Raw genomic sequence first — 125,559 nt, 5'->3', positions numbered from 1 at the left:
TCCATCTCTTTCTAGCTCTCATTTTCCATCTCTTTCTAGCTCTCACTTTTCATCTCTTTCTAGCTCTCACTTTCCATCTCTTTCTAGCTCTCACTTTCCATTTCTTTCTAGCCCTCACTTTCCATCTCTTTATAGCTCTCTCTTTCTAGCTCTCGCTTTCCATCTATCTCTCGCTTTCCATCTCTTTCTAGCTCTCACTTTCCATCTCTTTCTAGTTCTCACTTTCCATCTCTTTCTAGCTCTCACTTTCCATCTCTTTCTAGCTCTCACTTTCCATCTCTTTCTAGCTCTCACTTCCCATCTCTTTTTAGCTCTCACTTTCCATCTCTTCCTAGCTCTAACTTTCCATCTCTCACTGTCCATCTCTTTCTAGCTCTCATTTTCCATCTCTTTCTAGCTCTCGCTTTCCATCTCTTTCTAGCTCTCACTTTCCATCTCTTTCTAGCTCTCACTTTTCATCTCTTTCTAGCTCTCACTTTCCATCTCTTTCTAGCTCTCACTTTCCATCTCTTTCTAGCTCTCACTTTCCATCTCTTTCTAGCTCTCTCTCTCTCTCTCTCTCTCTCTCTCTCTCTCTCTCTCTCTCTCTCTCTCTCTCTCTCTCTCTCTCTCTCTCTCTCTCTCTCTCTCTCTCTCTCTCTCTCTCTCTCTCTCTCTCTCTCTCTCTCTCTCTCTCTCTCTCTCTCTCTCACTTGCTCTCACTTTCCATCTCTTTCTAGCTCTCACTTTCCATCTCTTTCTAGCTCTCGCTTTCCATCTCTTTCTAGCTCTCGCTTTCCATCTCTTTCTAGCTCTCACTTTCCATCTCTTTCTAGCTCTCGCTTTCCATCTCTTTCTAGCTCTCACTTTCCATCTCTTTCTAGCTCTCACTTTCCATCTCTTTCGAGCTCTCACTTTCCATCTCTTTCGAGCTCTCACTTTCCATCTCTTTCGAGCTCTCACTTTCCATCTCTTCGAGCTCTCCATCTCTTCGAGCTCTCACTTTCCATCTCTTTCGAGCTCTCACTTTCCATCTCTTTCGAGCTCTCACTTTCCATCTCTTTCGAGCTCTCACTTTCCATCTCTTTCGAGCTCTCACTTTCCATCTCTTTCGAGCTCTCACTTTCCATCTCTTTCGAGCCTCACTTTCCATCTCTTTCGAGCTCTCACTTTCCATCCTTCTAGCTCCTCTCTCTCTCTCTCTCTCTCTCTCTCTCTCTTTCGAGCTCTCACTTTCCATCTCTTTCTAGCTCTCACTTTCCATCTCTTTCTAGCTCTCACTTTCCATCTCTTTCTAGCTCTCACTTTCCATCTCTTTCTAGCTCTCACTTTCCATCTCTTTCTAGCTCTCACTTTCCATCTCTTTCTAGCTCTCACTTTCCATCTCTTTCTAGCTCTCACTTTCCATCTCTTTCTAGCTCTCACTTTCCATCTCTTTCTAGCTCTCACTTTCCATCTCTTTCTAGCTCTCACTTTCCATCTCTTTCTAGCTCTCACTTTCCATCTCTTTCTAGCTCTCACTTTCCATCTCTTTCTAGCTCTCACTTTCCATCTCTTTCTAGCTCTCACTTTCCATCTCTTTCTAGCTCTCACTTTCCATCTCTTTCTAGCTCTCACTTTCCATCTCTTTCTAGCTCTCACTTTCCATCTCTTTCTAGCTCTCACTTTCCATCTCTTTCTAGCTCTCACTTTCCATCTCTTTCTAGCTCTCACTTTCCATCTCTTTCTAGCTCTCACTTTCCATCTCTTTCTAGCTCTCACTTTCCATCTCTTTCTAGCTCTCGCTTTCCATCCTTTAGCTCTCTCTTTCTAGCTCTCACTTTTCATCTCTTTCTAGCTCTCACTTTCCATCTCTTTCTAGCTCTCACTTTCCATCTCTTTCTAGCTCTCACTTTCCATCTCTTTCTAGCTCTCACTTTCCATCTCTTTCTAGCTCTCACTTTCCATCTCTTTCTAGCTCTCACTTTCCATCTCTTTCTAGCCCTAACTTTCCATCTCTCACTGTCCATCCCTTTCTAGCTCTCACTGTCCATCTCTTTCTAGCTCTCACTTTCCATCTCTTTCTAGCTCTCACTTTCCATCTCTTTCTAGCTCTCACTTTCCATCTCTTTCTAGCTCTCACTTTCCATCTCTTTCTAGCTCTCACTTTCCATCTCTTTCTAGCTCTCACTTTCCATCTCTTTCTAGCTCTCACTTTTCATCTCTTTCTAGCTCTCACTTTTCATCTCTTTCTAGCTCTCACTTTCCATTTCTTTCTAGCCCTCACTTTCCATCTCTTTATAGCTCTCTCTTTCTAGCTCTCGCTTTCCATCTATCTCTCGCTTTCCATCTCTTTCTAGCTCTCACTTTCCATCTCTTTCTAGTTCTCACTTTCCATCTCTTTCTAGCTCTCACTTTCCATCTCTTTCTAGCTCTCGCTTTCCATCTCTTTCTAGCTCTCACTTTCCATCTCTTTTTAGCTCTCACTTTCCATCTCTTCCTAGCTCTAACTTTCCATCTCTCACTGTCCATCTCTTTCTAGCTCTCACTTTCCATCTCTTTCTAGCTCTCGCTTTCCATCTCTTTCTAGCTCTCACTTTCCATCTCTCTCTAGCTCTCAATTTTCATCTCTTTCTAGCTCTCACTTTCCATCTCTTTCTAGCTCTCACTTTCCATCTCTTTCTAGCTCTCACTTTCCATCTCTTTCTAGCTCTCACTTTCCATCTCTTTCTAGCTCCCACTTTCCATCTCTTTCTAGCTCTCTCTTTCCATCTTTTTCTTTTTCTTTTTCCATCTCTTTCTAGCTCTCTCTTTCCATCTCTTTCTAGCTCTCTCTTTATAGCTCTTTCTTTCCACCTCTTTCTAGCTCTCTCTTTATACCTCTTCCTTTCCATCTCTTTCTAGCTCTCTCTTTCCATCTCTTTCTAGCTCTCTCTTTCCATCTCTTTCTAGCTCTCTCTTTCCATCTCTTTCTAGGTCTCTCTTTCTAGCTATTTTTCCATCTCTTTCTAGCTCTCTCTCCATCTCTTTCTAGCTCTCTCTTTCCAGCTCGCTCTTTCCATCTCTTTCTAGCTCTCTCTTTCCATCTCGTGTAAATGACCGGCTCTAAAGTAAAGCGCGGAACAGCCCTTCCGAATAGGCATGCAGCTGAAGGCGAATCTCGATATTTCGCCTTAGAAAAGCTGAAAGCGCCTAAGTACCCTTGGCACAAATCAACTACCTGTTTCATAATATTATGACTGCAGGTAGAAGCCTTGACCGAAATATCCCAAGTCCCAAGTGAAGGTCCTGAAATATGGAAACCACCCCCATTAGCACTTTTTTACATACCTTGTTGCAAGATGAACTTTGTTCATTTTTGGAACCATCCCTACGAGCTTCGTCGTCGACGACTGTCTTCTGAATTACTTCAATATGAGGCGGCAACTCCTTTTTGAAGAATAATTTTGAATCAAACGGAGCCTTATCACCGGTATTTGAAATGTCTCCTTTGTTACTAGAATGGTCCGATGTTTGCTGATACATTTTACCGAAACTGGCCAGTACGTTCACTTGCAACGGGAGATTCAAACTTATGACCTGTGGTTTCACTGAGATGGTCGTAGCCTCAGTGCCCTTCACTTCTTTACAATTCCTCAGAGCATGGCTGGTTTTATGCTTTTTTGATCTGAAAAGTTCTCCACAATCTGAGCAGCGTAGGAAGTAGCCATCGTGATCTTCCTAGAAAGCAATTAAACGATACTTGATTAGATTTGTTTAAAATTGTGTTCATTGTTATTCATCTATAAGCTTGTTTACATTCAAATGCCCTTTTGAACGAAAGTTGATGTGTATTATCGTTACAAGAATACGAATAATTATACTTACATGTACATGTTCCCAGTAAGTTTTCTCCACATATCCACGTTGATCGTTACATAACTCACATTTGAGAAGCTCTTGGGTCGTTCTTACTTCGTTGTACTGTAATTCCTTATCATCTTCAATCTAAAGAAGAAATAACCCAAAGGTTCATTAGATATCTTCTTATACTATGCCAATTAACAATTAGTAGTGGACTGAACTCAAAATAAGAATATCTCATTTTTAACACAAAATGTAACTTCAATCAAAGTTAATTGCCTATGTTTCGGTATTAAACCACCCGACTTGGACATTAATGTACAATGATTGAAAAATGTATTGGGGCTAATTACTTTCCCTTCGATGGGTCTCGAACCCACGACCCTCAGGGTGGGTTAAAAAGTGGTTGTTTCCAATACATTTTCCAAATCAAAATCTTCCACATAATGTACATATTCACATCTGAGTTTTCAGAACATTATAAACATAATAATAAGTTGTTCTATCATCGGCTTTCACTTATGTACCTCATGCAAATCCAAGTGGTTCCACAGTGCCTCTTTGCTCAGAAAGTCATCGCTACATAGCTTGCACCTGAACACCAACCGAGCCGAGCACAATTCGCGGTGTTGTTGAAGTTCAGCCTTCTGGACCTTTTCTAGGCAAATGTCACACTCCAGCTTCTCGGTCGTGCATTGCTGCATCGAATCGTCATCTTCGTCGTCGGGAGATTCTTCATGTCCGGATAAGATATCGTTTATTTCGCAGCATTCCAAATGCACCAAGCAAATGTCGCACAGATGATGCTAAATAATAGAAAAATAAACACATCTGAGCATTATAAAAATAAGGTGGATATATTCATAGTTTGGTTCTTACCGGTGCAAGCTGAACTGCTTGTTTCTTACAAAATGTGCAATTCATTTGTTCTTCTGATTAAAATTAAGAAACTATTTCGCATTTGCGCCGGGACGCACCAAAATAAACTTACATCTGGCGGAATTCAAACAAAATGTCATTCCATTTCAGTGACATGTACACGGAATAACAAAACAACTCACCTTCGGATTTATTTAACTCTAATCTACCTTTTAATTGGAAGCAGCTATAGATAGTAGAATCTATAGATAGTGGAATATATAGATGAGCGAAGATAAATCCTCTGTCTCCAAACGAACTGTCAAACGTGTCTCCAAACGAGCATGACGTCACGATTTCAATGGAAACGTTAAGGGCTGTGACGTCATATGCGCGTGTGCACGGGCAAAAAAATCGACTCAGCCATGCTTTCGCTCATCTATAGATTCTACTATCTATAGTAGAATCTAATAGATGAGCAGCACTGATTTACCCGTACTACAGTTCCATTGAAACTGACCCATGAATTTATCGCTCATCATATTCCACTATCTATAGAAGCAGCCAAAAATTCTCGCTTAACTTTTCAAAAGGTCCTAAGTAACATTTTTTTCATGATTTAATTTGAATATTGCAATCAACCGACCAATATGAAAGCTTTTGATTGCAGTTCTCAAATTAAATCATGAAAAAAATGTTACTTAGGACCTTTTGAAAAGTTAAGCGAGAATTCATCAATTTGATAAAGATTCCGATACATTTAAATAATTAACTTAAAAAAAATGAATCTTCATTTTTGCCTTCTTATTTCTTCCTTCATCCTTTCCTAGTCGAGTCAAGTACGAGACACTGAAGACGACCACACAGTTGTGGTCGAAATACGTATCGGCAAAGATATCAAAATTGGTGGAATGGATCAATCAAGGTAACTCATTTTGCATTCACCGCATCAAAACAACGGCGGCACTGTATACGCATATTTCTATTCATGTGTGTTTGACAGAACATGTCTACGGTGGCGCGATCTGTTCATTTCATAGCGGCAGTTTTTGCTTATTGATTGGTCCATTAAATGGAGAGTACTAAACTCGTCTTAGACGGTTAAATACATTCCACTAAAAAGAGCTTAACATATTTTTTCTTTTTCCTTGTTTTTTCTTCCTTCTTCCTTTCTTCTACCTTCTTCTTGTTCTTTTTTCTCTATTATTTCATCCTTCTTCCTCATTCGTTCTTCGTTCTTCCTTCTTCCGTTCTTTTTCCTTCTCATTTCTTTCGTCCTTTCTTCCTTGCCCCTTGTTCCTTCATCTTTCTTTTTTCTTCCCTATTCTTTCGTCCTGTTTTCTTCTTCCTTCATTTTCCATCCTTTTTTTCTTTTTCCCTTCATTCTGGTTCCTTCTTCTTTCTTCCTTCTTTATTTTCATCTTTCTCCTTCAGACAGGAATGTCTTCTTTCTTCCTTGTTTCTTCATACTTCATCATTATTCCTTCTTCGAACGAGGCACGATACAAACGGGCGCGGAACAGACAGAACTCGATTTTTCGGAGGAAAAAGCGCCAGCAGGAAGATCGAGACCGTGAAGAGACGGAGCAACTGTACCGCGCTAATAACGCACGAAAGTTCTATGAGAAGTTAAACCGTTCACGTAAGGGCCACGTGTCACAGCCCGATATATGTAAGGACATGAACGAGCACCTTTTTACAAACGAGCGTGAGGTGATCCAAAGATGGCGACAGCACTACGAAGAGCATCTGAATGGCGATGCGGTATGGAAATGAACCTAGGAGCACGCGTTCAGGACATGCGACTTCCGGCTACGAATCCGGAAATCCAGGAGGAGATCGGCCGGCTGAAGAACAAAAAAGCCCCTGGGGTTGACCAACTACCAGGAGAGCTATTTAAACACGGTGGTGTGGCACTGGCTAGAGCGCTGCACTGGGTCATTACCAAGATTTGAGAGGATGAGGTTCTGCCGCAGGAGTGGATGGAAGGTGTCGTGTGTCCCATCTACAAAAAGGGCGATAAGCTGGATTGTAGCAACTACCGCGCAATCACATTGCTGAACGCCGCCTACAAAGTACTCTCCCAAATTTTATGCCGCCGACTAACACCAATTGCAAGAGAGTTCGTGGGGCAGTACCAGGCGGGATTTATGGGTGAACGCTCTACCACAGACCAGGTGTTCGCCATACGTCAGGTATTGTAGAAATGCCGCGAATACAACGTGCCCACACATCATCTATTTATCGACTTCAAAGACGCATGATACAATCGATCGGGACCAGCTCTGGCAGCTAATTCACGAACACGGATTTCCGGATAAACTGACACGGTTGATCAAGGCGACGATGGATCGGGTGATTTGCGTAGTTCGAGTTTCAGGGGCATTCTCGAGTCCCTTCGAAACCCGTAGAGGGTTACGGCAAGGTGATGGTCTTTCGTGTCTGCTATTCAACATCGCTTTGGAGGGAGTAATACGAAGAGCAGGGATTAACACGAGTGGTACGATTTTCACGAAGTCCGTCCAGTTATTTGGTTCGCCGACGACATTGATATCATGGCACGTAACTTTGAGAGGATGGAAGAAGCCTGAAAATCGAAGCTAAATTGATTGAACTAGTCATGAATACGTCGAAGACAAAGAAACATGATAGGAAGAGGCTCAAGAGAGGTCAATGTAAGTCACCCATCACAAGTTTCTATCGGTGGTGACGAAATCGAGGTGGTCGAAGAATTCGTGTACTTCGGCTCACTGGTGACTGTCGATAACGATAACGATACCAGCAGAGAAATTCTGAGACGCATCATAGCAGGAAATCGTACGTACTTTGGACTCCGTAAAACACTCCGATCGAATAGAGTTCGCCGCCGTACCAAACTATCTACAAAACGCTTATTAGATCGGTAGTTCTCTACGGGCACGATTTGCGGACCCCCGCAGACTGCGTGGTTGGCGAAGTGCAGCCATGGACCGAGCTGAATGGATAAGACTTTTATGTATTGCACAGGCCACTCCGGCCTTAGTCTGGTAATAAAATAAAGTATTCAACAACAGCACTTCTCCTTTCTGCTTAGCTCTCGCCGAGCGTTTGATTGCTTTCTGCTGCCGTTTGCCTGGGACTGTCCAATTGCTAGATACCTTAGTTTCAACTGATAGGTTTGTTCACTCTGACAGTCCAAATAAGTACGAGGGACTATGGATGTACTATTTTTTTCTGCTGTCGATCTGATATTCAAAAAAAAAGAAAAAATGATTGCTTACCATATGTGCTTTAAATTAATTCATTTCCATCTTTTGTCCTTTCGTTCAATTTTGCTATCTTGCGTCCATCTGATTTCGACCTTGGTTTGTCAATCGAATGTTTCCGACAGAAAGCCCACCACCATTGGTAGCCCGGTATTCCACCAAATTTGAACCGATCGCCATTCTCTTGGAAACATTTAAATTGGCTCACGAAATCCAATATGCTACTCAGAGATCGTTTGGTGCGTTTACTATGCGTCGTTAGCGACATATTGCAGGCGAAATTCAGAACCATTGCTTCCTCCTCGGGACTGAGTACGACTTCCTCTAGAACGCCCATTCGATTAACCTTTCCGAGGATATTGTCGTACAGTGTACCGGTTGGAACCTTATACTGAGCACTGGCCTGGCTGATGCCACATCGCTGCGTCACAACGGAGGTAATGGCCTCCTGTAACTGATCCGCGGTCCAAACCGGGATTTTCGGCGCTTGACCTGGAATCTGAAAGTAACATCGTCATTAGTTTAGTGTCAAGAAGAACAAAACTTTGTCACCTTCACTCTTCTCCATTTGTCAACTGGCAGACGATCTTTATGTTGCTTCCTCTGTAATGAATTGAACAAGATTGAGTTAACTTGCAATGGTTTCGTGATTGAACATCAATGACATACCTTATGACGTTCCATTTTAGTACGCGAAGTGAATTTGAGTTCGCACAGATCGCACGGCACCGAATGGGCGGAATTTTTATGGCGCTTCAGTCGCAATTCATTGCGATACGTTTCCAAACACACGGTACAGGTTAAATTTTGCTGCTCCAGATGAGTCGTTTCATGTCGGTCTAACACGTGTTTGGCATGGAAAGTTTTCGGGCACTTGGGACATTTATATCGAGGATCTGTGTGGGAAATCAGCTGAAAAACAAGGACAGAACTAGTTGTTCGATATGCAAATGTCTCCGAAATGCATTTTCTATTTGTTCCCACCGAAGGATAGTGATTGCCTCAAATATATTTATCGAAGAGGCGATTGACTTAGATTGAATTGGCTAAACGCGATAAAGGCAATATCAGGAACCTCTACAAGGTGAATTAATTTGGATTTTTTTGATTTTTAGTTCGACGTCTTTAAAACTTTTTCTGATTTTCTTAATATGCAAACAACGCTTTACTTAAAAAGTTATTGTACAACAATACGCAATGTGCTATCAGCTAGCTAGATTCAAACCAAAGAAAACTATTCAAATAGCAAATCTACTCATTCAAATATTTGTAGGGAAAAAAATAAAAATTTACCAAACTTGACAATATACCAACCTTATGATATCGCATTCTTGTGTCACTAGGAAATTTCAGCCCACAGATTGGGCACTTTTTTATTATGGAGCGCTTTTTCTGCAGTTTATCATTGTACCCTCCGCAGTCATCGTCAAATTGTCGTGGATCATGTGAATCCATAGGAGTTATTAAAGTTTGATTCTGTAGAGATTCTTTCTGAATGGAGAGCAACCTACTCGTCGTTTTCAACGATGTCTTATTATCCACAATATCATGTTTACCGTACTGAAAAAAAACTTTATTGAATCATTAATTGCACATTATTGGATAAATAAACGTGCCAAGAGGTTTTATCGAACTTGGAACGTAAATTACAAAACTGAAAACCTGGGAGACGGCATACAAAATACACTCACGTTGGAATCCGTAGAATTGTGTTCTGCGGTGTTATCATCATTCGGTGACTGCAATTTTGTATCTTCAACGGAAATTTCCATTTTAATAGAAACCTGTTCAGTTTGTTTGAATTCGGCTTGATCGATGATTTCTGGTTTATCATTATATTCGTCTACATGGTTGCCATCTCGGCTACCGGCTTTTGATTCATGCTGGCTGTTGTCCATCTTTGATTGAGCTGAACACTGAAAATGTCGAGAACCGCTTTGTCATCAAAATAAATTCGACTAGTAATCAAACGTGATACTTGCATCATGACCATGGAGTTCAGCGCCACTACTGAATACCATAATACAAACGTTGCACATAAACATCCCATGATTCGTTTCGATGTGCTTCGACAGGTGGTTTCGGTTACCCAGAGGTTCATCACAAATGGGACACTCGCATTTAATGTAAGAATTTAGATGCTCTTTTGAATCTGATGAACTATTTGAAGTATGACCTATTTTACTGTTAGTCAATTCGTGTGTATGCAGTCTTTTAGATCGAAAGCATTCGTTACAACCCTCATGACTATCCTGTAAAATAGATGAGTTCTTGGTAAGATTTTTCAACAGTAATTCAAATAGTGTATACTTACGTGAATATGTTGCCAGTAGAGGTTTCCCTGATAAACTCTTTGATCCGCACATAATAAACATTTGTACATTGCGCAATGTACTTCAAATACCTTGTACTTCAGTCCTCCGGATAATCCTGTTATCTATGGAGAAACATCGACATTTGAGTTTTACATAAAACGTAAAATAACAAAATATGAAATATAAATATCAAATGCATAACCAGATACTTTAATTTAATTTTTAATTTATTACATTTTCGCCTTTCCTTTCCGCCTTGATATGAAATTTGCGAAAAAGAATCCACGTGCCTTGGAGGGACTCGAACCGTCAACCTCCTACTCTCTAGATAGGCGTGAGAACTCCTACACAACAAGACTTAAAGGTCACTTCTTCTTCTTCGTTGGCATTACATCCCCCACTGGGACATTGCCGCCTCGCAGCTTAGTGTTCATTAAGCACTTCCACAGTTATTAACTGCGAGGTTTCTAAGCCAAGATTACCATTTCTGCATTCGTATATCATGAGGCTAACACGATGATACTTTTATGCCCAGGGAAGTCGAGACAATTTCCAATCCGAAAATTGTCTAGACCGGCACCGGGAATCGAACCCAGCCACCCTCAGCATGGTCTTGCTTTGTAGCCGCGCATCTTACCGCACGGCTAAGGAGGGCCCCTTAAAGGTCACGTTTACGGAAAAGCCATCATAATCCGAGTACTAACCTCCACCGCGGTTAGTCGTCTGAGTACACGCGACCCCATGCGTAGAGCAATCACACTCATCAAATGCTTCAGCCAAGCAAGCCTTTGGCACAGCAGAGTGTGATTGATTCACACTCTATACAAATCCTCCTAGCCCGTTGTTGGGGGCATAGAGTGTGATGATCTGGAATAACAAACAAGGTGGGCTCGCTTGACTGTGGATATACAACAGTAAAGCACATGTGAAGATTGAACAAGAAACCAAGTATCGACTGGTCGGTAAAAAAACGAATACAGGGTAGGACAACCGGCCAACAAAGCAAAACAAATTTACCTGCACCTAATGCACAACAGATATGAGCATCATAGGAAAATATTCACGGACGGTTCTGTTAACTAAGGCAATGTCGGTTTTGGCATTGCCTCCGAATCGTTTCTATTGGGTTACCTAAAAAATGTTCAATTTTTTCGGCCGAAACAATGGCAGTTCTTTAAGCTGTCAAAAATCTCATAGATGATAATGAACGGTCATTTTTTGCGATTCAGCCAATGTATTAGAGGCTTTGGGAAATTGTCAGTCTACACATCATTGGATCCAACGATTGCAGTCCAAACTAGAAACAACACGTGCTGTGCTTTGTTGGATACCCGGCCATGTGGGTATAACGGGGAATGTGAAGGCAGACACTTTAGCTAAGCAAGGAACTAATGCAGAAATAATGGATGTCCCAATGCCAGAAGACGATGCCCGGCGATTCTGTAAAGATGTTCTTCGACTTCAATGGGAAAAATGAGTGGCACCAAAACTCAAGTTTGCTCAGAACCATAAAAGCTTCCACACTTCCATGGTCAGATCGCCCTTTATCACCTGAACAGAGAGTTCTAAGTAGACTAAGGATAGGACACACGAAAATAACACACAAACATCTAACAATGGATGGCAACAAGGTCATTTTGGAGCGCCTGTACAACGCCAACTATGAGAGCTGGAGATTTAGAACTGAAATGTTGCTGATTAGAGAATCGTTATGGAAGTTTATTTAGGAACATGCGCCTGAACCAATAACCACCGACTGGAAGTCTGGGGACGATCGGGCAAGGGCCACTATCGCGTTATTTGTTAAAATAGTCAACATTCAATCATTTTCAATTGCAAGAGCGCAAAAGAAACCTGGGAAGCTTTGAGAAAGCACCATCAAAACGCGTCGTTAAAATCGAAGGTGTATAGTGACCAAACGAATTTGTCAAATGGAATACCGAAATGGAGACAGTATGGAACAACATATTCAAGCTATGGAATTACTGTTCTCTCGTTTATCAAACGCTTGAGCTTGAGCTTGAGCTTGATTGACTGCTCGTAGTTGCTACTCCATTATGACCAGATCAGCTGTTCTTGCACAGGGAACCAACAGATGTTTGCTTGGGACTAGCACACATCTTCAATGTACAAGTACTGGTGATCTCATTTGTTAGGTCATACTGGCGCCTGCCACGTCAGAATGCAAGTCAATGTAGGGAAGGGGGAGGGAATGATGATGCAATCACTCGCCCACTGCAAGCCGAATATACCTCTGCACTTGCCACGAGTTCATGCGGAATTTATTGGAATTTCTGGGTTAGGTTGGAGAGGCAGAGGTCCGTCTTGGTTAACGAGCTGCCAATGTGATAGATAGGAGAAGGTAACTCATGGAATTTCTAATTGGATGTAGGAAACGAGCTCTATAGTTCATTTCCAATTCTAGCAGATTACTGTAGAATACTTAAGTTGAAGGTATAGGAATAGTAATGGAAACGGTATGGAAGTCCATTTCCAGTTTTAGCGATTGCTAGAACATGAGAAATAAAGAGAAAGATACAAAGTAGGAGAATGGAACGGACCTGGGATTGAATTCACGACCTCCTGCGTATGAGGCAGAAGCAGTAGCCATATGACTACCAAGCCCGCTTCGAAACAAGAGAGACCACGCACTGAACTGATTAATTTTATTACCGGCCGCGCAATGCAGAACACAATATTTCGTCCGACCACGCGATCGTTCTGCTGTCCGAAACAAGAGAGATCACGCACTGAACTGATTAATTTTATTACCGGCCGCGCAATGCAGAACACAATAATTCGTCCGACCACGCGATTGTTCTGCTGTCCGAAACATGAGAGATCACGCACTGAACTGATTAATTTTATTACCGGCCGCGCAATGCAGAACACAATAATTCGTCCGACCACGCGATCGTTCTGCTGTCCGAAACAAGAGAGATCACGCACTGAACTGATTAATTTTATTACCGGCCGCGCAATGCAGAACACAATAATTCGTCCGACCACGCGATCGTGCTGCTGTCCGAAACATGAGAGATCACGCACTGAACTGATTAATTTTATTACCGGCCGCGCAATGCAGAACACAATAATTCGTCCGACCACGCGATCGTTCTGCTGTCCGAAACGAGAGAGATCACGCACTGAACTGATTAATTTTATTACCGGCCGCGCAATGCAGAACACAATAATTCGTCCGACCACGCGATCGTTCTGCTGTCCGAAACAAGAGAGATCACGCACTGAACTGATTAATTTTATTACCGGCCGCGCAATGCAGAACACAATAATTCGTCCGACCACGCGATTGTTCTGCTGTCCGAAACATGAGAGATCACGCACTCTGTTCTCTCGTTTATCAAACGCTGGTCAAAAACTAGATGCGCCACTTATGGTAGCCATGGTTTTGAGGAGTTTGCCTGACACGTATGATACTTTGACGACGGCGTTAGAAAGTCACTCTGACAATGAGCTCACGATGGAACTTGTGAAAGTAAAACTTATCGACGAATCTTTAAAGCGCTCCAGATGTATTAGTATTGGGGAGTCCATTTTGAAGATTGAAACCGGCAGGAAAAGAATTCTGTGCCATTTTTGCAACAAACCTGGAATGTCCATTGCTACAGCGTCAAGTTCATAATCGAAATCCTGATATTCGTCAAACCAATCATATAAAGAAACCAAAGCCAAAAGCTCGTGTAGTCCATGAAGAATACGATGGTCAACCGTTCTGTTTTGCAATTGTTAATCAAGAAACTGCTAAGATTTTTTGGGTCGTTGATTCCGGAGCTAGTTGCCATATGTGTAGTGAATTGGATTTTTTCAAAGACTATCAAAAAATTACTGGAATGACCGTTACATTGGCAGATGGTAATGAAGCTGCAGTAGCTGGAAGAGGCAGTGGTACTCTGGTTTGTATGGATGATGCACAAAATCAAAATGAGGTGAAGCTTACAGAAGTATTACATGTACCAAAGCTGGATGCACATCTGGTTTCTGTTGGAAGACTTACCGAAAAAGGTGCAGATGTTCTGTTCACTGAAAATACTACTCGCTGCTGTTGTAAGTAAGAAAGATGGATTATATCGTTTACATATCCTGGAGAGAAAGGCACTAAGGGCTAATATGGGACACCCTGATAACTACATTCATGAATGGCACAAGAAATTAGGACATCGGGACTCGGAAGCTATAAAGAAGTTAGTGCGAGACAACCTTGGAACTGGAATTCAAATAAGAAAATGTAGTATCCAGCTTTCCACGTTCACCATAATGGCGGATGCTATAAAAAAATTGACAAGAACTGCTTCCAGACACTGAACTGGAATTTTAATCTAAGCAAACGATGATCTTCCTCGTTGCCAATGGCATTAATTGAGTTGTTTATTTGTAATCAACAAAGAAAATCACGGACTATCATTTAAGATGAACTTACTATCATTTTCTTCAATATCGTTAACTACAATTCTTCTATTTCAGACATTCTATTTCTAGACCAACATTTGAAAAGGGCGTAACAGCCAAAATTTATTCCTTCGGATTCCTTATCTACATACAAAGCTATATACATAGACAAAATACTGGAGAGATCAAATTTTGGTTGTTACGCCCTTTTCAAATGTTGGTCTAGATTTGATATATAATGGAATATGTCGACACAGTTCTTTGTAAAAAGGAATAGAGGTAAAGAAATCCAACAAGTACAGGCGAATATACATCAGGTGGACTCAACAACTCTCCTATCACTTCAGAATTTAATGACTTGTGACTCGTCAGCTGTTAGCCGATGCAACAATAAAAGCATTGAGTAGTCTTCAATACTGTACTGCGAAGGAATCATTGGTTTCCAGGCCATATTGAAGCTGCTGGTACATGGAGATGAGTGGGAGTCAAAATGCGGAACTGAAACGCGGACGAACGTACTCTACTTTACTACTACTACAGATACTTTCAAACGCTTCACCGTTATGTGGGTTCATACAATTGCCAATTAAATGAAATTTTATGTACTGATTTCATACACTATTTCACAGTCTAGCTGGTATAAAAAACTTGTTCAAATTTCTGGAACTTTTGACCGTTTACTTTGAATCCAGGTATTATAGTAACCTGAGAGTAGTAACTTTCCAAAGCATGACGTGAGTTATTTACCTCAAATTAGAGGATAACTTTTGATCTCTTTAAATATTCATTTTGTATAATCGTGCTTACTTCTACATAGGTAGAAAACTTGAGATAATTGAGAATTTATACATTATTTCGAAATTGGCGATCAGTTGTTGGCTTTTCGTAGTGTAGCCAACTGAAAGACGTGGTAGGATCAAACATTTGCATTATTTTGTGATAGCAAGTTGAATAGTGAAATTTGTCTAATCTTGAAAATTAATATACCTACGCTAAATAAAAATATAAGTACAGAATCCATCCCTGTGCTTATTCGATTTGTAGTGTTGTCAGGTGAACTGACTGTGTAATCCAAATAAGAGCATTCAGCTAGAATTAATCAGTAATTGGTCATCTCTTCAAGTAGTAGCTACTCAAATGAAGAGAGAATTGTCAAATATTATTAGAACTGATCTGACAGTTTTGTTGACGAAATCGTGAAATTCTATTCTTTCTAAAAATCTATTCGTTAAATAAGTCCATTTATCGAGCATTCGAGATAGTAGACAAATTATTGGAGGCATCTAAACATTCTTCAACAAAATATTTATACAGGGATTACCAATCTTGCCGTAGAAAGGGTTGGCCTGTCTTCGCTTATTATTTCAACATTGCCGACAATCTGGTTTGTAGTTTAATGGTCATTTAAAATTGTTCATTGTCTCAATTTTCCATTCTCTGTAAAATCGTTTCACAAGGCATTAAAATACCCAATTCACACTTCTGTGTTATCTGAAATAAATAAATCTCGCTTAACTTTTCAAAAGGACCTAAGTAACATTTTTTTCATGATTTAATTTGAATAGCGCAATCAACAGAAAAACATGGAAGCTTTTGATTGCAGTACTCAAATTAATTCATGAAAAAAATGTTACTTAGGACCTTTTGAAAAGTTAAGCGAGAAATGTTAGCTTAATTTTTGATTAAGAAAATCAACGCTTGCTTGGATGGGAATTTCAGTTCAGTGTCGGGAAACAGTTACTGTCAAATATTTTATAGCATCCGCCATTATGGCGAAAATGGAAAGCTGGATTGACGAGAAATGTGAATGTTGCTTAGAGGGGAAGCTGTCTAGGTTACCATTTCCAAAAACCATTGGTGAACAATCAAAGAAAATGCTTGATGTAGTTCACACGAATGTTTGTGGTCCCATGAAGACTATTTCGCCTGGCGGAGTTCGATATTTTATGACGATGTTAGATGACCACACGAGGTATACGAAAGTATATTTTCTGAAACGAAAAGATGAAGTACCAGAGAAGATCCAGGAGTACGTGCAGATGACAGAAACGCGTTTTGGGAGAATTCCGACCATTATTCGTTCAGATTCAGGAGGGAGAGTACAAATCTAAACATCTTGGTCGGTACTATTGTAGCAAAGGGATAACCCCACAGTATACAACAGCATACAGTCCTCAGCAGAATGGAACTGCAGAAAGGAAAAATAGAACTCTCGTCTAAATGGCACGTTGCATGTTAATTCAAGCTAGAGTGAATGTACGTTTCTGGGCTGAAGCTGTCAATACGGCTGCTTATCTACAAAATCTACTACCAACAAGAGCAATCAAGTTAACTCCATATACGATGCATGGTTTGGGAGAAAACCGGATCTGATGCATGTTCGTGTTTTCGGAAGTCAAGCTTATGTGCATATACCTGACCAGAAAAGGACCAAGCTGGACTCCAAAGCCGTGAAACTTACTTTCATAGGTTATGCGGATTCACAGAAGGCATATCGTTTTGTGGATTCATCAACAAACAAACTCACATTCAGCAGAGATGTAGGTACGTTTTATTGATGATGGAAAATTACTACAAAAACAAACAGAGAAGATTTCAGAAAATTCAGAATAGATAAAATTTGAGCTGCTCAAATCTGAAGTGCATAAAGAGCAAAATCCTGAAAACGTATCGTTGAATTCTGAACAAAATATCGATGAAGATGATTGCTTCCTAGATGCTAGTGAGGGAGAGTCAAGCTCTAGCAGTGAAAGCGAAGAGGATGCTCCTGCAATCAATATTTTAAGAAGATCTGAACGAAGTACACAAGGAAAAATTCCTAACCGTTATATGATTGATATCGCGAAAAGTCAATTCCCCGAGCATCGTTCCTACAAGGAAGCTGTTGAAGGTCCAGAAGCTGAATTATGGAAATACGCTATAAATGAAGAGTTACAGTCACTGCGAAAGAATAAAACATGGGAACTAGTATCAATTCCACCCGATCGTAAAACTATAGGTTGTAAGTGGATTTTCAAATGCAAGTTAGATGAAAACGGAAATGTAGCCCGCTACAAAGCACGATTAGTGGCACAAGGGTTTACGCAGAAGTTCGGAACCGATTATGACGAAGTTTTTGCTCCTGGCGTGAAGATGATAACATTTCGAACGCTCCTATCAATAGCTGTGCAACGAAATTTGCTAATCAAACATCCAGATGTAAAAACTGCCTATCTGAATGGTCAACTTGAGGAGTCAGTCTACATGCGTCAGCCACCCGGCTGTATAATTGGTGATAAGAACTATGTATACCGTCTACGGAAGGGTCTTTACGGATTGAAACAGTCTGCAAGAATTTGGAACAAAACGCTAGACAAAGTACTCTCAAAAATGAATTTTAAGCCTTCTGTGAATGATTCTTGTTTGTACGTTAGACATCAAAAAAGAAAAGGAAAAACTGAATATTTAGCCGTATACGTAGATGATTTCATTGTAGTATGTGAAACTGAAGACGAATACAAAGAAATAATAGAAACCCTGAATCAAAGTTTTGAAGTGACATCACTTGGAGACATGAAATATTTTCTGGGACTTGTGTGACCGGTGTGTCTAAGACCGGCACCGGGAATCGAACCCAGCCACCCTCAGCGGCTACAAAGCAAGACCATGCTGAGGGTGGCTGGGTTCGATTCCCGGTGCCGGTCTAGGCAATTTTTGGATTGGAAATTGTCTCGACTTCCTTGGGCATAAAAGTATCATCGTGTTAGCCTCATGATATACGAATGCAAAAATGGTAACTTGGCTTAGAAACCTCGCTGTTAATAACTGTGGTAGTGCCTAATGAACACTAAGCTGTGAGGCGGCTCTGTCCCAGTGTGGGGATGTAATGTCAATAAGAAGAAACACAACCAACCATGATCACGCCACCCGCTTTCATAATTTGGATTTGGGTAACAAAATAGAGAAGAGACCTAGAAAGACCGTCGTTCCCTCGTTATACCAGAACCCGAGATTTCGATATCAAGTGTATTGAGCCACGTACGAAACACTGAAGACGGCCTTACTGTTGAGGTCAAAACACGTATCTGTAAAGTTACATTCAAGTGGTGAAATTGAATGGGCTAGTTTTAACTCGTTTTGGGATAGAAGACATTTCATTCAACCAAAAATATTTTTCTTCAGTTAAAAATTTAGCTTATTCAGCTAAAATTATTTGTTGGGTAAATAATTCCTTTATTACCTCATGAGCAAACATAATTTTATTTGTTATGAGAACCAATCAGTTACAAAGACTTACTTACTCAGGTCAAGGAAGTAAACTTTGCCCTTTCCCTACCTAATTCCTTGCAAACTACTCACCGAATGTTGCTCCTGGTGATTCCACATTGTCTCTTTGCTCGGATAGTCTCCTTCACAGACGGAACACCGGAAGACGGAAGCAATTTGGTAAGTTTCCCGATGTTCCTGTAAGACATCCACCAGTTGCTCGATTCCGCAAACATTGCACTGATCTTTCGGAACTTCATGTTTGATTGGTAGTGACATCGTTTAAATACAGCACGCTGATGGGTGAATGTTTTAAAACTTTCACTACATTCATTAACAACAATTTTGAGAAAAAATAAAAATTTCTGCGAAAAATCTGCTGCACCAAACGACAGTGACAGACAGAATAAACAAAAAAAAAGTTGTTTTGTTCGGTTTATCAACATTGTACGTATGAATAAAACTGGTTCAAAATGAATAGTATTTAACCCAACTCGAACCTATTCGAACTCAGTGCTGCCAGAAGTATTGTACGCTATGCTATGCCTTTTGGTCCGGATTCGCGAATTAAAATCAAATTAATCTTAGAAATGATAGGGGGAATGACGGCTTTGGCAGGTTTTGTTCTTTTATTTCAGGGGGTTTTTATGCCTGTCTATGCTCAAATTTGACCCAAACATTCTTTGCGTATCAAAGAATATTGTGGCCAAATTTCATGAAATTCGGTCGACAAAAACCCCCCTGACAATAATAGAACAAAACCTGCCAAAGCCGTTGTGGTAGTAGCGGATTGTGTTAAAATCATAATCGGAGATACGAATTGAAAGCATGGATTATTTGAATGAGATTTGAATTTCTAAATCGAAGCAATCGGCGTTTGAATAGTAGGCGCCCATTAGCACACGAATATGAACTCGATTGACAGAACAAAACAAAGAATGAGACGATACTAATTCGAATATTGGGTACATCTTCTATGTATCACTAGAGCTACTCGTTCTGTCAGAGCATACATGTGAATACACTGCCCATCATAATTCAGATATTCGACGGATGTCCTAAGGATATTCGCTCGGCCCCGACAGCCGTCTAGTTCAATAATTTTTAAATAACCCTGCTCGCAGAGCAAGATTACTTTTGATAGATATTCAAACATTTTTGATAGATGTTTTGTGTCTTGCTGGGGTAGCATCAGCCATTCTTATGACCGGGGGATTTCCGGAAAATTTGACGGTTATCCCATATATTTTCTGTCAAATTTGCCGTTTCCGTTCCGTTATATTGCGTTTGGGGCTTAAGTTAAGACAAGGCGATTGAATTTTATTGAACGCGAATTGAATGTCTAAACACTTTCATTCAACTGACTTGAACAAAAAGAAAGATGAACAATAGTTCAACTTTTGGCAAGTCAATTGAATTCAACTGAGTTGTTCAATTTACGTGCGCTGTCAAAACGTAGCATCAGAGTCCGCCATGACCCACGTTTAAAATTTTAAATTCAATTACGCCTTTTTGAAAAAATTGGATTAATGCACCATTAGCCATTTTAGCGTTATGTAGTTTGCGAATGATCCATGTATCTGGCTGCGTCCTTATGTTTGCACGCGAGTTTTGTTTTGTGTTTTTTTTTATGTGCGAGCTAAACCAAAATGATTTGTGTCCAGAAAACTTTATGCGGCAACTAATTATATTAACAAATCTAAAAATGTACGAATCCTACGTGTCCTGTTCTGCGTGTCACGGTCACATAGATGTTGGCCAATCAACCGAGGTGAGTCTTGATTCTCGCATTTATCAACTAAAACTGCAATCTATAATTCTCTAAATCCGGCTATTTGCAGTTTCAAAACAACCTGTGCAAGTACTGTGCAGACCAAGGAAACCAAGCGGAAGCCATGAGTGAAGTTCCGGACGACCGGATGTCACTAGATCAGGAGAACGCATTGGAACGATGGGTTTTCCAGTGCGGATTATGCAGTGGGGACTACTTGAACAGAGAAGCACTCTTCAATCATTTGCACTATATGCACAATGTAAGACAGTCCGAAACAAATAATTTTCTCTTCTGTTTTGCTAGTCATTGGATAAAGAATAATGGATAAACTGATAAAATCGTAAGATTATTCAGTTTTCTTAAAGAATTTCCTGGAAAGGTTCAACATTTTATTTATTTTTTTAAATAAAATTTTGAATTCCTCTCAAATAATAAAATAAAACCATAAATAATCGAAGGGGATAAAGACAGAAGAAGAAAATAATATTTGTCCCGATCTTATTCTAGTGGATCGGAATCAATGCAATTCAGAATAATTCAAATTAATACCTAGTTGTCTTTCTTTTTTAGATCGCTAATGAACAGAAAGAACGTCACTGCAAAGACGTTTTAGTGTCTTATGATTTACGCGAATGTGCGGTATGCAATGATCGACGGGGCTACAGTGAGGAGCTTTTAAAAATACACATTGAAGTGAGTACGTTAAATATTTGACGTGCTTAAGAGCAAGATGCATTGAAGGAATAATTTATTGCTTATTGTACTTATAATAACTTTCAACTAAGAATAATATTAAATGAACATTATTTTGTATTACAGACAATTCACAAGGGCATTTGTATTCTTTGCGCATATTGTGGCAAATCTTTCCGAACGCACAAAGAAAAATTGGAGCATAATTTAAATCATTGTGATACAGATTGTAGCGCAACCGTTACTCATGCTGACGCTGAAGTACCGTTTCAGAATGGAAGCTCAACCATCGGGATGCTCGACCATGCAGGATCTATGTATACACAAATTTTCAGTAACATAAGCATACTTCCCGTTCTAGAGGACTCAACTTGTCGAAACATGGATTGTGCTGAAAAAGATGTCCACGATGGTCAGGTATGTAATTCCGTGTCATAAGCGTGACCATGGATGACATAATTCATGGATGCTAAATCCGCTTCTTTTTCATTTCATTCAACAGTATTGAATCATATTGTTATACCTTATTTTGATTTGTTTTCTTAGCTTAGTTTGGCTACGTTGCAAATGATTTAACAGGAATCAGTGATATAATATACTGCCGTTATATGCATAACTGTCCCATGTACATAGGAAATCCCAGCAAACATGGGACAACTATGCGTATGACGGCAGTATACAATAAGACGAGTTTAGTACTTATTCTTCTTCTTCTGCTTATTGGCATTACATCCCCACACTGGGACAGAGCCACCTCGCAGCTTAGTGTTCATTGAGCACTTCCACAGAATTAACTACGAGGTTTCTAAGCCAGGTTACCAATTTTGCATTCGAATATCATGAGGCAAGCACGATGATAATTTTTTTCCCAGGGAAGTCGAGACAATTTCCAATCCGTAAATTGCCTAGATCGTTACCGGGAATCGAACCCAGCCATCCTCAGCATGGTCTTGCTTTGTAGTTGCGCGTCTCACCGCACGGCTAAGGAGTGCCCGAAGGACCGAGTTTAGTACTATTTGATTTAATTCCACCACTTTGTAATTTTTACAGAAACGTATTTCGACCTCAACTGTACTGCCCATAAATTCATAACAGTTCCATGTAGATAGGAAATTAAGCAAACATGGGACTTTTATGAATTTATGGGCAGTGTAAGTCAGTACGAGACACCAAATCAAATGGTACTAAACTCGTCTTATGACAGGTGAAGGCATAAAAAAAGCTTGATAATTTTCTTAATTTTGTGTTCCGTTTCCTATAGATTATCTCGATTATTTTGTATTTAATATATACATCTATTATTGTTGCAAAATAAGCACAACTTCATACACTGCTATGTGCAGTTTTGCATAACATCAGAAATTTTTTATCAGAAATTTTTTTGAGTTTTTTTTAGGTTTATGCTCATTAAAAAAATTCTATTCCAGCAAAATTCGGCAGCAGTTGAAGTCATGACACAAGATGAAGAGCCATTTTACCAACAACATTCTGTCACACAAGCTGAGAACGACACACACAGCAAAGAACCAACGCTAGCCCGCGATCAGCAAACAGCTCCCCTTGAAGTAAGTGCGCAGTATAATATCTATTGACCACTATTTTATTATGTAGGGTAGGATGAGTCAAGATGGGTCGCGTAAGGGAACCTTCAATACCTCAACACAAAAACATTTTATTTTAACTTTTCAACATGGATCTAAAAAAATAGCTCATAATATGTATGCTAAAGGTATGAAATAACGAAAATTCCACTTTTTAGTCAAGTAAAAGTCGATTTTCTGTCAATAAAAATACCGGGGTAAGATGGATTAAAAAGCGGGGCAAAATGAGTCACCTGTGAATTCGACAAATAATTTTTATTTTCATTCACAATATTAATTTACATACGGATAGATAGGTTTATTGCCACTGATATTGAATGAAGAAGGATTTTTAAGCTATACCTATAGTATATAGTATTGCCACAGACAAACAGACATAACACTCGTCAAACTTCCATCGTTCAATGATTTGCTGGTCGATTCAAATAATCATTAGTTGGCCAATCGATCACTCGTGGCGCTCGCATCGGACTTGCTCGAGTCTGACGTTTGCTCAATACCGCCATCTGGTTCGTGATTTGCCCAACTAACTGAAATCAACAGATGTCGTTAGTGTTTGAATGACGATGAATTTGATGACTGAATGTTCAATGTGTTATGTCTGTTTGTCTGTGGTATTGCTTTCTTAAAGACCAAAATTCTACAATGATCGTGCGACTAGCGACGTCAATCGTCTAGACGCATGTTCTGTGAAGAGTGGGTTCGATTCCCGCGCCGGTAAGGAGAAAACTTTTCGTGTAGCTGTGTGCTGTGTAAATGTCCTGTCCGTTGTCTCATGCTAGCTGCTAAGTGTTCAGTCTGTGCGACCTCTGGTCGAAGACGGTGATCCTGTCTTTAAAGTTGACACCGTTATGCCCGAAGATAACCTCAAAACAAATAAACAAGCAATGAAACATACTATTGAATAAAAAATACAAGCGATTTTTCAAAAAAAGTGTGTGTGTGTGTGTGTGTCCAAACTAACCCCCACTGTCTGGCAGTGATGTTATGGAAGAAAGCTGTCTGTTTTACAATTTTACAGTCAGATTTAATCCGGGAGTTAGAAAGTGTTAGCTCTATTGCAGTTCCAGTGACCCGTTTCAGACTGCCTGGTATTTCATGACCAGTCCGAGGTCACTTTTGCTTACAATAAGCCCCGCTTGTTTATGCTACCATTATCAAATGGATAATGGACCCATAAACAAACTTCCGGATTCTCCAATCCAGCGCGTATTTAGTTTTGAAATTACAATCGTATCAATACACCTTAAAATTCGTTACAATGGTAAAGTAGTAAATCCATATCGGAACAATCTCACCAATTTTATCCACTTTTGTAGAACTGCGCATCCACGGTGAACAATAAGCTAGAAATACGCTGGTTGAGAGGAGCTCTGGATCTATACTCCACACTCGATTCGTGTTGCGCCCGCGGCCTGCCTCTCCTGATTTCGCATGCGGTGACTTCATAACAGGAATCATCAACACGGAGAAATTGGAATACTCAGAAGTGGGTGTTTTTTCACCCATCTCCGAGATAAGTGGACTAACCCATAAGGTGGGTAAAGTGGCTTTACCCATAAGTGGGAAGAAGGCTTGTACGTCAAAATTGATGTGTACTTTTCAACCACCTTCAAGAAGCAAATTTTTTGTTCGGATGGGTAAAAAACACCCACCTGCAGTAAAAATAATGTCAGCATTGAGGATTTTCGTCTAATAATAAATTCTGATCACAAATAAGTACATTTCAAAACAACACAACAATCGAGTAATTTATTTTCTTTTTGATGTTTTAAATTTTATACATTCGAAGTGATTGAACGCATATATTCACAAAACGTATATAAGATATATTGAGCCTGCCATTTGTGCTTTTTCATATGAAGTCCAGCAATGTCCTTTTGCATAATAGTTGTTTCGTTTTGAAGCCATGTTTAAAGGTATCCTGACCCCGCTGTTGTTTTTGAATATAATACCGTGTGCGATGCTTATATAGCGATTCAAAGAAAAGTTATCTGAAAAATAAAACACAAAATGAGTTAACCTTAGAATCCGGAACTTCCTAAAACAAAATCTTAACTTACTTTCAACGCTTAACATCTTCTTTGAAGGTTCCCACATTTTACTTATTGTGTAAAGCTTCAGCGTCAGTACAGCTTACTAGTACTTTATCTGTTTCAAATAAATTGCTTTAAATAAAAAGACAGGTATTTCTTGAGACGCCATTCTTCAACTTCACAAAAAAATTGCTAACTATTTTTTCAACCATAAAGGCATAAAAAGAACTCACATTTCTAACACAATAGAACTATTTGAAGATGGGTACTTTTCCCCCATTCTGCATTTTATAAAATCACTCACCTTTTTGACAGCTTCATATAGATTCCGAAGGTGGGTAATTTTCATACATGAAATGTGTATTCTCAATTCTCCGTGAATCACAAATTTCCACTAAAGCCACAATCACTAACGCACACCTTCAAATCTATCTTTTATGAACAAACTTAAAATATCACGCGTATACCAATTGGCGTTTATTAGAAATTTCTGAGAGTCTTCATCAGCCAAAATAGAAAAAAATCAAGCGATGGAAAATTCTGACATCCGTCGCGCGCGGCACACTTCGATCTTCACAAGCGATTTTTCAAAAAAAGTCACGTAAAAATCGTATAAAGCTGATTTTTAATCGATTTTTGCAAAAGTCATTTTTTACGCGGATTTCATTTCAAGTATTTATTATAGCACAGATAATCTGTGATTATAGGTACGATGCTAGGTTATTAGAACGGAGACCGTTAGTCCCGAAGGTTATTTGGCCACAGCCGTTAGGCCGAATGAGAAGAGAAGAGAGAAGTGAGAAATGAGCAGTAATATGTAAGATGTGAGCGGTGAGAAGCAAGAAGGGAGAAGTGAGAAGCGAGAAGTGAATAGTGAGAAGTGAGATGTGAGAGGTGACAAGTGAGAAGTGAAAAGTGAGATATAACATGTGATATGTGAGAAGTGATAAGTGAAAAATGAGATGGTTAGATGTGAGAAGCAAGATGGGAGGAGTGTGAAGTGAGTAGAGAGAAGCGAGAAGTAAGAAGATAGAAATGAGAAGTGACAAGTGAGAGGCGAGAAGTGAGATGTGAGTAATGAAATTAAGATGAGAGAAGGGAGATATGAGAAGCGAGAATTGATAAGTGAGAAGTGCGAAGCGATAAGTGTGAAATGAGATTGAGCAGTGAGAAGTAAGAAATGAGAAATTAGATACGATAGGTGAGATATAAGATGTGAGAAGTGAGAAGTAAGAAGTACGAAGTGAAAAATGGGAAGTGCGAAGTAAGTAGTGTAAAGTGAGAAGTGAGGAGTAAGAAGTAAGAACTGAGAAGTGAGATGGTAGGAAGAAGTGATGTGTGAAATTTGGGAAGTGTGAAGTAAGGAATGATATGCGAGTAGTGAGAAGCAAAAAGTGAGCAGTGGAAAGTGATTTTTGAAAAGAGAAAAGTGAGAAGTTAATAGTGAGAAGTGAGATGTGAGAAGTCAGAAGTGAGGAATGAGAAGTGAGAAGTAATATGTGAGATGAGATGTAAGAAGTGATAAGCAAGAAAGGAGAAGTGAGAAAAGGAAGTGAGAAGCGGAAAGCGATAAGTGAGAAGTGTGAAGCGAGAAGTAGAAGTAAGAAGAGAGAAGTGAATTCTGAGAAGTGAGAAGCGAGAAATGAAAAGTAGTATGTAAGATGTGAGAAGTGAGAAGCATGAAGGGTGAAGTTAGAAGAGAGAAGTGGGGAGTGTGAAGTGAGAACCGAGAAGTGAGAAGTAAGAAATGACATAAATATGTGAGATGTGAAAAGTGAGAAACGAGAAGTGATAGGTAAGAGCCGAGAAATGAGAAGCGACAAGTGAAAAGTGAGATTTAGATGTGAGAAATAAGAAATTCGATACGATAAGAGAGATATAAGATGTGAGAAGTGAGAAGTAAGAAACGAAAAGTGATAAGTGAAAGCCGAGAAACAAAAAGCGACAAATGAGAAGTAAGATTGAGAATTAAGAAACTCAATACGAGAAATGAGATGTAAGATGTAAGAAGCGGCAAGTGAGAAGCAAGAAGTGAATGGTGAGAAGTGAGATATGAGATGTGAGAAGTGAGAAATAAAAAGCCATATGTAAGATGTGCGAAGTGAGAAGCAAGAAGAGAGAAGTGTGTTGTGAAAAGCGAGAAGCGAGAAGTAAGAAGTGTGAGGCGAGATGTGAGAAGTGAAAGATGAGAAGTGAGAAGGGAGAAGTGTGCCACGCGAATTTGACGTCACACGTTCCGTTGCTTGGATTACAATCGTAACGTCATGCACGTTTGGTTACACTAATTGAGAGTTCGTTTAAGCTACACTCGTCTTTGCCTCAGCTCGTCTATGGAACCTATAGTGTCTATAGCAGGCCTGCCCAACCTTTTCAAGACACGAGCCAATTTTTGAAATTCACAGTTGCTGGCGGGCCAGAAAACATTTTGTACATAACTTTTTAAATATTTTTAAAATAATCATTGTTTTTTCCATTTCCTAGAAAAACTAAACACGATTTAATTGCGTTCAAACAATCTATTTTGTTTATTTTGATTTCTTCGTTGCATTAGAGACAGGGTTTGTAGAAATTGCTCTAAATAGATAACGAACAACGATAAAAGAGAGGCAAGAACTGTTCCGAATCATAACAAGCCATGATAACAAATGTATCAAACTTGTATACAAGTGCGAAAAAACAGAATCGGATAGGCAGCCCCCACAGAAAAATGGTGCTTCTGGCTTTGTTTTCGCTCATTTCGTGTTGGTTACTCACCGCTGTGTAGAACAAGTTGGAATGCATCTTCAGAGCCAGTGCTCCCCGCATTTGGAGCTTTCTAAAAGAAATTTATCAAGGGGTATAGCCTCCCGAATCAGTTCTCTATCATGACAACTTGCGAAAAAAGTCTCTCGCGGGATATATGTATACAGAGATGATAAGTGGGATACTTGCTCATTCTCTCTAGGATTCAATCCCTGATTAGAGATAAATTTGAAACATTAAATTACCGTTTACCGGGTGTTAAAAAATAAAAATTTCGTTGCTTTACCAGCATATTGAACAGATTTGCATAAACTGTTTTCAACAGGATGAGAGAAATGTACCAGATTTCAGCAACCAACTGTGCCAAGGTGCTTTACGTTCAAGTCATTAAGATGTTTTGGCCAAATCATTCATCTATTCAGGATCATTCAGCTCGGGCAGTGGTTTTCTTTTATCTTACAGAAATAGTGCCATTTTCTTTTAGAAAAGAATAAAATGTCCCAAGCATAGTCCAAGGCTTAGTCAATGATATTCGCTATAATACAGCAAGTCCCCGTATTCGGCTTTCATTTCCGTCAACATTATTTATAATTGGTAAGTGTTGAGTTCCCTAACGTTGATAAAGTTAATTTTCTTGAGCTTTGTTAATGAGAGCTTTGCGCCTGTTGGCCCCTACATACGAGCATTCCCATTGTCTGCGTGCATTTGGTCCGAGTCAGTTAAGGGTCGTACACCTAACGAAGTCCTTAGCTGTTTTTTCAAAGTTATTATGAAGTACGCTGACCTGAAGACAATTATCTTTTGGTTGGATAATTATTGTTCGCAAAATAAGAACTGGAATTTATTCCCTACTGATAAACAGTAATGAAATTCAGGTCGAGCGCATACTGTTGGAGAACTTTCAATTTTATTTATTTATTACCAGACTAAGGCCGGAGTGGCCTGTGCTGCACATAAAAGTCTTCTCCATTCAGCTCGGTCCATGGCTGCACTTCGCCAACCACGCAGTCTGCGGAGGGTCCGCAAATCGTCCTCCACCTGATCGATCCACCTTGCCCGCTGGGAGAACTTTCAATCGGATACGTTAATGGCCGATGACTCTTTCCATGCGGCGTTTGACTCCAAAATGCGCCTTGAACATGTCGTCAGTTCATGTCTGTGGTTGGCAATGCAAAGAACAATGTTGACGTACTTGATATGTAAGCAACTGACTTCTTCAATGCTCACCGTTTTGGAGTATACGATAAACCACTGCAAGCCACGCCCGTGTGTGGATTCCATGCTAAAAGGAAGAGTAAAGACCTTAAATACTGCAAATTGTTTTCCAAGAAGCAATTTAAGTTAGTTGTAAAGAATTCATCCTCTATTGATACAAATGAACGTTGGCAAAATGCTCCTCAAGGAATTGAAGAAGAAAAGAAAACTTCTCTAATGAAAGTGGTTCAACCTGTTGTTACCGAAGAGGAAAAATCGTTTTTTATTGATCTTGTAATGAAGCAAGAAGCTTCTGATTAATCTTTGTACTCGTTTCATACTTTGAATAAATTTTATCGCCATGACATGTCACAACATAAATAGGGTTCCTTTTTATCACTTTTTACAGGCCTTGAAGATTTTAATTATGTCACAGTTTCATATCATCTTTTCTCAAGAGGCCGTTCACGTTATACTTGGAGAGGTTCTAGATAATATAATACCTCTCCTCTTCTTTCATGGACAACCGTCCATATAAATTCTGAAAGGAGGGAATGACCTTGCATGCATGGTCCCCAGGATACATCAAGCAGTGCTATGTGTCTTTTTGTGTGGTGGTTTTATCTCTTTTTTCAGTGTGACAAATATGCGTCCATTTATCCCGGTGTGACAAGTATTCGTCCATTTGTTCGAATGTGACAAATTTATTTCAGATTTTTTTCGAGTTTTCTAGAATAAAACCTCTGTTTTGACAAAATATTTCGAAAATACTTATCAAATTATGACGTTAGACATCAAAACCTCAAAAATGTTAAAATGTAACATGTGACATTTATGCGTCCAACGGCAGTTCATTAGTTGGGCAAGATCCCAACGAAAGCCAGACCTTCTTACAAAAGGTAACAAAAGGCGGGTTTCGAACTCAACCATCAAGCATGGTATGCCATAAGTCTTACCGCTAAGCTGCGGGAGGTATCCCTGACTGTTATAAAACAAAACAGCATGCATGTGCCTAATCTAGGACGGTGGCATTTATGGAGATAAAGAAAGGCAGAATCGCACGAGGCGGTCATTTAGAATTAGCAAATCAAGTGGCTATTTGTTTCATCTGCTGGTTTAAAATATCCAATGTAATTTATTCTCCACTAGATGTTTATACTGTACAACATTCATTCTTATGCTCATTATTGCTTCCTTTCTTCCAGTTGACCGGGCACATGAAGAAGCTCACATCTGCTGTAGTTGCTTGTAATCAGTGTATGGAAAAGTTCCCGAGCGAAATTGTGCTTCAGTACCATCGAGATTTCAAACACGCCTGCGAAATGGTGCCTTGTGATAGGTGTAACGCGATTTTGTCCTCATATGTTGAATTGTATCGTCATAAGGTGAGAGACTATACAAATATTTTCATCATTTTCAGCATTTCAATGATTCTTTAAAGTCAACTTTCCCAAGGAACCCATATTTTTAACGTCTGCCAACTATCAAAAAAAAAAAAAAATAAATAAAAAAAAATCGAACATTCGCCCGATTTTGGCTAATTATTCATATCGGTTCACCTTGTTCCTTTTTTAAAATGGAGATTGTCAAGTTTCAGGATCTTTGTGGACTAAGACATTGAAACAAGATAACATTTTTGATGGGAAAGTTTAATTGTGTTGTGAAAATCAATCAGCTCAAAACAAGGTATACCATTTTATTTTATTTCTTTGCAGAAAAAAGATCACACAAAATATTTCGTATGTACAAAGTGCAATAAAATCTTTTACTTGGATAAAAAGATAACCAGACATTGTGAGCTCGTACACGACAATAATGAAAGTTGTATGGTTTTAGTCAACAAGGAGGTAAGTTATCGGTATTTTTGTTCTCATCCACCACTGTTATCCGAATTGCAATCGACTAATTGTTCTTCGAGGAAAGTGATAGGGTTAGTGCTCCTTGAATTCATAAAATGTGTATCAATCGAAACGCAAATTGGATTGTTTCTTATTTTTGTGATTTTTTTAGCAGTAAGCATAATGCACGATAGCATTGAAAAATGAGACAAATTAAACCGAAAACGTTCCTCTAGCGTATATTTTTTAAAAGAAGAATGTTATTAATAATGGAACAAATACCTCACCACCTGATTTTTTTTAATTTTGTGTTTTTTTTTCGAAAGTGCGTCACAATGTTTCATCGAATCGTAAAAGACGACTCCAATGTACATAATGTACGCAATGAGATGAATTTGTTTCAGTAAGATTAAAAATGAAACACTTCTTATGCTGCGAACCATTTAACCTTTAATCGATTTGTCTTTAGTCAAATATGCTAAAAATATATTCCAGGATCAAAGCCCAGTCGACAAGGGTACGCCAAATGAATCCCCAACAGGCCCCAACAGCAAATCCAAAAGTCCTCAATGTAATGTAATGAAAATCTCTGATGAAAAAATTCAAACACCGCCATCTCAGGTTTGTATGCACCATACACCATACTCGCATTATCAAACGACGGTGGAGTGAAACATTTTTCTCTTCATTCGCTTGTAGGTTGTCCTCCCGCCGAAACCCACCATTAAATGCTCCATTTGTCCAAAGTTGTTTCACACGGAGGAACAATTGAATTTGCATCAGAATAAGCATAACGAACCGATGATTTCCTGTGACCAATGTACGCGTTCTTTCATCACCGAAGTTGAATTTCAGGAACATCGCGATGCTGAACATCCCCGCAAGGACCACCTATGCTTGAGGTGCAAAATAATTTCGCCGTCACATCTCGAATTATATCTGCATATGGTAAGCATAAAAATATATTAAAGAATGGCGCAAACGATCAACTCCGGACGATGTTTTTACTTCTAGTTTTTTTTACAAAATAACTCGTTTGCAATCGAACTTAGCGAACGAGTCTGTATCTGTGATTTCTCTCAGTTTTAAAAAGCATTTTAACCCTTAAAGGCGCAAAGTGATTTTTTTTCAGAAGTCGTCGAAATTTTTTTTAAAATAACCAACCATTGAAATCATTAACATTAAATGTATTTTTGGTTTGTTGTTTTAAAACAACATTGCCCATTTTAGGACACTCAAGGGTTAATTTGTTCACTGTAATCTGTTACAAATTTTTAAATTCGTTATGCGTGGCGTCTTAAATCGTTTCTTCTTACGGTTTCGCGACGACTAATTGGTGATCAGAAAAATATATAAAGCTCTTTTAGTGGAATGTATTCAACCGTCTAAGACGAATTAAGCACTCTCCACTCTCCAAGTCGAGTCAAGTACGAGACACTGAAGACGACCACACAGTTGGGGTCGAAATACGTATCTGCAAAGATAACGAAAATTAACTAGTGGAATTAAATGGAGAGTGCTTAATTCGTCTTAGACGGTTTAATTGGTGATATTCCCGGCCAAATTTGGGCGGTTTGTTGTTGTGCCTATATAAGGCACAGAAATAAAGGGCAGGAACAAAGGTGATTTAATGTGTGCGATAAGCAATCATTAGAAGCCTATCAAACCTCCAAACCACGTGTTAAATGACGTTTGAACATTTTTTAATTTGAACGATCCCACTCATCGACCCTGTCGGCTGGCAGTACCCGATTGATGAAAGGTCCCCTGGTTGGCCGACGCATCGCCGAGGGGAACTTACGCACTGCCGGTTTACGCCGACTATATCCCAAAACATTCCCCGGAAACGGAACAGTCGCCTCGCCACATCTCTATATTGAAGGGACCATCGAGATACGGAGAGATCGAGGAATGGAAGGAAAATTGAAATGGTTACTATGGCTACTTGCTATGAAATACGACAACAAAACAAATGACAACTTTAGTTTTTGTCCAAAGATGGTCTAGTAGCCTACAAATTTGAATTTATCGACATAGGGAGAGAGAATCCTGAACAAAATATAACCAGAGCCGAGAAAATCTTCGACATAGGGAGAAATATCAAGATATAGAACATCGAGATGTAGAGAGAATAATAAAATTTAAAAAAAAAATAGTAGTTTGGATTAATTACGTTGGGTTATTGAATACTCATATTAGCTGCGATTTTGTTGGAACTTCAAAGTCATCTGAACAGTTATGATTACTTAACATGGCTCAACTCAGAAAAAAAAATCTGCTTCAAACGGATGAGTGGAAGTTGGCTCGATTTTTCAGTCTCGCGAAGTCGAAGCAGTTTCTGCTCTTTCCCTCCTCTCCCTGCAAAAACCCATAAAGAAGTCATTGGTTGTGTGAAGAATTTGGCTTCGACTTCAAGAATTACTTTCTTGGGTTGTTTTCAGATTCTGAAAAGGGTTCTGAGTTTTACCCCACACTAGGCTGACTCGACAATCAACACACTTTAAATAGAAGACATACCCAAGAGCTCAATGAAGCGTTAGTAAGAATACCAGCGAGATGAATCTAGATGAGCCGGTACGAGATCAAAAGGAGAACCGAAAGTCAAGCATATTCGATCCGGTGGTTTATTTTTCATCCGTCCGTGCCGCGTCGCACGCTTTTAGTGTACCGCGATGAGGTGAGAAAATACTTTTCGTATAGATTACTCGCACTTCCCGGTGAAGCCGTCTGTCGAGACTCGAGAAGGTGCGTGGCTTTGTGCGTTCGTCAAGGTCAATGATCTGACGCTCGCACAAAAAAACGTGGACGAACACGATGAAAACATAAAGTAGATATTGCGGGAAGAAACACAATTAGCGAAAAACGATGGAAGTGTTGAAGTGAAGGTGCACGATTTGCTGGAAAACGTTTCTGAAGAGAAACATTCAGGTCACTCACGTGGAAAAAAAGTCTGTTTAGCCGGTTAATTACGCTGCGGTGCACGACACGACCATCTGGAACGTGTACGCTCCCTCCGGCACTACACATGGAGTGGCCAGAGAAGACCTTTGCCACCACACCGCATTCTCGCTGGCGATTTCAACTGCGTACTGCGTGCATGCGACTCATTCAGCCCGAATACAATCCCGTCCCTAAAAGCAGTCGTCCAACAGCTGCAGCTGCATGATACGTGGGAAAAACTGTGTCCGTGTGATCCCGGTTTCACATACGTCACATCTGGACTTAGTCGTATCTACGTTAGCGCCGGCCTGCGGAATAATCTACAGTCCGCATACATGCACGTCTGTAGCTTCACGGACCACAAAGCGCTGACGATAAGACTCTGTCTCCCCCACTGGGACATGAGCCCGGGCGCGGATTTTGGGCCCTACGGCCTTCTGACGGAAGAGAACGTTGGAGGGTTCCATTATAAGTGACAATATTGGACTCGGCAGCGCAGAAACTATGCGTCGTGGATGGAATGGTGGCTGTCGTACGCTAAGCCAAAAATCAAATAATTTTTCAAGTGGAAATCTTGAGCCGTTTTCGTGGAATTCACGATGCGCACCAGCGTCTCTATGCACAACTACGGCTAGCCTACGACGGATACTTTCAACATCCGGAAATGTTAGTCACCATAAACCGCCTGAAAGGTGAAATGCTGGTACTGCAAAGAAACTTTTCCTATGCGTTTATGCGTATAAAGAGACGCACATGGCGGGAGAGCCCATGTCTATCTTCCAGCTGGGGGAAAGACGACGAAAGAAAACACACATTACGCAGCTACAAACGGCTGAAAACGAGATTGCAAATGACCCACAAGCAATCGAATCAAATCTGTTTGCTATTTTCTCCAGCTTCTACTCGGAAGAAGTAGCAGATAACAACGGGGACGGGCTTGTATGCGAACGAGTCATCCCCCCAGACGACCCACTGAACGAGCGATGTATCGAAGAGATAACGGGGGTAGAAATATTATCTGCTATCAGAGCGAGTGCGCCAAAAATATCCCCCGGTGCCGACGGGATCTCACGAGAGTTCTACCTCCGCATGTTCAACGTCATCCACCGAGAGTTAAACTTGCTTCTCAATGAAGCACTCACCGGGTACCTTCCCCATGCCTTCGTTGAGGGCATCATCGTGCTGGTGGAAAAGAAAGGTGTAGACAACACGGCACGCGCGTACCGGCCCATATCGCTGCTCAACAGCGATTATAAACTTCTTTCCCGCATTCTGAAAAACCGGCTACAGAGCGTCATGCAAGCCCATCGTGTTTAGAGCGACGGACAGAAAATAATGTTCGAACTCAGAAAGCAACATTTTCCAAGCCATTCTTGCTCTGAAAGATCGGATCGCCAGTCTCCGTCATCACTGTCGCGCCGATAAGCTCATCAGTTTTGATCTCGAGAACGCCTTCGATCGGGTGCGCCATTCATTCCTTTGCGACACCATGCAGCAAATGTGGCTCCAACAAGGGCTCCAATCGTTGCGCACGCTGACCATACACCAGATAGTCGTCATGCTAAATACGTTCGGCACATCCAGCTATGGTATTTTTCGTCTTTGTTGCCACCCCTCGGTATTCACACGGCGAAGATCACATCAACAGTGGATACGTTTGAAAAAACGTTTTTGAAAAACATTGACCGCTTTGGTCAAACACTTAACGAAGTCCTATTGAGCTGAAATTTTGCATAGGGACTTTTTTCGAGGAGATAAAACTTTTGAGCACTACCTGTTTTTGAAATTCGATGGTCAAATTTTTCCCATACATTCCATTGGCACCCTAGGCTACGGTGTGAAGCTCAAATCCCATAAAAACATCGTCCATTCTTGTTGCTTTATTTTTCTTTCAACATCAGGGAGTGTTTTGTTTGTATATCAGTCTTATTATAAAGAACAAATGTTTTGAATTCCATTGCAGAAAGATCTACATCAATCACGCTTCAAATGTTCAAAGTGCATGATTATCTTCCACATCAAAGGTAATGTTAAGCTTCACAAAAAATTTGCGCACAAATATGCTTCTGTAGACCCAAAGGTGAGTTGTTTACCCCTTTCAACTAATCATACTAGATCGATTTTATTTATCGTAAAGAACACATTCATTGAGAGTAAAACAGAATAATGAAATATAATTAATAACATTTGTCATTAGACGCGTTTGTATTATTCCATTTAATTCCACTACTTTATTGTACTTTTGACATATACGTATTTCGACCTCAACCGTAAGGCCGTCTTCAGTGTCTTGTACTTGACTCAACTTTCAATTTTACCACATGTTTTTCTATTCCATTTTCAAAAGCCCAAATCAGATGTAATAATTATCATACAGTGCTGAAATTCAAATCGATTGTTTAGCATAAGTAAACAAATGGTCGACCATTGTTTCTCATCCCATGCACATTATCATTCTCTCAATTTGTGCTCTTGAAATAATACTGGAAAAAGCACGTGATTCCCAAAATTGCCGATTTGGGGCTTTGTTGTATAATCACCTTAATTCAACTCTACAACAGGTCGAAATACGTGTTTATAAAGTAAGAATAAAAGAAAATATATCTAATTCATCTTATGTCAAGTAAAAGCATTCCACTATAGTGGCTTATAAGCCAAACACAATTTCCTATTCATTACATCCAAAAATAAGGTTTTACTTTCATTGCAGACGATAGTCTACACGAAGTACGAGTGTTCTTTGTGTCCGGAGACATTCCGCTTCAAGCACTTACTGTCCCGTCACGAAATAGCGCATAGAACTAAACCAAAATCTCTGCAATACGATTCCGAGTCGCCCGATGAAACGGATAGTGAGACATCGAAGGTAAGACAATAAATTTCAGAGTATTAAGACGCCAAAATGTTGTGCACTGTTATTCTTTAGTTGTTACAAATGGTTCTGGGTCAGTATTATGTATCATAAGGCCAATGTTCATTAACAGGGTGTCGTTCACCTGGAAAAACCTGGAAAGTCAGGGAATGTCAATTTGGACTTGGAATGTCAGGGAAAATCAGAGAATTTTGATTGAGGTCAGGGAGAAAATCACAAAACCTTATATTGAAAATGTGTAGTGAAGAATGTAAGTAAGATGTGTAAGAAATGTGCAGTAAAGAAGTTGCTTTTGGATATCTCCTCAATACAATTCTCACTTTCACTAAATTTTCAAAATTACTGCAGAATTCTCGCCGAAAAAAAAACAATATCCAAATATTTCCTAAAGCTTTTTTGTTTTTTTTCCTAGAGTTACTCAACAAATGTTAGAAACTTTAGAATATTTTCCAAAAATGTATCTACTTTTTTTCAAATTTCATTTAAAATGTCTCCTTGGTGGGATTTCTTTAACAAAAATGCCAAAGAATCTATAAGTATTTTATCATAGTCCATAAACCACGTAGACTCTTGAGGGGGGGAGGGGTTTCGAAAAAGTCTACGTTACTCTACGAAGGGGGACGAAAAAAATCCATATTTCCCTTTGTACCGTGCGGGACCGAAATCCGAACAGTACCGAAATCCGTCCACCTCATGAGATATCAATAAATTAAAGGGGGTTAACGGTAATTAATGTAGAAATAATTAATCTTATCCTGTTCAGATTCTTGGCTGTAAGCTTTTAGGGCATAGAATTGGGAAAAAAGGCTTTGAAATTAAAACAACAAAAATCGAAAGCAAATCTCTACCCACCAAACGCGGAGTTTGTGCCGCCATTTTGTTTTTGGGTAGCGCATAATTATACCAAAAATAACTGTGTTTTAATTGCTTATTTCGAATCATCATATAGGATAAATTCAAATCGAGGGGATCGCTTCTCAAGGTGCGTATCGAATTATTTACAGTGGTAGTTTAGTCATCCAGACTTTTTCAATTTAAATATTTAGTTGAAAAATTACTGTACGGATTTTGATCCTTTGGTTCGAAATCCGTCCACGGTGGACGGATTTCGAGTCAGGAGTAGTTGATTTAATTCATTATATTATCATGCTTTTCAAAAATTTTAACATGTAAATGTAAAACACTTCAAAAGTAGAGGCCTCCATGCTCCTGTGTCAATGACAAACGTTTCATTCGATTTCTTTTTACTAGTGACTTTTTTCATATACTAAGGTCAAAGTGCTTAAGTGTATGGATTTTGATGCCCCACGGTATTACATTTCGGGACTGATTTGCGATTCTTTTATAACTTATTTTGTAAACAAAACTTGAAAGGCGAATTCCTGCTAAAGCAAGCATTTTCTGAGAAAACCACGGTATGTATCCGACAGAATAGGCTTTCTTCTAGCACAGCGGTTCTCAACCTGGGGTACATGTACCCCTGGGGGTACCTACGTTGGCTCCAGGGGGTACCTCGGACAAGAATGCGTAATGGCGGATGTATACCAATTCCAATAAAAATTTAATCATAAAGTTTTGGTAATTTGAGGAAGCTCGGAAGTCTCTTTGCAAGCCTTTCAAAAGGTTCTAAAGCTTCCTTTCAAGAGGCTCGGAAGCCTCCTTTAAAGAGACTCGGACACCTCCTTTAAAGAAACTTGGACGCCTTCTTTCAGAAGGCTCGCAGGCCTCATTTCAAGAGGTTCGGAAGCCTCCTCCCGAACGGCTCGGAACGGAAGCCTCATTTCATGAGGCTCGGAACGGAAACCTCCTTTCACGAGGCTCGGAAGCCTCCTTCCAAGAGGCTCGGAAGCCTCCTTCCAAGAGGCTCGGAAGCCTCCTTCCAAGAGGCTCGGAAACCTCCTTCCAAGAGGCTCGGAAGCCTCCTTCCAAGAGGCTCGGAAGCCTCCTCCAAGAGGCTCAGGAAGCCTCCTTCCAAGAGGCTCGGAAGCCTCCTTCCAAGAGGCTCGGAAGCCTCCTTCCAAGAGGCTCGGAAGCCTCCTTCCAAGAGGCTCGGAAGCCTCCTTCCAAGAGGCTCGGAAGCCTCCTTCCAAGAGGCTCGGAAGCCACCTTCCAAGAGGCTCGGAAGCCTCCTTCCAAGAGGCTCGGAAGCCTCCTTCCAAGCGGCTCGGAAGCCTCCTTCCAAGAGGCTCGGAAGCCTCCTTACAAGAGGCTCGGAAGCCACCTTCCAAGAGACTCGGAAGCCTCTTTCCAAGAGGCTCGGAAGCCTCCTTCCAAGAGGCTCGGAAGCCTCCTTCCAAGAGGCTCGGAAGCCTCCTTCCAAGAGGCCTGGAAGCCTCCTTTCAAGAGGCTCGGAAGCCTCCTTTCAAGAGGCTCAAGCCTCCTTCCAAGAGGCTCGGAAGCCTCCTTCCAAGAGGCTGGAAGCCTCCTTCCAAGAGGCCTGGAAGCCTCCTTCCAAGAGGCTCGGAAGCCTCCTTCCAATAGGCTCGGAACCCTCCTGCCAAGAGGCTCGGAAGCCTCCTTCCAAGAGGCTCAGAAGCCTCCTTCCAAGAGGCTCAGAAGCCTCCTTCCAAGAGGCTCGGAAGCCTCCTTCCAAGAGGCTCGGAAGCCTCCTTCCAAGAGGCTCGGAAGCCTCCTTCCAAGAGGCTCGGAAGCCTCCTTCCAAGAGGCTCGGAAGCCTCCTTCCAAGAAGCTCGGAAGCCTCCTTCCAAGAGGCTCGGAAGCCTCCTTCCAAGAGGCTCGGAAGCCTCCTTCCAAAAGGCTCAGAAGCCCTACTTCCAAGAGGCTCGGAAGCCTCCTTCCAAGAGACCGTAGTTCAAAGGCATCCTTTCAAGAGGGTCGGGAGCCTACAAAAACTTCAAAGTCTTGTAAGAAGCTTGATGTATGAACTTAATTTGAATTGAAAACTTTCACGGAATAACAAAATAACGCCTATTTTCGCGGAAAAATAGGGGGTACCTCAATAAATGCAAAAGTACTAAAGGGTACCTCTGCTCTAGCAGGTAAGGGAATTAGTTTTAGAGAAAAACGCTTGCATTCTACGGAATCCACAAAACAATGTTTGTTTACAAAATAAGTTACGCCAAAATCGCAAATCGGTCCCGATTTATTACATTGCTGATTCTACTAAAATATCTTTTGATTTTCAGCAGGAACTTCTTTAGAAACTACAAGTGATTCTTTGGAATTTTCACGGGAAATTATGTCGCACTTCAACGGAAAATTCTTCGAAATTTAACGGCAATTTCTTTGGCAAGTTCTTATGCAAATTCTTTGGAATAATCGATGGAAAATGAAATTATTGAAAACTTTTACGAGAAATTATTTGAATTTCCCACCAAAAACTCTTTGAGTTTTCACAAAAAAAAATTGCAATTCTTGTAAGAAAGCATTTTTAATTTTCATGAAAATTTATTCTAATTGTTTACGACAAATTTACAAATTCTCCATAATTTCCATCCAAAATTATTTGGAAAACTTATTGGAATGTCCATAGGATTTTTTTTAGTTTCCTCAGGAAATCGCTCCTACTTTGCAGAGAAATTCAAAATATCGTAGGAAACCATGCTAAAATTCAATGGGAAATAGTTCTAAATTTTCACGGAAAATTACTCGACATTTTACCGGGAAAACATTTGGAATTAAAAAAAAAAGGATTTCAACAGATGATTATTCAGCGGGATATTGCATGGAATTTTCAAGAAAAAACATCGGAATTATCACGGAGAGTTCTTTGGAGTATTACCTGGAAACTTTAAAGGTTATCAATCTGGAAATTCTACGAAAGAAAGAAGAAGGAAGAAGAAAGAAGGGGAGCAAAGAAAAAGAAGAAGAAGAAGTAATAAGGAAAAAAGAAGAGGAAAGAAAAATGAAGGCAGAAATAAGATGTAAAAAGGAAGAAAGAAATAGAAAAAAATAAGAAGAAAGAAGCGGAAGGGAAAAAAAGAAGAATGATGAAGGAAGGACTAAGGAGGTAAAAAGAAGAAAGAAAGTTGAAAAATTAATAGAGATGGATGAAGCTAGAGTGAGAGGGTGAAGACATGGTATGGTTGTATCGCGTGGTACCGTGCCCCTGTATCTATCAGTGCATGGCTGAGGAAGGCCCCTGTAATTGATATTATTCTTGTCCAATAAATATTCGCTGAAATATTTACTGTTTCAATTATTTCCTTCATCTGATATAAGCTTTCTCTCTAATTTTCAGTCTGATGCGGAAGTCTCATCTGCCGATATAGCTGACCAGCTCAGTTGTCAGGTAAATTTCTACTTAGGTTGATATCGTATCTTGCTATTAAGTTATTAAAATTTATTTCAGACAACCGGCCAGGAAAGTGACCCTTTGAAAACCTCGCAAAAAAGAAAATATTTAGGGGTAAGAAAATTACATAAAATTTCAAAATATAAAATATTCGCAATTTTCAATCGAAGATTAGTGGTATCGAAGAGCCAACAAGTATTCCTAGCAAAAATGACATTTTTTCATTTTTTTTTTTTTTTTTTTAATCTTTATTTCTGTGTTTTTTTAATCTACAGATTAAGTTCAACACCACGACATTTTTTCAGGCATTATGAATAGTTTTGTACCTTTGTGACTTTTCACATCTTATTTAATGAAGCAAGACCAATTCGTCAGCATAATTAGAAGTTTATTAACTAAGCTTATCCTATTTATTGTATGGTTTTTCTAATGGGGCAAATTGTCGATACCTCCCATTTGAACACGGTCGTCTCACATGAGAATTGTCGTAATCGGCAATTCTGGAGTCATTCGAACAAAAAAAAACAAATATTATACTACATGTATCTTTATTCCCCCTAGGGATTACCATTGTCTAACCTCGAGAATGCCATCACAGAGATTGTGACAGATGTGATCAGCTTTGGCATGGCCAGTGTTCAGTATGATATACCCAAGGCCACGTTGTACGACAACATTCTCGGTAAGAAGAAGCGGATGGAACGTTTGCATGAAATTCCTCTCAGTCCCAAGGAGGTGGAAGAACTCTTGAAATTCAGTTGCAAAAATCCCAAGTACAGCAAAATCAGACACCTCCGCCAACCCTTGAATGCTGTAAGGGATTTCATGACCCGGTTTCCTGTGTTTCGGGAAAAAGCCGAAGAATTCAAGTTTGGAGACATACCATTCTACCGATGGTGGTGGGCTTTCTGCCGGACGCATGGTATCGATTTGTGGCGAGAAAAAGCAAGCAGGTAGGTAGGTAGATGGAATGACTTTTGTGTAGGCTAATATTTATTTAACTTCTATTACTTGTCACATTCGAGTAGGCTAAATAGGACGGTTAATGATTAAAAAAAATGTATTTATTTTTTGTATGAATCCATATCCAAATAAAAATAAAATTCACATAAATATTTTTTTCTTTTATTTGACTGCCAATAAAAGTGAACATCTTCTTTTTCTGAGCGCATATTCGAAAAAAATATTATCATTATGCATTTAGTTTTGTTTATATTGAATTATAACTTTTTGCAGTTCTACTAAGTATTGACTTAGTGAACGCATTAAGTTTTAGTTCAATCCAAATTCCCATGAAAAAACGTTCTTTTGTAAATTTATTTCAGTTCTTCACAACAAATGTACTGCCGTAATATGCATATTTGTCCCATGTTTGTTGGGATTCCTATGTACATGGGACAGTTATGCGTAGAACGGCAGTGTATACGACCTTACTGTTGAGTTCGAAATACGTATCAGTCAAGGTACAATCAAGTGGTGGAATTAAATGGGATGCTACAAACTCGTCTTATGACAAGTGAAGACATTCCATTAAAAAGCTCAAAATAATTTTCGTAACAATTGGGTGTACCCCAAAAATGATTTTTTGAAAGAAGGCCCGGAGACCCATAGTGTCATATACCGATTGACTCAGCTCGACGAACCGAAGTGATGTCTGTTTGTGTGTATGTACGTGTTTTTTTTTTCTTTCTAAGCAATGGAGGGGGAATCTGCTCAACAGACATCCTGGTTTGGACGTCCAGGAAGTGCGGGGTTAGGGACCACCTCCATCAGCAAACGAGGGAGGCATGACTTCATATCCGACCCGCTAAACCGTTTCCGTGTATGTATGTGTGTGTATGTGTATGTATGTGTGTGTGTATGTGTACACATTTTGTAGGCACACTTTTTGAAACTTAGCATTTCCCGATTTTCTCGCAACAAGTTGCATTCGACGGGGAATGCAGTCCCATTGTTTGCTATTGAAAATTAGCCCGATCGGCATTTCAGAATTATTGAAAAATCATTATTTTTTCACATGGGTCCCTTCTCGGAAAAAAAATTACAATTTTGAAAAATGAAATCCAAAATGATGGCAATGCATAGTAATTAATGCAAAAACATGCTAAATGATAGAAAAAATGCGATCTATTATCCTAAAGTGATTTTCAATGCATTTTACGATGCCTGAAGAAGGCACCATGACCGCTAGGTGAATTAATCTGTTTTTTTAATGGTTGCGCTAATAGAAGTAATAAACTTATTACCTTTATTGTTGCGCTATCTAAAAATCACAATAAATAAATCTATTATTCTATTTTCAGTGCATTTCTTCCAATTGGTTCATTGAATGAATAAAATGCCTTGAACGTGTATTGACGCTTTTCGCATAACCGTCCAATGCGGATGACAGGTTGAGCAAACAAAGACCACTTATACGTGAACGGTCTATGTTCTACAACAACTATACATTTACTTATAGCTGTACCAAAAGGTAAACAAATATTATTGTTTGATTTGTTCAAAATTGTACGCGGCTATCCCGCTATCAAGGGCACTATTTTCAACAGTAAATACTGCACAGGTGTTCAAGGTGAGTGTAGAGTTCTATACATAAGTCATATTCCAGTCACTGTAGGTGCGTATGGTTAAGATTTTCCCGAATTTCCTTCGCGGGTAAACTGGTGGTCTTGGTCGATGAACGGGGATTTTTCACATGATGTGTACATCGAGTTTTCAAACATTGTAAAACTTTAGAAGGCTTGTGTACATCGTACATCGTAGGATGTTGGACAAAGTGCCGTGAATGAATAATGCCCAGAAGTGCCAATCGTTGATTCAAAATTTCAAATCCAAACGCTACTGCTTTTGACGCCAATGTTGATGATCATGTTCAAGGAATAATTACCTATCTTACGGCTTATGAATCGAAGATTTTCACTGGTCATTTAATAGATGAACGTTATTTGTCAATAATTTCAAATAGCTCAATAAATTGTTGGAGAGTTCCCGAGTAGATTGTTATGAAAATCTCGAAAACTTATCGTATGTATATGGATGCCATGTACATATGGGACTGACGTTCGGTTAACGGCAGTGAAGTCAACGTTCAAAATCTTACACGATTTCATGATGCTTTTTAGAATTTTGAATCTTGATTTGTCGACAGAAGACCTTCCTACTTTTTTGCACAATAGAAGTTTTTACGAAGGCAACAATTAGCACGCCGTCAATTCAAAGATAATTTTCTTCTATCGCATACCTATTATACACAATGTTTACAATTATTTTACAGAAAACATGGATAACATAATCATCAAAACGGAGATAGAAGTAGAACAATCGGACGAACATCTACAAGATCATCATGATACAAGCGATAAGTCTACGGTAGCCTCAGATGAAAACGTTAATATTGAAAAACACGTTTCAGATACAAGCACGGCGCCAAAACCGCCAAAGAATCAGGTCAGCTATATGTTGTACGTTCTCAATGCCATCGTATGTGGGAGTATAAAAAATGTCTTTATTTTTATTTTTGCTTCCAACAGTTCCCATGTCCAGTATGTCATCTTGAGTTTGATACAACAGGAAAAAGGAAGCATCATAAAGTAAGAATGACCTGAATTGTTATACAGCTAAGTAAACAAATAACCTATTTTTTTTGCAGACAATTGTCCATGAGGAACCTCGGTACGAATGTAAGGATTGTGGTGAAAAATTTCATTACATTGCAAGATGGCGGAATCACACAGTAACTCATGAACCAGGAAGAAAAAGTAGAAGAACCTTAAAACCTAAGGTAAGATTTTGGTACTATTAACTATGATTTAGTATAAATGGCCTGGGTTTTGCTACATTACCCATTTTATGCCCGAAAACTTTTATGCTATTTTATGCCCGAATAGCAGACTTAAAAAAATACATCGTATCGGATATTCCTCAAACCATTAGCCTACCTACTTAGGATATCATTACTGATGTGAATTCATTTACGTTTTCTTTTTACTAACAAAACATTACAAGTTTAAGACAATACATATTTTTTATCTTTATCTGAATCGAATCGGATATACAAGTTTTCCACATTTTCTTTATATACCGTTGAACTAACACTAAAAACTCGTTTACAAATATATTTATCAAAATGACGTTAAGTGCCAAACATGGTTGTAACGGATCTACATTTGTGCACCATTTACAGGTTCAGCCTCGCGATAATGGATACGTCGGAAGGGTTGTACTCGAGGATACCGTTACTAATATTAAAACGGAAATTACTACAGAAGACACAGTACTGCAACCCCAGGATCACCAGCTAAAGCCCAAAAAGAATAGAAATAAGCAGAATGTAAGTATTGAGATGAGTATTTCTTGGTTTAACTACATTTCTATCGTTGCTGTGTCATTTTGCCGATTGAGAAGTGAGAAAGTTGAAAAAGGGGAAGTTGAAAAACAAAGGAGGGAGGCAAAAGGTAGCAGAGAGAAGAAAACAGGAAGCTAGAAAAAAAGAAAGAAAAAAAATAAAAAGCAGAAAAACCTTATTTTTTATTTTTTTTTTGGCTTTATCAGCGAGATTTTCAGCCCGAAGCTGGCTCGTCTCGAAACCTTAATTAATCCACCTAGGCCTTATTTGACTTTGAAGTTTAAAACGACTAATACTCTCTTCATTCATTGTATTTCGCTCAATTGACGTTACTACCAGATAAACTGCAATCTATTCTTTTTGTTGGGAGTTGATAAAAATAGTTTGAATTAGGTTCTGCAGCATGAATTCGACTACCCCCTGAGTTCAACAAGAAGTACTACTAATTGTGCATCAGACTGAGGTTACATACAATCGTTGCAGAACCTAATAAAGAGCACAATTGTCATTCCAAAAATCAAATTCAGAATCAATAATACGCTCAATTGAAATGAAATTTCCTATACATAAAGCCTTTACTCGTACTTAAGCCTGCAGTTTATCTGGACAACTATCAGACTGACTAGAAATCATGGATATCAGGCTGACTTCACAAATATTTGTCATTGTGGCAAACAGTGTACTGATAGCTTTAGTGTATACGAGAAAGACAAAAACATTTGTTCATAGTTCGAGCTGGAAATGAGCTCTTCGTGGTTTATTCAACGTATTTGGCGTATATTCCTCATTTTTGAAGCGTTATGCTTTTTCTCACAGCCCATGCATGCTGTATATATTTGGGTTACTCATTTTAGGGTACACAACATTGCGGAACCGTCATTTATGATTTATGTATGATGTAGAACAGATATCCAACGTATGGTCGTTGACCAATCAATACTATGATATATTTTTTATATTGTTTAAATTTATTATTTTTTCAGGTCTCATATTCGTGTCCTAATTGCGATGAAGTGTTTTCTACGCTTTCGAAACTATATTATCATAAGGTAAGTGGTAGCATAAATGTTTAATTGTTTTATTCTGTAACATCTTGTTTTTCACATTTTGTAAACTCATTTATTGTAATTGTATAGAATAACAAGTTGGAGCTGAGCTTGATTGAATGTTCGTATAACAAGATCAGCTCAGCTGTTCTTGTACAGAGAACCCACAGATGTTTGCTTGGGATCTTGTTTGTTGAGTCACGCTGGCGCCTGTCACATTAGAATGCAAGTCAATGTAATAACGGGGGAGAACATAGTGATGCAATGATGATTATGAAAAACCCTACAGGTTCGAGAGGCAGAGGTTCGTCTTGGTTAACAAGCTGCCAAATTCGATAGAAGCAAGGAGTGTAATTGTCGCTGAAAAATGCAAAAAAAAAAAACAAGCAACAAATGACAATGTTGCAGAGGATTGTGTTCTATTCTGTTCTAGCGATTGCTAGAATATGTGAAATATAGAGAAAAATACAAAGTAGGCGAATGGAACAGACCTGGGATGGAATCCATGATCTCCTGCGAATGATTCAAAAGCGATAGCCATATGACTACCAAGCCTGTTTCAACTAGTACTCGTACTTTCTTCAATTAACACTTTAACTACACATAGTTCAGGTATTCCTTTTTTCTCACATACGCTAAATTTTTATATTACAGATACGACATCAGGCACCAAAGTTTGAATGTACTGAGTGCGGGAAAAAGTACCATCAGCAGGGTTGTTACGACTACGCGGATTTCGCGATTTTCGCGGATTTCGCGGTTTTCGCGGATTTGGCGCGGATTTACATAACGATTTTAGGACTTCGCGCGGATTTGGCGCGGATTTAGTTCTAGATGGGCTTCATTTTCGCTAGCAATAGTTGTTGAAAACAAAATTTACGTTTGCAGTCAATTACTCACATTATTTTTCGGATGTTTACAAGCTTTTATTGAATGCCATGATTACACACTTGAGCATTCTTTTTTTTCTTTATTAGAGTGATTTTTTAATATTTGATTAAGTTCATCACTGTCGCACTTGAGCATTCATTAAACAAATGTTATGAAGAGAGGGGCTCTACTTGTTGTTATTTTTAATGCATTCTGAAAAAAGACGCATTCAAAACATGTCTGTTTAAGGACATGAACCCCCATTTTTTAGCTCGGCAATTTCGTCGTAGTTCCAAGATATTTGTCGGTTTCTTATTGATTATTCCTTTTACGATGAATCACGTAGCATGATATATCATTTTTCTTCAGGATTTCTGCCATTGTTTAGAACATTTTATATTACTTTCATAGCATTCATCCAGAGCCAAAAAGAATATGCAACAATTGAAAACACAAAAATGTTCCTTGATGTTATGCAGATGCCTCATTTTAATACTGTTTTGACTCAAATCCCGAACAAGACTCATATTCCAAAAACTGGCGTTTTGTCGCCCTAACACTATAATTTTCAACGGTTTTCCGAACTGAGCATGAGGATAACAAACAAATTCAAACTCTTAAGGATAAAAATACACGAAAAAAGCCAAAATGGCTTTTTTTAAAACGAGTGTTTGGAATATGAGTCACGTTCGGAATTTGAGTCAAAACGGTAAGTGCTTCCGCAGAAATTTATTCAAATATTAAAAGGCGATCTTCAAAAGATATTCCTGTAAAAAGGCGGTAATTTCATGAGTATTTTTTGCAATATTTTCGGATGACTCCGATGATATTTTACATACACAGAAAAATTACGAAACCTCCTAAGAAATTTTGACAAGGATTCTATGAAGAATTTAATAAATAAATGTCTACAGTCTAAAGAGGATTTCTGCAGAAATTCCCCCAATTTTTTTTTAAATAATTTAACGGATTCTAAATCGGTTAAATTATTTTAAAAAAAATTGGGGTAATTTCTGCCCAAATTCTTGAAGCGCTGACCGCAGCAATTACTGTAAAAAAGTTAGCAGTAATGTTGCCTTGAATTTACGAAAGAACTCTCGGAATGTTCACCGGCATTCACCGAAGGAAGTCTTCAGAAATTTCCAAACCGATTTCCACAGGAATTCATGAAGGAAACTCCGAATGTATTTCCAGAAGATTTTTTTCCCAGATTCCCAGAAAAATTTCCGCAAGTATTCACGTTGCGATTTTCTCAAACTTTTTGTTAGCGGTAATCACAGGAATATCTGTAAAAAAAACCTTACAAATTGCGCCTCGAATTTGACGAAAGGTTTTTCGGGAGTTTTTACGCAGCAAGTCACCCGTAGTCAATTTCTGCATGAATTTGCAAACCGTTTTCCGCAGGAATTAATGAAGAGATGTCCGCATGTAGTCTCCAAAGATTTTCCGCAGGTTGTTTTTGAATAATTTACTTGAGTTTTCAACAAATTATTATATTCAATTTATAACAAAATTCCAGAATGAATTTCCGCATAAGTTCCCTGGGGAACTTTTGCAAGAAAACCAGGTTTAATTTCGACAGATATTCTCGGGAAAATTCGAAGCTCAACGCAAGTTTATAATTACAACAAAGTTGAATAATTTATTACTTCAGAAGAAATTGCCGTTTTCAGCAGATTTTTTGTTATTTGCCAAGTTCATCTATTCATCAATTATGATCAAATCTGGTCTAAACATTTATTGTAATATCAATGCATCTTTCCCAAGTAACAATCAGTTACCACAAATAGACATCATTGTCGAACTAACGTTTAATTAAAGTATTCGTAGCTGAACAATATGTAGTATGAAATAACAAATTGGGCAAACATTGTTGACATTTGTAACCAGCTTCTGTTCTGCTTTCAGTCATGTATCTGAATAATACTTTTATAAACGTTACCGAATTATTTCTTTTTAAATCGAAATGTATATTGAACAACTAGCTAAATACAAACAACTTAAACTTGCAAAGCTTATGCTGTTCATCGTGATGCATATGTTTGAATAATTTGTTTTTGAAGCATCGAACAAACGTTTTAAAACTCTATTACAATCTACGCACGAGCATGAGTTTATTAAGAAGTCTAATAATTGACGTTATCAGTAAACATCATTGCTTCTGTATCCGATTTTAATTTTGTTTATTTATATAATTTTAAAACGTTGAATAAACGTTTGACAATTCGCTTATTGCAATAACAACAATGGCTTTGGTTAAACTTTGTACGAACGTTAATTCCACTCTACAAATAAATTTATTTTTAGCGGTCTTATTCTCATTAAAACATTTTGCACTTTGCACTTTGCCATTCACTAGAGAATAAATTATTATTTTTATACTTACTTCAGGAATGATAGAAGAAATCTGCAGGAAAAATCTACCTCCATGATGGCAGATAAAAGGCAGCAGCTTCACAACTCACTAAAACAAACTATAAAATCAAGACTGAATGACATTACACTAACTATAACATCATAGAACTCCTATAAAGCTTTTGTTCGATGGTTGGCAATTTTGTTGAGTAATGACCAACAACCCCATTACAGCTATTCTACCAGTATTGTTCAACAACGTATGGTTTATATTTCTTATTCAGCTTGGTACTATGCAAGGTGACAAATATAGCTGATGGTAAACAATAGGGCTGGGGATTCAAAGGTCGTTGGATCGATACCGGTATCCTGTTCATAATTTATTTTTCATCTTATTTCCAGTATATTGAACAATGCCTTAATAAGTGTAACAATGTAATGAAATAAAAGTATTTAGAAACGCATAATTAAAAAAGCCTAATCAGAAAGTTGCTGACTAGTTGTATTAACATTATACTTGGTTTCTGAACAAAGTCGATGAATAAATATTGTTATTTACTATTTAAGTAAAGTTGAAGAGAGGTTGCTAGTTGTTGTTGAATAAATACTCCATTTTTGGGCGAACAATGCTGGAACAAATGTTAACATGTATGATAGTATAATTTTTAATCAACGCTGGCTGAATAAATCTGACCTTACTAGTGGTTATTCAACTGGCAATTGTTACTTGGGTTGTGCCGAATTCCACTGACAATAACGGAACAAAAAATGTCAAAATAATCATCTCATTTAAAAAGCGGTGCGTATTGAAATAGTTTTGGCTGTTTAGTTCTTGTTTACTTAGCGTGGCTTTATAGTGGCGAAAACTTAGATGGTCGGTGGGGGTTGTTAAGTCCTATTTTCAATTTGGTACAAACATGTGCAAAATTGAAGCTTTTAATCATATTTAAAATCAAGCATATTAAAAAACGACCTCGAAGAGAAAACTTTTAGTAGATTGTGGTAACCAAAATTGTTATTTCACGTGTATTTGCTCAAAATTTAGTTCTGGGTCGCGCGGATTTGGCGCGAAATGGATTTCATGTCGCGCGGAAATCGCGCGGATTTGATTTTAGTCAGCGCGGATTTGGCGCGGAAAATATTTCAGGATCTCCGTAACAACCCTGCATCAGAAATATAGTCTTCAAATTCATACGAAACACCATGAATGGAAAAGAGAAATAGGTGAAAAGCCGAGAGTTAATACGGTATGTAAATACCTAGGGCCGAATCAAATATTAATTTCTTGTTTCGTTCTTCTGGTATACAGTGACCGGCATAATAAAAGGCCCACTCGCCGTTTTTCATACAAAATGGTCAACTTTGGCGATCTAGATCTCGATTGCGTGTGAACCAATTTTGCTGGAAATTTGACCATAGCTCAGTTATAACTTGAATTTTACAACACCTATGTTTCGACCATATTGATTCGTAGATAAAAAAATTATTGCCAAAATGAAGTTTTCGGCAAAAATTTATTTTTTAAATATCTTGAATTCTATAGGTTGTAAACTGATGACTTATTCAGCAAAAACGCGTATTTTGGCAATACAAAAAAGTTTGCGGAATATACTTGTACACTGAGAGTTGTAGTTTTCAAGATATTATAAAATATTTTTTTTGCCAAAAAAATCGTTTTGGTATTACCGCGATAATTTTTTACCCTATAAAATTCAAGTTATATCTGAGCTCTGGTCAAATTTTCAGCAAAATCGGTTCACACGCGATCGAGATCTAGATCTCCAAAGTTGACCATTTTGTATGAAAAACGGTAAGTGGGCTTTTTATTATGCATGCCACTGTAATAAATGGGGTGGATAGTAAACAACAAATAAAGAAATTGACAAAAGAGCTTTAAAATTTTCTTAAAATTGAATAACATCAGTTTTTTTAAATGGACGTCCATAAATAACGTCACGCTTAAAGGGGGAGAGGTATTGAGAGAATTATGACAATCCATACAAATCAAAGAAGAACATGGGGTTGAAATGGTAAATTTTTACATCACGCAATTAATATAACTTCCCAAACATTATTTATGAGCGTTCTAAATTTTATTATTTTTTCCATAAAACATTTAAGTTTGGCTGAAATAATCTAATCCGATTTTGTTTTTCATTTGAAACAGTTACTGTGCCCAGTATGCAAGGAAACGTTCGATACACCTGCGAAAATGAAACATCATAAAGTGAGTATGATTTCAGAACTTGATAGGTAACCGGTAAAACAAACATTCTTTTACTGTTGCAGTTAATCGCACATGGAGAGGCTCGGTATGGATGTAAGATTTGTGGTACAAAATTTTATTACAGTGCCAAACTGAGAAGCCATTTGGTACTTCATGATACAGGTAGAAAACCGAGAAAAATGAAAAGATTAAAAGTAAGTATGGCTTTTAGTAATCCTCATTCTAAGCATGGAGTAACATTAGATTCATTATTTGCTGAGTACTTAACATCTACTTATTCTCTCTTTTAATTGATTATTAAAATTATTTTAAAATTTCATAAAGGGGGAATGACGGCTTTGGCAGGTTTTGCTCTATTATTGGCAGGGGGTTTTTGTTGACCAAATTTTATGAAATTTGGCCACAATATTCTTTGATATGCAAAGAGTGTTTAGGCCAAATTTGAGCATAATTGGTTATAGAAAACCCCCCTGCCAATAATAGAACAAAACCTGCCAAAGCCGTCATTTCCCCTATCAAAAAATATAATGACTTGTGTACTATGAAACATATCAATTTATTCTTCTTCTTCCGTGCAGCAACCAAACAATGAAAACAATAAAAAGGATACACTTGAAGATACTGTTATTAATATCAAAACTGAAATCGTATTGGAGGACACAGTATTGCAGCCGCAAGAACCCACGTTGGATTCAGCAAGTATAGGAGGCGTTCAAGTGAGTATTTCACATCTATTTAGTTCTAAGCATAACAATGTACGAATGTTTTACAGTTAGCTTTTATACTTACTACTAACAAAAACTTACATGTTGTTCCTGGTACCTTTTACATGACCATGTAATCTCAACTTTTTCTACAAACTCAGGTAAGCATTACGACGTGAAATTGCCGGTGATGATTGGTATTGATAGTGATGATGATTAGAAGCTGTCCATATACCGGTATGTTTTTGAAAATTTGAATAAGTTGTCTACGCTGGGCTGAGGGATGATTTAAAACTGAACAAAACTTGCCCATGTGCACAGGAAGAAAAACGGATTTTCACGTGAAACTAATAGCAATTTTATGAAACTTTGAAAACTTTTCATATATGGAATCTTTAACATTTTTAAGGACCGATAGACGCCCTCACACCGCATTGAGCGAGTAAAAAACCACAGAACCACCAGAGCTTTAGAGTTTTAGGCATAGGGCAAAAAAATAAAACGTTACGTTTCGCAATTGATTATGGTTTCTCTAGTGTTTTTATTGATGAGAAAGAAAATTGATTAACGAAATTATTTTCTGTCAAATGTTGCCAGATGTTTTCACTGTTTGAATGAAGCTTAATTGTACTGAGGGCACACTGTGATAGATGTTTAGGAGTGCTCTCACGCATTTTAATTCTGAAGTGCTGGTCTGGTAGGTTATCGGAAGAACTTTGCGCGTTGAACCTGATATAGCCTTGCGATTACCAATATCGCCTCGCCATTCTCGATGGAAACTCTGACTTTCATATATTGATACATTCACATAATAAAATGTAAAACAAGACGGTTAAGAAGAGACATTGAACGCATATTTATTTTTGTACGAATCGAAATACATATGAATATTAATTCTGTAGTAATTTCTTTTATTTGGCTGCCAACAAAAGTGAACATCTTTTTATATGAGTGAGCGTTTTTAACGAAATACCAAACTGACTATCGCTCATTAGACCGGTAGTCATCTGCGGACACGAGACCTGGACAATGCTCGTGGAGGATAAACGTGGACTTGGCGTTTTCGAGAGGAAAGTGTTGCGTAATATCTATCAGATGGAAGACGGCACATGGATGAGGCGAATGAACCACGAGTTGCAACAGCTGTTGGAAGAATCCATCGTTTACACCGCGAAAATTGCGAAGATTGCGGAGGGCCGGGCACGTAACCAGAATGCCGGACAGTAACCCGGTGAAAATGGTTCTCCACAACGATCCGACGGGATAAATTCGCTACATAAAATTTAATTTGTAACAATCACCCTTGAAGACTACATTGCATTAATCAATATTAAATGTATTTGAAGGAGAAATTAAGTTTTGCTCTTTAACTCAATAAATTTGAAGAAAATAGTGTTCGACATTTGACTTGTTAATTTGTCTAATACCGCGTACATTTAGAAGACAATTCCAAATATCGCGCGGAAAAATTTCTAATACCGTGCCCTATCAAACAATCTCAAATGATTATCTTAAAAGCACAGTTACAATAAAACATGTGAATGATTGAATAATCTACGTATTTTAATTGAATTATAAAGTCATACTTAAAAAATACGTGATATAAAATTACTATTTTACACAGATACTGGAAGAAGAATCATTCCTTTGGGAAGATAAGCAGCTTCACAATATTCACGGTTTATAAGCGTTCATTGATTTATCTATTAATTCACTTAATTCATTTAGATCTAAGATACGCTGTAATCCAGTACCTAAATACGTTTGAAAATAATGAGAGAATTTGTATTCACTTAAAGAATACTCTACTTTTCTATAATAAACTGTTAAGAAAGTTACAAAAATATTTACGTAAACAGTCTGTGGTAAATAACGCCATCAGAGATGTTTTCGTTCGTTTTGTCGTATTCTTAAATATATGGGGCTACGAAATGGTGAGTTGACATCCCGGAAGGGGCGCCTAAAATAGCTCTGGTCCTCACAAGTTCCAATACTCACGCTTCCATCGGTCTTCCGATGACAATTGACCGTCAGCTAAGGGTTGCGTACTTAGCTGGTAGTGTAGCCTGGGTACTGTTTTCCTTCTGACATCAGCTAGAGTGAGAGGGTGCGTCATGTGGGGTCTGCCTAGGATGTGGTGGGGTTCGACAGTGGGCTCTGTTGAACTTCTATAAAAAGCTGCATGTGTCCCCAAGCAGGCCCTATCAAAGCGACCGTGTGCCGCTCAAAGCGCACTGGCCTAGTCCTGGTGTTGGGTGGGACTAATTTGACCTGACTAATCGAGCGTCTGTTTACCAAGGAGGTGCGGCTCGAACAGCGTCTGTTCTGGCATCCAGTGGCTGAGTATGAAATGCTATTCCCCGGAAGCTATACCTAAGATGGCAGCCCCATCCCGGTGGATTGAGAACCTTGGGCCAACAACCTACTGGAAGATCGGATCCGACAACTCGAACCATGAGCGCATTATGAGACGCCATGGTCTCGGATAAATGAGCGAAAACTGAGAGCTGTTCGCAGAATTTTGTGGTAATAACGACATGGTGATCGGGGGATCGCTCTTCCCTGATCGACCGGTTCACAAAGTCACGTGGATCACCCGTGACGGCTTTACAGAAAATCAAATCGACCACATCTGCATCAGCCGAAAATGGAAACGGAGGCTTCTTGATGTACGAAATAAACGTAGTACTGATATCGCGTCTGATCATCACCTCCTCATCAGCGAAATACACCTGTGTCGGCAGGAGCAAAGAGTTGGACGACGATTAACACACACTGACTGGAAGATGCCACGGTGAAACGGTCCTTCGTTGAGGAACTGGAGACGCGTGCTGCAGATATCCCGGAAGGTGGCAGCGTGGAAGACCAATGGACCGCCATCAAGAATGCCATTATCGCCACCAGCGACGAAAAATCTGAGCGAACTGCGCACCCAGAGAAAACAATGGATCACCGATGAGACCTGGAGGAAGATAGAGGAGCGAAGAGCGATCAAAAACCAGAGGAGTCAAAGTCTTAGCCCGTCAACGATACTCGGCTCTTGAGAAGGAAGTAAAACGCTCATGTCGACGGGACAAGCGAGCGTGGGCAGACTCTCTGGCCGGCGAATAAGAGAGAGCCTCCGCAACCAGGGACATTCGCCTCCTCTACGATGTCTCACGACGCTTAAGCGGCGAAGATGAATGAAACGATGCCTGTGAAAGACGCGAATAATCAGTTATTGACCGACCCAACTGACCAGTTGAAACGCTGGTTCGAGCACTTCGAACAACTTTTTCAAGTGCCAACCAGGCCATCACCACCTCGGCATGATCTGCCTAGGATCCGACGTATAACACGCGTCAATACCGAAGCTCCATCACTGCTAGGGATTCAAACAGCCATCCAAAGCATGACCTTGAATAAAGCCCCAGGGGTCGATCGCATATCAGCCGAGATGCTCAAAGCTGACCCCATGACATCCGCTCAACTACTGCATTGGTTATTTCGTAATACACCGCAACTTTCGCGGTCGACTGGATGCAAGGTATCTTAGTGGAGGTGCCCAAAAAGGGTGACCGTTCTCAAAGTTCTATGCAAAATTATCCTAGCCCGGATTCAGGAGAAGATCGATGCGACTCTCCGGCGGCAGCAGGCCGGAAGATCCTGTGTGGACCATATTGTCACGCTCCGCATCATTCTGGAGCAGGTCAACGAATTCCAAGAGTCCCTTTACTTGGTACTCATTGACTACGAAAAAGCTTGCGCCCTGAGACGCAAGGGGGTTCCTGAGAAAATCATCGGCCTCATCGAAGCACAGTACGAGGACTTTTCGTGTAGAGTGCTGCACAATGGGGTTCTGTCCGACTCTATCCGGGTCGTAGCTGGTGTGAGGCAAGGATGTATTCTATCACCATTACTGTTCCTCATCGTAATCGACGAGATTCTGGTAGATGCGATTGGCCGTGAACCAAATCGCGGGCTATTATGGCAGCCTATAACCATGGAGCATCTAAACGACTTCGAATTCGCTGATGACGTTGCACTACTCGCGCAACGGCGCTCTGATATGCAGAGTAAGCTCAACGACCATGCCGATCGCTCCTCCTCGGCAGGTTTAGTCATCAACGTCAACAAAACCAAATCGTTGGATGTAAACACGGTGACTCCTTCCAGTTTCACAGTAGCCGGGCAACCAGTGGAGAATGTTGAAAGCTTCCAATATCTTGGATGGCGTCAGATGGCGGTACCAAGATCGGCATAGACGCACGGATCAAGAAAGCAAGGGTGCCTTTGCGAGTTTAAGAAATATCTGGAAAAACAGGCAGATAAGTGAACGCACCAAAATACGAATGTTCAACTCTAACGTGAAATCTGTGTTGTTATACGCTAGCGAAACATTGTGTGGAACTGGATCTCAAACAACGAGCTCGATCGTCGTGGTCACCAGAGGGCGATAGCAACAGAAATTCGGGATCGGAAGTGGGGCTGGGTCGGCCACACTCTACCTCGGGGCGGAAACGAAATCTGTAAACAAGCATTAGACTGGAACCCAGCGGGACATCACAGCAGAGGCAGACCCAGAGGCTCATGGCGGCGAAGCCTCAATAAAAAAATAAAAGAAGTCGACCGAAATCTAACCTGGCAACAGGTTAAAGCGATAGCCGGGCAACGCTCAGAATGGAGATCTTTCAAGTCGGCCCTTTGCACCACCGGAGGTGTACAGGATCCGTAAGTAAGTAAGGGCCAATTTCTTCACCTCCGCTTAACTTTTAAGCGGTGCTTACCCATACGATTAAACCGGCCCCGCTTAGCGTCATAAACCTGGTCTATCGTAAGCTTTGCTTATATTTAAACGTCACTTTTAAGCCGAGCCTAAAATTTTGATTTCTCCACGCGCGCTTAATAGTTGGAGGCGGTCGCTTAACGTAAGTTGCGTTTAACTAATTTTCCAATATCTTTCCATTACTTTCCAATTGAAACGTCAATCTCAGCCTTTTGTTTTGTTGTTGTTGGTGCATTCAATCTTACGTTGAAATTTTAAAAGTGAAAAAAATTGCAGCGAATTCTGAACAGAAAAAGCGAATCCGTTCGGCAAATTTTTCAGAAGCGGAGGAAGAACTACTGGTACGGCTCGCATTGAGCCGGAAGTACATAATCGAGTGCAAGGCTAGTGACACACAAAGAAACGAAGATAAATCTAAAGCATGGAACGATATTTGTTCCGAGTTTAATGCTAACTGCCTTAACACGGTGAGTGAAATAGTTGAATTTTAAAACTTTGTGAGTTGTTGCGGTTTTTTAGGGTACCGTAAATGAAGGCATGCAAATCAGTTCAAAAATATTTTTTTAGGTTCGTACTGCAGCGGTACTTCGGAAAAAATATGAGTATATTAAAAAATATATCCGCCAAAATGCTTCGAAAGAAAAAATGTCACGTAAGGCCACCGGAGGTGGTGAGGTCCTGATGAATGGTGTCCAAAATCAGAGGCGATGGCAGAGCTTCGCGATGGGATTGCGCTGTCTGTAGATGGACTTCCTTCCTTGTGCGATGACGATGACGACGGTCGAGGCGAAGCTTTAAATGTGGACGCTGATAAGCACATTGAAAACATACTGGTGCCCGAAGTGAATACGAGCGATGCATTTGTGGTGGAATATTTGGAAGACGAGCATATCAGTGGAGAACAGGAAGCCGTATCTCACGAATCCCCTGAGAAGTCGCTCGTTATTCCATCTGGTGATGACCAAGGCGCAATCCCCGGACCGAGCCAAATTTTGAATGGACGAGAAAAGTGGGAAAACTACAGCCCGGCTATGTTGAGAAAGCCCACGAGCGAAGCATTAAAACACGCAAGAAGCGTCAAGCCTCACGACAGGTGACGACGGTTGAGTCGGAACTTAAAAGAAGTTGTTGGAGCGTGACCAGGAGATGATGGAAGAGCTCCATCGTCTCGAAGTTCAGAGAAAAAAAAGTAGAGCTTGAAACGGCGCATATTGGATTCAAGACCAACAAAATGAAACTTCAAACACAGCAGCTGCGTTACCAGCATATGCGGGAAGAACATGCTGTGCGTATGAAGCTTCTGGGAGTCACAAATTATCAGAACCCAGGAAACCAGAATAATAGTTCTGGATCAGAGAATGACTAAAACTATTATATGTATATTATTCCACATGTTGAATATATAAATGAAGTTAAAGAGTTACAATAGATTATTATTCTGAAATTCACTGTATTTTACTGCATTTTTATGATTTGTTCACTTTACTTCTGAATAGCAAAAAAACTGATGAAATTTTTGAGCATCAGATGCTTCAGGGCATCATTTTTCTTCTTCAATGACTCTACAATCCCACTGGAACTTAAGCAGCTTCTCAACTTTATGTTCTAAAAGCAATTTTACAGCTATTAATTGAAACCGTTTCTATGCCGCCATTGCATAAGTAAAGTATATATCTTGTGCGGCAGATATAATGGGTACACTATGTCCAGGAATACGAGAATGTTACACACTCGCCTTTTTTGTTTCCTAGGGATATTGCCTTTCTCTCAATAAGCTAATACATCAACCTTTATGGTTTGAACCATTATTTTCTTAATAACTTTTGAACGTAATGATCACTTGTATGGAAATTTGGTAGTCATCAACCGAGTCATCAACTGGGAAAGCTGTCGAATGTCGAAGAAAATCGGTTTAGAGGTAGCCTCACACCTCGGGAATTTGGTTCGCGGATTTTTTCCCCATGCATTTTTGCATATGCGATGTTTTCGGAATTTGGACACGGAAAATCAAAATCCCGGCCCCATTTAAAATACACGGGGCTCAAAATCCGCTGGAAAATTTTCCCGAGGTGTGAGGCAGCCTTAAGGTAGCCTCACACCTCGGGAATTTGGTTCGCGGATTTTTTCCCCATGCATTTTTGCATATGCGATGTTTTCGGAATTTGGACACGGAAAATCAAAATCCCGGCCCCATTTAAAATACACGGGGCTCAAAATCCGCTGGAAAATTTTCCCGAGGTGTGAGGCAGCCTTTAAGGCTACCTTACACCTCGGGAAAATTTTCCGCCGGATTTTGGTCCCCGTGCATTTTAAATGGGGCCGGGATTTTGATTTTCCGTGCCCAAATCCCGAAAACATCGCATATGCAAAAACACATGGGGAAAAAATCCGCGAACCAAATTCCCGAGGTGTAAGGCTACCTTTAGGGTTGAAAAATTGGTTTTGAATGGCTTCAATGATTTTCTACAAATGGCCGGGGTTCTGCCAAATCGCACCAAGCGCCTTCAAAAAATTACCTACTATTCAGTCCATGCTTTCGTTTTGCAGATTTCATTAATCTCATTAGGATATCCTTCAACAAATGTATGTATGAATGAATCACCCATATTGAGAGTGTTAACAGCGGCACACTATAAGTTAACTTTTTGAAATCAGTATTTATCGAAAAAGTATTTTTGTTAAGCGTAGTAGCAGATACCTTCCTACATAACTGGTACCAAATATTTTCTCGAAAAGTTTCCACTTTTGAGAAAAATCCGCGTTAAATGTCTTTCGCCGTACAATTTTTGGCGGTTAACTAATGCTGGCTATTTACGCATGTACGATAGCGCCTGGATGCTGGCAGCGGCGGATAGGAAACCAGCCACTGCTAATAATTCATTGATATGAAATGATTTCCGTTTTACTTTTATCAACAAAATATCACAAAATTTGTGTTATTTAATAACAAATAAGGTTTTGACGAGTAGGTACCTAATTCACGCGCTACCTGCACTAACAGGAAAGGGAAAATCATGTGTTTTCAAAACGTGTCATGCTACTGCTCTCCACGATTTCTGACGAATAAATTCTGATAATTATGTAAATGCCGGTAGAACTCATTGACCAGGGCCACTCCCGAAACCCCGAAATTCGTTATTTTGTAAGGTGATTATTTTCTATAAATGACGAGAAATAAGTCTAGTCAAATGGCCAGTGAAGATTCATTAGAAGTTTATGCGTACCATGCAAAAAGAGTTATCGTACGACACATTTAAGACTAACTCGGAACCGACAATTCATAAAACACGTTAGCGATGTTATCGTTGAGGTTATCGTATACTCTACTGATGAAATTTAGGAAGTGTACATAAATTTTGTTTTACTGTAGCTCTTGGCCTTTTTATTTAAAGCAACTGAGGAACTTAGGTATGTCATAATGGGTTTAACGTTGAGAAAAATATTGTCGAACTAAATGTTCACGAACACAACCTGTTGCGCTTCTCTCCATGTTTGGGCAATCCGGAACAATAGTCGCGGTCAACATTTCCTCAAAACCTTCGATTTCTTCAGGTGGTTCAGATTCCTTCGCATCAATTGCTATGTTAAGCAATACCGCACAAGCTACAATAATTAGTTGAACTGTAGATATTCTAACACGCATACCCAAAGATAAAACTGGAAATCTACGCTTCAGCACGCCATATGACCGTTCCACGACATTTCGGGTACGAATTTGACTTTCGTTGTACAGAGCTTCAGTTGGCGATTCACATCGAAGGAAAGGTGTGGCCAAGTATTTGGTGTTACGATATCCGGAATCACCGACAAGTATGAAATGTCCATAATCACCTCGTTCAAGTTGCATTTTTAAAGTTGAGTTATTAAAAATGTGCTGGTCGTGCGATGCTCCTGGCCATCTTGCAACTACATATATTCAAAACTTTTAGATTTGCTGAACTCACTGTTTGTACATTTAGTGAGAATTATGATTTGCGATTTCGATAATTCTCAGCATGATCACCTCCGGGTGATTGTATCTTGACATGTGTACAATCAATCGCACCAATAGTTCGAGGAAATTTAGCAATGCTGTAAAAATCGCGACTTGCAGCGAGTAATTGACTTTGGGTGCTTGGCATCTGAATGAAGCGCTGACGTTGTTCAGCTAATGCCAACGAAACACGCTGAATAATGCGGCAAACGGACGAAACACATACTCCAGCAAAATCGGCAATAGCTATCTGCATAGATCCCAGTGCATAAAACCGAAGTGTTATCAATAGTTGCACCATCGGGTGAATATGCCGTGATCTATATGTTAGAAATTCAATCAGATTAAATTAAATATTATGAAATCTGTGGTCATATAACACGGAAACTCACCTTGTTTCATCAACTTCTAAGCTAGGACGAATTATTTCCAAGACCATTGCGACGGTACTTTTTTGAAGGCGGAATCTCATAAAAAATCCTGATCATCCCAGGTATCAATACTTATACGAGTGCGCATTTTATACTGACGACGTGCTAATTGTAAGCCAATAATATCCTCCTCATCTTCACTATCACTTTCGAAATATCTCCAACGAGGGCGATCCCAAATGTGCTGGCGTCGTGAGTTCATTTTTAAATTTGTACTTTTTGATACCTTCCAGAATTTTTAAAATATAATTGTCAAATTATACAATCTTCTGCGCTTAGCGCTCTTAAGCGATGTCAAACCATCGTTTAAATTGAACCTCGCTTATCTTAAACGTGACGTTTAATAAGCCACGTTTAGTAGTTGAGTGAGGGTGAAGAAATCGAAAAAATACTAAACCAAGTTTAAAAATTGTTCAAACCTCGTTTAATTTATAAGTGCAGGTGAAGAAATTGGCCCTAAGTAAGTTAAATATATGCGGAACGACAAAACGAAAGAGAACAAACGTTTTGGCTATTCATTAGATCATCTTTGAATCTTCCAACATAAGTTTTTCCTTGGAGAACTACTGGAATAATACACATTGCAATATGTAATTCATCAGGATGATGCTGCGATAGTTATCCTACACATTGAACGTCCTGGATAGCTAACGTGAATATTTCGATACCTATACGATATTGTCCAGCGATTTGGGTAAAGGATGTATTTTGGACCACCCTTACGGGGGCTCTTATTTTGGACCACCAAGAGGAATTTGCACTCAGAGGTCCAAAATATAAGCCGTCGAACTGGTGGTCCAAAATACCTCTCTTACCCTTGTTATCCAATGTGATGGTTACGTTTTCTGTTTCTGGGTCTCAACTTCATGGTATAGCCTAGTCATGGTGTTATGCACTACTGGCGGAGAAGATGGCCTAACCGTGATAATTGTTTTGATAAATACGAGTGCATAAACAACAACATTCGGTGCTTTTTCAATACCCAGCTCATATTTTATAGCTGTAAAAAAGGGTCCGATAAAATAATAGAAGTAAATATCATTAAAATAATGAGTGCTAAGACTTGGAAATATAACCCTATTTTTAAGCGTTTTGCTAAGCGGATGAATAGTTTTGAATGGTCGAGGCATAGGTACATTATTGCACTTGTCATAAGACGAGTTAATACCATCCCATTGAATTCCACCACTTAATTGTATCTTGACAGATACGTATTTCGACCTCAAAGGTAAGGCCGTCTTCAGTGTCTCGTACTTGACTCGACTTGTCAAGTCGAGTCAAGTACGAGACACTGAAGACGGCCTTACCTTTGAGGTCGAAATACGTATCTGTCAAGATACAATTAAGTGGTGGAATTCAATGGGATGGTATTAACTCGTCTTATGACAAGTGAAGACATTCCACTAAAAAGCTCAAAATAATTTTCTTAACATTATCGCATTTATTTTTTAGTGACTAATTTATGTCAAAAATACCCACAATAATTATTTGTCAACATTTTCTGCTATATATTTGTGCATTTAATCAAATAATGTGATGTGTATGATGGGTCAGTATCTTCATATTCGCCAATTTGGATCAAAACCACGGTATTAGGCAATGCGCGGAATTAGGGCAGGTCACGGTATCACACTGCGCGGCAACGTTTTCCATTTTGAGGAAGAGCAAAAACGCGCGCACGCATGATCGTCGAGCTTGCCGGGCACTTTCTACGCTTTGCATTTGCATGCACGGGTCGGAGCGATGGGCGTCAAGCCGCGTGGCGATGAAGATGGAATGAGTGATGCTTGGAGTGATGGGTCGTCTCGGCATCGTATAGAGTAACCCATCGCAGATTCATTTATTGGGCAACGCGGTGAACTTGTTTGCAACCCACGAGTCGTCGTTGGCGCGCGAAACTTTGCATATCGAATTTAGAAAGACTATAGAAAGTAGATTAGCAAGGAGCGCACATATAGTGTACCCGTTTCTGAAGACAGATATCGTTGATAGCGATATGCGTCGCTTTCTCCAGTCGCGGCAATAAAGCAAGCACGCTAAATCTCAATAACACGGGTGACTATCGCACAGAAACCATACAATAAACAAATATTTGATGCGAAAGCATTTGCCATCATGGAGTTCTTGAAATTTGATAGTTCGAATTAGGGATCCTACAATATTGGATCGCTAGTTCGAATCAAAGACCTTTTTGTGGCCATATAAAAGATATTTTAGTTACTAGATAAAGATTGTCGCTTCGGTTCCCTTTGTTCTGCTGTCCGGAACATGTGTGGTACATACCTGTCAAATCGTATGGATTTTCCTTCTTTGACATTTAGCAAAAGATGTTCCGGACAGCGACGACAGAGACAATCTTTATCTTGTAACTAAAATATCTTTTGGCCATATAGATTGCATTTCTGTCAAAAGTGTCGCCATTCTGCTGCGCGTCAGTTAGGTAATCGTGTACTGTAACATTGAAGTTTAGCTTATGGCATCGTTTGTCTCGTCAGCGTCCGTCTCGAACTTGAACTAAACTTTTTGATAAAAGAGTAAAAACACTTTTGGGAGTTTCGTAGTAGACTCTGAATCGTAGGACGTTTTAAAACTTTTTCATTTCTCGCTTTTGTTTTGACCGGTTGATTTGCTTTTGACTTCGTGGAGTGATCAATAAGGAAAACAATATGGTGGCGGCAACGTAATACTAAGGACTCACCTGTGGTACTTGTACCATGGTACAAGAGAACAAGAAAATTATTCCAAGACTATCTTTAATAAAGACAATAATTGGTATGGTACTCATTTCAAGATTCTTGTACCATGGTACTTGTACCACCAGTGTGTCATTAGTATAATTTAGAGAAGCTCCATCCATCCAGTGTTCCCCCCACATCACTAAAATACCTTATCCTGCTTTGCATTAATAGTTGCGGTAGTGTTTCTATAGTTGCGAGTCCCTTACAAAAACAATGGGATTTGCAACTATAGGGCCACGAATTAGAAAATATAGCAACTATTGGAATACTGCACCAATAATTGGAGGTATCATTTTAACATTTAACATTTTAACAATGACAGATGCTGCTGCAATTGAAACACTTTTCGCATGAAATATAAGGCCGTAACACATTTTTAATTCAAATCATGTCCTACTGGTCTTCGAATGATCAAGGGGGGGGGGGGGATAATAAAAAATAAATAATCAAATGTTGAAGAATGTTAAAAATCCTCAAAATTGTCCGAAATTTTTTTGTTGCCCCTTAAAATATTATTTTTGGACAAAAAAAAACCGAGGGGGCGGGGAGACATAATTGTTTCTAAATATTTGTGTCAGTCTAATTGATAATCTTTCATATGCACCCTTGAGGTAAGTGAAATGAAGTATAGATAGACTTGATGTAAACCTACAAATAGTGGAGGACGGTGGGTGCTTAGGTCCTCCACTATTGGGTCTTTTACCCTACTATGACTTATGTTATAAAACTAAATACGCTCCAGATTGGTGATGATTGGTTATAGATCCAGATCCATATGGTCATTATCAATTCATAATGGTAGCATAGTAGATAGGGTTTAGTGCAAGCGTTAGTGACCTAACACTGATGCTCATGAAATAGCAGGCAGTCTGAAACGAGTAAATGCACGAGAAAAGCATCTTCACCGATAGGTGGATTAATTCGGGTTTTTATATATTTTATATGATTATTGCTATATTTCATATTTTATATTATTCTTTTAATAAAAAATGAAATCAATTCGTTTTTCAGTTTTTCAGTGTATTAAAACGATTTACCCACTAAAAGGATAAAATGATATGAACGTGTATTGACGCTTTTCGCATTACAGTCCAATACGGATGAAAGATCAGGTAAATAAAGGCCAACTATATGTGAACAGACTATGCTCTGAAAATAGGTGTCAAAGAGAAGTAAAATAAAAATATTCGAAACAAGTTTTATCTCTGGTAGATTTGCTGGATCGTGATAAAGATACTGCTACAAAATTGAAAATATAAATTTGGATTCCTTATTTCATTATTTTCAGCAATATATTCTGCACAAGTTTGCTCATTTAAGGATAAGGTGAGTATAGAAGATTTTATAATATTTATAACATAATATCAGATATAAATTTTTGATTATTGTAAAATTGTTTAACTATTGAGGGTAGACTAAGAATGGTATATAAGTAGAAGTAGTACTAAAGTCAGGAACTAATAACCGGGATATGACACTCGGAATTTTTCGGTGTTGCGCTTGAAGTCTCCATCGGTGTGTAGAGTTCTAGGTATACACTTGAAAAGACACTAAGCCAGTTGTCAGTTTCGACGTATTTCTCCATGTTTTTTTCTCCGTGCAGCTTTGTGTTTTTGTTTTTTTTTTTTTGCACTTCACCAGTCACCTGCCAGGAAAGCCGAGAGAAAACCCTTCTTATCCAGTTGTGATTTCATAGTGCAATTTTGAACCAAAAATGAATAAATTCGGTTACTTGTCGCACTCAGAATAAAGCGCATATTTTAATTAAGTGCCAAGCACTTATAATATGACCAGTGAGTTTCGCATTCATAACATATGTGCCAAACTAATAGACATTCGCCGATTCCCTCATCATAAATTTTAAGTGCGAAGTTATTACATTTCCATAACATGTGCACATAAAATACATAAGGCTCAATGGACAATGATTTATTAGTACTGCACATATATTTTAAAGGGTAATTTAACAGCTTTGTTTTATTTACGAACGATGGAATTGTGGTTTGTGTTTCATAATATAATAATTATTTTATTCGCAATAATAATGGTTACAAATTGCTGTAGAAATAAGAGTTAGAGTTCTGCTAACGAAATACCAGCGTGCAGTCATAATTTATGTATACGAATTTCAATTTCCTCTAGTCATTCCGCTCTAGCTCCTGATCCAGCGATTACAGGCATTTCTGAAAGTGACAAGACATTTTTGAACATCAACGTTTACGTTTATCTCTGAAATATATTCTTACCTTGAAATCGTTGAAAATGCAGTACGCAGACACGATTGGGTTGTTGTTTCATAATTGCCGGAATGATGAATAGATGATAATCGCGAAGTTTCTGCTGCATTTCTACATTATTCGTTTGTTCTCACAAAGCCCCTATAGCTATATGATATTCCGATTAATTTCCGGCTCGACATCCAGTATCTTGGTGAATGAAGATAGAGGTGATTCTACTTCCAGACACATTTCAGGCTTTTTCCGCATATTATAAAACCCGGGGAGAGAGCAAAAACACTGCAGCTTGGAACCATCTGCTGATGAATAAACATTACTTTTTTCAAACGGAGGTCTCGAATTCAGATGAAATGTGTACTTACCTGAAACTACGCACTGGGTTATCGTAAAAATGAGTTCCAAACCATTTTTTCCTCTAATATTCTAAGTATCTTTAGTTCCGAAGTACATCTCCCCAAATCAATTTTTTTTTTATTTTTCTATCACATTCTAGGGGTAAATTCGTTGTTTTACATTTTATGTGCGACAAATATAATACATTTCGGAAATTATCACAATGTAATAGAAAGTCGAATATTTTTCATAAAGCGCATTTATTTAGTATTAGGCGCACATAAATTAGAAAAGCAGTCGAGTTTTTCATTTCTATGCGAGTTCTGCACATACATTTTATCAATGATATAATTTGAGTGCGGAGAACTGATTCTCCCATCACGTGGGAAAGCCGAGGAGAAAGCTTCCACTGGATATAGCAAACAAGAAAAACAGTCAGATCTGGACTTCCATCGCTGCGTTTTCCCATCGAATGTACATCGGCTGACGAGACGAGTCGTCCCTAAGAAATTGCATTGGCGCTTTGCTAACGAACTGGCACTTGTCTTCCAAAGCCTGCATCAGATTTATATGGTATTGGAACAACCGGAAGTCAAACGATAACTTAAAGGGCACAATCAAGATCTACATTACGGCTGCACTGCGCGCCAAGAAACACTACCTCCGCTTCTGCCGATACTACCAGGAATGTTTGCGTAGGCCTTCACGTCGTACGGTATTCGCTTATTTACAAATCCAGAATCTACAAGAGTGCTCCAGCCCGGGCTTCAGGTTACCGAAACACGCTGCTAAGCTGCTGCCATCTTGTCGTAACCCTCTGTGCAATTCAAAGGGACTCGAGAATATTCCTGAAACTCGAACTACGCACATCACCCGATACATCGAAGTGTTTTTGTTTTTCAGCCGTCCAATCTACTGGATTTCCTTACACTGCCATAGCCGGTTTCGATCGATTTGTATCATATGCGGCTTTGAAGTTAAGGAATGGATGGTTTTTCTCTTTTTTTTAATTTCGAGGAATATATGAAGTGTGGGCACGTTGTTTTCGCGGCATTTCTGCAATACATTGGGAGAGTACCTTGTAGTACACACAAAAAAAAATCGTTGGTAAAATTAAAAGAATCGTTGGTAAAATTAAGAAAATGAGTTAGTGATTTTCAGTAGAAAGTATAGGATTGTTAAATTTACCAATGCAAAAAACGTTAATTTGGCAGAACCCAACTGTTATTTAAAATAAAAGTTTTCTTCTCAAATTTAAATGCGTTTTATCTATTTATTTCAACAAGTTATGCTCTCAAAGCAACAAGATGGGAATATTCATTTTAAGCCTAAATTTTGTGAAATACAATTGTAAAATAATCAAATGAAATTATTTTGTACAAGTTTATGTGTGTGAAATTCTATATTTTATTTTCATTTTCCTAATTTAGATTTATTTACATGGGACTTCGTCTATTACTCTCATGCCACTCATTTAACGACCGATACCCCTCCGAAAGCATCGTTGACATCGTTCCGTTGCTATGTTACTTCATGTGGATTATCGATCTACTGTTCCAGCAGGACTACGATCTTTCCCTCGACCATAGCCAAGCTCGCTGCCACCTTCGCCGATTCCATATAAACCGTATTCGTCGATGAAAACATCATCTTTATGGGGATCGTATTTGTGATGCTGAGTTGCGTTCGATTATGCTGTTCTGTGTCTTATTGGGCATCTTCACTTCCACCGGGAAGCCATTTGGGATGTCGGGAATATAAACTGAGGCATGACGGAGTGCAGTACTGAAAATTACATAACACGTTTTATTAAATTACTTGCATTTTAAACAAATTGTCTAAGTAAATATCTGATCAAGTGAAAAGAAAACGTTTCTTGCCGCTAGCACTTGCTTCATTTTTTCTTCAACTGCAACTGAACTGACATGGTCGTGTGCTGCCAGTTACATTGTTTCTGCCTGTCAGTGCGGCCAGAAAAGTGAAATTCCGGAGCTTGTTCGACTATTTTTAAAATTTTGATTTAAGAGTTTCACTGTCAGAATCAGAATTCAATATTGAAAGAAAAACTTTCAAATCTATCAATTTAACATTTGAGTGGAAAGTTTTAGCTCCTAAAAATACCAAATTTCCCTTACTTTTAAAATGAAATTAGAAAAATGTTAGAATCCCAACTTTTTTTTTCTCTGTGTACCTCATCCTCCCAAACCTTGGTAAATACCCAGTGGCTCACCTGTTTTAATAGCATTCCTGGTAGTCGGAAACCTCAGGGGATTTGTTGTTTTTCATCCGGATAATCTCCTGGAGATCCGGAAAACGTATGTCCTACGTGTCCCTAGGCTCGTCACCATACCGCCAACGGTTTTGCCATCGCCGTGCTTTTCGTAATGATGCCGCTACCTGCCGGATTACCTCACACTTGATCTTAAGTAGATTCCCTAGTAATGGAATACTAGTTGCGAAAACGCAATTATTTTTAGAAAATTAACTATCTTCGATTGTACAACATTTCGCGGTAAAACATTCCGCAATTAACCATTTTGCGGTGTGTTAGTTTGCGGTCTACCGCTTCGCGTTCAGTATCATATCACGGTTTAACATTTCGCGGTTTATATTATTTAGCGGTATAGCATTCTGCGGTTAGTACTAAATATTTCGCGATGAAATTTTTCGCGGCCAATATCAATTTGCAGGTTTAATTTTACTAATGTTACAAGTAGTTCAATAATGTGTTTTTTAGCTTTGTAAAGCCTCAAAATTCATTTAATTGTTATGTAATACTAATGACACACTGGTGGTACAAGTACCATGGTACAAGAATCTTAATCTTAATCTTAAATGAGTACCATACAAATTATTGTCCTTATCAAAGATAGTCTTGGAATAATTGTTTTGTCCTCTTGTGCCATGGTACAAGTACCACAGATCTGTCCTTAGTATAAAGCGAATAATCATTGAGTTTACACCAGACTTGTATAAATTCAAATCCAAACAAAAAATAAATATTTTAAAGCAAAACATATTTGCAAATGCGACTATGTAAAGAAGGCGAAACAACATAACAGTTTGCTTGTCATAAGACGAGTTTGTACCATCCCATTTAATTCCACCACTTGATTGTAGCTTGGCAGATACGTATTTCGACCTCGACAGATACGTATTTCGACCTCATCAGTAAGGTCGTCTTCAGTGTCTCTTGATTGACTCGACTCAAAAGTCGGTAAGGACAATGAAAATAAAAAAATAAAAAGATTTGTTATAATTGAATATGGTGCACACATGTTTGTACTGATACAAATCTGAATTTATCATAAAACTTGTTTTTCAAAAACCACTCCATGGGGCAATATGGCCATACCTACACAAAGCAAGATATTAGGCTTTAATTTGCTAACAACTAACAAAATAACCTGTGTGGGCTCATTTTCGTCCGATTGCCATGAAATTTTCAGGAAGAAACGTCATCATTTCTTTTTTTGGTAAAGGACATGATTTGACTATGTTGCCAATTTGGCCGGATTTATAAAGGGTCATTTTTTTAAACCTTTGATAAATGAACAAAAGTGCCCAAAATCAAGCCCAAAATGTTGATGCAAACGTGGTCAATCATCATTGACCAGCATCAGAAGTTAGTTTTGATACACTTGAATCACCAGGACATGGTTCCGGATGTTCCGGGAACCTGGTTCCCTGGGGTAGTGGGCACTTTTCAAGTGGTGTAAAACCCAGTCTTGCGACATATCATACTTCATGGTTTTGGAAGACAATCTCAATAGATGAGTTTTTGAATGGTTTTAGATACTTTGGTCACGGCCAGAAGTGTTCCCGGGAGCCGAATTCCCTCAGCGGAAAAAATCGATTAGCACCGAAACCCATCTTGCGACATATCAAACTCCATGATTTTGAAAGACAAGCTCAATAGATGAGTTTTTAAGAAGTTTTGGCCACATTGGTTACGTCCGGAAGTGTTCCCGGGAGCCTGGTTCCCTCAGCGAAGCGGACAAATTTCGATTAGCACCAAAACCCATCTTGCGATATATCAAACTCCATGATTTTGAAAGAGAAGCTAAATAGATGTGTTTTTAAGAGGTTTTGGACACATTGGCCACGTCCGGAAGTGTTCCCGGGAACCTGGTTCCCTCAATAAAGTGGACAACAAATCTCGCCTAGCACCAAAACTGACCAAAACTGTGACATATCAAATTCCATGATTTTGAAAGACAAGCTCAATAGATGAGTTTTTGAGAGGTTTTGGACACATTGGTCACGTCCGGATGTGTTCCCGGGAACCTGGTTCCCTCATGGAAGTGGACAAATTTGAGATTAGCACCGAAACCCATCTTGCGACATGTCAAACTCTATTATTTTAAAAGACAAGCACAATACATGAATTTTGAGAGATTTTGGACGTCCACGTCCACGTCCGAGAAGTATTCAGGAGCCTGGTTCTCCAGTGAAGTGATCAAATTTCGTTTGGCTTTGAAACACATCTTGCGACATATCAAACTTCATTATTTTGCTTGGAGTTTGATTTGTCACAAGATAGGTTTCAGAGCTAATCGAAATTTGTCTGCTTCGCTGAGGAAACCAGGCTCCTGGGAACACTTCCGGACGTGGCCAATGTGTCCAAAACCTCTTAAAAACTCATCTATTGAGCTTGTCTTTCAAAACCATGGAGTTTGATATGTCGCAAGATGAGTTTTGGTGCTAGGCATTGGCGTAAATAAGGGGGGGCCGGGGGGGGGCCTGGCCCCCTCCAGACCTACTTGTGGCCCCCCCCAGAAAATTTTGAAAAGTAATTCCAAATTAGTCAGTTTTTATTTCATTTACATATTTCCTACATATTTCTTAATTTTGATTATGAATTCTATAAACATATTTTTTGTTGCGTTATCACATCTATGACCATTTGTTCAGCAAAGCATCGAAATATTTAAGTTGGACCCCCGGGAACATTTTCTTGATTTTTAAGCTAAAATCAATGCAATTCCTATGGAGCTTTTTGCTCTCGCTATATAATTCTGTCACAGAAAAATATAAAATTATAAAACTTTGTTACAATGACAGAAAAATCAACAACGCATTCCATTGAAAGTATTAGGACAAATCTTAGGCAACCTTTGCACTCACAACAGAGATTGCATTAAAGAAATATTTTTATAATCCTCAAAAGATCTTGTTTCATTTAATTTTTTGGCGATTTCATAAGGATCATCGGAAAACTCTTTTGTGCCTGCTTTAGTTAGAATTTGTTTTTTAGGATACAAACATTAGATTTAGAAACCAGTTCGTATCAGAAAACATTTCTTTTGCAGCACAATTCAGATCGATTTGGTTGCTTCTCAAGTCTCTTTGATTTTTGCAGAGAAATCTCTCACCTATTCAGAAAACCATAATAAAGCCTCTTCCTAACGTCAGTAACTACAAAAACCCTATTTGTGCCTATTTTATTCTGGAATTTGATTTATGACTCATAATTTTATGACTCATGGAATTTATGACTCATAAATGACTTTAGGATTCCAAATTTGTGTTCATCGGTACTTAACTATTTCAGCACATAGCATACTTTGGAATTGCATGAATACTTATATTGATTATGACAAAATTTCGTGGAATTTATTCCACATCTAAAGAATTTCAAAAATTTCAAGTTTCAAAAAAATCGAGATCTTTATGCATTGAGTAATCATGGAAATGCTTGAAAACTTTTAGAAATATACTCATATCGAATTTCATTTATAGATAATTCGAAGAAGATTCTTGAATCTTAGATTACACACTTATCCACATTTAGTAACATGGAGAAGACAAGTTGACACAGACACAGCGTTTTGAAGCAATCACAGCATCATTGAAAATCAATTGTATTACTCGCGATTTTTTTATGTTAGTTCTAGACTGCAATCCATGCGCACAGTGCTTTAAATCGCCTTTGAAAATTACATCCCACCAGCTGGGTCCATGGCCCCCCCTAGACCGAGACTCTAGTTACGCCTATGGTGCTAGGCGAGATTTGTCCACTTTCTTGAGGGAATCAAGCTCCCGGGAACACTTCCGGCCGTGTCCAATGTATCCAAAACTTTTCAAAAACTCATCTATCGAGGTTGTCTTCCAAAACCATGAAGTTTGATATGTCGCAAGACTGGGTTTTACATCAAAGTGTCCACTACCCCAGGGAACAAGGTTCTCGGAACATCCGGAACCATGTCCTGGTGATTCAATTGTATCAAAACTAACGTCTGCTGCTGGTCTATGATGATTGACCACGTTTGCATCAACATTCTGGGCGCTGTCGTTCATTTATCAATGGTTTAAATAAAAATGACCCGTTTTTGACTGCGCCTGACCCAGGACCCCCCTTAATAAATCCGGCCGGATTTGCACCATGTTATTTCGATTTTGATTTCTAGGTCAGATCGAAACGGGGTATTTAACCAATGAATCGCCTGCTTTGAGCGTGCTTACAGCGGCACACTAGGAGTTAACTTTCTAAAATCAGTATGGCGAAAGGAATCTATGGTTCGATTTCTCAAAATTAAGCACTTTCATCAAAAAAATATTTGGTAGGGATGGTAGCGGACACTTTCCTATATAATCGGTACCAAATAGTTTTTTATGAAAAGTTTTGAGAAAACCCGCGTTAGATGACTTTCACCATACATATTTCTGGCGGTTAACTCTTGCTGGCTATTTTGCACATATACTATAGCGCCTGGATGTGACAGTGGCGGGTAGAAAATCAGTCACTGCCAATAATTCATTGAAAAGTATCTGTGCAATCGGTGAAGAGTGGCAAATCGGTTCGGTCCGCTGTTGTGCGGTTTTATTAATCTCATTTTTTATACCTAGAATACTCCAAACTGTTCTATATTCATCCATATTACAACACTTTTCTTTCTCAGAAAACATTTTGGATGGCCCATACTGCCCCTAATGGTGGCTCATTTTGCCCCGTATATACACATTAAAACCAATACATTTCCTTAGGTGGCCCATATTGCCCTGATCACCCCTACATATGACAATAGTTAGTCAGAATACCTATCAAACTGATGCAGTGCTCTTTTTTTATAAGTTCAAAAAATCGAAAACGTACTCTTACCCCACGCTCACTCTCCCAACTCTACTCTATATACTAAGTGAACACAATCGTTGTTGAGATCATCGTGCAAGTCGTGATTGATTTGATTCAAACTTCAGTACAATTTGGAAATCTTTACAACCTGTGCTTTAATGCCAACCTGAAGCAAAACAATTATACTCAGAGGACATTAATGGGTTACTGTAGTAGCTGGAGAATCATGAAATCCGTGGTTGATTCGGTAGACTATTTGATCTAAACTTGTGGACAATTTGGAGATTGTACAATTTCCCATGAACAAGTATGACAAAACTAAAATAAATACTCAAAAGCTTCCACTCAACGAAAATCGCATCTAATTAATTGTTCCAATAATTAGTAATCGTTTTCAATCCATGTCGCGATTTCCTGGAGATAATCGCATAGCTACTCAACAACCAATATTTATTGCTGCTCCTGGCGCGATAGATGATATTGGCAAATTTAGGCTACTATAAATACTTTACTGCCAGTTTCAGTGATAAGTTAAATGAACATGCCCGAAGATTCTCAACTCGGTTTAAATTAATCTAATTATTGAAAAGATTAACCAAGTATTTCTTTTGCTTTGAGTTATGTGGGTTCTCTTTTGCCAGCGCTTAATGGTAAAGCACTATAATCAGTATCATGAAACATTTAATTTCCTTAAACTAATTTCCATACAACATTAAAGCAGCTTGTGTTAACTTAGTTTTCATCCAATTCAGCAAATTTTTCAGAGAACACTTAACTTAAAACATGAGAGAGGAACAAATAAGCGTTTTGAACCACTTTACCCATCCATCAAACATAACTTATTTTCGGACGCAGAGATATTCTTGATAGCAGCAATAACTACACGCTAACATTTTCCCAAGTGCCTCCCTAGCGCCATTATGGATCTACATTTAAATACTGCTGAAATGTGCACTTCAATAATAGGCTCTCAATTCCTATTCACTTGTATGGTAGTGCAATTTAATCAGTTTTGATTTGACATATATGTAGGACCAAACCCGGTACACTTTCCCATTGTCAGCCTAAGTAAAGCTGCTTGGGGACTTACTTTCACGTTGATGAACGGCTATTGACATGTTTGCCTGCACATGAAGATATTGCGTGAAAGGAGGAAGCGCAGAATTACCTCCGAATAGCTGTTTTAATTCAGCGAGTGAATGCATGTTCAGTCCTGGGCGTAGTCCAATGCCCTGAATAGGACCGCAAGCGCCAAATGTGACAAGGACACCAACCGTATCAACATAAGTTTCTCAAAACTATTCTGCTATTATTATATGCCATATGACACTTTTATTGTACTTTTTGAGCATTCATTATTTTATTTATTTTACATTTACCGTTTTCCTTGCTGGCAATTTCAAAATTATCTCACAGGAAACTAAAGCCACGCTATACTTCATAATCTGCATATCCGTCGATTTGTAGCCACCCTGCATCCCACGACCTCGGTTTGTTAACCGATGACTTGGAGGCCTTTTCATTGTCGTACACGAAATCACCTGACACCTGACAAACGGTGCTACATCTGATGATATATTCTTCATTAGTAGATCGTGTGTTTCATGCTTATATAATGGGTTATGCATGCATCGTGTATTTATGTAGATCCCACCGGGCTAGGAATTCAGCTTCAGTACTCCGTCCAGTCTGTTTTACGCACAATATCGGAATTGTCCGATGTGCTCGACGTTGTCAGATATATCTGTGGGTGGTAAAGCTTTGATTAGAATTGAGCTCGGATCTGTAAGAGTTAAAATAAATGAATATGTAGTTAGTATAAGGAATGACACCAATTTGGCAGTCTGATTCCCCTCTTTATATTCCCATCATCAACTCCAAGTGGAATTCCTATAAAAAGCTGTTACATGAAACAATGTAAGCGGAACGGCTACGGAAACGGCAAATTTTGACATAAATTATATGAACATTGTGTTTGGGGCTTAAGTATTCTACGTCTAATCCATTTCGGTCTAATCTGATATGTCTCAACAGCTTACTGTCTTTGAAGGGTAGATACTGGCCGCATTCCAATCAAGTAGTTTAATTTTTCTGAACAATCACTAGAAACCTAGCGATAATAATCATGCACTGAACCGATCGTGCACGTACATTCTACCTGAATATTCAGGTAAACTCTTGAGAATTCGAATAAGATAGACATCATGTGATGAACGTAGAGTTTACCAATATAAAGGTGACCTCTACCGAGATAAAACCATTGTCACGACCTCGGCCACGACATTAGTTTGAATCTGAGTCAGAATAGAACAAAGTCGCTGATTTTCTCAGCTGTGTTTCATTCATATTTGAATTTTTTTTCAATTGAATGAAATAATTCTGCTGCAGTGAAGAAACGCGCATAGTTGTTATGTGAAAAACCCTCATGCTGCGTTCAATAGCGAATTCGGAAATACCCTATAGAATTCGAGCCAGGATTCAAACCCAGTTACCTTCAATGTGGGTTATCTTCTATTCGTTCTTTTTAATGGTGCGCTAATAAAGAATCCATCATAGCAATCATACAGTTTATGTCACGAGACGAGCCAGCCTAGGGCTGAAAGTCTCACCAATAAAGACAAAATAAATACAGTTTATAAAGGAAGGAGTGCCTAGTGCAAACTATTTCGAGGCGAAAATGTCCTCCTACAACAATGAAAACGCATTAATATGCCTATCGTAGTTACATACCTTTTTAACATTGAGTTTGACTAAAAGTCTGTCTGTATAATACTGTTCTCATTCGCAAGACATTCGTATTCACTTCTCGTCAACGAGCCGAAAGGACTTATTTTGATCGTCAGGAGGAATTAAATCCGCTTCGCTTTTGATGTTTCGAACAAGACCTGCCCTTAAATAACCGTAAATAATAGCAACGGTGTGTTTAGCCACGTTTAGCTGAGACCCGGTTTTTGCTTATTTCCGGCGTATCGCTTCCGATTTTCAAACATCCGAGTCCGGCAGCCGCCGCCAGCCGCCACATCACATTTTCTTCCAGCGACACTTTTTATTTAATTTTTTTACGGTTCATAATACGTGACCGGCCACCGCTTTTTGGCCGCAGACGGTCACTTCGGATGTGGCACGGATTGCAAACGAATCGGTTTTCTGTGTTGTCCGAGGAATACACAGTTCGCGAAACCAAAATTAAAATATTTATTATTGAAACAAAAATATAAACAAGATTGATTTGTCAAAAAAGTCTACACTCACCATACACTTTAAAATAAATTTACCATTAATGCGAGTAAAAATACACTAGCGCCTCTGGCGGTGCTGGTCTCGTTAGCTCATCTGGGTTGCATGAATTTTAAATCGGTTCTTCGGGACTCCGACGTCCCGGTTATTAGTTCCTGCTAAAGTCTGATGCAGAAGGCGCTTTCAACTAGGGATCGTGGACTTGAAGGAAAGCGCGTTCATAAAAAAGTCAGACCTTACCTGAAAAAATCAAAACCGTAATACTGTTATTTGGCCCGCATGTATCGGAGCCCTATCTTCATCTTATACAAAAAATATGAGCTTATACAAGTATTGTATGAAAAGCTCGCATCTTAACATTAATAAAGATTTAAAAAAACATCTGATTATTACAACTTATTACCCTAAATCGAAGGGATAAAGCTAAGGCTTGCTTTGCTTCGTACTACATTATAAATTATGAAAAACATACATTGAGCAATTCAACACCAACATTTAAAAATGACGAAACTAACTTCTACCGTCGCTGATGGGCTAAATTGTGCCCACCAACCTAATCCAGCGCCATTTAATGAAAGAAGAGAATTTGGTGTTGGATTGCGTGGGTGGGCTTCCACCTCTTCATGTTTATCTAATACACGTATTTCGAGGTACATAGTTGTAACTAAAATAGTTATTTATTCACTTTCATTCAAAGAGGCTTGTCTAGTTGGGAAAGAACTATAAATGCTGTAAAAATGGAGTTCTACAACGAAACACTCACTTTTGGCACCCCTATAGGGGTACATAGGTTTGACGAAAAATAAATCTTGGGCGGCTACTCGCTTTAGTCTTGTCCTGGGCAACGAATTACATGCGCATTATTTTTAGTTACAAAGACGAAAGACTTAAGGGCTTCAAAATGATTATTCGGGTCCACAAGCTTATGTTCGATTCACTTCACATGTAATCAAATTGCTACAGAAAACCATATGATTGTTAGCAATGTCCAAGGTGTCGAACAGCATTTGCCTTTTTTGTATACCAAGTAGATGCCAGTTCATGAAAACAGTAGAATCTATTTCCCTAAACTAATATCAGACAAATGGAGACATATGTGTTGAACTAATGCTCACATTTTTTTTTCAGAAAACATGGATAACATAATCATCAAAACGGAAATTAAAGAAGAACCAACTGATTATCAAGATATTGACACAATCGATGGCTTCGAAGATCATAATGTACAAAATGTTGAACCATGCGATTATAAGTTTCAGGAAGCCCCAGATGGAAAAGTGTTGATTAAAAAAGAAATAAAAGAAGAAGATACTGCGTCAAAGCCGCGGCAGGTCGGTTTCACGTTCTAATTGGAGCTTATGTATGTGTGTAAAAATTTGTATATTTTTTACTTGCAACAGTTCCCCTGTCCAGAATGTAATCTTGTGTTCGATACCCTTTATAAAAGAAAGCATCATAAAGTGAGTATGGTTTAAATGGTTATAAAGCAAAATATACAAATTATTTGGTTTTCGCAGATAACTAGACATGAGGAACCTCGGTTTGCGTGTAAGGATTGTGATAAAAAATTTCATTACTTTACAAGGTGGCGCAATCACTCAGTAATTCATGATCCAGGAAGAACACGGAAGCGAACGATAAAACCTGAGGTAAGTTTGAGATTAATTGGAGTACAGATGATTGACAGTAAAAATTCTTCGTACAATCTGAATTGACTAAATTGATATGGAAATGCAAATATCAATTTACTTAGATGCTCATTTTCATGATGGTATTAAAGGTGAAAGTATGGATTTGATAGTTTCGTTAGGCTATGACATGTCAGGCATAAAGCTGAATAGATGTATACTGCTCCTATTCGCATAAGCGTCTCATGTCAGTTTTTTCAATCTTTTAAACTCGTTTTACATGGAGAAATACAAAAAAAATCTAATAAATTGATAAAACCTGCAATCGTTCAGAAAATTTCGTATAATATTCTTTATATGTATACTATGCTATGGAACTATCATATTGACCATAGTTATATTTATTTTTGTGCAAAAGTGTTTCAAAATCTGAAACGAGACTGTTAGGCGAGTAAATAGCAAGATGGGACAACACAAGTGGGTTTTGATATTCTAATTTCTAGAACAGAGCCTATTATTTTATCAGTTTTTTTAAAGATGAGGCCATTTTAAGCTTAGTTTTGGAAGAAAAATAAATATATAACGTATATGAAAGAAGGAACAGTAAAATTTTAACTCAAAATTAAACAAATCGGTTAAATGGTTCGAAGCCTTAGCCACTTCGGAGTAACTCAGTGAAATACCTCCAGCTGTTCCATCGTCCAACAGCAGCATTTGTTGATAATTGTACCCATCAAGGGTAGTACATTTTAATTATCGAGATTAGCAGAAGTATCTCCGTGAAATTACCACATTTATAGTTCACGAAGTAAAAACTGCCGTGCATACATACATGGCATACATGAGTGACATCACAGAAATTTAGCACGATAATATATGGTGTATCAGATTAACTCTTTCCCGCCCATGATGCTTGTGGAGCAGCAACAAATATTGCACCTTCTAACTTTCATTGAATTGTTTCGTCAACAAAAAGCAATGTTTGGCACATCTTTATGGCTCCATTAGACTGCAAAAATAATCAATTAGGAGTACAAATAGTTAAAGTATAGAAAAGAATAACGTAATTTTGGTTTTACAATTGATTTGATTGATTGTTGAAATTTAATGTTCGTTCATGTTAGTTTAAAAATGATGTCACAGGTTTTGTAATGCCCATGGTTGTAATTAATGTCCATGTGCCAAGTTAAGTGGCATAATTGTTCTGAGTAAAACTGTGTGGTTCTGACTTGAAAATCAATAAACCGACGCATTCGAACAGACTAGTATCGCGGTCGTTAATCAATTATAAGCATTGGCGTAAATAAGGGGGTGATAGGGGGGCTTAGCCCTCCCCAGAAAAAAATAGGCCCCCTACGTTTTGAAAAGTTGTGATATCAATTTTCAACATATAGCATAATGGATTACTGAAAAAGTATGAAGACAAAAGAGTTATCTCCCATATTCACCATATCATAAATAATCTCCACAATTCCCATCAGCATCCGAGTAGGATTCTCATCAGAATCCGAGAAGAATTCTCATTGGAATCTTTAAAGAATTCCTTTCAGTATCATCTAAGTATTCCAACCGGAATCCAGAAAAATTCACACAGGATTCCTTTGAGTATCGTTGAGGAATACCCTTGGAAATCTGTGGGGATACCCTTCATAATCCATAGAGGATTTGCTTCGGAATTCCTCCAGATTCGTTCGAAGATTTGTTTCGGAATCGTGCAGACATTTGCCTCGGGATTCCTTGACGATTTGTTTCAGAATACTTCCGATTTCCTTCGGTCCCTTGAGGATTTAATTCGGAGTCTCTCGACGTTTTGCCTCGGAATCATTCAACGATTTGCTTCCAAATCCTTTGATAATTTGCTTCGGAGTCTCTCGACGTTTTGCCACGGAATCCGTCAATGATTTGCTTCGGAATCTCTTTGACGATTTTCTTCGGCATCCCTCGACAAATTGTTTCAGAATCATTCAACGATTCGCTTCGAAAAACATCCACGGTTTGCTTCGAAATTCCTCGAAGCTTTAGTTCGGACTCCCTCGACAATATACTTCGGAAACTCTCGACGAATTGCTTCGGAATCGTTCGACGATTTGCTTCGAAATACTTTGATGATTTGCTTCGGAGTTCCTCAACGATTTGCTTCAACATCTCTGGAAGTTTCTTTCCGGAATGGCTAGAAGATTCTTTTCGGAATCCCTGAAGGAATTATTCGGAGTCCCTCGACAATTTGCTTCAGAATCCTCGACAGATTGCTTGGAATCCTTCGACGATTTGCTTCTTCATCCCTGGAACACTGCTTACGAAATCCTGGAATATCCACGTTGAACTTTATGGAATTTGTGTCTGAATTCACGGAGGATTCTGTTCTTAATCTCTAGAAAATTCTCAATGGAAAAACATTTCCATCGGATTCTCTCTGGAACATTCCCGTCGTAGGTCCTAGAGGATAGAGGATCCTTAGAAGATTCTCATTGGAATCCCTGGAACATTCCCGTCGAAATCTCTGGAACATTCCCGCCGGAATCCCTGGTGGATTTCCTACAGAATCCCTGGAGATTCCCTACGGTATGCTTGGAGGATTTCCGTCGGAATACCTTGAGGAAGCTTGCATTATTATTTTTTCCATTATGGGATTCATAGATTATTTTTGAAATATGCAAAAATATCCACTGCTTACCGGTGGCAACTTAACGACGATCCGTCACATATTGTCCTTTGAGTGTGCAGGACAAAGTCGAGCGCTACTACACTTAGACGCAATAGCCATGATACGCTATCCACTAAGATAACTTAATGAGGTGGTAAAATGTTGAAGAATTTTTTAAAAGAAGCTCAAAATAGAGAAAATATATGCAGGGGCTATTAGATTTGAGTAATCTATCTCGAATGGGGCAAGATAAGCGCTCCGTTTTGAAACAATCAAATAATACACAAAATAGATAATAGAAAAATGCTTAATTTTTCTTCCACTTATTTCATTAAGTATGATAGAGTGAATATGGAGATAACTCTTTAGTCTTCAAACTTTTCGGTAATTCATTATGCTATATGTTGAAAACTGATATCACTGCTAACTAACTTATCAAACTGGGGGCTAATTTTTTCTAGGGGGCTGTTCAGCCCCCTTATTTACGCTAATGTGTATAGGCCCTGACGAAAGCGAGAAACAAAATGGGGGCTTTGGATGCTTTTTATTTCACCCAGCAAGGGATATAGGACGTCAATTTTAAAATGCTTATTGAAGCGTTAAAACACATTTTATCCGAAAGTAGTTCAATTTTTTAGAAATTTAATTTTAATAGACATGCCGCCTGCCTCATTGAAATGCAGATGAAAAAAATTATAGCCCAGGACGTCCTGGTTAGATCTGCCGAGGGCTAAACAATAGGATGTCAGTAGTTAGTTTTCAACATCACTGTTAATAACATTTTAAAAGCATTTTAAAATATGCTTCCTATACTTCACCATGTTGAAAAACAGTGATTTCACACAGTCCGTCCCCATAGATGGCAACACGGCTGCGTCAAAGCGAATTGATTCATTTACAGATGACAAAATGATTGACATAGTTTTGGGCATGCTTCACACTTAGTAGGGTAGGACAGGATGAAATAGTCACCCGGATAAGATGAGCACCCTTTAATGCTTTAATGTTACCGCCATTATGGCCTTTCTCTCCTAACGGTTAAACTATAGTTCAGATCAAGTCAAGTCAAGTCTTTGACACTCAAAGAATTGTAATGTATTGTATTATAGGGTATTTGGCATACTTTATACGACTAGTTTGGGAGAGTTATTAAGCGAAAAAGACCTGCTCTTCGTTTTTTATTGGTTTTATGTCCTTCAGAATCGTTTCATTACGTTACATAAGTGGATTGATGTCATTACACTTTGAACTGATATGATCTATAAAGTAAATACATAGAAAGTAGTCAATTCAACTACACAATAAACTGATGTAACATCTCCCCTTCGGAAGAATTTATATAATTCAACTTTGAACACATTGATATTCATTTTTCAAAGGTATTAATTCAGAGCACCTTAATTCTAATCATAAACATAATTCGGATCTGACTTGTCTAACTGTCGATCGTTGAGTTCGATATCCGGCCGAGTATCTTCTCGTTTACGTTTGGTGCCGACCGTTTAGTTCTTCTGTGAACCAATGGTGTTCGCAACCGGTATCGGCGGGTCAATTGATCGGGCCATGTTCTGTGAGTTGGTAGTAGGAAGCGAGATGTTTGGCCTGTTAAAGGGTTCCGGATCATTAGCCGGACGAATTTGGTCTGAGCAGTGGTTTGCACGCTTCCACATACCTGTAAATATGACGAAACACGTCTTAGAAAAATAGCTTTAACCATCTTTAGGATTATGTGGATTATGATTTTTGTACCACACTGTGTCACCACTAATCAGCTTGTCCAAAGGATCAACGAGATCTGCTTTTTTGAAAGACAGAATAACATCATGTTTGTGGTCAGCTTGTGTAGACAATTTGTATTTGTTATTTTTTTGGATTTATCAGCCATTATGGTTTTTGGTTTATAAGTAAAGATTTTTTCTGATGGGAATTCTTCTTCATTTGGTAAGCATGTATTACGATAGTTGAATAAGAAAGATTGATTTGGTCCTCCTATTAAATTATTATTTCAGGATCAATGAGAAACTTTTTAATACCTCCTTGGTAGTCCTAACCAATCTCTCTGCCTGACCGTTACTGGCAGGATTATATGGAGGACTCTTCAATACATTTATTCCTTGCTTTCTAAAAACTACAAATGCCTGAGAATTGAAAGGTGGACCTCGTCGGAGACTAAACAGTCAGGTAAACCAAAACGAGCAAAAACTCTACCAATTTGGTTAATACTAGAACAATCAGTACTCTTTTCATCCATTCAATTTCTAACCATTTGGAGAAACCTTCACAATCAACAAAAGGTAGACCAGAAAATGAAAGAAATCCATATGTATTCTACTGAAAGGCTTAGTGCTTGGTGTCCATTTAGACTCTATTTTCTGTTTAGGTACAACTGCCATTTGGTTATACGCCTCACAACACTTCGAATTTTTCTATTGCCTCATTAATACCGAACCAATACACTGCTTTCAGCCAACTGCTTCATTTTTACCATACCATTATGATTAGCATGGAGCAGTCCTAAATATGTTTTTGTAGCTGTAGTGGAATCACCACTCGGTCCTGATATAGCATGCAACCTCTACCATCTCCAGGTCCTTTGGTTGGAAAATACATTCATAAATTTTTGTCTACATTATTTGGCCATCCTTTGTTCATGAATAAAATAACATTTGTAGAAAATCATTTTTTGTTTTTGCAATTTTGCTAATACATGGCATTTCCCCGAAAAGTTTATACTTCTGACATATTCCAAACCATATTCATCTGAATTGTCTGTTTTAAAGGAAACTCGAACAAAAGTCTGCATTGCCCATTTTATGTGACGGCTCAAATATTTCAAAATCATAAATAGATAGCTCCATAATAAAGCGTTGTAATCGAGTAACCATAATAGAGTTTACCTGATTTACCAAAAATCAAAATGGTTTATGATCCGTAAAAACTTTGAATGTTTGTCCATATAGATATTTATGAAATTTTTTACGGTGCAGACTAAAGCTATGCTTCCAATGTAGAATTGTACGATTGTGCGGTATCTAGGGAAAACGATGGAAACATATAGGCTTTTCAACACTATCTACAATGTGCCATCACCCTCCCAATCCGTAACTAGAAGCATCCGTAATTATTGAAATAGGTTTTTTGGATCAAAATATTCAAAAGTTGGTTTCTAATAAAGATGTTTTGCAGCTCAAATGCTTTATCCAGTTTTCATCCCATAAAATTTCACGTTTTTCTTAATAAATTATATAAATGATATAATTTGAAGATAAATGTGGTATAAATTTGTTGTAATAATTAATTAAACCTATGAAAGATTTAAGTTCTGTTACATTCTGAGGAATTTTAGCTTTTTATGGTAGAACTCATTCGCGCAAGGCAGACCATTTTCAGTTAGAACATGACCAAGGTAGTCTAACTGTGAAACAAAAAATTGATTTATCTATATTTACCAATGTTATATAGTTTAACCTTTCTAGCACCAAAACTAATTTCTTATTACAATCATCAAAGTCGAAACCTGCAATTAAAACGTCATCCAAATAACAGTAGACATATTCTAATCCTTCAGTACTCTGGTCCATCACCTGTTGAAAGATTGCGGCGCTAGAAGAAGCGCCTTGGTAAAAATCTATTAAGACAAACAATCCTTTAATTGTATTTATAACCGTGAATTTTCTAGACTTTTCCGATAAAGATAACTGGGTGATGCACTTCCAAATCTAGAGCAGAACATTTTACAACCTGCTAAACTAGAAAATAAATCTTGTGCTGTTGGTAAAGGGTAAGTATTTGTATGATTATTTTCTTGATAGAAATTTGCAAATCACTAGTCTGATGTCGTTATTTTTTACTACAACTACAGGAGAAGCCCATTCACTGGTTTTACCGAAGTTATTACACCTCTCTTTCTGCTGTCCCAAATAATTCACAACCTGGTCAAGTAAACGAGTAATGCCTTTTTGAAAATAGGTGATCATATTTTAAGACTAAACTGCTTCAAAATGTTTGATTGGTAATGAAAATCCTTTCTAAAAACATTTGAAAATTTATGTTTCAAGTCTTCACTGTTTTATCAAAATTATGTTCAGTCAAACCATTCACCATTAAAGAACCAGTAAAGAAATCCTCCAATTTGAGAATAACAGTCCAACCAAGTCCGACCAAGCAGGGAATAAATTCATTATCACCAATTAATAAAGTGTATGCTCTTTTTCCTTAATTTTCACCGAAACATTTGCTCTCCCTAATATTAAGTCTGTTTCCACTTAACAATTAATTGCCTGCTTTTTTTAAAGCTTTGTCAAACATACGAAAATATTGATTTTTACCAATTACGGATACCGATGAACCACAATCCACTTCCATAATTAACTTTTGCCTTCAACTATAGCATTTACTAAACATGGTTTCTTGTGATAGACGAAACCATCATGCACTCTAAATCACCTGCGTCAAAACTCGTCTTCACTGTCTGATTTGTGGTTCTTAATCGGTTGAATAGGCCACTGATATGTTCCTCATCTGCAGCTGCACTACCGCCATGTTCCGCTTCAAGTATCCATGAATTTTACGGTGTCTTTTAAGATTTTTTAATTTAAAACACTTACGCTTTAAATGACCTTTCAGTCCACAAAATCACAAACGCGATCCTCATATCCTAGTCGGTTTCTGCTATTGTCCTTTCCAATCGGTCGACCTTGGCCCACTGTATGGTCGATAACCAAGTCGTCTTTACCGATCCCTTTCGTTTCTATGAGTATCTAGCCAATTTCGAACATCCTCCATTTTCTTAAAAGAGATATTTTCGTCTACTTTGCTAACTGCTGCAATTTGATCTTGATCATTCGTTTTCATATGCCTCGCGTTGAGCTAGCCATCTCCCCACGTAATAACAATTTTTCAGCATTTGAAGGGTTAAATTTTTCACTACAGCTGCTGCAAGGCTTTGTCTTTGACCCCAGCATAATTCTATCCAAAATAGCTTTCCTTGAAATTTCAAAAGAACAAAATTGGCTTGAAGCCACCGAAAGAACGAAGTCCTTCATTGTTTCATCGTGCTGTTGCACCGGTGATTAAATTAACTGTGATCATGTCCGATCTGGTTTTATCAAATCGGCTTTTCAATTTGGCTACCATTTCGTCATATTGATATCGCAGTAATCAGTATTAGAAACAATAATTTAACTTCACTATACACCGCAGGACCACATAAGGAGCAAAATAATCTTTTCTATCTACCTCCTCAATCTTGTTCAACCGAAACACAGATCCTAATCTTTCAATCCATTCTGAGAATGATGTTCCTTTCTATATGGTTCCATGTAATGTAGCCTGAGTATTTGAAAAATAATTGGCACCCGGATATAATAAAAGGAAGAGACAAAAATGGGTAGCTTACCAAATTATCCAGACCTTTACGTATGCCAGCCAGTATGGTTTGCTAGCCGCTCAACCAGCGGAGCGGAAAAATCGCTGAACGTATCCGAACAGATTTGTCACCAGTTTCGAACAAGAATCCTGAACAGAAATTCGTTTAAACTCGTCAGGATGTTCACTTTCACTGATGCCATTAGCAACTTCCTTCAACCCTATACGATTGAAAAAAACACGTTAATAATGTTATTGTTCATAAAGAACCTGGTTTGTTATAGTCTTCATTCACTTTCCGCTTATTATTACACGGAACAAAAAACAAAGCTGTTGAAACACAATAGCCTATTCTTTTCTCTATATCCAAAAGCCAACAACAATGTTCCTTGATACTACGTTGCCGGAAAAGTATGGTCAATGCGCAGTCCGAAACCTTTGTTTCAAAATAACAACCTTTCTCGTCTGCTAAGTTTTTTTATGCACTACCGGAGCAACAGCTAACTAATGTTGGAGAACTCGACGGATAGTTACCAAAACTAAACACTTGAATTAAAATTTATCCTTCGTCGCCAGCTGTAATGTAGTATTATAGGGTATTTCGGTACACTTTTATACGACTAGTTTGGTGAGAGTTATTAAGCGAAAAAGACCTCTCTCGTTTGTTTATTGGTTTTATGTCCTTCAGAATCGTTTCATTACGTTACGGAAGAAATAAATCACCCAATAGTGAGGACACCCAACCTCGTCACGTACGGAAGCCAAATTGAGTAAGTAGGGTCGAAGTAGTTTGCTCATTTACATGTTAAAAAGACCAACGGAAAATTTATTGACCCAAATTTAAGTTTAATTCACTCAATCTGACCTCAGGTAAAACTCAACATTGGCTTCCCGTATTGAACTGGCGTCGTTGATTTCTTTTGACAACAAAAGAAAGAGTGGATGAAAGCGAAGAGAAAACAACTCAAAGTAAGTTTAAAAGTACTCAATTTTGGGTACTTTTCTTCCGTGTAACATAGTGGATTGACAGTTCATTACACTTTGAACTGATTATGATCAAAGTAAATAATTGAAAGTAGTCAATTCAACTACACAAAACTGAACAAGAATGTTATAAAATAAAATGAATCTGAAATAGATAAATTAGCAAAAGTGGTTTAGAATTGAGGTTTTCTTATAAGAAATCAGCATTGGAAATGAAGTTTTGTATAACATAAATATATTTTGATGAAAATCTTGATGAGTCTTTAGAGAATATTTTAAGGCCATTAATATTTTTACAGAGAATGGTTGACCATGTTAAATAAGTAAAACAAAATTACCCCCCCCCCCCCCTAGGTTTTGAAAAGTTGTGATATTAATTTTCAACATATAGCATAATGGATTATTGAAAAAGTATGAAGACAAAAGAGTTATCTCCCATATTCACCATATCATAAATAATCTCCACAATTCCCATCAGCATCCGAGTAGGATTCTCATCAGAATCCGAGAAGAATTCTCATTGGAATCTTTAAAGAATTCCTTTCAGTGTCATCTAAGTATTCCAACTGGAATCCAGAAAAATTCACACAGGATTCCTTTGAGTATCGTTGAGGAATACCCTTCATAATCCATGGAGGATTTGCTTCGGAATTCCTCCAGATTCGTTCGAAGATTTGTTTCGGAATACTTAGACGATTTATTTCGGAATCCTTTGACGATTTGCTTCGGAATCCCTTGAAGATTTAATTCGGAGTCTCTCGACGTTTTGCCTCGGAATCATTCAACGATTTGCTTCCAAATCCTTTGATAATTTGCTTCGGAGCCTCTCGACGTTTTGCCTCGGAATCCCTCAATGATTTGCTTCGGAATCTCTCTGACGATTTTCTTCGGCATCCCTCGATAAATTGTTTCGGAATCATTCGATGATTCGCTTCGAAAAACATCCACGGTTTGCTTTGAAATTCCTCGAAGCTTTAGTTCGGACTCCCTCGACAATATGCTTCGGAAACTCTCGACGAATTGCTTCAAAATACTTTGATGATTTGCTTCGGAGTCCCCCAACGATTTGCTTCAACATCTTTGGAGGATTCTCGTCGGAATCGCTAGAAGATTCTTTTCGGAATCCCTGAAGGATTAATTCGGAGACCCTCGACAATTTGCTTCAGAATCCCTCGACAGATTGCTCGGAATTCACGTTGGACTTTCTGGAATATTCCCGTCTGAATTCACGGAGGATTCTATTCTTAATCTCTAGAAAATTCTCAATGGAATCCTTGATAAATTTCGTGGAGGTTGAACTGTATAGGCATTGGCGTAACTACCTCCGATGCCTAGGGGGGGCTATAGCCCCTTTATATTTTTTCTCGAAATTGACCCTCTTTTTGAAAATTCTCGAACATTTTAACATCTCATCAAGTTATCAGCGGTAATGTGACAAATGCCGTCCAACCACCCAAGGCAATTGCGGATCTATCACACTCATTCATATTGTTCTCTTTTCTCAAGCACGTGCACGTGTGCACGTGGAGCAACAACTCACAGTATATGTTCAATTGCGCTCGACTAGCGTCAGGCAGTCGATATATTTGCATACTTCATAAATATTCTATCTATCTCAAATGAAAAAAATAGCGCAACTTTCCATGGATTCCGCCGAGAATTTTCCAAGAATTCTGATGAGAATCCTTTAGTGATCCTGACTGGGATGTTCCAGGGACTCCGACGGGAATCTCTAGATATTTTGACATGAATCCTTCAAGAATACCGATGGGAGCCTCCAGGGATCATGAAGGGAATCCACCAGAGATTTCGGAGGGAATGTTTCAGGAATTCCAACGGAAAAATTTCAAGGATTCCGACGAGAATGTACCAGGGATCCTTCACCCTCCAGGAATTTCGACGGGAATATTTCAGGAATTTGAAGGGGAATATTCCAGGGATTTCGTCGAAAACCCTCCAGGAATTCCAATATGATGGTTCCAGGTATTTCATGAGCAATGTTCCAGGGATGAAGACGCATATCGTCGAAGGATTCCGAAGCAATCCGTCGAAGGATTTCGAAGCAAATCGTCGAGCGACTCCGAATTAATCCTTCAGTTATTTCGAAAAGAATCCTCCAGCGATCCCGAAGGGAATCCTCCAAGGATGTTGAAGCAAATCGTTGAGGGATTCCGATGCAAATCATCAAAGGATTTCGAAGCAAATCGTCGAATGGTTCCAAAAAAAAATTCGTTGAGGGACTCTGAACAAAATCTATGAGAAATTCTGAAGCAAACCGTCGATGTATTCCGAAACGAAACGTCGAATGATTCTGAAGCAATTCTTCGCGGGATTCCGAAGCTTATCGTCAGCCGGATTCCTTATCGTCTAGAGATCCCAACGCAGATCATTTGCAAAACGTCGAGAGACTCCGAATTAAATCTTCAAAGGATTACGAAGCAAATCGCCGAAGGATTCTGATTTGTCAAGGAATTCCTAAACCAATCTTAAAACGAATCTGGAGATATTCCAGAGCAAATCAACGAGAGATTCTAAAGCAAATCCTCCATGGATTTTAAAGGGTATTTTTCACAGATTCCCAAGGGTATTGCTTAACAATACTGGAAAGAATCCAGTAGGAAGTCTTCTGGATTACGATTGGAATACTTCGATGAATCCGAAAAGAATTCTTTAGAGATTGAAGTGAGAGTTCTTCTCGGATTCTGATGAGAATCCTTCTCGGATGCTGATGGGAATCTTTCTCAGAACTCAGAAACAAGCTAATTTTTCTTCCACTTATTTCATTAAGTATGATAGAGTGAATATGAGAGATAACTCTTTAGTCTTCAAACTTTTTCGGTAATTCATTATGCTATATGTTGAAAACTGATATCACTGCTAACTAACTTATCAAATCCTAGGGGGGGCTAATTTTTTTCTAGGGAGGGCTAAGCCCCCCCTAGCCCCCCCTTATTTACGCCAATGTGTATAGGCCCTGACGAAAGCGAGAAAACAAAATGGGGGCCTTGTGATGCTTTTTTATTTCACCCAGCAAGGGATATAGGACGTCAATTTTAAAATGCTTATTGAAGCGTTAAAACACATTTTATCCGAAAGTAGTTCAATTTTTTGGGTTAGAAATTTAATTTTAATAGACATAGCCCGCTGTCATCATTGAAATGCAGTATGAAAAAAAAAATTATAGCCCAGGACGTCCTGGCTACGATCTGCCGATGGGCTAAACAATAGGATGTCAGTAGTTAGTTTTCAACATCACTGTTAATAACATTTTAAAAGCATTTTAAAATATGCTTCCTATACTTCACCATGTTGAAAAACAGTGATTTCACGCACACGTCCGTCCCCACTAGATGGCAACAGCGCGGCTGCGTCAAAGCGAATTGATATCATTTACAGATGACAAAATGATTGACATAGTTTTGGGCATGCTTCACACTTAGTAGGGTAGGACAGGATGAAATAGTCACCCGGGATAAGATGAGCACCCTTTAATGCTTTAATGTTACCGCCATTATGGCCTTTTCTCTCCTAACGGTTAAACTATAGTTCAAGTCAAGTCAAGTCAAGTCTTTGACACTCAAAGAATTGTAATGTATTGTATTATAGGGGTATTTCGGTACACTTTTATACGACTAGTTTGGTTGAGAGTTATTAAGCGAAAAAGACCTGCTCTTCGTTTGTTTATTGGTTTTATGTCCTTCAGAATCGTTTCATTACGTTACATAAGTGGATTGACAGTTCATTACACTTTGAACTGATTATGATCAATATAAAGTAAATACACTGAAAGTAGTCAATTCAACTACACAATAAACTGATGTAACATCTTCCCCCTTCGGAAGAATTTATATAATTCAACTTTGAACACATTGATATTCATTTTTCAAAGGTATTAATTCAGAGCACCTTAATTCTAATCATAGTAAACATAATTCGGATCTGACTTAGCTTGTCTAACTCGTTTAGATCGCCGAGGTTCGATATCCGGCCGAGTATCTTCTCGTTTACGTTTGGTGCCACGACCGTTTAGTTCTTCTGTGAAATCCAATGGGTGTTCGCAACCGGTAGTAACCGGCGGGTCAATTGATCGGGCCATGTTCTGTGAGTTGGTAGTAGGAAGCGAGATGTTTGGCCTGTTAAAGGGTTCCGGATCATTAGCCGGACGAATTTGGGTTCGATGAGCAGTGGTTTGCACGCTTCCAATTGCTACCTGTAAAATATGACGAGAAACACGTCTTAGAAAAATAGCTTTTAACCATCTTACAGGATTATGTGGATTATGATTTTTGTACCACACTGTGTCACCACTAATCAGCTTGTCCAAAGGATCAACGAGATCTGCTTTCTTTTTGAAAGACAGAATAACATCATGTTTGTGGTCAGCTTGTGTAGACAATTTGTATTTCGTTATTTTTTTTGGATTTATCAGCTCCATTATGGTTTTTGGTTTATAAGTAAAGATTTTTTCTGATGGGAATTCTTCTTCATTTGGTAAGCATGTATTACGATAGTTGAATAAGAAAAAATTGATTTGGTCCTCCATATTAAATTCCATTATTTCAGGATCAATGAGAAACTTTTTTAATACCTCCTTGGTAGTCCTAACCAATCTCTCTGCCTGACCGTTACTGGCAGGATTATATGGAGGACTCTTCAATACATTTATTCCTTGCTTCTCTAAAAATCCTACAAATGCCTGAGAATTGAAAGGTGGACCTCCGTCGGAGACTAAACAGTCAGGTAAACCAAAACGAGCAAAAAACTCTACCAATTTGGTTAATACCTTAGAACAATCAGTACCTCTTTTCATCCATTCAATTTCTAACCATTTGGAGAAACTGTCTACAATCAACAAAAAGGTATGACCAGAAAAATGAAAGAAATCCATATGTATTCTACTGAAAGGCTTAGTGCTTGGTGTCCATTTAGACTCTATTTTCTGTTTAGGTACAACTGCCATTTGGTTACATGCCTCACAACACTTTACGAATTTTTCTATTGCCTCATTAATACCGAACCAATACACTGCTCTTCTAGCCAACTGCTTCATTTTTACCATACCATTATGATTAGCATGGAGCAGTTTCAAAATATGTTTTGTAGCTGTAGTGGAATCACCACTCGGTCCTGATATAGCATGCAACCCTCTACCATCTCCAGGTCCTTTTGGTTGGAAAATACATTCATAAATTTTTTGTCTACATTATTTGGCCATCCTTTGTTCATGAATAAAATAACATTTTGTAGAAAATCATCTTTTTTTGTTTCTTTTGCAATTTTGCAATAATCAAGTGGCATTTCCCCCGAAAAGTTTATACTTCTGACATATTCCAAACCATATTCATCTGGAATTGTCTGTTTTAAAGGAAACCGCGAACAAAAGTCTGCATTGCCCATTTTATGTGACGGCCTGTAAAATATTTCAAAATCATAAATAGATAGCTCCATAATAAAGCGTTGTAATCGAGTAACCATAATAGAGTTTCTACCTGATTTACCAAAATACCCAATAATGGTTTATGATCCGTAAAAACTTTGAATGTTTGTCCATATAGATATTTATGAAATTTTTTTACGGTGCAGACTAAAGCTAATGCTTCCAAGTGTAGAATTGGGTACGATTTCTGTGCGGCATTCAGGGAAAACGATGTGAAACATATAGGCTTTTCAACACTATCTACAATGTGGGCCATCACCCCTCCCAATCCGTAACTAGAAGCATCCGTAATTATTGAAATAGGTTTTTTTGGATCAAAATATTCTAAAAAGTTGGTTTCTAATAAAGATGTTTTTGCCAGCTCAAATGCTTTATCACAGTTTTCATCCCATAAAAATTTCACGTTTTTCTTTAATAAATTATATAAATGATATAATTTGGAAGATAAATGTGGTATAAATTTGTTGTAATAATTAATTAAACCTATGAAAGATTTAAGTTCTGTTACATTCTGAGGAATTTTAGCTTTTTTTATGGTAGCAACCTTATCTGCGCAAGGCAACAGACCATTTTCAGTTAGAACATGACCAAGGTAGTCTAACTGTGAAACAAAAAACTTGCATTTATCTATATTTACCTTAATGTTATAGTCATTTAACCTTTCTAGCACCAAAACTAATTTCTTATTACAATCATCAAAGTCGAAACCTGCAATTAAAACGTCATCCAAATAACAGTAGACATATTCTAATCCCTTCAGTACTTGGTCCATCACCTGCTGAAAGATTGCGGCGCTAGAAGAAGCGCCTTGGGGTAACCTATTATAGACAAACAATCCTTTAATTGTATTTATAACCGTGAATTTTCTAGACTTTTCCGATAAAGATAACTGGGTGTATGCACCTTCCAAATCTAAAGAGCAGAACATTTTACAACCTGCTAAACTAGAAAAATAAATCTTGTGCTGTTGGTAAAGGGTAAGTATTTGGTATGATTATCTTGTTGATAGAAACTTTGCAATCAATCACTAGTCTGATGTCGTTATTTTTTTTTACTACAACTACCACAGGAGAAGCCCATTCACTGGTTTTTACCGAAGTTATTACACCCTCTTTCTCTAAGCGTCCCAAATAATTCACAACCTGGTCACGTAAACGATATGGCACGTCGTATGCCTTTTTGAAAATAGGTGATTCATATTTTAAGACTAAATCCGCTTCAAAATGTTTGATTGGTAATGAAAAATCCTTTCTAAAAACATTTGAAAATTTATGTTTCAAGTCTTTCACTGTTTTATCAAAATTATGTTCAGTCAAACCATTCACCATTAAAGAACCAGTAAAGAAATCCCTCCAATTTGAGAAGAATACGTCCAACCAAGTCCGACCAAGCAGGGGAATAAATTCATTATCACAGTCAATTACTAATAGTTGCAAGTATGCCTTTTTTTCCTTAATTTTCACCGAAACATTTGCTTCTCCCCTAATATTAAGTCTGTTTCCACTTACAACAATTAATTGCTTACTGCTTTTTTTTTAAAGCTTTGTCAAACATACGAAAATATTGATTTTTACCAATTACGGATACCGATGAACCACAATCCACTTCCATAATTAACTTTTTGCCTTCAACTATAGCATTTACTAAACATGGATTATTTATCTTGTTGATAGACGAAACCATCATGCACTCTAAATCACCTGCGTCAAAATCCTCGTCTTCACTGTCTGATTTGTCGGTTCTTAATCGGTTGAATAGGCCACTGATATGTTCCTCATCTGCAGCTGCACTACCGCCATGTTCCGCTTGCCAAGTATCCATGAATTTTACGGTGTCTCTTTTAAGATTTTTTAATTTAAAACACTTACGCTTTAAATGACCTTTCAGTCCACAAAAATCACAAACGCGATCCTCATATCCTAGTCGGTTTCTGCTATTGTCCCTTTTCCAATCGGTCGACCTTGGCCTACCGTATGGTCGATAACCAAGTCTGTCTTTTACCGATCCCTTTTCGTTTCTATTGAGTGATCTAGCCAATTCCCGAACATCCTCCATTTTCTTAAAAGAGATACCTTTCTGTCTACTTTGCCTAACTGCTGCAATTTGATCTTGATCATTCGTTTTCATATGCCTCGCGTTGGAGCTAGCCATCTCCCACGTAATAACAATTTTTTCAGCATTTGGAAGGGTTAAATTTTCTTCACTAAGAAGCCGCTGCTGCAAGGCTTTGTCTTTGACCCCAGCAATAATTCTATCCAAAATAGCTTTCCCCTTGAAATTCTCAAAAGAACAAAATTCGGCTTGAAGCTTCACCGAAAGAACGAAGTCCTCTACTGTTTCATCGTGCTGTTGCACCCGGTGATTAAATTTGAACCGCTGGATCATGTCCGATTCGGTTTTATCAAATCGGCTTTTCAATTTGGCTACCATTTCGTCATATTGGATATCGCAGTAATCAGTATTAGGAAACAATAATTTAACTTCACTATACACCGCAGGACCACATAAGGTAGCAAAATAATCTTTTCTATCTACCTCCTCAATCTTGTTCAACCGAAACACAGATCCTAATCTTTCAATCCATTCGGAGAATGATGTTCCTTTTCTATATGGTTCCATATGTAATGTAGCCTGAGCCATTTTGAAAAATAATTGGCACCCGGATATAATAAAAGGAAGAGACAAAAAATGGGTAGCTTACCAAATTATCCAGACCTTTACGTATGCCAGCCAGTAAGCGGTTTGCTAGCCGCTCAACCAGCGGAGCGGAAAAATCGCTGAACGTATCCGAACAGATTTGTCACCAGTTTCGAACAAGAATCCGAACAGAAATTCGTTTAAAACTCGTCACAGGATGTTCACTTTCACTGATGCCAATTAGCAACTTCCTTTCAACCCTATACGATTGAAAAAAAAAACACGTTAATAATGTTATTGTTCATAAAGTGTAACTATTTGGTTTTGTTATAGTCTTCTATTCACTTTCCGCTTATTATTCACACGGAACAAAAAAACAAAGCTGTTGAAACACAATAGCCTATTCTTTTTCTCTATATCCAAAAAGCCAACAATGGCCACTTCCTTGGATACTCACGTTGCCGGAAAAGTATGGTCAATGCGCAGTCCGGAAACCTTTGTTTCAAACAATTCAACCTTTCTTCGTCTGCTAAGTTTTTTTTTACTGCACTACCGGAGCACCAGCTAACTAATGTTGGACGGAATCCCGACGGATAGTTACCAAAAACTAAACACTTGAATTAAAATTTATCCTTCGTCGCCAGCTGTAATGTATTGTATTATAGGGGTATTTCGGTACACTTTTATACGACTAGTTTGGTTGAGAGTTATTAAGCGAAAAAGACCTGCTCTTCGTTTGTTTATTGGTTTTATGTCCTTCAGAATCGTTTCATTACGTTACACGGAAGAAATAAACTACCCAATAGTGAGTTTAATTCACCCAACCTCGAACATCCGTACGGGAAGCCAAAATTGAGTAAGTAGGGTCGAAGTAGTTTGCCTTTACTCCCATGTTAAAAAAGTACCCAACGGAAAATTTATTGACCCAAATTTAAGTTTAATTCACTCAATTTCGACCTCAGGTAATAAAACTCAACATTGGCTTCCCGTATTGAACTGGCGTCGTTGGATTGTTTGGCTCTTTTGTTTTTGACAACAAAAGAAAGAGTGGATGAAAGCGAAGAGAAAAAACAACTCAAAAGTAAGTTTAAAAGTACTCAATTTTGGGTACTTTTTTTCTTCCGTGTACATAAGTGGATTGACAGTTCATTACACTTTGAACTGATTATGATCAATATAAAGTAAATACACTGAAAGTAGTCAATTCAACTACACAATAAACTGATGTAACAAGAATGTTATAAAAATAAAATGAATCTGAAATACAGATAAATTAGCAAAAGTGGTTTAGAATTGAGGTTTTCTTATAAGAAATCAGCATTGGAAAATGAAGTTTTGTATAACATAAATATATTTTGATGAAAATCTTGATGAGTCTTTAGAGAATATTTTAAGGCCATTAATATTTTTACAGAGGAATGGTTGACCATGTTAAATAAGTTTTGAGTAATCTATCTTAAATGGGGCAAGATAAGCACTCCGTTTTGAAACAATCAAATAATACACAAAATAGATAAACTCTTCTGTACATCCTACATTTATGATTCACTATGCGTTGAATCTGTTGAGTAACGCACATTATAAAGTTTACAGAAATTTTAAACCTATTAAGTTATTCAATATGATTTTAGTGGCATCAATCAAAAATAATAACGTTTTGACCACAAACACAGTTTTATTATTTTTAATATGTCCATATGAGCATCTCTCTCTATTATTTTTTAAATTAATATTGGTGATCTAATAAATTTCAGCAAAAGGAATAGATTTTAAGAATGGTGCCAATCTTGACCCGTAGTAAAGTTGAACCAGTCAGAATTATAGTAAAGTCAAATTTATCGGGATTGTCGTTCTTTTTTAAATTCGCGTTCTGGTCCATATGTTAGATAAGATACAACAGAAAAAAAAACTATCGTAATGTAATGTAGAAAAACATGTTTGCTGAGAAGGTGTTAAGCATCATCTTGCTCCGTCCTACCCTACGAATGATATGTGAATGCCAATATTTTTCAAATTTATATGCTTTTATAGCTCCGATTACGAGCATTATCAAATATTAAATACTTTATTAAAGGAGCATAAGATGTATGAACTTTGACAGTGATAGAGTAATATAGTTTATAGCCTTGAAATTAAAAAAAAAAACTTCTCAAAATAATGTTAGTTACATCTGATCTTTCTTTTCACGCCATTTTCAGCGTCGCGAAACTGATTACGTTAACAAAGTTGTGCTTGAGGATACCGTTACTAATATCAAAACTGAAATTACATCCGAGGACACGATATTGCAGCCACAAGATCATCAACGGAAGCCCAAAAAGTCAAAGTACAATCCGAATGTAAGTATCAAGTATTTGTTTCTGTTTTGCCGACCGCTTACTGTTCATGCTGCTCATTTTTACGCATAAAAAGGGACCCCAGTGTGAACTTCTATATGGTTAAACTACAGTCTACAACAGTCAGTCCAACTGTTAAACAGTCCAACTGAATCTTTTTATTTTTAACGTTCTAATTTACGTATGTTTTTGCAGGGCCCGTATCCGTGTCCTGTTTGTGGAAAAGAGTATTCTTCGTTTTCGGGAATGAATAATCATAAGGTAGGTTTTATTGAAAATGTTAGCTCTCCTCTATCATTAGTAAAAAAAACTTATCATATGGGACGATATAAAAAACCCAGATTAATCCACCTAGCGGTGATGGTGCCTTTCTCGTGCATTATAAAAATAGTATTTTGGCCATTACTCGGGTGCCCATAATCCGATCTGGCCAATTTTCAATAGGAAACAAAGGGAGAGTATTCTGCGTCGAATGCAACTTGTTGCAAGTAAATCGGTAAAGGATAAGTGCCTGAAAAATGAGTGACATTTTTTTTCTAAATTTTTCTATAAAAATGTGGTATTTTGGCCATAACTTCCGAGCCCATAGTCCAATCTGACCAATTTTCAATAGGACACAATGATAAAGTATCCTGCGTCGAATGCAACTTGTTGCGAGTAAATCGGTTAAGGATAAGTGCCTGAAAAATGAGTGACATTTTTTTTATTCAATTTTTCTATAAAAATGTGGTATTTTGGCCATAACTTCCGAGCCCATAGTCCGATCTGACCAATTTTCAATAGGAAACAATGGTAGAGTATCCTGCGTCGAATGCAACTTGTTGCAAGTAAATCGGTTAAGGATAAGTACCTGAAAAATGAGCGACAATTTTTTTTTGGGTGGGTGCGCACAGACACACACACATACACACACACACACACACACACACACATACACACAGACATCACCTCAATTCGTCGAGCTGAGTCGATCGGTATATAACACTATGGGTCTCCGGGCCTTCTATAAAAAGTTTGTTTTTGGAGCGATCATATAGCCTTTACCGTATACTTAGTATACGAGAAAGGCAAAAAAGGCTCGCCTTTTTGGCTACCATACCGTGGTGCACCGCAATCCGTACACCTAAGCACTTGATTTTATTAAAAAGGCTCTAGAAAATACGAAAAGAATTCATTGGGGCATTTGCTCGGTTTAAGGCAAGGGGAGATAAGATCGGGAAGTTTATTATTGTACCCTTAAATTAGTATTTTTGAATTTAAAATCTGAGTGGGGACAGACATATTATATTTTTTTATATCTGTATCGGCCTTATTTTCTATTCAATAAATAACTGTCATATTCTTATTCTTCTATTCTTCTCGTGCATAATACACATTTATATTACAGGTACAACATAGGCCACCGAAATTCGAGTGTACTGAGTGCGGAAAGAAATTTCACCAGCAGTATCTTTTGTTAGTTCACATGAAAATTCATGAATGGCATAAACAAATAGAGGGGCAGCCGAAATTTAATATAGTACGTAAATACAGTTCAATTAATCGATAACAAGAGATTTTTAATTATTATCGTACAGGTTAGGCCAAAGGACCTCCGATTATAATGATAGTTTTTTTTTATCATAAGCAGGGTTTATGTTTATGGTTTAAGTAAAAAAAAAATAAAAATTTGGTCCGCCATGTACGAAATTTTCCACCAACAACTTCTTTGACCTTATAAAATTCTCTTCATGTTTTGCCTTTCTCGTGTTTTTTTTTTAATTTTTCAAATATTTTTTTATGTTGTATATGTATATTTTTTTTTGAGCTATTTTTTTTTTGAATTTTGTAAATTCAAGCATAATTTTTCATAACGACGTATGTAACAAAAATAAACAAAACGGGGTTTTTAATACAACGTGACAATCACACGCGGCTTTATATAATACGCATCGATTTTACTGATTTCAGATCTTAAAATTCTTTAATTCAATCTTTTTGCGAATCGACGTATGTAAAAATTTCTATTTTTGAAGTCTCACTGTTACATACGTCGCTTTAACATATGGGAAATAAAAGCGACCTATGTAACAAAAAAAGCAAAACAAAACAAAACTGCAGTTGCGTCAATCGTGCACAATGGAAAACCGACCAATGTACACCGACGTACGTGTAGCATACCGGTGTATGTATAATTTTATCGTTTTTCACAGTGAATTTGAATGAACTGAGTTTGGCTGTGAAGCACGCTTATTACGTGTCATGTAATGATTCATGCCAGCGGAAAAAGTATTGAAAAAAGATTTAGTTTTAAAACAGTTTTAGAAAAAGTTTTGCCAACTTTCTGCAAAGGATTTCTCGAATCCTCATAATTGTTACATACGTCGTTATGAAAAATTATGCTTGAATTCAAATATAAAACGGTAATAAAAAAAATCACCAACTGACGTATTAGGGGAACTGTACCGATCTCCATCTCACTGAACATATGTACAGAATACAGATATCTCATCGCGAAACCGACATTTTTGCCAACATGCGTGCTCACTGCTGAAAAAAATCACAAAAATAAGGAACAAATCAAATTGCTTTCCCGATGCTTTGTTTTTGATAGGATGAATATCGGAGCCATGAGATGAATTCCAGGTGCAGTTCCCCTACTATGCTATGCTGTTTCTTTACATTATTTTGTTTTTGCGTTCGGTAATGGCGGTAGATTTTAACGTTCCTCTAAATTGGAATCCCCTTTCCAATCTATTACAGAAACATTTGTTTCTATTAATGGAAAAAAGTATAGCAATTGGTTGATTTGAACCTACAAAACAAGCCCTCCTTTTTGAACGTGGAAAGCTGAATAGTGTAGAAATTGAAGCACATACCGTACTTAATGTTAATCACTTCATTGAAATAATTGAATTCAATCTAATCGAACCTTTTTCTTCCGCTTTTTGTAACAGTTAGAGTGCCCAATATGCAAAAAAACATTTGATACGCCAGGAAAAAGAAAGCATCACAAAGTGAGTACGATTTAGCTCAACAGGTATCTGATGAACTAATTACACTGACACTATTGCAGCTAATCACGCACGGGGAGGCTCTGTACCAATGTAAGATTTGCGAAAAAAAGTTTCATTACAAAGCTTCATTGAAGGTCCATGTGGTAGTTCATGATCCAGTGAGAAAAATGAGAATGACGAAAAGAATTCGAGTAAGTATGGCCTTCAGTAAACTTCATACTATTTTAGTTTTTAGTTTTTTTTTATTTATTGTGCGCTTTTCTGGACTACTTAATATCTCAAAGCATCTTTTGGTAGAGTTTTAGAAACCTGTCAAAGTATTCATTCTCTTTCATACCTGATTTCTTGGTATTTCCTGAATTGGTATTTAATTAAAACTATGTGCTACACTATGTCCCACATGTTTACTGTAAAGCGGTGTTGAACTTAATATGTAGATTAAAAAACTCATAAATAAAGTAAAAAAATGAATACTGTAAATAGAATTAAAACATATCGCAAAAAAAAACGAAACATAATTTTTGTATATATTTGTACCGGCGTAATTCAATGTAATGTAAAATTTATAATAACCTACCTATTACCTAATACGTCAGTTCTTCATCCATCCTCCCTACAGCGTCAAAAAAAAGAGAAGGCAAAACAACGTGCCCTGAAAAAAGGATTACCTGTGAAAAGCGTGCAAGTGAGTATTTCACCTTTATTTCACCAGTCGCTTCGCGAAGTCGAAGCAAATTCTGCTCTTCACTCCAATGGAAAAACCATTGGCGTAACTGCTTCCGATGCCTAGGGGGGGCTATAGTCCCTTTATATTTTTTCTCCAAATTGACCCTCTTTTTGAAAATTCTCGAACATTTTAACATCTCAAGTTATCAGCGGTAATGTGACAAAAGCAGTCCAACCACCTAAGGCAATTGCGGATCCATCACACTCATTCATATTATTCTCTTTTCTCAAGCACGTGTACGTGTGCAAGTGTGAGCAACAACTCATAGTCTATGTTTAATTGCGCTAGGCTAGCCTCAGGCAGTGGATATATTTGCATACTTCATAAATATTCTATCTATCTCAAATGAAAAAAAATAGTGCAACTTTCCATGGATTCCGCCGAGAATCTTCCAAGAATTCTGATGAGAATCCTTTAGTGATCCTGACTGGAATGTTCCAGGGACTCCGACGGGAATCTCTAGATATTTCGACATAAATCCTTCAAGAATACCGATGGGAGCCTCCAGGGATCATGAAGGGAATCCACCAGAGATTTCGAAGGGAATGTTTCAGAAATTCCAACGGAAAAAAAACAAGGATTCCGACGAGAATGTACCAGGGATCCTCCAGGAATTTCGACCGAAATATTTCAGGAATTTGAAGGGAATATTCCAGGGATTTCATCGAAAACCCTCCAGGAATTCCAATATGATGGTTCCAGGTATTTCATGAGCAATGTTCCAGGGATGAAGACGCATATCGTCGAAGGATTCCGAAGCAATCCGTCCAAGGACTTCGAAGCAAATCGTCGAGCGACTCCGAATTAATCCTTCAGTCAAGGAATTCCTAAGCCAATCTTAAAACGAATCTGGAGATATTCCGGATCAAATCAACGAGAGATTGTAAAGCAAATCCTCCATGGATTTTAAAAGGTATTTTTCAGATTCCCAAGGGTATTGCTTAACAATACTGGAAAGAATCCAGTAGGAATTCTTCTGGATTACGATTGGAATACTTCGATGAATCCGAAAAGAATTCTTTAGAGATTGAAGTGAGAATTCTTCTCGGATGCTGATGGGAATCTTTCTCAGAATTCAGAAACAAGCTAATTTTTCTTCCACTCATTTCATTAAGTATGATAGAGTAATTATGCGAGATAACTCTTTAGTCTTCAAACTTTTTCGGTAATTCATTATGCTATCTGTCAGAGTTGCTATCTGTAAGAACGGACGGATAATATATTGCTTGAATGCTAGTAATGGACCTAAGGGGTCTTTACTTCAGTCGCTTCGCTATAGAGTCCAGCGGCTCTCAACATTTTTTCACGCGTGGTACCCCTTTAAGCCTTTGGGTAGTTTGAGGTACCCCCCGAACGAAACGTTGGAATTCTGAACAGTGTAAACAGTACATTGTAAACAGTCAAATTCAGCTTTTAGAATCATAATTTAAGGACAATCCTCACGGAATCAAAATTTAAAAGTACTCGCGTTTTCAGAGGCACACCATTCAATACAGAAGCAACACTCAACTGTCATTTTTATTATTCCACGCATGCTGCGACGTAGCAAAGCTCATTTCTAGACCAACATTTGAAAAGGGCGTAACAGCCAAAATTTATTCCTTCGGATTCTTCGTCTACATATATAGCTATACATGTAGCCGAGGAATCAGAAGGAATAAATTTTGGTTGTTACGCCCTTTTCAGATGTTGATCTAGATTTGTTAATACTGACAATTGTGGGTTGATTCCATATTGAGTGGTGTGCCCTTGAAAACGCGAGTACTATTTAATTTGGATTCCGTGAGGCTTGTCCCCAATAAAATATTATTATAATGGCCACAGCGCCACTAGCCTTCTAGTACTTATGCTTCTACTTGTTCAACTGTACATAATAACTATGTCAATTGAAATAAATTTTCGATTTTTCTACTCAATTTATTGATTTTTTTTTTCAAAAGTACGTAATTGATTTTTACCATTTGATTTTGGTATGGTCGTTGTGCTCGTTATTCAAACTATTTAGGATGCTTAGGCATAAGTACGTTAGGCATGAAGTGTTGAAAAAACCAAAGGCATAAAAACTGTTTGAAAAGTAAAATACATGCGTACATATTGAGCACTCAACACCAGGCATTTAAAAAACGTATAGAACATTTACACAACACAGCAGATCAGTGGAGAATTTTTCGCTATTCGAAAAAGCTGTCGCCATTGCAGGGTGGTAATCGAACCGACACTCCACAACGCATGCGTCTAGCCGACTACCGTCGCTATCTGTATGACCACGAAGCCCACTTGGTTATGATCAGAGTCTATTATATAGAGTTGCGCAAAGAGGATCTTCTTACTCTTATTCTGAATGATGCTCTTGTTATTATGTTGAAAACTTTCATTTTTGTTCAACCCTTCAAGTGACTTCACGGGAGTGATCACTTCTAAAGCTTTTTAATTCGATAACCAAAGTCACCTACAGAGTGCAAACACGTGACTTTCTTTTTGCTGCTTTATTAGGGGGTGTATTGAAGTTTTTTGAAGCTGTTTCTAGAACAAATCTAATACATTTCAATTCATGAGTTTTAATTCGCCATAATAATCATCAGGCGATAACAATACTTCCGCCTTACCAACAATCATTTGTTTACTTTGCTCGATAGGTAGACGGTTTGACAGTTCAATAGGTAGATTTGGCTTCACTCTTTGCGTAACTCTATATATAATAGACTCTGGTTAAGACCAGGGTTTGAATCCAAAGGAGAATGAGAATATCTCTCACTTATCTGTATACACCAGTGGTGCAATTTATCAACAATGCCTGCTGAGTGTAATTCTTTTGTTTTGCATTTTTCTCTGCTCCTCTTTGCCTATGACGGTGCCTTTCAGTCAGAACGACAAAGCAAGAGTAGCTTAGCAAACTCGATTTGCCAACAGCGGGCTGAAGCTGATGATCATTCGGCACAAATTTCCTGTCATTGTCTTTCAAGTGATAGTATTCACCCATGCATTTATATAGAGCCGTCGCATTCACACAGCAGCGAGTGAACTGAATAGACTGTCAGTGCGGGCTGCGTATGCAATGAGAAGAGAGGTCTTTTGTTTACTTTATCTTTGATTGTTGCTGCTAACCATTTTCAGTTTTCACTGCTAGGAAGTGAGTGTGAAGAGGGAATGGTATCAATAATGCTGTCCAATGAGCAGCTCGAAGTTGTTCCCGTCCTGCTCGTTCTTTTTTGTCAACAAACGGGCATGAGCAGGACCGGGAGAAACTTCGAGCTACTTCAAGCTCTCATTGGACAGCACTAATATCCAACAAATTTCAGTCACTGAGATTGAGAATTCGCACCACTGGTATACACTCTCGATAGGTATCATACCATGAGAGACGTTTTTCGGTAGCTGTTACGATAATGAACTGATTCGGGGGGGAGGAGGGGGGGCTACAACCCATGATAAATTTCCCCGCATTTGGAGCTTTCTAAAAGAAATCATGGGGTATAACCTTCCGAATCAGTTCTCTATCATGACAACTTGCGAAAAAAGTCTCTCGCGGGTTGCTACATATCGTATATGTATACAGAGATGATAAGTGAGAGACTTGCTCATTCTCTTTAGGATTCAATCCCTAATGTAATCTATATCATTTGTCGTTTTCTTTGTGTACTCACATCTATGATTATTATTATTGCAGAAAAAACCAAAGAAATTTCAATGTGCTGAATGCGGGAGAAAGTTCCAGATGCAATATAAGCTTGCAATTCATGCTAGAATTCATGACAACCCTCAATCTGCTGAAAAGCCTAAACATAATTTGGTATGTATGGAAATAAACTACTACATATGTAACAAGTAACTTTTACATTCTTCCACCATGCGGCGTCAAAAAAACTAACTCTTGTTGGTATCAAAACGAAAATCGTGTCGCATCCCATCATGTTGCAGCCGCGAGATCACACGTTGGAATCACCAACTGGAGAAAACGTGCAAGTAAGTATGACACTTTTATTTAACACTAGGTCAGTGTATGAATAACTACGTAATTATAGCGTTACACTCAAATTAACAGGTTTGGCGAAAAGTAGTAATCATATTTTAAAAATATGTCATGATAGCCCAATATTGTAAATTCGTATCCTCAACCCGATCAACAGTTATATTTAACAGAAAAAAAAAACAAAATGTAGTTTGATTTGCTAAATGAACACTTTAATAATCAAAATGAACAGTGTTCAAATCCATAGTGACCTATCAACTATTTAACACGTCAGTTTTACACTCTTCCGCCGACAGCCTTCTCAAAATGAAAGTGATGTAAAAGATACCCTTGAAGACACAACTGCCAATACGAAAACTGAAACCGTATTAGAGGATACATTGCCCTCACAAGATCACACGTTGAAGGGATCGCCCACTGAAGAAAGCTTGCTAGTAAGTATTTCATTTTTATTCATTTCTACTCACAATTAGCATCTGTATAAATAAACATAATTGACTACTACTACTTTTATTGGCCTTCCACATGAAATTTTCTGCTGGTTTATCGATTATTTCCAAATTTTTTAGCTAACTTGTCCAAAAAACAGTATTGTATATCAACCAGTGTTGGGAATTGTTGGCGATTCAAATCACTCGCACCCAACTCAGCACCTAAAAAATCATGGCTGAGTTGAATCATCCATTTGAATCATCGTAGGTTTTCTTTTGTTCTCCTTCGTAAAATAACAGTAAATAATTAACGTTCAACACATAAAATAATGGATACTCTTGCGTGTGTAAACAATAAATTGCCCCGAAATGGATTATAAACACTTTTTAGAGCGAAATGATTTTTGGGGAAATGATCCGTTTTAGCATAAAAAACTCAGACGTGATGCATTATTTAAAAATCGCAATCGATTTTATTCGCGCGGGAGAGCTCAATGATTGAGTTTTATGAATGATTTTACCAACACTGATATCGACTTTAATTGTTTGTCTTCTTCGTACGAAAAAAAAACTATTATAAGGTTTACTAAAAAAATGAAATTTGATCAGCAAGGTCACGAAGAGAAATATGCCTAATTTTATTTTCATGTGTTAATCATTTAAAAGTGTGATTAAAAGTGTTTAATGTTCATCTTACGTTTAACATCTTCATTTACGATTTCTTACAGACACTCGATCAAGTGGTTCCCCAGTTTGAATGTCCGCAGTGTCTGGAAAAGTTCCACTATATAACTCATCTGTCGCGTCATCAACAAATTCATACGAAGGAATTTAGGGAAAAGGTAATCATTATAATAGCGGAATGCAATTTTTATGGTAAAGAGTTGTGTAAAAATATATTATTATTCCTTGTTCTTCTTATGACATTTTAGTTGAACAATTGCCAAAGTAATAATTACAGTAAGCCAATAAACATTTGTCATAAATTTGGGAAATATGATATATTAAAACAAATTGTTTCAACAAAGTAGCTTTGATTTTACTCATTTCTACAATGCATTCGATGGCAAATAAATTTAGATATATAATCGTGCAAAGAACTTAATTTGGGAGTCATTATTGAAGTCATCATATATCATCAAAAAGCGAAGGTACTATGTTCAGACAATTTGTTTCAAGAAATCCTATTTTGAATAATTTAAGTGAAATTTCTAAACCGTTTGCACATATTTTTTTGTGTTTCATAGAATTTTGAATTTGTTTACCTACTCAAGCCGTTCCTCCGAGTGAGCAGTTGAACGGAAAAATGATAAAAAATCAATCAAAGGATGTTTATAAAATTCATGATAATTTTTTGAAACTGTGCGGAGGAAGTGCAAATTGGGGGAAAATTGTAATTAATGTATTGGCGTAATTTACGATAGTCTAACGCAAATGGTAAGTGGTTTTTATCTGTGGTGGTATCAACTCTTTCCTACAGATCGACGATCGACGGTTTGATTACTAATGTGTTCAAAATTTGTTTCATACTTTTCTTTTCTCACAGAGATATAATCTAGTGAAAAGACCGTTTCCATGCCTGCAGTGTCCAAAAAAGTTCCAATACTTATCTAATCTTAGACGTCACGAGAGGGTTCATGCGAAGCAAAATATGGAAAAAGTAATTATATTCTACAGAAGAAATAACACGTTTTTGTCTTTTTCGTGCAACAAAGCTGTACCGAAAGGTGACAGGACCACTACAAAAACGATTTTGTATAGGAAGCCCGGAGACCCATAGTGCAGACCTGGTAGCTGGTCACTTTTTAGTGACCAGACATTCACTAAAAAGTTTTTTCTTCGAGCTCAAGTCTCTAAACTTACTGTTTCTTGCAAAAAGTCACTATTTTCAACTATGTTGATCAAAACCCAGGATTAGGATCCCAGAGTTGATCAAAATTCAGGTCTAGTAAAGTACATTGTCCTAGAATGGGGGAAAATGTGCACCCGTTGAATGATATATTGCTCAATAGTGAAACGATGCTGTTGTCGCTCTGACTTTCTACTAGTCTGCAAGTTCCTACAAAAAATTGGTCAGCTCGATGGTTTTTATTAACTTTTCAACAGCAGTTATTAACTAAGCTCCAAAAAGTGTGTCTACAAATTTGCACACATACACACATACATACATATATCACCTCAATTCATCGAGCTGAGTTGATTGGTCTATAACACTATGTGTCCCCGAGTCTCCGATAAAAAAATCGTGATTGTATAGCCTTTCGGTACAACTTTGTTGTAGGACAAATGCAAAAATAAAACATATTTTAGGATCTGAACAACGAAACGCAAGGCGAAACACAAGATTCTACTGTGCCGTCACAATCAAATTCCCAATCATCTGAACATTCCACATCTAGTCAGCAAGAACTCCAGCCTGAGGTTAGTATTTTTGAACCAATGAGCAGTTACGATGAACTTAAGTGTATTTATGATTGAAAGAGATTTCCATATTTTGTTATAAGTAAAATACATACATCTGTCGTTTTGTGCAACAGCTTACGCCGCTCAAAGCCCCCACCGTGAAATGCCCGCTCTGTCCATACATGTTCTATACGACACAACAGGTGATCTGGCATCAGAGAAAGCATAGAAGTGCTCTGATTGCCTGTGACCAATGCACCGATTTTTTCCGAACTGAACTTCAACTGCAGAACCATCGAGATTCAAAACACGCTTGCGCGGAGCAACCTTGTGATAGGTGCGATGAAATCCTGTCATCCCATGCCGATTTATATCAACATATGGTAAGTAACTGTTCTGTTCGGAACAAGTAGAATTTATTTTTGCCACAGCTTCCCTAAGTTTTACTTTTCAATATAACTTGTGGGATTCAGAGTTCAGTGCGTGATCTCTCATGTTTCGGTCAGCAGAACGATCGCGTGGTCGGACGAATTATTGTGTTCTGCATTGCGCGGCCGGTAATAAAATTATTCAGTTCAGTGCGTGATCTCTCATGTTTCGGTCAGCAGAACGATCGCGTGGTCGGACGAATTATTGTGTTCTGCATTGCGCGTCCGGTAATAAAATTATTCAGTTCAGTGCGTGATCTCTCATGTTTCGGACAGCAGAACGATCGCGTGGTCGGACGAATTATTGTGTTCTGCATTGCGCGGCCGGTAATAAAATTATTCAGTTCAGTGCGTGATCTCTCATGTTTCGGTCAGCAGAACGATCGCGTGGTCGGACGAATTATTGTGTTCTGCATTGCGCGGCCGGTAATAAAATTATTCAGTTCAGTGCGTGATCTCTCATGTTTCGGACAGCAGAACGATCGCGTGGTCGGACGAATTATTGTGTTCTGCATTGCGCGGCCGGTAATAAAATTATTCAGTTCAGTGCGTGATCTCTCATGTTTCGGACAGCAGAACGGTCGCGTGGTCGGACGAATTATGGTGTTCTGCATTGCGCGGCCGGTAATAAAATTATTCAGTTCAGTGCGTGATCTCTCATGTTTCGGACAGCAGAACGATCGCGTGGTCGGACGAATTATTGTGTTCTGCATTGCGCGGCCGGTAATAAAATTAATCAGTTCAGTGCGTGATCTCTCTTGTTTCGAAGAGGGCTTGGTAGTCATATGGCTACTGCTTCTGCCTCATACGCAGGAGGTCGTGGGTTCAATCCCAGGTCCGTTCCATTCTCCTACTTTGTATCTTTCTCTGTATTTCTCATGTTCTAGCAATCGCTAGAACTGGAAATGGACTTCCATACTGTTTCCATTACTATTCCTATACCTTCAACTTGAGTATTCTAACAGTAATCTGCTAGAATTGGAAATGAACTATAGAGCTCGTTTCCTACATCCAATTAGAAATTCCATGAGTTACCTTCTCCTATCTATCACATTGGCAGCTCGTTAACCAAGACGGACCTCTGCCTCTCCAACCTAACCCAAAAATTCCAACAAATTCCGCATGAACTCGTGGCAAGTGCAGAGGTATATTCGGCTTGCAGTGGGCGAGTGATTGCATCATCATTTCCTCCCCCTTCCCTACATTGACTTGCATTCTGACGTGGCAGGCGCCAGTATGACCTATCAAATGAGATCACCAGTACTTGCACATTGAAGATGTGTGCTAGTCCCAAGCAAACATCTGTTGGTTCCTTGTGCAAGAACAGCTGATCTGGTCATAATGGAGTAGCAACTACGAGCAGTCAATCAAGCTCTCAAGCTCAAGCTCAATATAACTTAACTTGTGGGCTTCACGGACATGCAGCGTCAGTTGTCTGATTGCATTTGCGTACTGTGGAGTGTGGGTTCGATTCCCACCTTATTAAGCTCATAAACATACCATTGAAATAACGGAAATATATATTTCCTAATTTTCTTTTATTTGCAGAAAGTTGTTCATAAAACCAGAAATAGATGTGTAGAGTGCAAGAAAACATTTCACCTGACAAACAATTTACAGCTTCACTGTGACTATATGCACACGAAAAAAGAAAGCATCAACAATGAGGAACCAAAGGTAAGTAATATTGAAACAAATCATCACATTTTTTTTATAATTTCACTCAGTTAAAAAAAATGGTAAATTAACATAATAAAGCTGACGTGTTTAACAAAATAGCATTTTACTGATTTTTTAATTTTTGCCTCCAAAATATTATCACACATACAATTAATAGATGACTTTTTTTTATCTTTTTATTTATTATTTTTTGCACAGGCAAAATACCAGTGTTCTTCGTGTCCGGAAGCATTCACACACTATTACTTGTTACTTCGCCATGAAGCAGTGCATAGAAATAAACCTTCAACCATACCGTGTGATATGTGTGAAAGAAGCTTCATCTCTCCAGTCATGTTGGATTTCCATAAAGTGGGTCCTTATATTTTTTTAAATTTTGTTATCAACCTAGAATTTATATATTACAGGTATCCGTTCATGGGTGTGAGCCGGCGGGTGATATAAGCAGCAAGATATTAACGGTAAGATATATAGATTGTTTTGTATGAAAAGAGTCACACTTAAGCTGTCGAATAGTCTATAATCTATATTTCATAGATTTTTTCTAACTAGGGGGATATAACCAAGTTGCAGTTTTTTTTATTATTTATTAACAATCCATGTTTATATTGTACTGTTTAAGATTTTATTGTGTTTTTTTATGTTCCAGCCTTGCGTGTAAAGCCCAATCAAATCGAACGGCCATTGAGTGAGTTTGAATAAAACAAGATATGTCCAAACAATACATGGCAGACACTATGGTGGCAATACCCGGTCGAGTATGTAGTGCAATTAGGTAAATTGATACATACTTCTGAATATTTATTCTGTTCTCCGTACAATGAAGCGTTAATTAAACATAGGTTAGTGAACGAAGAAATTATTTTCAAACGACTCTTAATATAAATGAATTTTACGTGAATATGATTATCTTCGATTTGACAGTCAACAATAGTGAACATCATTATCCCCAGTATTTGGTTTTATACTGGTTTTATAACACTCTTCTAGAATAAACTATATTCTTCAAGAGCGTTATAAAACCTAAAATCACAGACAAACAGACATAACACTCGTCAAATTTCCCACGTTCACTGATTTACTGGTCAATTCAAATAATCATTAGTTGGCCAATCGATCAATCGTGGCGCGCGCATCGTTTTTGCTCGAGTTTGACGTTTGTTCACTACCGCCATCTGGTTCGTGATTTGCCCAACTAACTGTAACCAATAGATGTCGTTGGTGTTTGAACGACGATGAATTTGATGAGTAAATGTTCTATGTTCGTTGCTCAAAGTTCGGTACTGATTGAACTTGTTAATGAAGTCCAACCTAGCATCATCTCCTTAAGTGAAACTCATCTCGGCTGGAAAATTCTAGAAAATCCTGCGGGAAATGTCGTGTTCGGGTTACTGGACACAACAGTTTAACACTCTCAGTCAACTCTAAATTGGAAAATTATTGGGAACTATATAGGGGAACTGCTACTGAACTTCATCCTATGGCTCCGATGTTCATCCCATCAAAAAGATAGTAATGGAATGGTATTTGATTTGTTTATTATGTTTGTAATTTTTTTCAGCAGATGAAATTGGTGCCGATTTTTTTTGTTTCGCAATGAGATGAATATATGTTCAGTGAGATGGAGATCGGAACAGTTCCCCTAGTTATACTAGTAAATAATGAAAATAACTTGGATGCTTTCGAACAAATTAGGAGAAAGTTGGTATGGAATATTCGCGTGCCTTCCGCATCCGCATCCGCAAATACGAAGTACACAGGATTTTGTTTTTACACGATTTTTTTTCGCTCGTATTTTTGATCGTGTGATTTCAATTTGCCACCAAACTCTTCGCAACATGTTTCAAAAAATCCAGAATAAATCAAAGAAAAATCACATGATAATTAATATACGTTAAACATTTAGGATGACTGGAAAATTGAGAAAATGTAAATCGTGTAAAAACAAAATCCAGTGTACTACAAACATGGAAACAAAAGTTAACATGCAAAGCATATGAAGAATACAGGAAAGAGAAAACAGGTTCAGAGAAAAGAACAACATTGAATCTTCAAATAGAACTTTTAATTTTAAAATCCATGTAATCGAATAATCGTAAATCGCAAATCAAAGAGAATAATTATACAGCATGCGAAACAAAATTCATTGGCTTTTATATGCTTCGCGGTTATTGCATTTCTACAAAATATTAAAATCGACTGTTTCGGTTCATAGGCAGAAATCAACTAACTTTATTCAATTACTCAGTACATCATTACATAGACCCAGTCTACGCTAAGAATCCTTCCAGGAGGTCGGCCACAGATCGGCCGATCGACCACCTACAAACAATTGAATCCACCGTTGAAAAAATGAGCAATGGCACAAGTGAGACGTCTGTTTCTCTGTGGTTCGGCGTACTATTTTTGGGGTGGACCTGTTCCCACACTTGTTTTGAACTTAAGGGTGGTGGTAAGGGTGGTCACAAACAAAAAGGGACGGTAGGACGCGCTACTACAAAGCAAGACCATGCTGAGGATAGCTGGGTTCGATTCCCGGTTCGGACTAAAACATTTTCGGGTTGGAAATTTTCTCGACTCCCCTGTGCATAAAGGTATCATCTTGTAAGTCTCATATGATATACAAATGCAAAAATGGTAACTTGGCTTAGAAACCTCGCAGTTAATTACCGTGTTGTTAAATGTTGATTGAACACTAATCTGCGAGACGGAAATGTTCCAATGCCAATAAGGAGAAGAAGAAAAAACAAACTTTTGACCGGGAGCCTTTTTTTAAGTTGTAAATAGAAGGTCGAAGGGACAAATAATGGTCGTAAAGAACAAAAGGTCGAAATGGAAGATGGTCGAAAAGACATACCGTCGCGCGGGGCTTCTTTTGACTCCGGGGGCTACTTTGGATTTTTGATTCTCTAAGACAATAAAACGAAAAATATCAAATTTGGAACAGAAAGTTGCAACCCAACTATCAACAAGACAGCCGAATGATGATAATGACAATTTGACAGTAATTTACGTAATGATTATTGTTTTAAAATGTCCAAAGTAGCCCCAGATTTGTCAAAAGAAGCCCCGAACGACGGTAACGTTGAAAGCGACAAAAAGATGAAAAGGATTTCTTCTTCCTTTATCCTTTTTTTCTATCTTCTTTCATTCTTCCCTCTCCTTTGTCCCTTCCTCCTTCTTGCTTCCTTATTCCTATTTCTCCTATTTCTTCCTTCTACCTACAACCTTCTTTTTCTTCCTTCTTTTGTCTTTTTTTTTTCTTTTTTTCCGTTTTCACTTCCTCCATCTTCCACTTTCTCTTTTTTCTTCCTCCTGCCTTTCATCTTCTTCTTCTCATTGGCATTACATCCCCACACTGGAATAGAGCCGCCTCGCAGCTTAGTGTTCATTAAGCACTTCCACAGTTATTAATTGCGAGGTTTCGAAGCCAAGTTACCATTTTTGCATTCGTATATCATGAGGCTAACACGATGATACTTTTATGCCCAGGGAAGTCGAGACAATTTCCAATCCGAAAATTGTCTAGACCGGCACCGGGAATCGAACCCAGCCACCCTCAGCATGGTCTTGCTTTGTAGCCGCGCGTCTTACCGCAAGGCTAAGGAGGGCCCCTGCCTTTACTCTTTCGTCTTCCTTGTTCTTTCTCTGGTATTTCTTCTTTCTTTTACCGCCTTTCTTCTTCCGTATTCCTTCTAACTTCTTTCGTCTTTCTTTATTCTTTCTCCTTTCTTCTTCCGTCTTCCTTCTTTCTCTCTTCTTTCTTCTTTCTTATCTGCTTCCTTTTTCCTTCTTTCATCTTCTTTCTTTATTTCTTTTTCTTCTTCTTTCTGTGCAAACTTGCTAATCCCGTTCTCAAGCGGAATCACCCAACCGTCTGTGTCAGAGGACGCATTCTACCTCGATGAGTGCTGGATGCAGAAAGAGGCCCGTGCCTACGGTTGAACGAATTATAAGGCCTCGATCAGCAGTAGTGTGTACTCACACAGGTCTAACTCTGCAGCAACGTTAACTTGCGCATGCGCAACATGGTTGACAACTACTATGTTGTCGACCTATGTGTGAGTGTTGTTTCAGTCTTCATTTCCATCATCAATGCAGCGCTGTAATATAGTGTCCCACACATCCCACTTCAGCTAAAAAAAAAGAAACAAAACAAGCAAAAAAAGTGTTCGGTCGGGCTTATGAAGACTGCGCTTTAAGCCCGCTTTAAGCCATGCAGCATATTTTGAAGATATGCGAAAAATAGATATGTACTGTGCTTTTTTTGACCGAGTTTGATGTTATATATGGCTAAGGCTATCTCAAACTTTTCTTGCAACCTATTGAAAGCCTTCCACATGCCGTTTGAAAGCACATTCTTCAGGAATGGTGGGATATGGTCCATACGCACACTTGATGAAGGTCCGATGACTTGGTACAGCTCTAGATTGATCGATTACAACAGGCTTTTCACTAGCGTGTTATTTGAGTAGGAGGCGCGGTAGCTCCGCAAGTCCTTTTTCTAGTGAGAATACTCAGTCACTGGTATCGGAGTTTCTAATTCTGTCACCGATGAATTGCCGTTCCCATCATTTTATTCGACTATCGATTTAACGGCATCCTGGCATATCTTTCAGCTACTGTTGTTTTTACTGGTGTCTATGTTCGACCAGGGATTCGGTTATGATGTCGTGTTCGTCATCAATTTTATTAACGAGCTGATGCCAAAGTAAAAGAGTTACTAGAGTCGCTCCTCACTTATCACAATAGATCTAACGAATGATCGCAGTTATTAAAATACCCAACAACCCGCATAATCACTTACTGTTCTTCGAACAGTTACAAATATAACATGGACATAGTTGATATCGTTACCCATTAAAATTAAGTTCTTCGAACAGTACATATCTATGGTAAAACAATTACCTCAACCTTAATCAATGTGGTTTACAGTCTACGAACCATAATCAATATAGTACTGATAAAAATCTTTCCTCAAAAAATGAATGAAGGAAATCTTTTCTTACGGTCAACATTCTTAACAACCCGTTGCTTATACAGTCCGGTCTACGAAAACCGCAGCCACTATGGTCGATACGTTATCAGACTACAGTACGATTATGGTCGAGTACTTGGTCCAGTACCATTACCATTATGATTCAACGTGGAACGTAATCGTTTGTATGCGGTATTGATGTGCCCCTGGAGAGGACATGTAAGCCGTACAGTATAACCCGAGCACCATTCCCTTTTGAGCACGAATGCGGGAGACTACTCTAACCTTTCTCTTGCTTCGCATCGCCGTGAATTCGTCGAGAGCAATCCTCAACCCCTTTTCCCGTACGATCGTCATCGCGAGCACACGTAGGCAAGCTAAGCAGCGCATCATCCCGAAATCCTTGAAATCGGACCAGCGGAAACTACCACGGCCAATAGCGACCTTTATGGGACAAACACAATGAATACGTTTGCGTGCGTTTTTTACAGTTTGGATTTATGCGGGAAGGAGAACAAAAAATATCGCTCCTGCTCGTATGACCAAGATCTAGGTTGCATCGAAATATTGGTACTGTAAATGTCAAACCGATATTGTTGATAAAACGAAACATGGTGCATTTTTATCATTTGAATTCAGCTTATTAAAGTCAAATATGATAAAATATTAAAAATGACTACAGCACCACTACTATTCTAGTACTAGACTATTCGTTTTCCACTTTTTTTTATACAATAGCAAAGCAAGCAAAATTTAGTGCTTTTTTTTTCTGCGTAATTACAGCAAACAACATTTTTCAAACAAATTTCACATTTCCTTTTCAAATAAAGGCTTCCCCAGACCTAAGCGATTTCATCGCCGCGACGGCGACAACTAGTCGCCGCGATTCTATCGTTCGGTCGCTGCCGGCAATGTTCTATATACGCTTCCATACCAATGGCGACAGAATCGCTGTCGCCAAGCGATAGAATCGCGTCGCAACTGTCGCATCGCGTGTGTTTGGGGGAACCTTAAACATGATTGCACTTATCGTTCTTTTTTTTCTTATTTGCGTCCCACAAACTACAAGTGAAACTAATGTATCTTTCTAGTATTCCTTCTTATCGAGCATCACACTAGTGAGCATTGTGCACTAGTATTTGTCCCGAAAGCATTGTGATGCACAAATTTTCGTTTTTAATGAGCTTCCCGCAAATTAACGAAAGTAACAAACATTTGGCTTTTCGGCATTTACCTCTCTTTGAGAATCCCGCTGACGATAATTGTGCGCTAGTTTTCGTCCCGAAAACAATTCTGCGCACATTTTCTTTTTCGATTTGCGTCCCACAAATTAATAAAAGAATTGCCCATCGGCACTTTCTTCTCATCATACTAATGTCTTCTTCAATTTGCGTCCCACAAATTAACAGAAGCATTGCCGTTCCGGCATTTCTTCTCATTGCTGACGATGATCGTACGCTAGTTTTCGTCCCGAAAACATAAAGGAACACATTTTCTTTTTCAATTTGTGTCCCACACATTAACAAAAGAACTGTCGTTCCGACACTTTTCCTCATCGCGCATCCTGCCGACGATGATTGTGCGTTTGTTTTCGTCCCGAAAACACTAAAGCACATATTTTTCTCCTTTAATTTGCATCCCACAAATTAACAGAAGAACCGGCTTTTCCGGCGGTTTTATTCCATCAAGCTTCCCGCTAGTGGTAGTTGTGCGGTAGTTTTCGTCCCGAATTACCAACCCGTACAGTTTCTGCTAACTTGCGTCCCACAAACTAGCGAAATGCGGTTTCGTTTTCACAATATCACGAAATACACACGAAATGTCGTCCAACTGTTTAACATCCAGTTGAGTGATTCTCGCTTACACACCTCGGAATTTGTTTTTTATATAATATCATCGATGATATTATACCTGACAGGATCGCCATTGTGCAAACTTGCTAATCCCGTTCTCAAGCGGAATCACCCAACCGTCTGTGTCAGAGGACGCATTCTACCTCGATGAGTGCTGGATGCAGAAAGAGGCCCGTGCCTACGGTTGAACGAATTATAAAGCCTCGATCAGCAGTAGTGTGTACTCACACAGGTCTAACTCTGCAGCAACGTTAACTTGCGCATGCGCAACATGGTTGACAACTACTATGTTGTCGACCTATGTGTGAGTGTTGTTTCAGTCTTCATTTCCATCATCATTTCTTTTTTCTTCTTCCGTCTTCATTCTTCTTTCTCCCATCTTCCTTCTTTCTTCTTCCTTCTATTTTCTTTTTTCTTGGAATGGATGGAAGGCAAACTATTGAACAACGAACACGAGACAGAGCAGCTACCTACTGGAGGCCTAGATAGGAGAAAGACGGATGTACGAATGTGCAGTCAATCGAGCTGTTAAAAACAGCAGCAAATCGAGTGAGATCTGTCAATCTGCCAATTTTGAGGCTCAACATCTGAAAACAGCTGATGTCGATTTAACGCAACATTCGCGAAACAACATTTTGAACGTTTTTTACATGTGTTTGTAATAAATCAATTATAGATTATTTAATGGAAAATTGCTTTGTTTATTGGATTTTATTGCTACACCCAAAACAATTTTGTGTGACTTTCTTTGTATTAAGCATTTTGTATCAAATCTCGCATTCAAACCGATCAGAGAATGTCATACTTGTTAATACAGCTCATTGCATTAAGTCGGTTTATTTGGTATCGATCAATACATCCAAACGAATCTCGTTGGCTCCTCCTAGATCAAGTATATAAATCGTGTACAGCAATATAACTTTAACTCACACAATCTTCCCGATACCATTTAGCTTGATAACGGAAAAGGACACACTCGTATCACTCATTGCTATCCCTGTTACCCTTCCACTTGTCACATCCGCATAGCATGAAACGTGGATTATGATTGCCTTTGGTCGCGTCGTTCCTCATCTGGTAAATAGTCCAGATGGTTAGCGCGTCAGTTTAGATGTGCTAAGTGTGGAGGGCTGCGAAATGGTGAGTTGACATCTGGGAAGGAGCGACCTACACAGCTCTGGTCCTCAAAAGTTCCAATCTCAAACTTCCACGGGTCTTCCGATGACAATTGACCGCCGGCTAAGGGTTGCGTACTTAGCTGGTAGTGCAGCCTGGGCACTGTTGTCCTTCTGACATCAGCTAGAGTGAGTGGGTGCGACCAACGGGACCATCGTCTCTAACCCCTAATCCCAAGGCGTTCAGCGACCCGTGCCGAGGGGATGCATGGCCAGGGGGGTGAAATAATAAGCTAGGCCTTTAACGAGCCTGTGGAGTACCTGGGCACCCTCCACAGTAATTGTCCCTTACCGCGTCATGCTGGGCTCTGGCGTGGTGGACCTCTTTTCCCGAGCAACTCGTGGGACCAAAATGGAAAACCAAGTCAATTCTTCAATTAGTGGTAGTAGTGTAGGCGACAACCCCTTCGCAAGAGGTGGGTTGTTCAGGTCTCCGCCTAGGAGGCCAGAGGCAATAGTCGGCAGTTCAGTGCGCAGCGCCAGCGTGGGTCACTTAACCTTCATCTCGGCTAAAAAAACGCCGGTAGAGGTTATTGATGGCCCATGGCTTGTGGAGGCGATGAACCGCAAACGCGATGGGCTTTCGGCCTTCGAAGTGGCGACGGAACAGCTGGACGCTATCATCGACGTTGCGTCATCGAAGCATAATATCAGTAAGGAACTCAAGAGGAGCTTGCTGAAACTTCGAAAGTCGATGCTGGACGCCAAGCTGGAGAGGGCGGTTGGGACGGCCAAGTGTAAACCCGTGAAATCCATTAAGTCGAGGTCTACCCAGACTGAGGCCCAAGGATTCGCGGACTCGGGCAAGGTCGAATCGACCGAGGGCGTGCCAGCGAAGACGGTGGTGCCAAAGTCTACCCAGACTGAGGCTCAAGTATTTGCGGGCACGACACAAAAACGGGGGAGACAGTCTCCAGAGGATGAGCTCCCTGGGGGCCGCTCCAAAACGCGGAGGGTTACTACCCCGAGCAAGGGTAGTGGGGCCGGGAAGCTGAACCCCGGCCAGGTACCTCCAAAGCCGGGGGAGGAAGGACCTGGAAAGGTCCGTCCACTCAGGAAAGACGGTGGTAAGGGGTTACGGCAGGCTGAGAGCTTTCAGTCGCACCAGACCAGGGAAATAGAGGGGGATGACGCCTCCTGGACCCTGGTCAAGAACAAGAGAAAACCGAAGACGTCAAGGGCCGAAAAGAAGGCCCATGCGAATGAGGGTAGCAAGAAGTCTAGGGTAGGCGCCAATCGCTCCAGGGGCGATGCCCTAGTCATCAAAACGAACGAGGCTAAGTACTCGGACGTCTTGAAGGCGATGAGGAGTGACGTCAAGCTCGGTGAACTCGGCGCCGACGTACGTCGAATAAGACGTACCCGTATGGGCGAGATGATCCTCGAGCTGAAGCAGGGCGTCTCGCGAAAGGGCGTCGCCTACAAGAAGTTGGCGGAGGAAGTCCTAGGCGAGACGGTCAAGGTGAGGGCACTCACGACGGAGGTGAATCTAAAGGTTAAAGACCTGGACGAGATCACCGAAGTCGAAGAGCTCGTCACGGCACTGCGGCGACAGTGTGAAGTGGAGACGCCCACCGCAGCCGTTCGACTACGGAAAGGTCCGGCAGGGACGCAGGTAGCATTGGTTCGGCTAACTGCAGCGGGCGCCTCCAAGGTAGTCAAGTTAGGCAGCGTCAAGGTGGGATGGTCGGTGTGCCCTGTGGGCGTATACGAGCAACCCGAAGTTTGCTTCAAGTGCCTGGAACCGGGACACAAGCAATGGGACTGCAAAGGCCCTGACAGAAGCAATCTCTCCCGACGCTGCGGATTGGAGGGACATAAGGCACAATGCTGCACTAACCCTCCCAATTGTTTGATTTGTTCCAACAAAGCTGTGAACAGCAAGCACCCCATGGGGGTTCGATGTGCCCGGCGTTTGAGCGTGCTGCAAAATCAAAGTGCAGGTAACGCAGCTGGCTTGCTCGGCCTCGCCCGAGTGTTTGGTGTGCGCAGGTTTAGAGGAAACGGCGGAACACGTGTTGTTCGTGTGCTCACGTTTTCGCGTAATGCGTGACCACATGCTTGCCACATGTGGTCTGGACACTACCCCGGACAACCTAGTTCGGAGGATGTGTAAAGATGAAGTTGGCTGGAACGCCGTTTTATCGGCTATCGCCCAAATCGTCTCGGAGCTACCTAGAAGGTGGCGCGTGGACTCAAGGATGGTTAGTTCAGGCGCAAATAAGAGGTGGTCCAAGGGATCGGAGTCGGCTTCATGGGTCATACCGGTGGTCATGCTCTGTGGTCGAACTCGATCCTTTTATCGAACAAGTGGCCGCGCGAAGAACAACATGGTATCGTCGCTTTCGTGGCGTCGGTCAACCGGGCGGGTTCCGAACCCGAGGACGGAAAGGGGTCCTCGTCAAGGCTGGGGCAGGCGTAGGCACCGCGTCGGCAAGTCAATCTGTGAAAGAACGAATAGAACCTATCGCAGAGGGGGTGCACGCAGCATCACCATTCTTGATACCAGTCGTGCAGAGGGAGGCAGGTGCGAAGTCGACCCTTCCCACCTTCCGAGGACATTGGGCGTTGTAAGGCCACCTGGAAAGCCGGCAATGCGCTGGCACGATACCATGGTGTTCTTCTAAACAAGCGAGTCACGATGTTCAGTGCTGCAAGGACACGCAGCTAACCTCGAGGGTGCGTTGTGCACTGCCCCCCCTTTGAAGCATTACTTTCTGGTTGTACCGAAGGGACCATAGGCTTGGCGGCAATGGAAACGGTTTAGCGGGTCGGGGATGTAGTCCTGCCTCCCTCGTTTGCTGTTGGAGGTGGTCCCTAACCCCGCACTTCCTGGACAACCCAGGATGTCTGTTGAGCAGATTCCCCCTCCATTGCTTAGGAAGAAAAAAAAAAAAGAGTGGAGGGTCCGGGTTCAATTTCCGCCTTTGACCAATTTTTTTTGTAAAGGGTCAAAGTGCCCAATAGTGGACCCCCAACTAATAGTGGACCCTCCAGCCATTTCTACATTATTACAGCACAATGTAAACATTTTGCCATGAAATTTCATCGGGAAAACCTTGCTTCCAGTCCTATGATTTGATAACATGCATTGGAAATGCTATGGAAAGTAAAACTAGATGATATTTTACAATTCTGTAAAAAATAAACACAAGAGTGTCCATTATAGGAATATTTTGGGGGGTCCATAATAGGGAAGAAGAACGTCCCGAAACGGAACATAAAAATCATATGAACTGTCGACTATAGGGAAGCAATTTCCTATTATGGACCCCCAGGGGGTCTACTATAGGGCGAATTCAGTCAGACTTTAAAATGCTAACTTCAACGAATAACGTCGTGTATTTGAGTTTTTTATGTATGTATCGCGAAGAGGAGATGCAGAGCTTGGTATTAGATATCAAGCAGAATTAATATGTTGAAAATGTTTACTCCTAGGGCATTTTACCCTATACAGCATTTCACTCCTCGATGGGGGAGTGTAAAATACGATTCAATGTAGACACTAACCTAACACATAACACATACACATAACCAGTTCTTATTTTCTCGTGACCGGAGACCTAATACAAGGGCCTGCCGTTTACTTAATACAATCTGTCCATATGTCGCAAATTATGGCAAACTCTTCGCGAAACTAATGCGAGATTACCATAAAATGTTAAAATATAAATTTATGCTTATGCAATCTGCGAACTTTTATTTTTTAACGCATCCATTTCTTAGGAGCTTTGTTCTAGTGCATATTAGATAACGTAAGAGAGGGCTCGCGGGCAGCAGGGACTATGTCCAAGGGCTTGACGATCCCTCCCCAGGCCATCTGCGAGTTGTGGGGCTTGCCTAGGATGTGGTGGGGTTTGACAGTGGGCCCTGTTAAACCTCTATAAAAAGCTGCATGTATCCGCAAGTAGGCTCCACCAAAGCGACCGTGTGCCGCTCAAAGCGCACAAGCCCAAGTCCTGGTGTTAGGTGGGACGCTAAACAGCCCTGACACGACGGCCCTCCGACGAGACAGGAGGTTTGCGCAGGCCCAATAAGCCGCCTAGAAAACCAATCATTACGAACAATATAAGAGATAATGCGACTCGATATAATCGGCAAAGACCTAGGCGACGAATACAGGATCACGATTGGAAGCTTGGAACATGGAATTGCAAGTCGCTAGGTTTCGCAGGTTGCAACAGGATGATCTACGATGAATTACATCCCCGCAACTTCGACGTCGTGGCGCTGCAGGAGATTTGCTGGACAGGACAGAAAGTGTGGAAAAGCGGGCATCGAGCGGCTACCTTCTACCAAAGCTGTGGCACCACCAACGAGCTGGGAACCGGCTTCATAGTGCTGGGTAAGATGCGCCAACGCGTGATTGGGTGGCAGCCAATCAACGCAAGGATGTGCAAGCTGAGGATTAAAGGCCGTTTCTTCAACTATAGCATCATCAACGTGCACTGCCCACACGAAGGGAGACCCGACGACGAGAAAGAAGCGTTCTACGCACAGCTGGAGCAGACATACGATGGATGCCCACTGCGGGACGTTAAAATCGTCATCGGTGACATGAACGCACAGGTAGGAAGGGAGGAAATGTATAGACCGGTCATCGGACCGGATAGTCTGCACACCGTATCGAATGACAACGGCCAACGATGCATAAACTTCGCAGCCTCCCGCGGAATGGTAGTCCGAAGCACCTTCTTTCCCCGCAAAAATATCCACAAGGCCACATGGAGATCACCTAACCAAGAAACGGAAAACTAAATCGACCACGTTCTAATCGACGGTAAATTCTTCTCTGACATCGTCCGCACGTCCGCACTTACCGCAATGCGAATATTGAATCCGACCACTACCTCGTTGCAATATGCCTGCGCTCAAAACTCTCGACGGTGTACAACACGCGTCGAAGTCGGACGCCGCGGCTTAACATTGGGCGGCTACAAGACGGTAGACTAGCCCAAGAATACGCGCAGCAGCTGGAAGTGGCACTCCCAACGGAAGAGCAGCTAGGCGCAGCGTCTCTTGAAGATGGCTGGAGAGATATTCGATCCGCCATTGGTAGCACCGCAACCGCTGCACTTGGCACGGTGCCCCCGGATCAGAGAAACGACTGGTATGACGGCGAATGTGAGCAGTTAGTGGAAGAGAAGAATGCAGCATGGGCGAGATTGCTGCAACACCGCACGAGGGCGAACGAGGCACGATATAAACAGGCGCGGAACAGACAAAACTCGAGGAAAAAGGAAAAAGCGCCAGCAGGAAGATCGAGGCCGTGAAGAAACGGAGCAACTGTACCGCGCTAATAACACACGAAAGTTCTATGAGAAGTTAAACCGTTCACGTAAGGGCCACGTGCCACAGCCCGATATGTGTAAGGACATAAACGGGAACCTTCTTACGAACGAGCGTGAGGTGATCCAAAGGTGGCGGCAGCACTACGAAGAACACCTGAATGGCGATGTGGCAGACGAAGATGGCGATATGGTGATGGACCTGGGAGAACGCGCGCAGGACATAATTCTACCGGCTCCGGATCTCCAGGAAATCCAGGAGGAGATTGGCCTGCTCAAAAAAAAACAAAGCCCCTGGGGTTGACCAACTACCAGGAGAGCTATTTAAACACGGTGGTGAGGCACTGGCTAGCGCGCAACTGGGTCATTACCAAGATCTGGGAGGAGGAAGTTTTGCCGCAGGAGTGGATGGAAGGTGTCGTGTGTCCCATCTACAAAAAGGGCGATAAGCTGGATTGTAGCAACTACCGCGCAATCACATTACTGAACGCCGCCTACAAGGTACTCTCCCAAATTTTATGCCGTCGACTAGCACCAACTGCAAGGGAGTTCGTGGGGCAGTACCAGGCGGGTTTTATGGGTGAACGCTCCACCACGGACCAGGTGTTTGCCATTCGCCAAGTACTGCAGAAATGCCGCGAATACAACGTGCCCACACATCATCTATTCATCGACTTCAAAGCCGCATATGATACAATCGATCGGGACCAGCTATGGCAGCTAATGCACGAACACGGTTTTCCGGATAAACTGACACGGTTGATCAAAGCGACGATGGATCGGGTGATGTGCGTAGTTCGAGTTTCAGGGGCATTCTCGAGTCCCTTCGAAACCCGCAGAGGGTTACGGCAAGGTGATGGTCTTTCGTGTCTGCTATTCAACATCGCTTTGGAAGGTGTAATACGAAGAGCAGGGATTAACACGAGTGGTACAATTTTCAATAAGTCCGTCCAGCTATTTGGTTTCGCCGACGACATAGATATTATGGCACGTAACTTTGAGAAGATGGAGGAAGCCTACATCAGACTGAAGAGGGAAGCTAAGCGGATCGGACTAGTCATCAACACGTCGAAGACGAAGTACATGATAGGAAGAGGTTCAAAAGAAGACAATGTGAGCCACCCACCACGAGTTTGCATCGGTGGTGACGAAATCGAGGTGGTAGAAGAATTTGTGTACTTGGGCTCACTGGTGACTGCCGAAAATGACACCAGCAGAGAAATTCGGAGACGCATAGTGGCTGGAAATCGTACGTACTTTGGACTCCGCAAGACGCTCCGATCGAATAGAGTTCGCCGCCGTACCAAACTGACAATCTACAAAACGCTAATTAGACCGGTAGTCCTCTACGGACACGAGACCTGGACGATGCTCGTGGAGGACCAACGCGCACTTGGAGTTTTCGAAAGGAAAGTGCTGCGTACCATCTATGGTGGGGTGCAGAT

The 125,559-nt window shown here is 39.1% G+C and overlaps 5 protein-coding genes and 1 long non-coding RNA gene across 11 annotated transcripts in view; 3 read left to right on the top strand and 3 right to left on the bottom strand.

Annotated features, from left to right (window-relative positions):
* The window catches only part of LOC134227408 (zinc finger protein 493-like), a 19,941-nt gene extending 15,103 nt beyond the window's left edge, over positions 1-4,838 (bottom strand). The window contains exons 1-4 of the mRNA XM_062708852.1: positions 4,681-4,838; positions 4,329-4,607; positions 3,826-3,945; positions 3,289-3,678 (exon numbers count right to left, since the gene is read on the bottom strand). Of these exons, the coding sequence (XP_062564836.1) occupies positions 3,289-3,678; positions 3,826-3,945; positions 4,329-4,607; positions 4,681-4,725 (834 nt within the window). The 5' untranslated portion in view covers positions 4,726-4,838. The remainder of the gene's footprint in view (positions 1-3,288; positions 3,679-3,825; positions 3,946-4,328; positions 4,608-4,680) is intronic.
* Positions 4,839-7,730: 2,892 nt separating this feature from the next.
* On the bottom strand, positions 7,731-19,275 carry LOC134224396 (putative zinc finger protein 840). Its single transcript, XM_062703712.1, has 8 exons — positions 18,965-19,275; positions 10,219-10,341; positions 9,887-10,156; positions 9,596-9,820; positions 9,219-9,464; positions 8,574-8,816; positions 8,457-8,507; positions 7,731-8,403 (listed from the first exon to the last, which is right to left on the bottom strand). The coding sequence occupies exons 1-8, from the start codon at positions 19,148-19,150 to the stop codon at positions 7,930-7,932; spliced, it is 1,818 nt and encodes a 605-aa protein (XP_062559696.1). The 5' UTR covers positions 19,151-19,275; the 3' UTR covers positions 7,731-7,929.
* Positions 19,276-20,484: 1,209 nt separating this feature from the next.
* Positions 20,485-41,931, top strand: LOC134224394 (putative zinc finger protein 840). The gene is made up of 14 exons (XM_062703711.1): positions 20,485-20,642; positions 20,713-20,904; positions 21,216-21,338; positions 21,465-21,755; positions 22,766-22,903; positions 30,117-30,296; positions 30,627-30,758; positions 31,245-31,370; positions 31,449-31,697; positions 35,653-35,769; positions 36,400-36,555; positions 40,763-40,813; positions 40,874-40,930; positions 41,378-41,931. The coding sequence occupies exons 1-14, from the start codon at positions 20,502-20,504 to the stop codon at positions 41,771-41,773; spliced, it is 2,349 nt and encodes a 782-aa protein (XP_062559695.1). The 5' UTR covers positions 20,485-20,501; the 3' UTR covers positions 41,774-41,931.
* A 1,289-nt stretch (positions 41,932-43,220) lies between these two features.
* Positions 43,221-53,264, top strand: LOC134227402 (zinc finger protein 236-like). The gene is made up of 12 exons (XM_062708837.1): positions 43,221-43,388; positions 44,091-44,263; positions 44,347-44,406; positions 44,466-44,597; positions 45,000-45,146; positions 46,145-46,210; positions 46,862-46,918; positions 50,605-50,679; positions 51,600-51,659; positions 51,722-51,853; positions 52,238-52,377; positions 52,480-53,264. Exons 2-12 carry the CDS (start codon positions 44,096-44,098, stop codon positions 52,490-52,492), a joined length of 1,050 nt encoding a protein of 349 aa, XP_062564821.1. The 5' UTR covers positions 43,221-43,388; positions 44,091-44,095; the 3' UTR covers positions 52,493-53,264.
* A 12,035-nt stretch (positions 53,265-65,299) lies between these two features.
* Positions 65,300-111,721, top strand: LOC134227401 (zinc finger protein 99-like). 6 transcript variants are annotated; one of them, XM_062708834.1, is made up of 22 exons: positions 65,300-65,382; positions 65,559-65,596; positions 78,281-78,483; positions 78,553-78,612; positions 78,670-78,801; positions 98,048-98,188; positions 98,381-98,446; positions 99,573-99,704; positions 101,122-101,181; positions 101,241-101,372; positions 101,801-101,866; positions 105,576-105,698; positions 105,827-105,871; positions 106,175-106,312; positions 107,038-107,151; positions 107,856-107,969; positions 108,620-108,730; positions 108,847-109,095; positions 110,689-110,817; positions 111,019-111,171; positions 111,228-111,281; positions 111,470-111,721. In XM_062708834.1, the coding sequence occupies exons 3-22, from the start codon at positions 78,286-78,288 to the stop codon at positions 111,479-111,481; spliced, it is 2,229 nt and encodes a 742-aa protein (XP_062564818.1). In that variant the 5' UTR covers positions 65,300-65,382; positions 65,559-65,596; positions 78,281-78,285; the 3' UTR covers positions 111,482-111,721. The 6 variants fall into 6 exon arrangements, with proteins under 6 accessions (XP_062564818.1, XP_062564819.1, XP_062564815.1 ...); XM_062708835.1 differs by lacking the exon at positions 65,300-65,382 and adding an exon at positions 65,424-65,442; XM_062708833.1 differs by lacking the exon at positions 65,300-65,382 and adding an exon at positions 65,450-65,478.
* On the bottom strand, positions 91,635-96,568 carry LOC134224393 (uncharacterized). Its single transcript, XR_009982938.1, has 3 exons — positions 96,307-96,568; positions 95,914-96,109; positions 91,635-91,985 (listed from the first exon to the last, which is right to left on the bottom strand). It is a non-coding gene; the product is annotated as an uncharacterized LOC134224393 (long non-coding RNA).
* Positions 111,722-125,559: the final 13,838 nt, after the last annotated feature.

This window comes from Armigeres subalbatus, chromosome 3 (genome assembly GCF_024139115.2).
Source record: "Armigeres subalbatus isolate Guangzhou_Male chromosome 3, GZ_Asu_2, whole genome shotgun sequence".
NCBI lineage: Eukaryota > Metazoa > Arthropoda > Insecta > Diptera > Culicidae > Armigeres > Armigeres subalbatus.
The sequence above is the reverse complement of the archived record's forward strand: the minus strand, read 5'-3'. Positions and strand labels throughout refer to the sequence as shown.

Coding starts and splice junctions, on each gene's coding strand:
- LOC134224396 (XM_062703712.1), bottom strand. CDS start 19,150: ATGTCACTACCAATCAAACATGAAGTTCCGAAAGATCAGTGCAATGTT. Junction 10,342..18,964: donor ATCACCAGGAGCAACATTCG/GTGAGTAGTTTG, acceptor GTTTCTCCATAG/ATAACAGGATTATCCGGAGG. Junction 8,404..8,456: donor ACAAATGGAGAAGAGTGAAG/GTGACAAAGTTT, acceptor TGTTACTTTCAG/ATTCCAGGTCAAGCGCCGAA.
- LOC134224394 (XM_062703711.1), top strand. CDS start 20,502: ATGTGCGAGCTAAACCAAAATGATTTGTGTCCAGAAAACTTTATGCGG. Junction 31,371..31,448: donor TTCAAACACCGCCATCTCAG/GTTTGTATGCAC, acceptor ATTCGCTTGTAG/GTTGTCCTCCCGCCGAAACC. Junction 40,931..41,377: donor AAAAAAGAAAATATTTAGGG/GTAAGAAAATTA, acceptor TATTCCCCCTAG/GGATTACCATTGTCTAACCT.
- LOC134227402 (XM_062708837.1), top strand. CDS start 44,096: ATGGATAACATAATCATCAAAACGGAGATAGAAGTAGAACAATCGGAC. Junction 44,264..44,346: donor CAAAACCGCCAAAGAATCAG/GTCAGCTATATG, acceptor TGCTTCCAACAG/TTCCCATGTCCAGTATGTCA. Junction 51,660..51,721: donor CGAAAATGAAACATCATAAA/GTGAGTATGATT, acceptor TTACTGTTGCAG/TTAATCGCACATGGAGAGGC.
- LOC134227401 (XM_062708830.1), top strand. Junction 101,182..101,240: donor GAAAAAGAAAGCATCACAAA/GTGAGTACGATT, acceptor ACACTATTGCAG/CTAATCACGCACGGGGAGGC. Junction 107,970..108,619: donor CGAAGCAAAATATGGAAAAA/GTAATTATATTC, acceptor AACATATTTTAG/GATCTGAACAACGAAACGCA.